The sequence below is a fragment of the Ischnura elegans genome, chromosome 12 (genome assembly GCF_921293095.1).
Source record: "Ischnura elegans chromosome 12, ioIscEleg1.1, whole genome shotgun sequence".
Lineage (NCBI taxonomy): Eukaryota > Metazoa > Arthropoda > Insecta > Odonata > Coenagrionidae > Ischnura > Ischnura elegans.
In genome coordinates this window covers 21408715-21552893 of record NC_060257.1, presented here as the reverse complement: position 1 = coordinate 21552893, position 144179 = coordinate 21408715, and the positions used below count along the sequence as shown (strand labels likewise).

General features: G+C 37.7%; 5 protein-coding genes across 6 annotated transcripts in view; 1 reads left to right on the top strand and 4 right to left on the bottom strand.

The window, feature by feature from the left end:
• The window catches only part of LOC124169176 (lysine--tRNA ligase), a 14216-nt gene extending 8711 nt beyond the window's left edge, over positions 1 to 5505 (bottom strand). Inside the window, exons 1-5 of one of the 2 annotated variants that reach the window (XM_046547688.1) lie at positions 5399 to 5484; positions 4920 to 5095; positions 4623 to 4761; positions 3202 to 3385; positions 1021 to 1301 (exon numbers count right to left, since the gene is read on the bottom strand). In XM_046547688.1, the coding sequence (XP_046403644.1) occupies positions 1021 to 1301; positions 3202 to 3385; positions 4623 to 4761; positions 4920 to 5056 (741 nt within the window). In that variant the 5' untranslated portion in view covers positions 5057 to 5095; positions 5399 to 5484. Of the gene's footprint in view, positions 1 to 1020; positions 1302 to 3201; positions 3386 to 4622; positions 4762 to 4919; positions 5096 to 5398 lie in introns of both variants that reach the window. The other variant, XM_046547689.1, reaches the window with a different exon arrangement.
• Positions 5506 to 5686: 181 nt separating this feature from the next.
• LOC124169177 (dynein axonemal assembly factor 6) lies at positions 5687 to 11280 on the top strand. Its single transcript, XM_046547690.1, has 4 exons — positions 5687 to 5878; positions 6012 to 6211; positions 9436 to 9569; positions 10570 to 11280. The coding sequence occupies exons 1-4, from the start codon at positions 5761 to 5763 to the stop codon at positions 10691 to 10693; spliced, it is 576 nt and encodes a 191-aa protein (XP_046403646.1). The 5' UTR covers positions 5687 to 5760; the 3' UTR covers positions 10694 to 11280.
• A 663-nt stretch (positions 11281 to 11943) lies between these two features.
• Positions 11944 to 50273, bottom strand: LOC124169175 (golgin subfamily A member 1). The gene is made up of 12 exons (XM_046547687.1): positions 49967 to 50273; positions 49574 to 49786; positions 49154 to 49427; positions 47094 to 47182; positions 44239 to 44358; positions 37778 to 37949; positions 35087 to 35241; positions 33132 to 33395; positions 21255 to 21533; positions 15706 to 15840; positions 14413 to 14748; positions 11944 to 13986 (listed from the first exon to the last, which is right to left on the bottom strand). Exons 2-12 carry the CDS (start codon positions 49778 to 49780, stop codon positions 13810 to 13812), a joined length of 2208 nt encoding a protein of 735 aa, XP_046403643.1. The 5' UTR covers positions 49781 to 49786; positions 49967 to 50273; the 3' UTR covers positions 11944 to 13809.
• Positions 50274 to 74340: 24067 nt separating this feature from the next.
• Positions 74341 to 99403, bottom strand: LOC124168783 (long-chain fatty acid transport protein 4-like). The gene is made up of 12 exons (XM_046547087.1): positions 99048 to 99403; positions 98563 to 98713; positions 98011 to 98251; positions 97461 to 97725; positions 94927 to 95128; positions 94007 to 94199; positions 93181 to 93327; positions 91305 to 91442; positions 84855 to 84921; positions 77950 to 78040; positions 77402 to 77555; positions 74341 to 76270 (listed from the first exon to the last, which is right to left on the bottom strand). Exons 1-12 carry the CDS (start codon positions 99218 to 99220, stop codon positions 76113 to 76115), a joined length of 1980 nt encoding a protein of 659 aa, XP_046403043.1. The 5' UTR covers positions 99221 to 99403; the 3' UTR covers positions 74341 to 76112.
• A 14956-nt stretch (positions 99404 to 114359) lies between these two features.
• On the bottom strand, positions 114360 to 130229 carry LOC124169322. The gene is made up of 2 exons (XM_046547907.1): positions 130019 to 130229; positions 114360 to 116564 (listed from the first exon to the last, which is right to left on the bottom strand). Exon 2 carries the CDS (start codon positions 115433 to 115435, stop codon positions 114653 to 114655), a length of 783 nt encoding a protein of 260 aa, XP_046403863.1. The 5' UTR covers positions 115436 to 116564; positions 130019 to 130229; the 3' UTR covers positions 114360 to 114652.
• Positions 130230 to 144179: the final 13950 nt, after the last annotated feature.

The window sequence follows — 144179 nt, the reverse complement described above, 5'->3', positions numbered from 1 at the left end:
AGATTTTTAAGGATTTATGACGAAATTCACGGCTTTTTCCAGGTTTTTTCATGGTAGATGAAATTCACGGTTTATTCACGGTTTTATGGTTTACACGGTTGAGTGGGGGCCCTGTCATCAGTTCTTGGAAACCAGGGCTTAAGCTAACACGCTCCATGTTATGGAATAAATTCTCAGGTACATCATCAGCTTAATGTGAATCAAATATTCATTAATTATTACAAAATGCCAAAAAATACAAAAAGGGGTGTTGTATAATCGAGTCTCAGCTGTAGTCTAAGCTATGTAGAAGTAAATTCCTTTCTGAAATTCTTGGAAATTAATTTTACCAAAAAAATTCCATTGAAAAGAAACTAACTAAGCACAACAATTCAAGTATGGTCATATTAACATAGCTAAATACATTTATAAAAGCACTCGTGGTGATATAGAGTAATTAGCTAAACCCAGTGATTCAGTAAATACTTTTACCCCTCCGCTATTTCAGAGCTTCAACCAGAGGGTAAGTACCAGCTGGTAGGCTAGAGCTGAATGATGCCACTTGAATGTGTGCCATGGATTATATTTGGAATGAGTGACCTACTTTCTTAACAAAATCTCCTGGACAAAGCCGAACAAATTACCCACTTATGAAAAATCAAGAGTAATTCCAGGATCTCTACCCCCTTGAGTGCCAACCAATTCTCTACCACTATTCTAAAATTGCCGGGGAATTTTTCCTCGTTTCGCAATAGTTCAGGAAAAAAATTATGCCTGAAACGCAAATGTAGGTCTATGTTCAAAAACTCAAGTAAATCTTCAGTATACTTGGTTTCACCTTTTTAATAGATAATTTGATCATTTATTCATAAAATATGAGTAACATAATAATTTACACATAGTATGGGATGTTCAAATAAAATTAATATCACTTGCTGGAGGGGTGCTTATGCACTTCAGGCACTTTTCACAAGAGACAGGAGTGTGATAGCACTTCCCAGCCCTCTAAGGGATAACCATCCTGATATCACAAAGACTGACCTTATCCTTGAGTCCAAAGTGCAAATGAGGTAACATCCGCAAGCAGGGAGACAGCATTACTACTCTAGTTGGTATAATGGACAGTTCCCCCTTCTGCGTTTTCCCGGGTCGTCCAACTGCTCCAATCACATCGCCACGACGTAACCGACCCAAGTCAGAAGCAAACAACTCCTCTGACTCATACAGGCGTGCATTTGCCATCACTTGCAGCTTCACACCTTCCCCTCGGACATCGAGGAAGATCAGCTTGGAACCTGATTCCCTAATGGCATGAATACGGCCTGGAAAAGAAACAAACACGAGACACTTAGCATAGAAGGTTTTTCAGATGATAAATACGTTCAAAACACGAACACCAAGGTAGAAATTAGAGATGGGTCGCTACCTGTACCCAGTTCTCGGTACTGCCAGTTCTTGGCTGTGGAACCAGTATCTGTCGCTCTAGCGATTTGTTGAGCAGTTTATTGTTAAGGTTGTAAGAAGTGTGACAGTGAAGAACACGAATAAGTTGCCAATTTCAGTAACAATTTAAGCTACATCGCAGAATAGAGTCTAATATATTTTAAACGGACTCACAAGTTACAACAAATGAATGGAGAACCAGTGGCTGCCTGATGTAATGTGACATTATGGTCAATCATGCATTCTTTAACAACGTGTTATTTAAACTTTTTTGCTTGGCAAATAAAATTATGGAGACAATCGTAAGTTTTTTTTATACAGGGCCTTCCTCTTAATTTACATCTTTAGTGAAATTATTTTCATTCACTCTTTGCGGTTGTTAATTTAAATTTGCCTTTCATTCAGATAATAAGAGTTCACCCTTGGAACAGAGTATCAAGAATCAAGAACCGAGAACCAATGGGGGAGAACCGGACCGGAACCGAGAACCAAAAAAATTTAAGAACAGACTCATCCTTAGCATAAATACAAACTTTCAGATCATAAGGATCATCATTTGTACCAAGAGCAGAAGGTCTCAACAGCCTGGAGAAGGAAATACACTCAACCCGACTCATATTTTCAACCTGAAGGTTGGTTTAGATGGGTCAGGGTAGAACTCTCCTTCTCCTAAGCCACGGGTGAAGGAACTCCACACTATGAGCAGGGGAGGCAGTTCCATTCATCAGGCCAACTGGCTCTGAGAATTTAGTGCAAGAGTTTTCAGAATATTTTAGATACCACCAAGGATTTAAAACGAAAAACCTTCAATCAACAGCTAATTGCTCTACCCACTAAACTACCATGCACCTCCGAGAGAGGAATAAAAATCTTATTTTGCTCAAAGAAATTGAATATTGTCACCTACAAGTTAATGGCAACGGCACTTGTATAAAGTATTACAGGAAAAAATTCACCTGGGCAAGATATAGAATCAGACCTTGAGACTTTCCCATCAAGCCTCGCAACCAAACCTATGATCAGTAATTCCCTTACTACTTATATTGCAAGAAAACTAGGCTCTTGAAGAGACTTTGGTATCAGAAAAAAACAACATGGGCTTTTTTTAAAGAAAATTCATCCACGAGTAGGCCCTGAGATGATAAATTATTGGATCTGATTGAAAAATCACTGTTCATATACGCTGACACAGGATAAAGTAATGTGGAGAAGTGGAGAAACACAATCATAAGGAATCCTTTCAATCCAGTACTTACTTTAACAATTACAACCTTAAGTTATTTCATAATTTACAGACAACCTTTTGGTAACATTGCGATTCATAGTTCACTGTGTTTTTGTCCAAACCATTTGCTAATAAGAAGTTTAAGAATTTTGTGTAAGGCTAAAAATAAAATAAATAGGCTAATATCAAAATAATAATCCTCACACCCTTGAAATTAAAGCCGAAAATTTTCAGAAGGCAACAATGCATGAACAAGTGAGAAAGAATTTTTATGAGTCAAACAGAACACCTTGGATAGCATGAACTCTGGTCCGAAAAAATTAAAGAGACATTCTTAAGTTTGACATGCTTTAACTGAAAAACCATTGAATCTAAATAAAAAATATTTGGGCATTCTTCATACCTTGGTGTAGGGATGGAATGTACTATGTTTCATGAAAATCTGAGTTGATAAGTGCTAAAACCCTATTTCTGGGGTTACAATGGCATGGAATGACCCCAGAGTATTAAATTATATTATGTATATGTAAAGATGAGAATTCTACAGCACTCACCAGCTATACTTTCCTCCTCATCATCAATGATTTGGCCATCAGGAAGACTTTTGTACCTTTCAATAAAGTCTTCTAAAGATACAGATACATGGAACTTATGTGGATACGGCTGAGGGTTAGCATCACCACCTGTAGCAGCATTTTTCATCTGCGTAATTGCCTGGGTTCGTAACCTGTAGTACTCCTGTTAGAAGAGCACATTGAGAAAATTAATGCAGAGAACAGTAAATGACAAACCTTAAGAAAACAACGTGCCACTAGCAAAATCTGTAACCAAATCAAATTCACATATTTGAAAATGACTAAATTACATTGTGGTCTTACTTTTACCTGGCGAAACACATACATAAGACCATGAAAGCATAGCCAGTTAGTGATTTTACTATTTTCTAGTAATTTTTAACAACTAAATGCCATAAAAATGGATGAGAAAAGGTCTGTGCTTATTTACAAGAATGTGAGTTAGAAAATGCGGCATGGACGTCAATTGATACAGTGAGGTATATGAAGCCTTGGACAATCCTTACAATTTAGACCTTTAAATCAAGATAAATATTTTGTTCCATCACAAAACATTTCACAAGTATTTAAGTTCTTTATCAATTGTGCTTGATACCTCTTCAAGTACCAAAAGTTGTGATTTGTAACCCTGAAACATTCTATAAGGTTTTTCTGCAACAGAAATTACTTGCACAATGCCTCTTTGACTAGGATAATTAAAGGCACAAATATGCTTCCTTCATCAATAGATTTTTTTCATTTGTCTCCCAATAACTTCCAGTGTTCAAAGAAAACATGAGAAACTTATATCGAATTATATTAGGAACGGAACTAAGTTCTTGCTGTTTTTTTTAAATGAAAATACAACTTAATTGTGAAAAAAATGTTACAAAACCAATCATTCAAAGTATTGTCCATCGCCAGCTACAACTTTTTCCCATCATCGTGGCAGAGCTCAAATACTGTAACATTTCCTAAGCCATTTTGAGAACTTTGGCAGTTTAGTTGCATATTGGCTAGATAATTCAATCAATCATGAGCTGATACACTACATAGCATTTATTTCTTAATGCACTAGCAATTCCATGTGATACTAATTCATTGTCTTTCAAGAGCCTACCATCAAATCTTTATTCTAAAAGGTACATCATTATTAAATGTATTAATGCGTAGGAGTGCTACATCACTTGAACGAGAAAATTACAAAAAGGGACCCACAGACAAGCGGCACATGTACCACGACGTGTACCACTGAGAATTCAGAATACTATTGGAGATAAGAAAAACTTTTTCCCAGTTCCCACTGAAAGACACCTCAAGTACATTGACCAGGTAGAATGGATAGGTTTTCAATGATCCTCAACCAATACGATCCTCAACCTGACTCTTATGATACAAGAACTGCTAAACGTAACACTTACATTCGGACTTATTTCCTCTTCACTAACTGAAACGGTTTTCTTTTTGCTAGAAGTGGTTTCTTTCTTAGGACCTTCCAATTTCTCTTTCTCAGCTTTTTCTTTGGCTTTTTGTTCGGCTTTCATCCGCCGCTTAAGTTCACTGTAAAGAAGATTGGATGTATTGCAAGGAATAGCAAAGCCAACTTTCACTAACCAGCTGATGAACAATGACTTGGGCTAGAGAAATAAATCTTCATTCTTACTGATATGAGATATTCAGCATTGAAATAAAATTTCATTAACTTCATCGCGACAAACCTCTTGCCTTGGAGGGTGGCCGAGAGCTGATAGAAGCGATATCCAAAAGCTATGTCCACAGTCTTCAAAAAGTGACTCTGGCCAACTGTACGCACAAGTGACAGCATGATGTCCTTCAATGCGAAGGCAAAGTTCATAGACTTTTCACTCGGCCATCCTCGGAAGGCTTAAATTATCTGTAAACGTGCCACAAACCGGAGCAACAGTGGACGAAGTTATTCACTTGAAAACACGGAAAATTGATAGTGCATATTGATGACTGATAAAATAAGCCTTTGTAAAAGCGTCGAGTTTTAGTATTTATTCCAGAAAGTAACTAAATATGGGGCAATATCAACATTAGTTCAGGCATGACGAAACCACATGGTAGTTAACAGGGGGATCACATTCGCACCCAGCACTCGCTCCAGCAGATGAATGAGAGTACATTTGGATGATTTTATCACAAGAATGCACTACTATATAACAAATATACATACTTTTTCGACAATTTTTCCCCGGCTACGTCAGACATAGTGACTCCACAAGCAACCGTGACTCCGTGGCGGGCTCGTGGTGCACTCTAGAATGGAATGATGCATTACGACAAGGATGTTACGTTAGTCACAAATACTAGACTAGATTTATTATTTTAGCTAAGAAAATGATATTTCAGCCATAACAAAGGATCAAAAGAGTACAATATTTTAATAACAAGATTTTACCATTTATGGAAAAACATATGAGGCACGTTGCTCTTGGATTGGCGGGCAAATTTAAACCGGTAGCTATGGCAACATTAGTACTGACGCATCAACACGCCGTAAGTATTTCTCGATGATGTTGCTTCACATTTAAATCTATGAGTCAAAGAACGCAAATGGATTACGATATCATAAAAAATTTGAATAGCCTTCTAAAACCAGAAAATGAGTCTGACAGTGATGATGAGTTACCTAGCTCAGGCCAGTCAAGGATCGGTTAGTTCTCCTCTGGTTATTTGATTTACTCATAGACTACCTTTTTGGTAAATAAATTGAAATCGTTTGCTGATAAAGCTTTCGGAACTCTTGATATTCATTAATTATTCATCTATCTATATATTGTACACAGGTCCTGGTCACCTTGGACCAAGTAGGAAAAAGAATGTAGATGTTAAGCCGTTCAAAGAAAATGAAAATAATTCCAAAGACATTTGGGATGACAGAGAAGTTGATGAAATGAGATATGAAGAATACAATGATCACCGAAAAGTTCCAGAATATGATATAAAATACAGCCAGTCTGTCAGTCCAGAGGATATTTACCTTCAGGTAGGTCTCTTTCATTATAATAACAGCAGAGGTAGGCATTCATTTGGGTAATTGAGCCCAATGAAACACATTTACTTATCAGAAAAATGCCATATAGGCTTTGACGCCAGAAACTAGAGGTCAGATTGTAAGCCCAAACATTTGTGTATAGGATGTATATGAATATATGTATATATTTTTCTCATCTTATTTCATAAATAATAGGGTCTAGATATGCGAGTACCTTTTCAACTCCTAAGTGAAATCTTTTTCTTTAGAGGTGGGATAATTTTCTGTCATGAAATATTCCATAATTTCAGCAATGACAGAATTGCTTGGCAACCATGTTAAAGGAACTTCTACCATGGAAGAAGCTTCTACCCTTAACCACCATTAGCATATTAGCCATATGGCTGAGGAGAATATGCATAACAGGACAATATTGAGAATAATCAGGTTCACATTTTTTTAGCGACACTTCTGTTCAAGTAAAGCAATATCAAATGGATAGAGTAGGTGAACATAGCATATGCTTATTCATAGAGGGTAAATACCACTGATCCTAATGGAAGGAAAAGGTATTGAAAATTATTTTTCCCAGTACTGATTATATATTAGCATCAACTGTAAATAGAGAATAGTTCTCATTCCTACTTTGCAGGGCCTGAGACCCCATCCGATAATGCAGCTGTCAGCACAGCAATTTGTTGTTTATACACGATCTTGTTTCTTGCTGGTGGTGTGTAAAGTTTTTTCAGATTCCTACCCTGTAGGCCTAGGCTCAAATCCTGGTGGTGGCAGAGATTTATTTGAGTACCTCATAGCCATGGCGAAAAGACTTTAAATTGAACAAAATGTCCATCTAATGTGACATTAAGGGCTTTATGAACTAGATAATGCCACTCATTGACAAATGTATATCTATGGGGGACCATGCATAGGTGGATCTAGGGGGGGGGGGGGCACATGCCCCCCTCAAAACCTTAAATAATATGGAAGATTTTTAATAAAGTCCCATTATCATTGTGTTCGTTTTGTATTACGAGGTATCCTTGTGCCCCCCCAGAACAAAATCCTGGACACGGCCTTGCTTGTCCTGGATCCGCCCCTGGGACCATGGTCACAGCAAGGTTAGGTTATTTAGCCAGGGACTCCCACTGATTTTTACATATTTAATACTCAGATATGTCGGTTGGTGTACCAATGCATATATGCACTACACTGCAATATTGGAAGGCCTCATGCATGATTTACATATTTAAAGTGACTCAGATAATAGAACGTAATGCTTACATAATTTTCCTCATTTCAGGGGAGTGCCAAGGCCTCCCACTTATGTTTCTCTGTGATGTTAATTCCTGCAGTACTTTTATGTGACATTATTGCAAGCATGGGTGTACCCAGAAAGGGAAAGGGTGGCACCTGCCCCCCCCCTCCCCCCTTAGAAGCAAAAATCTCGTAAGTCTTTAAGCAAAATCAGTACTGAATTGAAACAAAAGCATTAAACAAATTTTCTTTATACTCATGAAAAATGATGTATTAGTATAAGATATGTTACCAAAATAAAACTATTCTTTCAAAGAAAAAATCTCATAAACTAATGAAGCGCTGTTATAATTTTCTTAAAATGTTGGTTTCATACACCTTTTCCATGCTAAAATGTCACAACTTGGCTTGCCCCCCCTAATTATGATTCTGGGTACGCCATTGATTGCGAGGATTACCTATCGTCTGGCTTGGACTCTTCCATTGGTCCATTTGTCATGGATAACATCAGCGAGATCAATTAGCATTATTCCGACCATAGGAGTTCACTAAGTTATTGGAGTAACAAAGCCTTTCCATGGGACAAGATTTGTGGTGAAGCCTTCAGTTAATGGAATTCATCATGCATTTGATAAGAATGCCATGGGATAAAACAGCGAAAGAGGGGAGCTATTTACCTAGCTCACTTTGAATGTATAGAGCATTTATGATCTGGGGCAGACTAAAAAATCTTAAGGGAAAATTACATAATTTGACAATAATTGTTTTGTGCGAGCAGAAATTTTCCCAACTTTTACAGAGATTAGGTCAGATACCATTACAGATTAAATTAGCCTTAGATTAAGCAAGAAGTTGAGAACAGAAATTCTTGCATGGCCCCGAGGATATTATAAATGGTTAAGGAATTTATTTGTTAATGAACAATGAGGAAAATTATAATAATCCAAAAATTCTATATTCACAACTTAAATTACCGAGGTACCTAACATTTATTAGGTTAACAGGAAGTGTCCTCAGAAGTGCACCAAAGCTGCTTGGCGCCTGGGGCTGACTAGACAGCGGCCAATGTCAAAGCTTTCAAACGGTTCAAGGTTTAATTTTAGTGCCCACCCCTTTCACAGCACCTGGAGCAGCCACGCTCAGTGCCACTTCTGTGTTTCCTAACACCTACACTCGTGGTGGCAAATGCAACTCTTTTATTAGAGCTCCCTCTTTGAACACAGCACACCCCTATCCTCAGGTTGTGTGGCTCCGTACAGTTGTTAAGGCCTGGTTACACTGGACATCAACATGCACGAGTTAATGTCTGTTTGCATGAATGATTTTTGTGGACCGCAACGGAACATGTACAAATGAAAGAACCAAATTAGAACATGTTCTATTTTCCATTCATGCATTTGCACAAGTTGGGTGGTTACACGGTGCATTTTCGTGATCATTCACGCGTTCATACATTTAGACATTAACTTGTATGTGTTAATGTATTGGGTAACCAGGCCTTTACTGTCTCAATGATGAGGGAAAGCAAGAGGAGGGTATGCGGACGGTAGGGTAACTTAAGAGTAACTGATAAATGGATATAGGAGACAAGGAAGTAGGATTGAAAGGCTTAGAAAATCCCCAGACGAAAAAATTTACATGGATCAAAAACTTTCACATTATATGATTATGGATCAAGAAAAGTGGTTTTCAAGGATACATCAAAACCACTGAGTGACGTTGGAAACTACATTGTCAGGCACCACACCACGTAGTTCTGCACAAGTTTCCCAGAAGGCAACAGTTCCCGGATGCAGTTCCCTGATCGCTGAGCTTGATAGTACTCCTCAATACTTGGAATCCAGGAAGCTCCCACAACGGCAACTGAAGCGCAATCACACAGTTGCCCATTCTGCAGTGGTTATAGGAAGTCAAAGCTTTAGGCACCTCATCCACCATGGAAGTGAATCTCAAACAGAAGCTGCATTTCTATTTTCCAGATGGGATGCAAAACCCCGCTGTCCTCAAGCTGTGAAAACATGATTGTGACCGTCAACATGATGGGGGAATCAAGAGACCGCATTGATCTGAATATCCAGCCGGCTCAGATTGATGTCCGGTCTCCAATGTATAGGTTTGTCCATTTCATTTCCATTTGATTGCAAAGAAAATTTACACATTCGCAGTGTTACTGTTTGCATTTTGGAGACTTAAGGAAAATGTACATATGGCTGAGTAGAAAAGATCAATGTTTTAATAAAAAGGTAATTCATAACTTACAGTTTTGACTAATATGTAATTGGCAACATTTTTCACTGAGGATATTTATCATAAATATTAACATTAATGAATGAAATAATCATGAATTACACTATTTGATGTCATATTACATATTTTAATAGCAGAAGCAGTTTGTCTAACAGTCAACTTCCAAAAAAAATTTGTGGAAATCTAAAAGGTATTTTTTGAACGTCCTTAATAAAAAAGGGGCACAACTATTTGTGGGATTATGGTTCCTGTGTGATTTTTTAATAGATAGCAATATATCTGATAATTGAATGCAATGACTCAATAAGAGAAACTTATAGGCCCATTCCCTAAACAGAATGGAGCGTTAGTCTCTCTCCTAAGAGCAAAATTGGTTTCCTTAGGACTGTTACGGCACACAATTATGACATCATGGTAGCTTTTCCCCTTTCCATTTCCTTCTCTTTTTATTATGTAAGTCACCTAGTAATAAAATCATGTTAGGAATGAGTAATCAAATGCCACTTAAAATAGGAAAGAAAACTGCCAGAGTGGGATTTTCAGTTGCCTTAATAAACCAAAAATCTGGCTCCAAAGATTTTATTACCTATTTCATAATTGGAAGTCAAATACGCATAACTACTATAATTAGTAACTTGAGATTGGCTTGTTAGCAAGCTAACAAGCCAATCTCAAGTTATTTTATCGGGAATAAGTTGACTAGCTTCAGACTGGGGACCTGTTGGAGAATACTCTGCATGGTGAGAGCTTTGAATACATTCAAAGACTAGGTAGATTCTCATCTGTAGATGTATCTGAAGTTTGCCTTTCGCTTACCTATCTTTATTTGTACTGTACTGTACATTATTCAATACTTACTTCTACAGGTTGTGCCTACCCTTGCCCCATGAAGTGGATGAAAATACTGGGAGTGCCAAGTGGGACGAAGAAAAATCAACTCTAGTTATTACACTAAGGATTGTTCGGGAGCTCGATTTCATTAATTTCTAACTAGTCTAATGAGCAATGTACGACCTTTGCATGCACAAAATAATTATTTCTCAACCTTATCCTCTTTTCCCATCAAAACTCAACATTTCTTTCAATACACTGACACTCACAATTGGGCCTCCACATTTTTCTCACATGGAATACCATTTATAATTCCCTAAAAATAACATCACTACCAAAAAAATAGTTAAAGTATTGCACATAGATAATTTATCACTAACTTGATGGGCCCACTCCCAAAACACTATTTTCAGGAACATTTATTATTGGCTTACTAGCAATGGTGCACTTACTAATTGCCATTGTATCGCTGTAGTTAAATGAATGTACAAGGGCTTGTCCACACCGAAATTAAAAGTTAAAATAACCTGATTCGCTTTCTTCCTTTTCACTCTCGTGGATTATTTCCTCTCTATACTACTCACAACAACTTCGTAATTATTGGCAATTAAAATAAATAAAATAAAATATTCAGCAACCGAACTGAATGCAATACACACTGGTCAGATGGGCCATCTGTATCTTTTAGAAATTTGTTTCCCTTGGTTTTGTAGAGAATAAAATGATTTAAAAGCCAAATATAATTTTTTTAAATTTCATACCTTCTATTTGTGAAATAAAATCTTCCATTTGGATTAGCAGCAGATACCTTTGCACCTTAGTTTATGTACCTTTGGTACATATCATCTGACGATATTATGTTCTTCGTATAGAGACTCCTTTGAATTAAACCCCTTTAAAAAATTCTAAAATTCTAAAAAAAAAACTTCATTTCAATAAAACAAGCACATAAAGCTGTAGCACAAATTCAAAAGATAGTTCACAATGAAACCTCTGTACAACACAATTTTGGGCAAAATGCAATAAACATAAAATGGAAATATATTATGAAATGAAAAAAACTAAATTGTGAATCCCTCATACAAAGGAAAGTTCCTAAGGCATGTTCGCACAATGCATTTACCCACATGGATAGATGCATAAACAAATTCATCATCAAAATTGCATAGTGTAAGTGCTCAAAATTGCACAAATGTAGGTCAACGTAGTAGCCTCTTCAAGCATCTGTCCGAGCACCACATACTTTGACAAGTAAATGCATCGTGTAAACGTGGCTTTGTAGTATCACTATGCCATGAAACTGGTGGCAACTTAAGAATCATGAGTCATCATGCCTCAGATATTACGAGATTGCCCCAAATTTACAATCTGGTGGTTGTGATGGTAGAGTAACAATAAGAACCAATTGGTGCCAATTAATAGTTTATTCAAAAATGTCTTCATTATTAGTTTACCCGCCAATATGATCACAAAGAAGAAATACTTGCAATTTCAATATCTGTCAATCTATGTATTCACAAGACCAAGGTAAGGTGTTAATGGTCATCAACTTCAGGTGGTTGCACCATAAATTAATACAGGGCTTGCTTAGCCTTGATATGAAATGTTTTTCAGAGGTGGATTGGTTTTGATGATTGAGAAAGCAGTGATGGGTGATTTATTGAGAGGTTAGAAATTGAGCTGCAAAAGGAATATTGACTTTACTAAGATTCAAATCTATGAGCTCAGCTCACAATTTCACACAACAGGAGCATAACATGGCATTGGCACGCTATGTTCCAGTTGAAGTTCCAATATGAACATGGCATGGCAGAATAGGCATTTTTCTAACGAGGTTAATTTAACAAGATAATTTTATAAATAAATAATTAATGGGTTAAATTTAAGTGATATATACTCATCATAAGCATTTTCATTACTTTGAGGGTTGAAATAATTATGTACCAGCTCATGGTTTTGCGGACTGCACAAAATTGTTTCAGATACCATGGGCTGCCAAACCAAGCCCTAAGAACAAAATCTCCATAATGTATAATCCAATTTTGTATCCTTGCAGGCTACGTAGCCAATCAAAATATAGAATGATTGGCATCAGGGCTGAGCACTTCTCTGCTTTTTCATACTATTGTTTCTGGCAGTGAGAGAGGCATTTTCAGTCAGTCATTTTAGTATGTCCACTTCCAAAACTCGGGGGCTTGAACTACTTAAATCTGCATTTATACTATGGTGCGCACACATGCATTGAAATGGTGGTTGTGAATGCAGCCCATGCCAATTCCAACAATGTTCAAATTTGGATAAAGAAAATATCATCCAATTTTGCATTTTAGGGTGGTGTTATGTGATCCCAGCCCTAATTTAGTCTTTGTTAAAACTTTTGAACTTGAAAACTAAGCTTTCATGGTCAATAGGTTTTTTCATCGCATGAAATTTTCAACCAAGCCAATAAAACATCTGGATCAAAGGTACACAGCAGAGGCTGATAGATGAAACATAAGTCAAAAAATTGCTTAAAATGGGCTACTTATTTACAATTTTTATGATCAATTTTACAAACTGGACATTTAAAAATCAATCCCATACCAAAATTCCAAGAGTGATAAATAATTATATACAGTCTCATCTGAAGGGGCACTTATGTCATCATTTAAGTGTTACATTCAGCTTTGGTTAACTCTTTTCGGGTGAATTCTACGCTATCTGCTCTCCAAATAGAAAATATTAGGCTAATACATTCGGAAAAGTGAAAGATTACCTATGTGAAAACGAACATTAAGAAAGAAAAGCATGATCACATTTCTTACGCACATAGGATTTAAGTTTGGCTTCTGCACAGCCTCCTGTTCTGTTCAGCCTGTTCAAATCCTCTTCATAAGGCACCAAACTAATTAAAAACATGATAAATGGCTTTAGGGGCCATTTTCAACACCGTCATCACAATTATATGAAAAGAACCACACGCTCAATGTCCGTGTAATGATGTGATATCTTTCTCTGGCATCTTGGCTGGCCCAAGTAGGCCTAGTCTGACTAGCATCGCTAGAGCACCTCACATCTCGAAGGCTGCACAAATGGACTAGAAGCTTCTTGTTTTCACTGGAACCAAGCTTTCATGCAGCTTAAGAGGCCTGCACATGGATAAATAACAGAAACTTTTTTTTCTATTATTTCCTGGGTTGAACCCACTCAGACCAGAAACAGTTTATGTAACAATGCCGGGTCATGATCTTCCACAAACTCCAACAAAATCAAAAAAGTGCTAATTTTGACTGGATTCACGTTGGAGAGGGATGACTGGAATTAGCGGAAGGTGGGTTGCGACTTGACCCAAACCTCCATCCCGAAGGTGCCCCAAACCAGGATCCCCTCCACTGCAATGTTTCCCTAAGAAGTTTCTCCTCCTCGGGACTCAACCGCAACAAAGTTGACACCGCCCTTGTAAGCTGCTGAGCCTGTCAAGGTGAACATAAAACTAAATTAAATACAATCGGGACGAAAATACAGTTCTGTCAGCTATACTATAAGGTAAATTTGATTAGTCTGAATCATGCATACTAAATGAAGGAAGTAATAATACACTCATCATTGCAGCTTTTCAAGAACATTACAAGATGAAAATAAAAGACAAAATCACAAATGAGGAAATGCTTGTATCTGCTTCACACAAAGTGGTCTAGTTTACAATCTATTTGTAATTCGTAACTATTTCATTAATGAATAATTTTCATCAATCCTTTTTTTACTCTCAAGTGACTGTAATTGAACATTGTTACTTTTTTCTAGTCATCACCATAATTATCCATCTTAAAAATTGCACTGAATTCTAAACAATACACAAACATGACTGCATCAATACAGGCATTACAATAGCCACTTACCTCATACTCTTTACTGGTCAAAAATTTCACCACCACATGCTTCAGGTATTGGAAATTGACATCATCTTCCAAGCTCGTACTCAAGGCCTGCAGACTGCGTGACTGTTTCTGTGGCTGTGGGCTCTTTCCACTATTTTCTTCTCTTGACACCATTTTCCCACCTTCCGCACTGATGTCAATGACAGGAGCTGATGGGAACGTAGAATTTCCCCCAGCAAGCGACTCACCCTCGGAGACATTCCCACTACCATCAAACGACTGACCACCAGTGTTCCTCAGCTCACGTTGGAGGGTTTTCTTCATGTCCCCTAGCCGTTGCTGAAGAACTCTGATGCTCTAATGAAAAAATAATTAGAATATTATAAAATAAATGGGTAAATCAAGTGAAGTTATGAATATATTTACAAAAAAGTTTACACAAAAAATATTCTAACGATGGGTCAAGTCTAGTTCTAGTGTTGCTGTGAGCAACAATCCAAAATTTTTGTTTACCCGCTGGCATGCCCAGAGCAATTCTTATAAAATCTTTATCACAATAATTTAATTTTACCATAATGACGTTTCTTCAGTAAGTTTCTAAAAAAGTCAGCTTAGTTAAGAAGAGAAGGTTTTTATCAACTCAATATGATTACCAGCAAATTATTAGGAATATTATTGATTTTATAAAAAGTATTCATTAAGAATGCACTTTTCTGGGTAGAGCCCTGAAATTTTTTAAATAAAATTAAGCACCCGAGGCCTAAGACTGCTTTGTTTTCACTTGCATATTTACCTATAATTTTTCAAATAAAACATCACAAAGCAATTATCGGCCCTTGATTACAGAAACCTAAGAGTCCGTGGAAAATGAAAAAGAAAAAATACCACAAGAAGCAGCCCATTCACCTTTGAAAAAGCTGCCAGCAGTGCAGGCAAAATGTCAAGAGATAACCTGTACTATGCAGTAAGACCCGAAAAAGTTTATTTCATCTATGCACAACTGCTTTTGGAGTTACATATTATACTTGCTGTCACCAGTAAAATGGGTGCCCTTGATTACTTGCAAAATATGTAACTAGATATGCACCACTCTGAAGAGCATAACTCATCAAACTGAGCACATACCGTGGCAGGGACTTCTTAGCATAGCTAAACACATATTTAAAAAAAAATGTAATTATAGGCCATTTGGCAGTACATTGACTATCACTCGTTATGACAAGATACCCACTACATGCCATACTCACTAAAATGAGCTTTCATTAAAATGAAAAAAAAAATAAACTACAAAAACAAAAAAGTTTTGCAACTTACCTTATTCTTTTCCGTGAGCTGAGCTTCCAGTTCAAAGATAGATGGATGGTGCACCTGTTGGTCTTCTAGCCTTGCCTCAAGTTCATGCACCTTCTTTGACATCTCCTCTAATTCTGTGCGTCTCAAGTCCAATTCCTTGAATAGAAAAAAAGATAGTAGCTCTCAACCTTTACAAAAGAGATCCACATTCATTATTCTTTCAGGAAAAATTACGTTTAAAACTTTTCAACACTGAAAAAATATGATACTTCTCCTTGATTGTTAAAAACATTCTATGAGGCTGATGCCTTGGCACCAAATATGGTGATTCATTATATACTCTGTCAAGGATTAGGATCCTTTTTTTGTCACAGACGTAGTAATAGCTGGTTGTACAAGACAATTTTATGGATTCTTACTGGAGATGGATCTGTTTGTTTCTCAGTTCTACCAGTCCTTGAGAATGGAACCGGAATCAGAACCAAAGTCAAAAAGAATCAATACCATACTAATTTGCACGAAATTCATTAAGCAAACTTTACACTCTATCTTGTAAGTTCCTTTTGGGAAACGTTGCTTTGAAAACAATTTTGCTCAACATTTCACTACTACTGAGAGCATTTTCAAGAGAATGAGAGGGAAAGATAAGATCAGAATGAGAACGTTTCCCTCTCATGTTCTTGAAAATACTCCCAGTAGGAGGAGAGAAACGACGAGCAAAAAATATTTTCAACGCGGCATTCAAGGCTAACAGAATATTTAAACTTTTCTCAGGATTTCACACTGGTAAGATTTTCTAACGGTGCCAACTTTTCGGGTTCTGACTAGTTACCTGAAATGTCAGTGCTCTTGGAAATCTTACCCACACAGAATCCTCCTGAGAAAAGTTATGGCAATGTAATAAGTTACAGCAAATTTAATACAGTGAGTCCTCGTTCAACGTCATTTCGCGATAAAGTCACGAAAATTTTGAGATCCCCATTCGTTTATCGCACCTTCGCTTCGCGATAACGTCAAGTCTTTTAAATTTTGCGCGAGACAAAAATGCGAAGTGGCGGGCGTTACAGGTTGTCCCTTTTGTGGGCGGCAATACATTCAGTCTAAACGAAGTGTAAAACGGTGAGTTTATTGTTAATTGCGATTACGGTTTTAGCAATTTTTCTGCTAAATGAATTCTTAGGTAGATGCGCAAGGTTTTACTGGACATAATGGTTTTCAGGTACCTAAAAAGTGATTTCAAGGAATTTTCTGTGTATAACTCGGGGTTTTTGTCGTCACTTTTATCGCCGTGTTTACAATAAATTTGGTTCCTGTAACTGCAACGATGTTTCAGCGATGATGACGCCCGGGCGACCACCATAGCGAAGCCGAAAAGCAAATGCGGGAAGATACAAAAATGGAGAAGGATTTACGTCACAGCTGCTATTGTCTTCGATGAAGACAGGAACTCGTATTTATGCCATAGTTTGGCATTCCCATCGTAAAAAATGCCCCAGATATGATACGCAAAAATTTTTTTGCGTAGGAATTGTGAGGTCCAGGAGCCGATATTCACTTTTTACATTGTTTCTTATGGGATATTATGTTTCCATTAACGTCATTTCGTTTATCGTCACATTTTTCAGGAACGGTAAGTGACGTTAAATGAGGACTCACTGTAATGGACTACATAAGAGCCGACATATTGGCCCATCGCACTTTTTGCCTGAGCAGCAAAAGCCGATATATCAGCCCGCTGCAATAAAAGGGTTAATTTCCACAATAAACAGCATTACATTGTGATCCTAGTAATCTTAAATACTCGTAAAATTGGTGGTTTGAGGCATAAATTTGTGAAAGCGATTCATTATGAAGAATGAAAAAGAAGAAACCTCGTGCTTTCACATGAAATATTTATTCACACATTTACACGACCGTGGTTTCGACGTAAGATGTCATCATCAGGTGAACTCTACAGAGGTCCATTACATCCATTTATACCAGTCTTACTGGGGTAGGGAGGATGGTAACTAGGTTGAACAGATTGGTCAACAGAGATGAAGGAGGGGGAAAGAAGTTGGTCATACGGTAGAAAGAAGTTAGGGGGAGGAGGCTCCCTTATCCCCAGCCTACCCTCTTTAAGAGAGCCTCCTTCCCCAAACTTCTTTATACCGTATGACCAAGTTCTTTCCCCTCCCTCATCTCTTTTGACCAATCTCTTGCCGTCCTCCCTCCCCCAGCAAGACTGGTATAAATTGATGTGATGGACCTCTGTAGAGTTCACCTGATGATGACGTCTTACGTTGAAACCACGGTCGTTTAAATGTATGAATAAATATTTCATGGGAAAGCACCAAATTTCTTCTTTTTCATTCTTCAGAACTTAAATACTAGTCTTAACTAATCTTAAATAAAAATAACTAAACAAATTGTTTTTTTTAGTATACAATTACATAGGCATAGATTAATGTACACAATGAAAAGTTATGGTACTTTTTCACACAATGTATTTAAGACGACCGGTTTCGTCGCAGAGGTGACATCTTCAGGTGTTCTTCTTCGTTCGGAGTAAGAACAGAGGAACACCGAAGGCATTTAAGAAACGGGGAGATAGACAAATCGCATTTCACGAAACACCTATGGGAGAGTGACCACAGGAGGGATTTTGTTACGGAAATTCTCCACCTTGAGGAAAAGGGAAGAAGGATGACTGCTTGGAGGAGTTGGAGATTAGGAAACACATCAGGAATGGAATTTTAGCAAAGGAAAATATTTTTGTCAGCTAATCCCCCTCTTGGAAATTCCCCTGAAGTTGTGTAACGCTCCAACCCCATCACAACCCTCCCCTACCAATCCGTAATAGCAACAAATAAACAACAAAATAACTATAAAAATGACGATTTCTGTACCTGAAGATGTCGCTTCTACGACGAAACCGGTCATCTTAAATAAATTGTGTGATAAAGTACATAAAGACTTTTTGTTGTGTACAATGAATTTTCACGAAGTTAAGCCTGAAGCAATCGAGTTTATAGATTAATGTATTTACACTGAAAGTACCCATTTTGAACAACCTCACGTGAGACAAAAGGGAGGGAGAGGGGGTCGAGCCAAATGTCACGATATCTCACTAAGAGGGAGGGGAAGTCCAAAAATTGCCAAAATCACCACATGTAATTAATGGACACCCCCTTATACTAGCAGTACACTTGCACTGAGATGCCTCGTCAAGATGTTTGGCGAGAGAATTTTCCCATTGAGATTGTACTGTGAGGTTGCAAATACATACACTCTTGCCAAGGGGCTTCGCCGAGGTAGGCCTATAGGCTATGCGCCTAGTTCACTGTCGATAATGTTGGTGGGTTGGTGATGGGCGGTGGTTAAAATGGAGGAGATCCTCCTAGTAGCAGCAGCATTTTTATCCTTCCATAACGTTTATACCAACAACAAACAGACAAAAGTCGAGAAACAGGGGAGACATCGGAGATGATGGATGAAAGCAATCCACTAGAACAGAACTGGGTAAATAAAAGCCAATATTCAGATATTCTAATTTTAACATCTTTTTTTAAGTTTCATCGGTAGAGACTGCAGGCAAATGCGCATGAATGAAGGCAAGAGTGTACAGGGGTAGGGGTGTCTTGGCTCTTGGGTGATTTTGCAGTCGCTCGGACTCTTTCTCGTGCTAAAAACTGCTCCCAGATCGCGAGTGCAGGTGAGGCCCAGACATGACGAGGCAGAGCGAGACATGGCGAGTGCACCATGTACACTATCATTCTTCCCTGCTTTCGTCTTGTCTTGGCGAGAGTGTACTGCTAGCAATAGAGACAGATTTGTGTTCTAATGGGGTGGTTTCCTATTTTTTTAAATTGCCTAAATTGAAAGATTATTACTCCTGGAGTACGTATTTCACGCTTTTAGATTTTTCAATGATATCTATTTTTAGCAATTAAATAAAAAGTGAAAATTTTCAAGGGCATGAAAATGCGACGGCTAAGTATGAATGCTGGGAAAAGCCCATGTGACGTCATTCTGGGTCCAGCTGCCGCCGTGTGAGGCCACCTTGGTGCGAGGCTATGAGTGCCGATACGATGCAGGCTGCTAGCAGGTAGCAGAGTACCCTGCTAGCAGGTAATGCTTGGCTAAATAAGGATTATTAATACCCTATCAAATGAATGAAAATATCCGACCATAGGCAATTTTAATAGGCGACTATAAAGAGACGTTTCCCTAAACTCTGTGCCTCATGCATGCATTGGTAATCTCAGACAATGTAAAACCCCTGACTATTCGTATAGCATCTGGGCCCCTGTGACGTCATGTGGGGTGGCGTTGCTTGGCCGCCAATCTGGCCTTTTTCAAATGAGGTTAAAATTGACCATAAAAATTTGTCTAAACTGGAATTTCTAAAAACAATTACTTTGTATATAATGAATCCACTAATGTTGGGTAACGAATCGCAATCAATGCTTTTCGTTTTCTTTGATGAAGGAAACTACCCTATTATTATTATCAAATTACAAAATTTTCCTTTAATATTTTTTAGTCTGCCCCAGATCATAAATGATCTCTATGCATTCAAAGTGAGCTAGGTAAATAGCTCCCCTCTTTTACTCTTTTATCCCACGGCCCTCCTATCAAATGCATGATGAATTCCATTGGCTTGAAGGCTTCACCACAAATCTTGTCCCATGGAAAGGCTTGGTTACTCCACTTACTTGGTAATTTGAATATATTCAGTGTAACCTCGATAAAACGAGACCCCACGGTACTCCAATAAACACTCGCTATAGCGAATCGTCGCTTTGCCGGAGGTGGAGCAAATAATAGCCAATATACCTGTTGCAAACAGTTACACAGGAACAGGAGTGGTCCGACGACAGATAAATTTATGTATATCCGATAAACGTAAGCATAAATCCAGACAAAAGGCGATGTTTTTTTGCATCACTAAATTTACTACTCAAACAATGACTACCTATTCAAACAATTTATAAGCGCCGCACTGAATAAAAACCATGTGAAGCATTGTTTTTTGACCATGGTGTCTGCCATCAAATGCTTTCTATTCACGCAACTCACGGACGTGCGGGAATGCTGCCGTCTACTTTCTGCCGCCCGAGGAACAAAAGAAGATCAAGCATTCGTGAATGTTAATGCCACAATATTTTCACCAAAATGAACTACTTATTTATATCGAACGACAGTTTACTACGTAAATTTGAGACTGAGCACTCCATGTTAACTTCATTTCTAGCAGATCGCAAGAAATTACAGAGATAAGGGACTCTTGGTGAACGGTTTCCGGCGATCTCTCCGGCGTTACTCTCGCTACGGCGAGTGCCAACACCAAAAGGGCCTCGTAAAAACGAATTGTTTACATGCTTATTATAGGGTCAATTGACGGTGCATTGGCTATCTCTTGTAATGGCGGGGGTCTCGCAATAACCCGTACTCGCTTTAACGAGGTTCCACTGCAGTAGTTTGAATCCACTAATGTTGGGTAACAAATCGCAATCAATGCCTTTCGTTTTCTTTGATGTAGGAAACTACCCTATTGTCAGATCACAACAATACATCCACCCACTCACTAATTGCGCTGCCCTGAGTGCTTCACTGCCTCGTCTAGCTTCATCCTCCACCTCCTCCTTGCGTTCCCTCTCGCGCCTCGCTGCCAGCTCCCCCTCCTGGCGCACAGCCGCCACACGTAGCTCCATTGCCTCCCTCTGCTCCACCTCCGACTGTAGCCTGACCGCCAGCTCCTCGCTACGGCAACGCTCCACGTCCAATGCCCTCTCCAACGCTCCCCGATCACCACGCTCACGTGCCAAGTCCTCCTCAGACTTAGACACCATTCGCTTAAGCTCCTCCTGCAAGAGAGGGAAATTTGTTGATAAATACAAGTTTCACCTTAAGCATTGGCACTTCCCCACATCACCGGCTACTTCTTTGCGGTCCAAGAAACGGTCATGAGACCGCGACTAAGGCTCCCAACTGGAGGTCAATCAGACGAATGAAAAAATTTATTATCATGATAACCAGCATGCTGTTCAGTGCATGTTTCCTGTGACACCATCAGGGTTTTTGTATCAGTTGTGTATTATTGGTTCATGACACGTATAATTATCACCACAAATGAATCTAAAATGAATTTTACTCTGTTTTGAAGTACTGTGGTTTGAAGGACCAATTGAGTCGTGATCCATGCCGAAAGAATTAGTCCCAGTCACCCAAGGTGTTAGAAATCCGGAGGACTTCAGATGCTATGAGGAATGACATGTCAGTCAACATGTTTAGAGGAAGCAATCTCCCTCTCTCACTACCTTCTTCAGTAACTAACAACTCAAATAAAACTTATGTTATTATCTTGAAATTTTCAAGGAATATGGAGTAGACCTTTGTTAACATTATCCTGCATCTCAAATATAAAATATTTACATATAAGAAAACACCAAGTCAAATTTTTAAAATTGAGATACAGACAAATGCTACACATAGTCTACTTGAAAAATCATGCTTTGGAGGTTCTGACTGAACCAATATATATACCAAAATTTTATTTGCATATTTGTGCCCATGTTTTTCCATGCAATCATCAAGTATGCCTGATTTTATCTCCATAGATTCATAGGGTATATTAATGCACATGTATTTTGTGGTAAGAGATTGGTGACAGCATATATTATGGCTGAGGCTAAGAATTTCAGGTTAAATTTAAGACTATTTCTGACAGCACTGATATTAAATGCAAATTTAAGAAAGATTTTGTATTATTGCGAGATGAAACTGGCAGAAATAATGGTGTTAGCTTGGATTACGCTCGTTTTGCTTGGGTTATTGGTACATGTTCTCAAAGTAACTGAATTTGAAAACATATCTTTCATAGAAGCTAAGAACTAAATATGCTATGAAGCTAGACTATGGTCGCATAAAAAAATATAGCCATATAGAGTAAGCGTTTGATAGCAATATGATCAGAATAATGAAACCCTTATGACACTGTAAACATGTTTTTGTATTTCATTAATACATTTAAGACACACTACTAGTTTCAAAAGTAAAATTTTCGTATTGAAAATGACAAGACAAGACCAAAACTGATTAATTGCAAAAATATATTAGTCAAATGCAATAAATGTGTTACCATTGTAATAATTTCGCCACTATTCCACCTAAAACACTAGATGACAATTGATTTTATTCGCAGGTAGAAATTTTATGGGGATATCCATTGTGGGTATCTATGATTTGACAACAGTTTCACCAGTATCACAGCAAGCTTCTAATGTTCTGATTTTTGCTAGAGATGGTAAAAATTCATTCTGCAATTTAATGCAATGCAAAGAATTTTACAAAAAACTGTCATTAAAAGAAGAATTGTCATTAAAAGTTGGTTAAGGTGTGAAGTAAGAACAATATAGAGAGAAAAAGAGCACGATATCTTACCAATCTGCCATCAAAGACAGTACACAAGAAGCACGTGAGAGACCTAAAGGCTTTCAAACATCTTAAAATCTCTGTTATGGAAACTAAGCAATTAAGAGCACACCTGAGAAAAACCAAGGACTGAACAAGACGATCACACACCACAGACCTGCAAAAGCCTGCTGTGAAGCTGGCAAAACTGTCATCACGAAGAAGGTTAGGCATGCAGGTCATATCCCAGAAATCAAGAGGCATCTTCACCGCTCCGCAAAGCCTTCATCGATATTTCACTGGAAGAGATAATTTGCAAAATATCCAGTAAAAAATATTTACTCACGATGAAAGAACTGAAACGTAGTTAGGAAGGTTGGAAGAGACGTCAGACTAACACGGAGATTAGACTGCAGCGAAATAGCAAATACATTTGGAAGGAAGAAAATCTAAGCAATATTCCCCGTTCAGGAATCACAGGATGCTGAGGAACAATAAGGAGTCGAGAAAGCAAATGTGAAAAAGAAACTGATGGTATTGAATGAAATGCCAGAAAGTCAAAACTTACACAAAATGGAAGGAATATGAGAAGGTAAGGGTGGAAACATAGTTAGATGCCCAACTAAGGGTGGATGGCGATATTTGGAGGAACAGTCTAACAGGAAATATAATCACAGATACACTAATATTGTATGTTCCACAATTTTTTCATGGTCTAAGTGAGGTTTCAAAATTATGCACTATTTCATTCTCAAAGGTATTAAGCTGGGGTGACAAACAAGATGTTGACAACACAAGTCCACTCTGTGACACAGGAGACGGAGGCAGTATTAAATGCTATGAATGACATAATGTATAGTGTCTAAAACCTGGGTCAGACCAATGAAAAAATTAGTAGAATATGCAATGTATTTGAGATTATTTTTCAAAGTTAGATGCCATGAATTAACATAGTGACAAGACCTCAGCAAGAAAGCATAAGGATTTAGGAAGAATAAATAAGTGACGACAAACTTTTGGTCCAGAAAACACCAGAAATCAGTGAACATTGAAAAGAAAAAAAGAATGCAGGACAGATACAGGCCACAAATAAAGAAATCATGAGAACAAAAGGTTTAAGAATTGTTGAACTCATTTTACAATATCAAGAGCCTTTCATTAAACAAGTGACTTTATGTGAAGTCACGTGCATGGGTGCAAATTTAATTACACCATGGGTAACATTTGCTACGAAAAAATCATTTGACTAAGCTGGGATTCCAACCTATTGCTGGTCAGGTATGCTTCCGAGCCAACTTCCTCCAAGACAAATTTCAAACTGGGTTGACCGAACAAGATGTTGAGAACTCAAGCCCAGACTGAGGTACAGGAGATCGAGGTTGTGCTTATTAATTAACGAAACCTTAAAAAACTCCTCCACCTTCAAAAAAAAGTTTCTGGTTACATAATGAAGTGCTGTTCTTCTGCAGTTAGTAAGAGTCCTCCTCCTACCCCTTGGTTTTTCCGAATTTCTTTGAATGCATGTTTCCTCACTCTAAATCCCAATCCCTTCCTCAACGGTATAAATATGTTGTTCTCATGTACTACAATGCCTTGTAGTGGGTGATGGCTCTGTGAGCCAAAACAACTCATATGCATTAAATAGTTGTGGAAAAGAGAAATTACTTTTCATTAAAATACGTCGAACTTCGCCTATATCACGCCTAATTGGTTGAACTTTCTGGCTACATACTTAGAGGTGGCCAAGAGATATTCTTGCTCTTTAAACCTAGATACAAGTTAATAAAAAAATAGCAATTTGGCAAGAAAAAATACAACGAAAAGTATGAGTTTCACAGCTTATGAATTTCAACAATGTACAATATTTCTATTATCTATTTAGTTGATTTGTTCCCTGAAAGTGTACTGAAACCAGTGGTGGATACAGATAGGGAGTGCGGGGGGTGCACGCCCCCCCCTTGCGGGTTCGCCGGTATTGCCGAACATAGCAGAACCACACTTGTAACTTTTTTATATCATAAGATGGCATTGTCTTTTACATGTGTATAATCACTTTAAATAAAATTTTCATATACTCTGCCTGTGACTTGATCATTTTTTATTACGATAAAAGTAAAGACAACTCAAGATATATTTTACGCCTGCCCTCAAGTTTTTTCTTTATCCGTTACTGATTGAAACCTAAAAAGAACCTTTAAAATAATGTTTTCGAATAACCCTTTTAGAAACACTGTCTAGACACTTTTATTTTAATAATTATTTTTATAAAATCTTTTTATGCTGAGTATGCTGTTAATAAAGATACTCATGAAAATGTAGAATTGTATAATTGCAAAAAATTCTAGTAATCCGAGTCTCTTTATTCCACCTTTCATATATGCTTCAAGATAGACGCAAGCATTGAGGGGTCCCCCTAAGCTCAGTGATTGCCGACTAGCTGACCTGGGGCCATACTGCATCTCCAAACCGATCGGTGTGGCACCGACGTGCAAATGGGACGAAGTTGTACCGACACCAAAATGGTGTCGTCGGTACAGCCACCGACTATTGGGTTTCAGGAATTCCCCAGTGCACATTGTACGTTTTATTTCGTTTTCATCTCATCATCGAGTAAATAATGACGTTTGCCGCTATTTTATCTCTTTCTCCCCTTCGAATAGGCCACTAGAATTCACTGCGTCATCATCTATTGATTACCTCGACATAAATATAAGATATTGGTTAATAAACATGACGTTTGCCACCATATTATGACTTTCTCTCTTTTACGTTATCACTTTCACTCGCTTGGAATAGGATTTATTTTACTCTATCATCATTTATTTACTCCCTTGACTTAAAAAAGATATTTTTGATTAAATATGAGTTTTGCCGCAATGTTATCACTTTATCTCACTCTGAATAGGCAACTACTACTTCACTCAATCATTATTTGGCATTTCCCTCGACATAGAAATAAGATATTTTTATTTAAATATGATATTTGCCACAATGTTATCACTTTCTTTCATTTGTAGTAGGCAACTATATTTCATTTTATCGTAAGCCATTGATTCCCTTGACGATAAAAGAAGATATTTGTTAATAAGTATGAGGTTTGCTGCAATATTATCATTTTCACTCACTTGGAATGTGCAACATGTACATATATCGCCCAATCACAATTTCTTTACTTCCTTGTCATTACACTTCTTTTAATTACACCCAGCTCCATATTTTTATAACAATTTCCTTACTTGTTCCTCTAATATAACATTTACATTTGCTTTTGAATCCTACGCTCACATTCCATGGTATGTGATTTTCGTCTGCTATGGTGCCAATGGCATAACCTTCCGTTGATAACATTTAGATGGAACTTACTTAATGACTATGCACTATATTACCAAATCATGGGTAAACAGCAATATACGGAACCAATATATAAAAAAAGAAAATACGATCTCAAGAATAATTTCAATACGTCATTACAGCAACAATCTCAATCACATGCAAACTATATTGTGATGCTGTAATATAGATTCCTACGATTCTGTAGGCATAGGCAGATTCACAGCATTACTACCACACATGAAATAAGCATTGTTAACAAGTTATCCAATATCGATTATCTTACTCTAACAATAAGTCGTATTTGAACCCTGGACCTTTAGATCAGCAGCTACTAGCAAGAATATCATCCTCTCCCATTTCTATAATATTCCATGAAAACTTTTCACACAATCAAAGACCTACCTAATTATGTATTGCAGATTAAGCAAAATTAGCAATTCATTTAACATACTAAAAATTCCTCTTTTTAATACATTGCCCCCAGAGGCTAAAGATGTAAGAGTGCCAAAGTTTAAAAAAGTTAAACACAACTGGCTATTAAAAGAAGCCTTTTACTCTGTAAATGAATTTTTTCACAGTGAAATTGTGTTGTCCTTTGTATATTCATAATCCTATTGATTTGCCATACGTATACATTTTGTGTATTTGTTCATTTACTTGCATCATTTCAACAATATGTAAAAAACATTAGACTCACCCAATCTTATATTCCTATGTACACATATGAGGAAGACTATTGCAAATTCAAATTTGTTTAATGTCTAATAAAACTATTATGTATTATTATTGCCTACAGTGTCCAGCAAATGGACAAGTTATAAAGTCATAAATTTTATCCTACTTTCAAGATAGATTTGCTAGACCCAAAATGATCTCTTGAAGCAGGTGGTGCATATGATATTACACCCTGGTTACACAATACATGAACCCATGTGAATCAATGCATGAATGCATGAACAATTTTGGAGGAATCGAATGGAACACGTAAGAATGTCAGGACTAAATTAGAACCAATTCTATTTTCTGTTCACGCATTCATACAAGTTGGGTGGTTACATGGTGCATTTACATGTTCATGCATTTACACATTAACTCATACGTGTTACTGTATCATGTTAACAGGTCTTTAGTATGATAAACGTTTGTGAAAGGATTTCAAAATATATGTACCTGCTAACTTACAGCAGTCTAAATAAAAACAATTACTATGCAATCAGAGAATAACAAATACATACTTCAGCTTATTAAAAAGTTCTAGTCCCAAAACTTTTAAGCGACAAAGAAGCACAGGAAGGTAATAGCACAATTCAAAACGTTTAGCAAAACAGAGCAACAGGATTAGTATGAACACTTAAAAACTTGGACGGGGTTGAAATCAAATAATGATACTCACCAATTATTGGTCAATTGACTCGCAGCCATGATTTGTATCAAGAGAGATTAAATGCTAGAAAATTTATAATTGACCAATTTTGCCACATCAAGAGCTCACATTGCAGGAAATTATCTCCAACCTATTGCTCTGCCCAATCTGTGTTTTAAGTGTCAGCCTCGTGACACGTTGACAGTCTCGTGAAACGTAAGCAAAATGTGAGAAGCACGAATGACATCAAGAAACTTCCATGCAAAGCATCTAATACCTGACAGACATCCTAATTACAGAGAATATGTGTAGCTGAAAACAATTAAAGAGGCATGAAAGGAAATCATTGAGCCATTCCATTATTAGGGCGGAACAGCAACTAATGCAGTGTCGAAGCTTTTGTTTTTGAAGATATGGAAACAAGTCCAAAGACAACGAATGCAACCTAAAGACTTTGCCAATGTCAAAAAAAAAAACTCAGTGCCCATTAAAAAAATTAATATCGCTCAAAATTTGTTCCCTGTAACGTTCAAAAAGTGATTCAACGATGAATTTTGACTGAACACTGAAGAATCCGTGGAGGTGGATCTAGAAAGAAAAACAAAACACAACAGCATGCAAAAAGGGTGCATTTTAAACACAAAGACTTTTGTTAAAAAAATGTAATACACAGCAATGATATTGTCAAAGGGAACGATGTTACACGTTCAAACTTTATTAGTAGAATAACAGAGAACAGAAGTGCACAAAGACATGCATGATGTATCACAAAACTAAGAAATTTCAACTGTAATAGAGAGGGACTACGCCTAATAAATTAAACATAGACAAGATGTGATCAAACTGGGAGCATAGAACGATTAATGGCATTAAAACCATATTCTGTCAAGAATTCAACTCCAAAGATATCCTTATCACAGAAATTTAGGGTTTTACACACATCAGAAGATAATTTGTACAACTGGCTTAAAATACAATAACTTCTAGCATTGCCCATCAGTGCCGAACATGAACAGTCAATAGGTAAACAAATAAACGAATTAAATATAACAGTTTAACAATATTTAACAACTATGACAAAAATAAAACAATATGTGACAACTTTACCAATAGCCTGATCTAAAGCTACATAAAATCTAAATTCTGAACATCAAATCCATAAATGTAACTAATACAACAGCATGAATAGAGTAATTATGGCATACACTAGGATTAAGGCTGGGCTACGCATTTAATTAGGTTTCTCTCGTGAAGGGTTCTTTTAATTTCATGTTTGAAGGCTGAATACCATGGCAGAAAACAACATTCAAACAAGGTAAATACATATAAAATATCAAGAAACAGTTATATAGTATACACTATAATCCTTCATACTTCAAGGGATAAATTTTGTTCACATTTTTCATACAACATCTGATAATTTCCTGCTGTTAATTTGAGCAGCTCAAACTGTTTCACTACAAGGATTGTATACATAAAAAATCAGACGGAATTAATCAGAGGGGTGTGAATTTTAGAAATAGGCAACATAAATAAAATCGAAAGTACTCTAATTCATACATTATTGGTAAAAATGTCATTTTATCACATCTTAAAACCTATAAAGATTTCCATTAAAATATACTGAACAACAATTCATTCCAAAAAAGACAAAATAAGAACTATTAAATCCGATAGGATTCCACGAGGAGGCTACAGAATATTTTCTGGGAACTAGGTAACACCTGAAAATTTATCAGGGTTAAGCAAGGCTTCTCATTGTCAATTAAATCAAAGCAAAAATTACAATAAATGCTTGGAAAAATAAGCTTAAGAAACAAATATTTCCTCGCTAAATATAGGCTGCATTGAATCAGTCATTTGTCAGTCTCGGCTGCTCTTTATTCAAGAAACAAAATATCACAGCTATAAAATCAGCCATTTCATAAAATTGATTGAAAATTGGTCCCAGTAAATGCAAAATGCACAAAAAAAGAAAATATCATTTGAGAGCTCATTAAAATCATCTCTAACTAACCCTATTCACACAAAAGGATTAATTTAAATACAATCAAATTAGCCAATAAAATCTGATAAAGTATCTCTCAAAGTCTGCTATGCCACCACCGAAAACCCATCTAATAACCATAATGAAAATGATAGAAAGATCAACATGGATTCCAAGACTACAAGGATGCGTGCTTCCCCTGACATCAGTTTTGTTTTTCTATGCCAAACGACATCCGAATTGACGCATCAAAGTTGAAAAAATCGAAATTTTCATCAAAATAATAATAAAAAAAAATACTGTGGGTCTCACTGGTGACTTCAACAACAGCATCTGCATGCCCCAGGTTGAACGCATACCATCAATACACCAACATTCAAAAAATTATTTTCACCACTTCTCAATCTAAGCTCATCCAGGATGAACGCACGAGATGGAACTCCCTTTTTCAAATAATGAGGTACGTTCCAGAACAGAAGAAAGCCATAACATTAGCTGTCTCTAACCGGAGTTTTAATGTAGACATAACTCCACCACAGTGGGATGCTATCAAGCAATTGATTGATGTTCTGGATGTTTTTGAAGGAGCAACATTTCTTGCAATTGGAAGTGCAGCCAGTTTATTCTGCTATCCCCCTTGTGAATAGCATTATTAATTTCCAAAAAAGTAAGTTTTCGCATAGTCATCTACAAGGCTTTGTCAATGATTAGCTGTTTTCCATTAAAAGTCAGAATGAATTTTTGGGAAAAGAACAGTTATTCACTTTTGCCACAATTCTTTATCCACAATTCAAAATCAGCATGTTTCAAGATTCAAATAAAGTTGAGGTGATAAAAAATTAATTGGCTTAAGAGATGACAAATCTGTCTAAACAATTTCACCCAACAAAAACAGACACCTTAGGAAAATTGTAACCAAAAATAGCTGATGTAGAGAAGCAACAATCAATGCGGGCAATTTGTTTAGAATAAAAAAGCTAATTTTTAAAATGTATTTTGTATGTGCCTTTTTACTTATACATTCATCAAGTGAAATAGAAGAATAACATTTACTATGCTTCATGCAATTCTAGTATTCGAGGTATTTGAAATTTGAGATATTCGAATATTCGAGCTATGATTTAATATTCAAATTCGAGAAATCGGCTATTCGACCCATCTCTACTGTATGCATTGAGTTAATTACGAAAATAATTTGATACTTAGCAGTGGCAAGAAAAGTAAACATTCAATATCAACTTAATGAACTTTCTAACCTGTAACTGCATTTATATTGAGTCCCAGCAGTTTCATCATTATCAAATTCTTCAAGCATACCCTTAACTCCACACAAAAATTTTTTTACTCATAACTGCACCCTTTGCAGAAAGAGTCTACTTCCAATATTAAAGCACTTTTATCACAAGTATTACGATCTAAAAGGTCAAATCTTGATTCAAAGATACAGAGAAATAAGGCACACTTGAACATCTTTACCTGGGCGGTAGAATGAAAAACACATGATAAGATTAGGGGACCAACGTCTTCTTGCGGCTGCTATTTGGCTAAAAAGGGTACCATTACTAAGGAGTACAATCAACATAGCCGCTGATACGCAAAATAATAAAAAATCCTTCAATCCATCAAAACAAGGCATACTTTTCATGACAGAAAATTTACCATAAGAGCATTTGAAATTCAGAAAAAATGTTGATAAGATAACACAGCGTGATTAAATGAAGCATGCATTTCCTTTTCTGAAACCAACATGGATAAACAATTTCTTGGGAGAATTTAATGGAACAACGCTTAGCGAAAAAACTGTTAAAAACTGTTAAAAAAACTGTTGAAAATTTCAACAGTTAATTGGGACGACTGTTGAATCCAACAGTAACTGTTAAAATCCGAAAGTAACTGTTGAAGTCCAACAGTAACTGTAGAAAATTCAACAGTAAATGTATAAAATCCAACAGTAACTGATAAATCCCAACAGTAACTGTTGAAGTCCAACAGTAATTGTTGAATTCCAACAGTAACTGTAGAAGATCCAACAGTAACTGTTAAAATCCTACAGTAACTGTTAAAATCCAACAGTAACTATTAAAACCCAACAGTTTTTTCACTAAGGGAAGTCTTGTAGATAGGTAAGTTGCTGCTATCTGAAAATATATGCCAAGGCCATAGAAAAATTGATTAAAAAATAAAAATTCAGTAATCTAGTGAAAACCTCGGCCATTTTTCTTTTTCATAAAACTTTAAAGTTTACTCAAAAGCACAATGATTACAAAAATATGAATATTGTTGGGGCAATCAAACATCAATAATGAGTACCTCATCATGCTAATGATGCTCTCTGCCAAAGCAAGACAAGCCCACCTAATACAATCACAATTGATGACCAGTTCACTCAAAGGAGGTAAGAAAAACAAAAATGTGAAATTTGTTCATATAATATACACAAAATATGAAACTCCGAAGGCACTTTGTGAAGAATCCACTGAAGACTGAGACGTTCAACAAGTTTTGACATAGCTGCAGCACAATATTCATTAATTACAGGAATCACATACTGCTCAGATGACTTTTATACCTGCCAAATGATCTCAAAGATGTCATGCACTCAAATTTTCAGACAGAAACAGAACTCGTATCGAACACGTTTCAATGAAATACTTTACTGACAGTTTATCACAAGCTGGGACTATTGGCATGATGTAAAACATGATTCTGGAATGGAGTATGGCACTACTATCAATCACAGACTTCCATTATCCCATTAAAAATCTTTCCCAAATTTTAACAAGAATTGAGAAGAGCCACTCTCTATGAATATATATAAATTAAGTAGTAATATAATAGCTAAGAATTGCCATGTGCTTAAAAAAAACCTTCCGTTAATGCATTGCTCCAAAATTATACACCTTATTCCTAAGGCCGCTGGACAAATGCAAATGAGGGTATATCGGTGGGTACGAACATAATGCTGTAGCCTACAATATTGACTACATTTCCCAAAATTAGGAGGAACACGTGATCAAGTACTAGAACAACTTGCTAACTACTCAACTGTTCATTGAAATTTCGATATTTTTCCCATTCCCCCCAAATGCAAAAATTCTAACATTCCACCAGCTGATGCGTTTTTCCTTGCATCCTTCATCAAATATCGATGGTATATTATACTCATGAAAAACATTGCTACACCTCTTCAAGTCACGTGAAATGTGATAGGAGGAATAAGAAGAAGGCACTATTAGAGAGAGAGAGACAGAGAATATATGATGATGTTGATATCAAAATAATATGATTTTGCGGGGGGAAAACAGGGGTGATTTAGCAGCCCCTGTTAAAAACACATTGCATCTCAGTTCACAATGCATCCCCACTCACGATTTTCCCTTGGCGGCTCTCGGATTCACTTGCCAGAAGCTTCAACTTCTCATCTGCAGCTGCCAATGCTTCCTTAAGCTCCAGTACATGGTTCTCCCTTTCCGAGAGCAATTTCTCCGCATCTATAAGTCTCGACTCCAATGTGTCCACAATGGAAGCTCGTGCTTCCGCCTCCTCTGCCCTTTTAAGTGCTTCGTCCCTTTCTCTGTCGGCTTTCCGCCTCTCTGACCCTTCCTCTCCAGCCTGCAAACCTAGTCGCTCCACCTGTGTGACGGCAAAAAGTAAATTAAACTCACATTAATTCAACACTTTGCATGCTATGGGCATAATATTATACCGTGTTAAATCATTCGATTTTCAATACGGGTGTAATATTATGCCATACTTTCATGTCAGAACGAAATGTGAAAATTCCTAACAGTGCCTTATTTACATTCTTCTGGTCACATTTCTCTAGAATTGAAGAGATGTGGTGATTTTTTCATGAGTATATTTCATAGAGGTTGAGCTAAGGATGCAAATGAGACTTATAAGCTCATTGAATGAGACAAATATAAAATAAACTTGGTAATTTCCGATGTATTTACAAAATATGGACCACGTTCTTTCTACGAACTGTTATTTGTTTCATCATCTATTTCCAAAGTGAAAACAGAAGTTTGAAATTTTATACATGCAACCAACTGAATGCTGGAATTTTTCATTCACCTCAGAAGTCAGTGGGGCGAAGGAAAAATTTCAACATTCCACAGAAAACTTGAGTGATAAGCACGTCATATTGGTTTTTTATTTCTTTTCCCTTCTTCTTAGCAGAAATGTAGGAAATATGAAGAGCCAAAATAATACCATCATGATTAGACCCATGAAGCATGTATTCATCCATTCAATCCGCCTGGAATGCAACATACTCAACATCATTAGATGTGGCCATGATTTGACCAAGGATTCCTAGCTGCTGGTCAGGAATCTGAGCAACTATTTTGAGCCAATTAAATTCTTTGTGAACAAAGGATTCAGATCTCAAATGCTAAAGAGAAGAGCCAAAGCTGAGTAAGCTCCCATAAATTAGAGAAACTAAACCTAACTCTACCATCTTATAAATTGCAAACATGAATGCATCTGTAAGAAAATTACATACAGTGGAACCTCGTTAAAGCGAGTACGGGCTATAGCGACACACCCGCTATTACGAGAGATAGCCGATGCACCGTCAATTGACCCTATAATAAGCGTGTTAAAAAATTCGTTTTTACGAGACCCTTTCGGTGTTGGCGCTCGCCATAGCGAGGGTTTCACCGCCAGAAGACTTTCATCAAGACTCCTTAACCTCTGTAATTGCTAGCGATCTGTTAGAAATGAAGTTAATGGAGTGCTCAGTCTCAAATTTATGTGGTAAACTGTCGTTCGATAAATATAATGATTGACGAAACAATGCTTTGCATGATTTTTATTCAGTGCGGCGCTTATAAATTGTTTGAATAGTTAGTCGTTATTTGAGTAAGGAAATTTAGTGATGCAAAAAAACATCGCCTATCGTCTGGATTTATGCTTACGTTTATCGGATAGATGTTTATCTGTCGCCGCACCACTCCTGTTGCTGTATATCTGTTCGCAACAGGTATATTGGCTATTATTTGCTCCACCTCCGGTAAAGCGACAATTCGCTATTGCGAGTGTTTATTAGTGCACCGTGGGGTGTCGTTATATCGAGGTTTCACTGTACTTAGCATGCAGCCCTGCCATGGATCCATGGATATAATCGCCATAAGATGAAATTTTCAATGAATAAAATCACTCTTGAAAGGGAATTAAATCCAGACCTCTCAACACAGAGACATTATGACTGGCAACACACATGAATAGATACTGAGATATTCAAATCATGGTCAGAACGATGGATTTCTCTCTAGGCAAATTTAATTCCGTAAATATTTACTGTAAACACATGAGCTAACCTGGGTCTCCAAAGATGCAATTCTACGGCTCCAAGAAGCCTTCACTTCAGAAACATGCTCGTGGGCCTCTTCCAAAGCTCTTTCTAGCCTTGCCCTCTCTGCAAGCAGCCCAGCTGTCATTGAACTCACGTTAATCTCATCCCCATTTGTAACATCTGCTCATGAAAAATGAGAGAAAATGAGAACGTAAATTATAAATAATACACACTTATTCATGCATTCATCATTATCAAATGTTTGCCTATTGACTGACTGTTTACAGGGAACAGGGTTTCTTTTTATTGCTCATAGGGAAAAAGCTAAAATTTTTGAAGGAACCGGAAAAAATCGCTGTCCGCAGGAAGGAAGAGTGGGTGAAACGCTAAACAGTTCCTTACTTCACATCGTATTCAATGATACTTTGTTCAGATTATGCCCAAAGGGCAAGTCCCTCAACGCCACACAGCGTCACATCGGCCAACTCGAAAAGTGCCAAATTTGAACTTTCGGGCACGGTTGAATTTTTTGAATGTTCATATCTCTGAAAGTAAGTAAATTGAATGTGCATAGCAAGAGGACTAACTGTAAGTCCAATTTACAAGCGGTAATGAATGGATCACCATGATTCCACAGCAATGAAACTTATTATATGATGCTGCGTGGATACTCAAGGGGTCCTCTGATGAGAGGTGTCAAATTTTACGGCCATTTGAGAACCCCTTTTAAATCACCTATCTAAAGAGGCCGTAGAGCTCATTTCCCCCATTATACGTATATTATCGAAGTATTCTACCAATCAAGGCAGGTTTCCATGAAGTAGTTAGGAAGCGTTCGGGCAGCCTTCCCTTCCTTCAAGCACTTCCCTAGTCTTCAATGCACAGTAAGGCCTACTCCCTTTCATTGTACCAAAAAATCCTATTCTCTTCCTTCCTCTCCCTCGTTTACCTAACATTCTACCCTCTAACACTGTTTTCAATATCCCCTCCCTGCTAAGTACTCCCTCCATCCATATCTTCTGTCTCCTCCGTATCTCATCTAAAAGCTCCCTCTCCTCACTCACCATAATTTGAATAGGTAGTCCTATTTCTGAGTTCTCTAACTTTGCTTTTAACCTCAAAGAATAAGATTTATCTATAGAGGAAAACTTCTTTTGATTGAAAACATGATTTGCATTTCCTTCAATCTTTTAGAGCTTGATTAAATCATCTAGATCATCTAGTGTAATGCTTGGATGAAATATTGCTATAAAGGCCTTGATTATACCGTATTTCTCCGAATATAGTCCCCCCTAATTTTTAGGCTTGAGTTGCACGAAAAAATTTAAAAAATGGGTTTGAATATAGTCCCCCTTTACTTTTACCATGGGCATTTTTGGAAAAACAGGGGGGACTATATTCAGACAAATATGGTACATATTGTTGTGGACGTACATATGTGCATTTTAATTAAAACCTCAATTTTTCCACAGAGTCACATGTTTAGTGTGGTTTATTTCAAACCTGGTGTGTGAACATAAATTGCCACGAGAAAAAAAATTCCCCTACCCTGGGAATCAAACAGCAATGATGGGTAAGTGGTATGAATTCAATCAACAGATTTAGGCGTTACTTGGTGGAACGATGAGATATTCATGGTTAAATAAAAAACACAGTACTATTCCACAACCTTATATTTTTGTAGTCTCGCGCTCACACTATTGTTGGATAAATAAGGCTGGATGTTGTATGCTTCTCTCAGTCTTGATAATGACGTTGTAACGGTGAAACTAGTAAAAAAAATAATCATGGTTAAATAAAGATGAGCATACCATAAATCTTCTCTCCCAGACTACAAAAATATAAGGTTGTGGAATAGTACTGTGTTTTTTTTTATTTAACCATGGTATGAATTCCTTAAAATATTCTATTTCAAAAATATATTTTTCTTATCGGGAGAAAAACAACCTGCACATAAAAATGTTTTAATTTTCGAACTTATTATGCACTAGATTCATGTTGTAAATATTTGCTTAGATATAGAAAACATTGAACACAAGCATTTCATCACACTTGAAGGAGGACCCAACACTGACTACCAGAGTCGTGAAAAGTGATTTTTTTTACATAATTTTTTTTAAAACAACAAAGCAAGCAAAAAGCCATGAATTTTATTTTTACAGGTGGTGGGTCATACCTTAAGGAATATTAGAAAAAATAATTTAGCTTGATTCAGATATTGCCTCAGGTCAAAATTTGATGTTTTATAGAACCATGTTTTTGACGCAAAATTTTCTAAAATCTTATGAAACATATGAGTTTAGAGAATTTCCAATATCCCTTAGGATATTTTTCAATTAGTTTTTGGAATCCTCATGACTTCTATAGTAAACCCGCAAATTTTCATAAGAATCGGATGAAAACTATGACTGAGACTAATTATTTCCCCCTGGAGGTACAAGTGCCTCTGGAGACCGCATTCATTGAAAACTGCAGTTTCACCCAAACTTCAAATGGTCGTGAAAAAAAAAACTATTAGAGGTAGCCAATAAATACTTCACACCATTTCATTCCTACATGGAAGGATGAAAATTGCCAAGTTTCATCAAAATCCGAGTCGGTGGGTGTCATGCCTGGATGAGCTGACATGGAATGACCCACCATTAACCTTTGGCTTTCCTACTTTAATAATAATTGCATCAAAGGAGTAGCAAGGGAACTCCCCAAATTAACTCACCTGCCCCATTCTCTGTCTGAAGCAGCAGGTTCCTCTCCTCCTCCCGAATCCTCTCCTTGAGCAACAAGAGTCTCGCACGCAAGTGTCGCACCTCCTCCTCACTGCGTTGAAGGTTGCTCGTGAGCTCTCCCATCTTCTGCTCATTCGAGTGGCGCAGAGCCTCCAGTTCATCCTGCAGCCACGCATCCCAAATAATTCACATACACACTCATATATACCCACCCGAAGCCACAAGCCACAGAGGCTCCTCATTAGTACACTAGGGCAACCATTAATACATATGTAACACTATACACTTAATTTTACACTTAAAGGCAAATCCTGAAACAACCTTATGACTGAAAGGCATCGCGAATGGTAATACACAACAAGTAGTCACTCATGAATAACAATAGCAGCAACTGCATTGCTCAAAAAAAAACTTGATGGCTCCCAATTAAATCACTTTTACATAGGTTAGCCTAGTTTATATACCATGCCACTGCATACAAATTTCAACAAGTATATACTGAAGGAAAGAAGGAAATGTTGGGAGAGTAATATGGCTAAGTTACACAGTTTCAAACCATGGAAAATGCATGCAAGGATGATAATATGTACTAAATATGTTTTGATTTAAACACAAATTACTATGTAATTACTTCACACAAATTCTTCAAAAGTACATACTAACAAAAAATGTACCTCTGGGCTTAAAAGTTAAGGCATGCTCTACTGACTTTCCCACTAACACAAAATTACATCACGGAGAAAACTACTAAAACTTCAGTTACACAACTAAGCACCAACATTAACATAGACAACATGTAAGAATCTAATGCTAACAACTCATAGCAGTGAAATAGAGAATGGATAGAAAATTAACATACACATGAATACACAGCTATTCTTGCGTAAGTTAACTTCAAAGAATGTTAATGTTGAAAGACAGTAAAATTTGGTTGCAATCACATTCTCTAAGATGCCCTAACCATTCATACTCATATGAACCCTAAATCTCTGACAATAATTTAAGCTTGAAATTCATCTTTTACATTCATCCAATTTTTATGAGTCTCCACCACCAATTACAGCTGCCAGAAAAAATTCCACAGAGCGCATATCATCTGCCATGATCAACTAATCCTGTTATCATGACTCACTCGCATAACATTTTCCAAACTTTTGACACTAAAATAAGGTAATTCTGGTTAAAACAATAATATTTATTCCTTAACCACTTACTCGAATCAAGATGATGTCAACATGGATAGTAAGACAGTGAGGATAATTGAAGAATTGAATTAGTTATGCCCAAATTAATTTGCTTTCCCTTTCCAGACTATGATATTTCTGGAAGATATACAGTTTCTGGTACACTTCCTTTGTACCTACCAGCGCACTTAGTTTTCCAAGAGTGTGATGAATCAATACCGATTTTTTTCAATATCTGCACTGAGGGCAACAAGGAATGGTGCCATGCTTTTGGAATCATGTTACATATAAGAATACTTTTCACAAGTAAACATAATAAAGCTTAAAGAGCAACAGCAACTTAAAGTCATCGCTTCAATAGGTCATATAAAGCCATGTGTGCAATACTAAAAGCTGAAACATAACTTCAGCCACACCTTCCCAGCGGAAATTTCTAAAAATAGCTTTGTTGTACAGACAGAAAAGAGGGGATTTGATGAGGCCACAGAGAGAGAAGAGATCTAAACTACTAAAAAAAAACCCACATGGAATTTCACAAAAAAGGGTTGAAAGCTGAAAACCGCACGCAAAACAAAATCAGGTACCACTACTGAAGGGGCATGCACACGCAAGGAAAACAGGAGGTACAGAAAACACTACTAGTTAATAAGAGGCCAAAAAAAAAAAAAACTCATGCACACATACCTTTGCAACAGAGAGAAATTTAGCACAGCCACAAAAATGTGCAGACACGATGTGCCCCTTCAATCGAGGGACAACTCCTGAGAAGGCAGCAATGTTGACGTTAGATCCAACAGGAACTCGGGAACATGAAGCCCTGACTGCTGCCGACCAACTCATATAGCCTCACAAAAACAAACACGTGATTCCTGTATCCTCACTTGCAGGTAGGAAACGCTTCGACCCGACAAGCATGACAAAGTGAGATCTTAAAAAAACGTGATGCAAGCTGGACTGTGCAAGACCCAATTCAGTGCAAAACAGAGAACCAATATCATTTGTCATCAAAGAGCCACTTTCACAACGTTCGTGATCATTTAAGGACAGGTATTGGCAAGACATTGGACCAGTTCCCCCAGTTCCTGTTGATAACAATCAGCAACTGGTCAATTCTTACCAGTAACAGATGAAATCTATCAGTCACAGGTCAGTCCTTCACTAGTAACTCATAAATTAAAAAAAATCAATAACTGATGAATTAGCTGATAAGAAACTGGTGAAGAGTATCAATTTCTGAAACATTTAAAAGTTGCTTTGACACATGACCAATAACTGATACATTGCACCATTAATGGGGGAAATTGTACAGTTACAGAATGGATTTCAGTTGAAACCAGTGGAAACCGAGAACATTTTCTCATGGGAGAGCACTATAGCTAAGCCAATATGAAAATAATGATTATGAGTTTTAGAAGACGAGAGAGTACAGACTTGCTGAAGTATCTCATGGAGTTTTTCTGAGACCACATGTAACTTTTTTCACAAAACGGCTTCATTAGAGGAAATGCCAGACCAATGAAATGGAACCAAGCAAGACAAATCTTCGTTGAGACATTCAAAAACTGCGAACAAATGACAAGAGCCAAGTGGATCGATTTGCATGTGAAAACATGTAAACTTGACAATCAGGCAACATACGACAACCTCCAAGTGCATCAGTGCATGTGTAAAAATTTCCACTGTGATCACATCAAACAACCAGCAACAAAAAAACACAAGTTCGAGCGTGTCATTTTCAATTTGTGAGGAAACGCATGGCAGCAACAATCCTTTCCAAAGTGCCATGAAACTTCATTTTTTCTATTTCAATTGCTAACACCATCAAAGAAACAACAAGGAAGGCACTGCAGAAATAAACAAGACCCTTCAAGCTATGTTCTGAAAAATGCAAAGAAAATAATTCTACAAATTCCTTAAATGTCCACCGACAACAGCAGAAAACTGAAATATTATATAAAATGTAGGCACATGACTACAGTAGACTCTCGTTATTACGAAGTTCACGGGACCGAAAAACCGGAGGTTCGTAATAACGAAGTTCGTAAGAACGTTTCTTATAGGAATCGTCGAAAAAAATAGTGTATTATAAACGCGATTAAATTACGCGGGAATATATACTAACAGGAAAATTCGTTTCAGTTTTTCAACAGAAGACTACGCCATGACGCAATCGAGGGTTGATATCTTCCCGAATACATGAACTCCGATATTCATACTAGATGCGTCCCAAGACCTTGTTCCTAGGTTGGTAAAATTACCGTCCGGCCACCGAGATTTGTCCAATAACAGACAAAATGGTCTAGGTCTGGGTAGGGAGCAAGGCTGCCAGGTAAGAAAGGGAAACGCTTACAAATTGTTCCGTGAAGAAAAACGAGCGTGAAGTACCTAGAGGAATAATCACTTGTTCTTGTGATTCGAAGAATGGGCTTATTTTGGTAGATCAGGCTTATTTCGGTGCTCGTTTATGCATTTGACAACGTTGTATGACTAGGCGAGGGTGTGAGGTGCGCTTGGGGGACAGCGATTGGCTTTAAACCGTGCTGGCGCAGGATTATCCGCCCCTCTTATTGTGCCGTAATCAGACAACCCTCGCCAGCCGGATTGTACGCAAGTTATCGATGAGTACTGTTATCCTGCGGAATACAACACTGCATTACACGTATGCGCTAACTCACGATTGTGGCGAACTGATCTAGCGGGGTCTGCGATGCATTCGGAGCCGAAAAAATAGCTCCCCACGATGACGAAGAACGGGCGAAACGCTGAACAGTTCCTAAATTCACCTTAAATGATACCTTATTCAGATTGTGATCACAGTGAGAGTTTCCCAGCGCCACACCACGTAGTATCGGCTAAATTCGAAATTTGAAAATTTTGAATGATCGTATCTCTGAAAATTCGTAAATTGAATGTGCATAGGAAGAGGATTGACTGTACAACCAATTTACTAACGGTTATGAGTGGGTCACTATGACTTCACAGGAATGAAGCTTGTTATATAATGTAGCGTATAAACTGAATAAAGAACCATAATTGACGCTCTCTGGCACAGTACACGAGAAGAACTTAAACGTGGCGCGATTATTAAAACTTAAGTGTGGTGAATATCCACCTAAATGCCGTGACTTGTGCGTGGAACTTCGTAATAAAGTTCATATTGTAACCGCCGGGACCGGGAGTTGGGTTCGTAATTTCGTAAAAACGAAAATTTCGTTATAACGTTTCTTTTACTATAGCTTGGATAGGCCTTTTCGACGGGACCAACGATTTGCTTCGTAATAACGAGAACTTCGTAACAACGTTGTTTGTATTAACGAGAGTCTACTGTAGTAACTTACAAATGACAGGTTTCACTCAAAGAAGTTCAATACTTGACTAAGTAGTCATGGGAGAGCATGCAAAAATAGGTTACACTACTTACCACATAACTAATAACATTGAATTTATGTACGCCTATCCCTGGATAATCCATCATTAATTACCACTAAAATACCTCAGGAAAAATATCCTCTGTGCAAAGGGCTGTATAAACTAATGTATCAAAAAGCCAGCCATGCACTCTAAGAAGCTCAGTAAAATGCATGCATCTTTTGACGCATGTTACAGGTCCACTTGGGAGCTTTTAGTTAAAGCGGAGAATTGAACTCATAAGTACAAAGTAGGACTATGCCTCCTTAGCTTGAAGACTTTCCACTTTTACTAATAACACTGACACTCTTTTTTAAGTTTTCTGATGAATATGGAAAAACACTCAAATATTTATATTTCTTTAAATATCCCAGGCAAATCCCGAAAAAGACTTACAGTAGGTATAACAAAGCATTGAATTAAAATACACTACTCAGAGGAAAACTCAAAGACGTGTGTCAGTGAGATTATGTTCCTATTTGCAAATCGCCCCCCAAAATCCATGATGTATATGAATTCAATAATATCCTACTCTACAGACTAATAATAATAGACAAGCTATTTGTACAAACAGCCATCACTCTTACATATGCAAATAGTAATGCACATTAGTATTGAAGCAATTCCTGCATCAAGATCCAATAATAAGCATATTAAAATCTTTGCAGAAGCGTTTATGGCCAATCAGAAAACTCCTTATACCCCTTAAACCATCAACCTTTGCATGACTGTGAAAAAATATCTTTACAAAATTGTCCACTAAATCATTCAAGAATGTTGGTGACTTCTATTACAGCTTCCCCCTCAATCGGAGGCTTCATTACTGCTTAAATCACTAAGACCAAGTCATTCATCATTATCAACCACAACTAATGATGATGGATGACTCAACTATACAAATATGACTGAATTTTATTTAATATTTTCTTCGAAGATTATTAAATAATAGTTTAACATAAGAGTGTGTTTATAACTTATTTTTATATTTTTTGGTACATCTTTTGTAAAGTGTTTTTGTACTAAGTTTTTTGAAATGTTTTTCCTTGGGTTAGTGGTAAAACTTAAAATAAATAAATAAATAAAAAACTATTGAAATTTGAGAAATTTCAAACCTTGAAAAAGTATATCCTGAATGCAAAGTGCGTACTTCCTAAAGGGTAGGTACTCATTAGTAAAGAATATACAATTACTTTAATTTATTTCAAAATATCATTTATAAACACTCGTCCACAACATCTGGTCATGGATCAAAGCCTTCACTACCTCAAAATTACACTGATAATTTTAATATTGATTTTAATTAATTTTAACTCTCTAATTACACTACATGATTTTCAATAATATCATGATTGAATAATTTGACTTTGTAATACTCCTGATTTTCACAGCCGGGCAGATTTCAACAACAAATTTAGTTTACACAGATAGTTTAAATTTCAGCAGAGTCAGCAACTTATATCCAAAGGTCCATACATGTTGTTAACAATTCTTGAATAGAAGTCCATAACTGATAGCAACAATTTTTCAACATATTAACTGGCAAGGAAAAATTACGAAGTTAAGACTTAATTAAATAAAATTAAAAGTACAAAGATGTTTCAAATTTTTGGGATTCCCACTGAGTTGGCGATTTCATAGGGACAATTCCCACCTGCATATCGTCCAGAAAAAATGAAAAGATGTGATGAAAACAATGAATTTTGAAAAAATCTTCTTCTCTATTCCTGTTGAAACCTACATCAGAACATTAATATTATCCCATCTTATGATTCAGCAAAGTAATGATGACTTTCTTGAAGTTAAAGACAACAACTTATTTAGAGTTTTTTCGGAAGTTTCCATCAGCAAACAAAACTCACCTGAAGGTCATTCAGCTGCTCAGCATGACTTCGTAGCTCACTTCTCAACACCTCAGCCTTAGACTCGCTCTCCTTAAGCTGTCGACTAGTCTCCTCCAACTCCTGTTCCTTCACCAGAAGCTGCAAACAGTAAAGAGCATTTTCTTTAACACTACCGGAAATAAAATTATAATGATTATCTAATCGTAGCAGGCGTAACTCGGTAGAAATCCATAATCGCACGAAGGATCAAAAACTTTGCTATTTCCACATAGTAATTTATTGACACCGATCAGGTGATACCTTGATAATGTTACTCTGTAATGAAACCATGGTGAAAATTATAATGCTAATAGCAAGGGCACACCCACGATCAAAACTAGGAGGGGGGGGGGGGGGGGCAAGCCATGGTTTCTCAAGTTGTAGGTAAGATTTAAGCATGGAAAAGGTGAATGAAATCAACATTTTAAGGAAACTGTAACAGCTCTTTGAATACTAGTTTTTTTTAATTATTTGCTTGAAAAATATATTATTTTCCTTAAAAACATGCAATTTTTGCTTTTAGGGAGGGGCAACTGCCCCCTCCTGCCCCTCGCTGGGTAAAACCATGGCTAATAGGTTACGTGTGCAAAAATTTTGCACTTTCACACTAATAGTTTATAAGTATGTTAAGGAAACGTCGTAATTGGGTTTAAAATGAAGAAGAAGGTGTATCATAAAATAGTTTCTTCGTACTTGTTATCTTGAAGAAATGTACAAAACATATGAATACAATACAGGGAAGAGAGTTTGGTACCAGTAGTAACAATTGTGACGTCTGTTACTGAATAATGGCACGCAATTTACAAAACTTCATTAACCCTTGAGCCTGATATTTATACACAACAGGGCACGTGGCGTACTTTGTCCACAATATATACATTTATATGATAGCACTCAATTTTTGTTAAAATTTATCCTTATGTGTAGAAATTAGTTCAAGCTTGTACATTTATACATGATACAGATGTAAAGGTACACAGATGGTACAGGTGGTACACGGCGTAATTTGTACGCCACAGGTGTCGGGTTCCTCTTGCTGATAAAAAAAATTGCTACAATACTTTGTGCTTTAAAAACCCACGCTATATACAGTCAAAATGACATTGTAAGAATACACGAGGGCATTAAAGAAAAGCAAAGCACGAGTTACAAAGCACAAGTTGCACGGAGTACTTTGTATGCCACTGGTGTCGTTTTGTCTTGCCGATCTAAAAATAAATTAGCTACAATACTTCGAGCTTTGAAAACTCATGCTATAGACAGTTAAAGTACTCTGTAAGAATACACAAGGCCATTTAACACCCGAATGTACGTACAATGTTGAAATCCTTGGTTTTCGAAGATTGGCATACTATATTGGCATGCAGGCTGCTAGCAGGTATGTAAAGCTTGGCTTAAATAATGATTTTTAATACCCTATCAAACGAAAGAAACTTTCTGACCATAGGCAATTTTAATAGGCATTTCATGTAATAATATTAAGAGATGTTTCCCTGACCTCTGCACCACATGCATACATTGGTAATCTCAGACGATATAAAACTCCTGACTACTCATATAGCATCTAGGTCCCAATGACGTCACGTGGAGTGGCATGGTAATTAGTCCAGAGGAGACTGTTTGCCTCGGGGATATGAGATAATCTCAATCCCCACTTCAGCTATCATTAGTTCATCAGTGTTTACTCATTCTTCAGTTTACAACAGGTGACTCACAGAGGCATTTGCTGGCACTCTCCTTCATTTATACCCTCAGTAACAGTGACTCAAGCATATTAAGTTTGTCCGCGCCAGTGGAAAAGTTCAAGGGTGTTCTAAGATACTGGGTATTTCCTAACAGATTTAAAATTAAAATTTGTTATGCATTGCATTTTATACTTTATAATCTATTTTATGTTCCCATAAAAATTACATTAATCCACATTGTTTGCATTGCACTGAAGTGATTTTGGAAGCAGGGGCTACATAAGAGTGGGGTAAGGGACACAGCCCCCCTGAAATTAGGAAAATTTTTACCATTGAGATTGTCTGCAGCCCACTGCTTAGGGCTATCGTAGTACATACTTCCTATGATTCCACTATTAAAATCGTACCTTAATAATTTGTAATTTTCACATTTATTTCATCTGTATCAGTAATTAAAGAATATAATTATTATGACATTGTTATTTATTAATGATTACCCTCATCCAGCATATAAATTAAGTACTTTCAAAGGGCCAGTAAGCAGGAATACTCAATAAGAATTCTTTCAGCTTCACCACTTGACAACGAAAGGATTAGTGAACTTGTAATGAACAAGATACAAACATGGAGCTGTGAACATATAATCTTGACTTGAACAGTATTAAATCCCAGACCTTCCTATTTCTTGGAAATCAACTCTGCAGGATGATAGTTAGGTGGTATAACTGGTAGGATAACTGACTAGGAATTTGGATATCTGCGTTTGAATACAAGTCAATTCAAAAGATGCTACCACAACAAAATACTTCCTTTGATTTTAATAATATTGCACTGGTGTGCATGACTATGCAGAAATTTACTTGTTCACACAGGTTATTCACGCAGCTAAATGTGCTCCCCACCAAATTTTGAGATACAAGTTCACGTCCAAGTCAAGATAAATGTTTCTAACAGCTAGACATATTGCATCACAAACATCCTTCTCTTTCCTGACCTCAGCTTATGAGTGCACTTATACAGTGAACTCAATCCATTTTCTGTAACATGTTGATTACAAAAAAACATGCTTGGTGTTCTTAAAAATGTAAGAAAAAAAACCTTTTATGTATATGTAAAACCTAAGGGAATATGTAAGAATACTTTTCTTACCAAATGTTTGATTTTTGATAACTCTTGAGTCTTCAATCCTTCCAATTGGTCCATATCCTCCTGGTACTGTAGTGACTTCTTCTTGTACTCTAAGAAAAATAATTAAAAGCGTTAGATAAAAATTTTCAAATCCTATGAGGCATAGTTCAACTATGCCACATGAACGGCAGTGAAATAATAATAATATAACTCTATTCCACTCATGCTTAATTACATTAAAACATAAAACCCTGGATGAATGGTGGAATATATAGGTACCCCTTGTAAAGCCACTTTAGGGCTACCATCATACACTGCTTATACAGGACTGGTGCTATCAATACATGAAAAATAAATTTCTTTAGTTGAATTCAGTGATTCCCCGCCCCCCTGCCCCCCGACATTAACTGCCCTGGGAAAAAATTCTCTTGGACCGGGAACCGCACTACGAAACTATGGCTTTCTGAACCATTGCGCAGACTACCATGCTGTAATGGTTCCTTGACGAAACACCAACAACAGAGTTTCAAATTGAAGTATGAAATGACCGGCCGCATAAAAGAGTGATGTGTGATTGAATTCACACTGCTGAAGAAATTGCACCGATTGCAATCCATTGATGCTTGCTGAAGGATACGGAGATGATACAATAGACATGAGCAATGAGAGGCAATAGGGGTGCCATTTTCAAGATGGTGCATGACATCCTGTGGCCTGGTCAATCCTGCACAGTTGCTATCCCTTGAAATGAAGAACGTCTTGATCAATTCATTCATGCTGATTGATGGAGAACGACCAGAGAATTGTGTGCCAATCTGAATGTAAGCTGCAATGCCTAGGAAACAATGTTAGGACATCTTGATTAATGCAAAGTCCGTACGAGATGGGACCCACAAATGCTAACAGAACAAAAAACTCATCAAAGGGAAATTCGCTGGGACCTGCTGGACCAATATGAAGCTGAAGGTTACAATTTTCTGAATAGCATTATCACGGGAGATGAGTAGTGGTGTCACCACTACAAGCTGGAATTCAAAAGACAAGTGGATCAAGACTCCAGGGTGGACTTGCAGGGTTACACCCCCAGGCTGGGTTTTAAGCTTTCGCATTTTATTTCTCCACGACAGAAGGGGGAAGACAAGGAAGGAAAAAGGATGAAGACGCCACCACAATAGGAGCCCGATGACACCTCCAAGGAGTAGATAGGAGTGGAATTAAATCTTCTCATTTGATGTTGTCAAGATATTTAACCCTTTCCTGCCGGTGCCTATAATTTGAAATAATAATAAGTTTTCCGTGCTACCAGTAGAATGAGAATATTTTAAACCTCTCTGTTCGGAGCTCTTTTTTGGGGTGGAGTTACCCCGGTAATCCCGACAGTAACAATTTTGTCCCTCAGATTTGGGACCCAACTCAACGTCCATCCCTTACCCCGGCCACTGGACTAGACCCTCTTACCGTACCGCCTTACCTTACCGAAGATTTCCCCAGTACCATATACGTTAGCAAATCATAAACACAGAACACTCTCAATCACATACAAAAAATAAATATATATTCATTTGAATAATTTTTGATGAAGTGGGATCAACCCAATAACTAAAGATAAGAAAAATTGAAATCGTGTGACATTTAGTAAGAGATAGTTGTACAACTTTTTAAATAGAGGCTAGCAGGAATGTAGGTGAGGGGTAAGAGACATCCATAATGGAGGTTAGAGGTGTTAAGGGTAAAAGGAATTCATTAAATAATTACTTCCATAAATGAACCGGACAGTACTTATATGCTAAAAATCAGTGAATAGTGCTTCATATACATTAAGTAAATGTCCAAGTAAAATTTACTTCCAAAGTTAAGACAGATAATTTTTCCAAAGCAATTAAATCTAGAATAACATGAGGGCCTTAGGGGAATGCTGAACTACCATGGTCCTCATTTGCCACTATCCTACTTTATAAAAATGATTAATCCCAAATCCTTACGTTGAAGATGGATATCAGATAAGAGACCAAAATCACAAATGAAGAATAGGATTTTAACATCATAAAGGCAAAACTTCATCATGAATGATATAAACTTACCACGAGCGTCTTTCAGAGCTTCTTCAAGTGCTAACTTTTGGCGTACCACATCTCTTTTCTCTTCCTCCAGCACAGCTTTCTCCGACGTGAGTAATTCCAGCGCCCGTCTCCAATCCGCCTCGTTCTCTTCCAGTTTTGCGGCACTTTCTGCTTCTTGCTCCTCCAGTTTTCTCCTCCATTCTGCATCCCTTCTCTCCAAAATACGAGCCCATTCCTCCTCAACCCTCTTGTCACCACGTCCAACGACGCCACCGCGGCCGCTGCTAAAGCTGCCCTGAAATCCAGGTCAATTATGTGAGCATAAAACTGATTGAGATAAATGTGGATTATAGATACATCATAATGTCACCACTTGACTGAAGGACCTAAGCTAAAACCAAAGGTACGAATACCTAGGTTCTAATGAGAGAATATTGTTACCTTCCCATCACTTTGAGTGTCTTCTTTCATTCCGTCTGCTTCTGCAAAACTGGAGAGACTTGAAGTTGAGCCATGGTTTGAAGGCCTGTTGGAACCTCCCACAAGGCCTCTATTCTGCTGACTAGGGGGACTGTTAATGATGGGTGCCAGTTTCGCTATATCGCTACCCGTCTCCTCCCTTATCTTGTTTTTCAAATTTGCAAACATACCTAACTATAGAGAGTAAGACAATGAGGTCAGTTATAAAGAAAACAATTTATTATACACGCAACATTTTCGTCAAAACAAAAGTCCAAGCAGTAGTGGATGGATATAGAATATTCTAAGCCATAGTACATTCGCTAAAGGGGTTTAGGGGTAAATTCCATTCCAAAAATACAATCTGATACTTACGGGCACAATCTAGAGACGTATTTTAATTTTTATGACGAGTAACTATCACACATATCCCGACAGTGACAAGATACATTATCGCGTTAAAAAATATTGCACCTCATTGACATAACTTAGCTGCTACAAAACACTTTAAATGTGGAATGTGTAAAAAATACTGCCACTTCATCAACATAAACTACGGTAAAATTACAACAGTAATGTATGAAATGATTGCGTTTAATTCATATTTACATCATGATGAACCCGACGTGTACGCAATCGTCATCGTGGGCAAACCTCTTTAGGAAACAGCAACATGGATTAATGATAACTGAGGGGCGTGACTACGGCACTGTCCGAATCAGCTCATCGATAAGCTACTGCGATACGTCGCTAGAGGCGCTACCTACGTCTTGGCTGTAGAGGGCCACTAAAGTCTTTGCTGAAGGAACTAGGGCTAGAGGGTCGCATCATCATCATGGTCGCATCTCAACGAAGAAGACTTGCATGTCTGATGAAAATGTAGTTAAAAAGTTGAAAAATATAGCAATAGCATTTTATTATTTTTAAACGTGAAAATTATTTTAGTAAGGACGTAAGCCCATCGAAGACTCCTCCTTCTTCCATGATAAGACTTAATTCGTATACGTATTTCAACATTAGTTTTTAGAAGACATGCATTAACAGATATAATATATATATATAGACAGTCTTAATAGATATTATTAAATGTTTTCTAGGTAACTAGATTTTTATGAAGTAATCTGTTCCTTTTTCTCTGCACTACTACAGAGTGATTCATAAAAAACCAGCTTCTCAGTATCGCATTGTGAATTTTATATTCTTGATTAACTACTTTCGAATTAAATACATGAGAAAATTGTTTTCGCTTCCTATTCTAGCAATTATTGCCTAAAATGATACGATATGATTTTTCTCGTATTTTGAATCGCTTCTCCAACCTGGGTCACAATCGATGCATCCATCCAGGACCAATTCATCATTCATTCAAAGCGGAACTTTCACTTCCTATTTACCAAATTTCTACTATTGCCGATTCTGATTCAGTTCAATAGTAAAAATAACAAAAACTTCATATTGCATTATTTCTTTGCTCCGTTGTCTACGCATTTAATCCTCGTCAGAAAATAGCTGAACGCGCATGTTTCTTTCTTTTACACAAATTTCACATCCTTTAATGGCCCTTTCATACTCTTTCCTTCTGTTCTCGATGAAATGACGGACACTGCAATGGCGGGGGTCTTCCCTCGTCCCTCCGGAAAAATAGGGAGGATCAGTGGCGTAACTACGGTGGGGGATGAGGGGATTGATCCCATCCTTAAAGCCTCAAAGAAATTTTTAAAAATTATTCTAACCATTGTCTAGTTTTGACGAATAATAAATTTTAGCCTAACATTTCAAGGAAACCCAAATTTCAAGTGCCAGAATGATGCAAAATGTAATTCCATTCATTTTTTTTCAAAAATCATCCCGGACTGACTGACCACCCCATCCCCTCCCAAAGCATATTCCTAGTTAGGTCACGGTGGACGATGGTCCCCAAAAACCCTATAAGGGTTATCATGAGGTTCTATATGGTACCTAGTCATTAACGTGCCTCTTCAGCGTAATTTTTCGTTTCACCAGCTCAACAGACTATTTTTAAAGTTAATTAGAAAAAGTGAAATAGCCACTATTCCATGGACGAAATTATTTGGGGGGGGGGGTCAGGGGAAGCCTGGTGAAATGGTAATTCGTCCGAAAAAAAGGATAAACCTGCACATTCAAGTGCAATAAAAACAAAATCTGCAAAATTTTAGCCTTCCATTGTATTTAAAATTAGTGACGGATATGGGAAAACACAAGGGGGAGGGCCCAGAAGATATCTTGAGCTACCTTTACTTTTATCGTAATAAAAAGTAATCAAGTAACATGCAAAGTTAAAGAAAGTTATATTTAAACTGATTGTACACGTGTACAAGATAATGCCATCTTATGATATAAAAGAGTTACAACTGTTGTTCTACAATATGGGGATGGGGGCGTCCCCCATATATATCCGCCACTGCTTAAAATGCTATTTTCAGTGGCTAATTTAAAATAATTTTCCAAGGGAGGGCCCCGGGCAGTGGCGCAGCGAGGGGGACGAGAGGTTGGGGGAATAAACCCCCCCCCCCCCCAGGGCTTAGAGCATTTTTTTCATAAAAATATTTTAATACGAAAAATTTTGTAATTGATATTAGGGGGATTGATGACTCACAAAAAAACATCGAACTATTCACACAGCCGTAAAACTCACCATTTTAACCATTTATCTTAAAAAATTTCTGGAGGGCCCACGCACCTCCCTCTTATCCTGGCGGGTATTCCACATCCCCCAGCCCTTCAGTATTAGCTGCGCCTAAAAACCCTCTCTAGACTCAATTCCGGGGAGCACCTGTCCCCAGGGGCTTCCCGGTATCACGGCAGGGGGTAATCCATGGCCCTTAAACTCCCGGCAGGATTGCTGGAAACTCCACCAACATAAAAGTCTGAACTCCCCCTATGCACTTGTCCATCAGCAGTCACATTATTGATGAGAGACACTTTACACACACCACCATGGCGCCGCGGAAAGCAGTTAACCGCCATCCCAAAAATATATCGACCTCAATCCGCCCCTGCTGTCGCGAGTGACAGTGGCGTAGCCAGCGGGAGGGTCAGGTCAGGGTTCGGACCACTCCCCCCCCCCCCCCCGAAATATGCAAACAGAATTATTTTCCTTCATTAAAGAAAAAAATATTGAGAAAACATGAATTTACAAAATGTTTCTTCGACAGATAAAGTTTTTTCAATAATGAAAAGTGCTAAAATTAGTTTCAAACTCTCTACTTAGTACCCTGTTTTCCAAAAAAATTTCCCCTTGGTTTTAGACCCCTCCCCCCCCCGAACGAAATTCCTGGCTACACCACTGGCAAGTGAGTTTAAATTATCTATGATTAATGGAATATAATCACAAATTTTTTATTATAATTTATTAGTGGCCACAAGGTTAGCCATAGCCTAAACTAAAACTAAACTTTAATTTCGATTGTGGCCGCTCTGGATACGAAAGGCGTGCTTCGCCCCGACCGCGTTTTCACTGTAGCAGTGGCGTAACAATGGGGTCAGGGGCGCAGCTATAAATTAAGGCTGGGGGGGGCGGTTTAGGTGCAACTAATACCGGGGTGTGTGGTGGTATGGAATACCCACCAGGATAAGGGGTTGGTGCGATAATAATAAATTGCGGAATTTTAAGAGAAATGGTTGAAAATGGTGAGTTTTTACGGCTTTCTGAGGGATAATTTATTAATCTTTACACTATTCTATTAGTAATATCAATCCAATTAAGTGAAATGGATTAAACTTAAAAATTTCTCTGAGCTCTGGAGGGGGGAGTTTTATCCTCCAAACCCCCCCCCCCACCCCCCGCTGCGCAACTGGGCAGGGGTGCCGAGTTATAAAAAATATTGGGGGGCCCATAGCGAGGGTGTTGTCCCGGGAAATTTTATTAATAGTGAGTTTTAAAGTTTTTTTAAAAGCAATTTAGAGGAGTCATATGATCAAAATTAGAACCCTGAAAACTTGACTCTCGATAACTGTACACTTTGCGGAAAATCGACAAGCCTGACACATTTTTTCCTCACTCCCATTACGAATTTTTGAGGGGGCTCGGACCCCATCAGGCCCCATGGAGTCGGCACCACTGATGGGGGCGATGAGGGGACAGATCCCCCCTAAAGCCTCAGAGAAATTAAAAAAAAATATTTAAAACTATTATCTAGTTTTGACATAAAATAATTGCATCTGCTTAAAATTAAATTTTTAGTGCCAAAATGATGTAAAATGTAATTCCAGGCATGGCATTTTTCACAAATTTTCCCGGCCCCCCTTTGCCTGGGGGGGGGTTGCCACCTAAGGCCATCCCCCACTGCACTGCAGTATGGTACTTTGGTACTTTCTGATGGGTATGGCCGCCCAGGAGAGCACATTAATGCCATGCCCAAAGAGTTTATATATGACCACGCCTTTGACAACGTTTTTGACTACAAGTATTCGATATATACGGATATTCCACTTCCAATAGGCTCTTCTCGTTTTCAAACACGTAAAGGTTTGACCACCACGCCAGTGACGTCATGGCAAATTTAGCAGTGCCGGAAAGCATTCGATCCGCCCTTGGGTCAGGACGAATTGTCTGGCCCGCTCAACAGATTTACACTTAAAATCATAAACAAAATCCGTATTTGGGAGGGGAAGGGATTCGCGGCTACCTTTCTACCCTCCACGAGGACTATTTGACTTTTCAAAACTATTATAGGTCTTTCACTTAATCACCGTATCGTTGAAGTCTCCATCTTAATTTCTATCTCCAGAAGTCAACGCAGCAACAGTATGACCGCATTCAAGGCCGTTGGGAGCGCGGGGTGGGAGAAACTAGAGGGTTGAATGCCCCCCCCCCCCGAAATGCTTGGGAGATAACATACCGGTTTCACCCCCTTCACAATAACCTCCGACCTTCATTCTCCCACTCCCCAGTAACTCCCACCCCCAAAAAAAGTTTTCTGGTCGCGGCCTTAATCGCATTTACTAATTGTAAGCTCTGAAGTTAAAGTATATACTTACAGAAAAATTAAGAAATTTTCAACATTCTAATCTTATTATTGTCGAATTATAGAACTTGAAAATTGACTTTTTCCCCCAAAATCTTCAGATGTCCATTTTTGGTGTTTTTTTTAAATCACCTTGGTCTAAGCCATACAAGGCCGTAGCCCCCGAAATGAAAAAAATTAAATAGATACTTTATGCTCGCTTGGTGCTCACACGACGATATTATATAGCGGCGCAGGGACAGTCTAGTAGTCAATCACTCCAATGCGACTTAAGTCAATAATTATCCAAGCAAATTTGTAGGTGCAGTGTGTGTAGTAATAGTGCTGTGAACTAGTAGAGAGGTGAGTGACTTAAGAGCCTCCTGAGGGACAGCAGAATTGACATCGACACCGAGGAGTTAATTCATTTGGTCGCTGCGAAAAAAGCTAGAAGGCTAAATTCAATTTTATAGTAATATTTTTATATTTTCCTTTAAGGGTTTATAATAAATATGTATACTTAACCTTAAACGCTATTTTATTTATCTTATAAAAATAATTTTATGTTTGTCTACTATTCCATAAACTCCCCCGAAAATTTTTCTGGCTACGGCCTTGAAGACATATGAGTGGGTGAGAAGCCATGGGGTACAAGGGATTTCTTTCTTTTATACAGAGTTAGGTGCAAAAATTAGGTATAGAAAACAAACGAGATCAATTAAACATTTAGTGGTGCATTTGAACTTCCACTCGATGTCTTCACAGAACAGAAACTCACTCGTATGCCTTGGCAACCAAGTTTTTGTGTATTTTTTCCAACAATTAATTTTACCTTACTCTGTTGAGAAAAAAATCACTTGTACCCCTTGGCTTCTCACCCCTTCATATATTAAAAAAATAAACATCCAAAATAGCGGCCCCGCACCTTCTGCATGGTTTTGAATGTAATAGACCCGATTGATAGGTATTCAATAAACTTTTTCAGTTTTAATAGATAGACATTCAACAATTTTCATTCCTTTTTTCTGATGTTAATTTAATACACTGACCTAAAATTAATTATTTCTGATGCTTAATTTTGAAAATAAAATGGCGTTGGGGCCCCAAATATTTCAGTGGTGGTATTTTCATGGCCTGAAAACCTCCAAGCAGGGCCCGCACCGCAAAGCCAGCCAAGTGGGTCCACACACCCTGAGTTTAACCCTTTATTTAAAAACTCTGTACGTGAAAAAGGTACATTGAGTTGTATTCATCTTAGGGCATAGCACTCCCTACTGTAAAAACGCCCCCCTCTCTCGGAGTGATTCCATATTCCCGAACACAGGTCATGACCGATTGCAGTTAAGTTTTCTCGGGTTTCACACCGGGTCGGGTCCTCCATATTTCCTTCCATAAAGGATTCAGGAATCAGGAATCAAATGCCATTTCCTCCAAGCCGCGGGGTACAGTGGCGCTGCGAGGGGGGGTTTTAGGGGATAACCCCTCCCCCAGAGCTCAGAGAACTTTTTAAGTTTAATCCCTTTTAGTTAATTGGATTGATATTAGCTATGAAATAGTGTAAGGATTAATAAAATATCCCTCAGAAAGCCGTAATACTCACTATGTTGATCCATTCATCTTAAAATTTCGCAATTTATTAATCTCGCACCTACCGCTTATCCTGGTGGGAATTCCATACCCTCACACACCCCGGTATTTAGTTGCACCTAAACCCCCCCAACCTTAATTCCTAGCTGCGCCCATGCCGGGGTATATGGGCAATTCCATTTGTGACGGAATTACCTTTAGAAAAAAATAAGCAACAGGATATTTCGATAAAATTGTAAAATACAAAAAAATCTACTTAAAATGTAACTTTAAGCAGATGCAGTTATTATGTGTCAAAACTAGTCAATAGCTAAAAATATTTTTTTTTTCATTTCTCTTAGGCTTTGGGTGTTTGGATCTATCCCCTTATCCCCCCCATAGTTACTCCACTGATCCCATATATGGCTTAAGCTGTTGCCACAGTTGGAAGGATATATAGAGGACCTGACCCGGTGTGAAACCCGAGAAAACTTTACTGCCATTGTTCGCCGGGAAAAAAATAAAAAATTATTCAGGTCATGACCAAATTTATAAGAAAATTAAATTTTGTCAATCATACACACGGTTCTCCGATGAAATACTCTACTATAAAAACTCAAAATATAATGCTTTCGTGTTTCGCGAATGTTTTGTCTCTGTATTTTTACTTTCCGATGAAGATCCTGCTGAGAATCTATTTCGCATAGACGCATCGGCAAAAAAGCGAAGAGGGGGGTGGGGAGGCTAGGGGTTTACACATCCGAAATGTTGGGTATATCACTGTCTTGCATACTGAATCCAAGTGAAGCCCTCACAAAATAATTTCCCCTGTGATTTGAGAACACTATCTAGCGGCAAATTATGATTAAGGTCACGTTCTCGTGGATGTGATTAAAATTGTAAAGGCTGCTACTACTTGGGAGCGAAGGAAATATTTACCACATAATTAGCTGTTGGATTTAGAGTATGGTAATTTATTTAAAAAAATAAATTTTATTTTCTCATTTTTAATCATTATTTCCTGCGGATTTCTAATTTACTCTTAATATGGGTATATTATTCGTGGTTGAATTAAGTGTTTTAGATCTTCTGCTCAACGAATTAGGGGAAGGTAGGGTAAGATGACGAACTTAAGCTTCAGATTTTTTCCCTTAATTTATTAAGAGGTTTAAAATCCTAAAATTCGAAAGGACAATTCTTTCAACCTTTATGTTTAATAAAAAAATTTGGTACCACGTATTCCTCTCTTGAATTATGAAAAATATTTCACCAAAGTAAAAGTGTAATTTTCGTCATCTTACCCCACGCGTGGGGTAAGATGACGAATGGGGGTGGGTAAGATGACGAACAGATAAAAGTAGTACGCTAAGATGGAAAAGTTTTATTTTAAGGATTCAGAAAAACATTTAGCTTGCTAACCCTTAATATGAATTTTAAAAAGTCAAAGTTTAAGCACAAAAAAATCAAGAACCGGTCGATTCTAATGAAACAAAACATTGAAAATTTGGCAATACAAAAATTTAGAAGAACATAGTAACCAGGAAATACAATTTAAACACAAAAATCACATTTCCAGGGCGTGTCTTTCGCTTCGCTATTACTCCAGCCAGAACATGCAGCATGTGCCCAAGATTTGCACCTGAAGCACTGGTACCACAATTCTTCCTTTCCATACTCTCTACAAATAATGCACTTTTCATCAAATATTGATTCGTTCTCTATGTCGTCCTCCATGTAAGGAACCTCTTCCGGTGACTCGTCTGATGACTCGTCATCCAGTTGATGCTTTTTAATTTTCTTTACTTTTTTTGTCCTCTTTACGGTTTTATTTTTCTTTACTTCCTCAGATTTAGAACCCTTGGCTTTCTTTGACGCCAATGCTTCAGCTTTTCTTTTCAATCTTTCCTGCCTTTTTATTTCCAGCAATTCTTTTTCTTTCTGCTTTTCTTCAAGAGCTTGTTTCACAGGACTTCCAGAAATGTGGTAAGAAGGCAGTTTATTCCTGGGTCGCCTGATTGTTTTCTTGATGGCCATTGGAAGTGGAGGTAGGGCTGAGCAAGTGGGGAGCTGTGGAGGCAATGTCGAAGAGGTAGATGGCTGTTGAGGAACAGTTGAGGAATTAGGATGCTGTGGAGGTAGGGTTGCCGACATGGCGGGGTCTGTAGTACGGGCTGAAGAAATGGGCTGGATACCTATGGTAGGAGCATCTTTTTGGTTATTTTCAACGATATCAGTGGTGTGTGAAGCTTGAAAATCTTCATCAGTAAAAATGTTGCTGTCTAGGGGCTCAATGCCAGTAGCTCTGAACCCATTCACAGCAGTCTGGATAGTACTCACTCTAAGGTAAGCTTTACCGAATATTCTGCCTACCTCTCGTATTGTTATGACGGCTCCTGGGTTAGAAACCAAATAATCTTCGCAGCCTTGACTATAGGCAGTCTTCAGCGGGCCATAGAAAGCCACATCAAGCGGCTGCAACCTGTGACTTGTATGAGCTGGAAATCCGAGAAGGCATATTCCATTATTCCTACAAAAGTTAATGGATTCCAGGGTGACATGTGAGGCGTGATTGTCCATGATAATTAGGACTGGATTTTGTTTACTTGGGTGAGCATGACTAGTAAAGTGTTCTAAGAACTCTAGAAAGTTTTGAGCAGTCATCCATCCTGATTCATGAGCCACTCCTTTGGTACCTGGGGGTGTTCCATTTAAAAAATCAGAATTCATCCTTACCCTGGGAAAGACTAGAAAAGGTGGAACGTAAGTACCAGTGGCACTCATACCGCATAAGGCCGTGACTGTTACTCCTCTTTCAGCAGAGGAAACTTTAATCACACGGGGGGATCCAATGGGTGAGATCACTTTAGGAGTTTTCGTTGGCACTGTGGAAAATCCCGTCTCATCGATGTTGTAGATATTCTGGGCTTTGAACAGATAGTTCAATCTGAGTTCTTTAAGTGTTTCAAAAAACTTTCCTACATTTACTCGATTGAAAGCCATGAGTCGAGCTACCGATGTTGCCTCTGGCTTTCGCAGCGATAGCTTGCAAATTTTTAGATAATTCGCAATGAATTCTTTTCCAGCGGCTTTCTTTTCTGTATTGAACCGATGGCTCAATCCTAAATTTTCTGCATACGAAAAACACAATTTCCCAAACTGGTTTTTCGTTATCCCAAAAGCTCTTTCGTCCAAATCAATTATATATCGTCTAAGCTCTTCTATTTGTTGATCTGTGAATGTTTGCTTAAATCTGCCTAAGTTATGAGGATATTCCTAAAACAAATAAAAGACCCAGACGGCACAGGAAGTTTTCGTACCTAAATACGAGGGTGGACAATCAAGATACAAAAATCGCGCTTAGGAAGTTACTTAGAAGGTTTTGTTTCTTTATTTCCTTTAATGACGAAAAAAGATGCAAGAGGACTGGCAAATTCATATGCATCGATAAAATTGTATCTCATCGATAAAACTGTATTCGGTCTGGGACTATTTTCTTTCGCGGGTGGTGCCATCTGGTGCCATCGTGCCCTATCCTCCTAGAAAGATCACATGCCTTCACAAGCCGTTGGAGATCGCGTCGTTTACGTCACGTCTCACTACATTTCAGGGATTTTTGTGGTTAAGTTAGTGAAGAATAGAGTGTCTGGTAATGTGGAAGTTTCCCTTATTCTTTAATTTCATTCACTGGGCTTCAGAAACGTGTTTGTGAGATATTTTTGTTAGAAATGCCTTTCGTGTGTGTATTGTCGGGATGTAATGGAAACTCCGGGACATATGGTTCAAGTTTTTAGCTCTCCAAAAGATCCTGAGTTGAAGAAGAAGTGCATTTGGGCGATAAGAAGAAAACATTTCACCCCTACGAAAAACTGTGAGGTATGTACTCTTTCTCGCTGTAATTATTTGGATGTAATTTTAAGTCAGAAGTGGCTATTCAGTACTAAAAATGGTGATTCAAAATATTGTAGCAGCAATTCTTTTGAAAATTCTTGCATTTTAGTTGTCTTTTTTGTATTAATTCATTCGGTAAACGTGTGGTTAAAGGAGAAACTAGGAATAAGCTGCCAAGTTTATAGGATCGAATATTGCTTCTTAGCTTGCCCTATGGTGTATTACACGTCGGCTTTCATCATTTCAAATTATCTTATGCTATAGTTTAAAACAATAAAAATATCAGGCATACAAATATTTACTATATTTACGAGCCTAGTAATTTGATTTCTCATGCAGAAATACCAAAAATTGGAAATGATTTGACCTAATAAGTTACATGGTATTTTATTATTTATTAATTTTAGGTGTGTGAGCTTCACATTGCACCATTGTGATTTCAGAAAGTAATCTGTGGCCTTGGACGAGAAGACGAGGAGAAAATTCTTGCTGAATGGAAGGTGCCCAGATTGGAGGAAGGTACCATTGCTTCACTGTTACCTGTCGCCAAGAAGACAGACATTGTGGCAGAAGTGACATATTTGTGGATGTGGATTTGATTTGTGCAAGTTGGTGCAGTGATAGTGGACGTTCATCGGAGAAAGTATTGACGATAGTTTGTATGTATCGACCAGTCCTCTTTTAAATAATTTTCTATTCGAAAGAGAATAAGAGTAATTGTTTCGCTAAATTAGATGTGGGATAGAAGAGAAAATTGGAAATATTATTGTGGTTGACAATAGAAAATACATAATATATGTATTGTATTTCTGTGGGTTTTTTCTTTCCTGCCTCTTTAAAATTTCTTGCGGTGGTGACTTCATGCAAAGTAAGTATAAAATCGGAGGTGTGATCTAAGAGATAACATGTTTTATTTTACAAGTGTTTATGCTGGTGATTTGGCAGGACTTTCATATTTTTAATAGGTTGATACATTTACTGTAGTTACCTACCCTAGTAGCACAATTTGTGTTCAGAGTATGCTCAGGGCATTTTCAACACATATGTAAGATGTGTTCAACATAATTTGAGCACATGCTGAGCATATGTAAATGTCCGGCAAGGCATATGCTCAACATATGTTCAACACAAGTTTTCAACATATGCTCAGCATATTTTCCACATATGCTCAACATATGTTTTTAACATATGCTCAGCATATTACCCACTTATGCCCAACATATGTTTTTAACATATGCTCAGCATGGTATCCAATTATGCCCAACATATGTTTTGAACATATGCCCATCATTCTCCCAAAATATGCTCAGCATACCCTAGTGAAAATATCTACAGGATTTTTTTTCCAATAGTAATTTGACAATGGGAAACATTTGTTTCTATAGGAAATTTTTATGTTCCTACAGGAAAATTTTATTTTCCCATAGGAACCTAAAATTTTCCTATAGGAACAATCATTTCCCATTGTCAAATTACTAAAGGACAAAGAAATCCTATGGAGATTTTCACTAGGGTGAGGTTGCATCCATTTATCCCCCTTATGAAAAGTATTCCCTTACAACCTTGCAATACCTATAGATGCACAAATTCTCTCCTTTTTACCGCTCCTGCCTTTCACTGTGGACTTAGGGCATGATGTCAGACCTACACATTGCATTCACTCAAGTTATCAGATTAGCACTTTAAATTGAAAATGTTTAATCATTAATACAACTAAATTTGGTCAAGGATTTGAAATCGCCAATGTTAATTTAAAATTTATAAATGATAAGCATTCGACAGAATAAAGCATCGATGGTACTGATTATCAGAAGGAAATAACCATGATCCTGCTTCTGATCCAACATCCTTATAATGACCAAAGATTAATTAATTACCAACTTAATTGCTGCTGCATCTAAACAGTCTACATCCCATAGTGATTTAAGAGCAAATCCTACACATGAGATAGTCATGAGGGAGTACTACACCCTGAAACTTATTACATAAAAAATAGATTAACCTTCTACTATGAGAAGCAATAAAGTTTTAGTTACATGTGATGCCTTTCAGAAAAGCTGAAAATATTGCAAAATAAAATGGTTAATCAACCATAAGGAACAGCAAGGAATAAGTGAATCTCTGAAAAAAAAAGTCTCCCACAAATTGTTCAACTGAGATTTCCCCACTTCTATTGTTTGAAAACAATGAAAATTTTATGCATTCCAAATAATGTAATTAATTAGCCATATAATGTACGTAATTTTATCACGGATCATTCCTAAAGTTGAGCCAACGAGAGTTGTCTGATGATAGGCAGAAGAGGCAAGTCAGTGGTAGGCAGCAATGCTGCCTGGTCAGGATGGGAAACTCCCACTGAAGGTGTACAAAGGGTTTACGAAGACAATCCAGAAAAGAGGATGGAGAGAGAAGGGCAAACAAGAGGAATGAAGTCATTATTACCTTTTTCCTGTGACGAAATTGTATGAGTAGGCAAGGGTGAAAGGTACATTTGGGTAATAGCGACTGCCTGCAAAACATTCATGTTGTCTAACCCTTCAACATCCTCTTTAGCCCTGTCATCGTACAGCTCTCACCAGCTCCACTGCACATGTGCTTCTGAAAGCATTACACTCCACACTGCTAGATTACAACGTACGAAAGATTGAACGAACAAGGAAAAGGGCTAAGGCATGTTTTAGTAACATTAATAAGAATATTGATACATAGGTGGTATCATGAGCCACTAATGCTTTAGCCCAAATTATTTGTAATTATTAAAGTCTACTGCCACTTTATCCTTTGATGGAGCTCCTACGGAATATGTAATCAATTGGTAGATAATGGATTACATAGGATATAATAGGAGAATCAAGTATGACATAGTTCTGCAATTTGATAATGAAGTAGATTTATTCTAATAAAAAAACATAAGCATTTAACATTATCAACAAATATTTCAAGCCTATTCTTTTCCTTGATTTCTCTCAGTCTTCTTCAGGCAGCACGACCATCGTAGCCACTCCCCAGTTAACTCAAGAAAGGCACATTTATCAGCACTGCTAAACATAAGACAAGAGTGGAGAGCATCTGTAGATTAAAATAAACAGAAATCAATATTTATCCACTAAACAAGCACTAAACAGCAAAAAATATTACTTCTTTAACCTGAAAATGGTGAATATTGACATCTTTCATGAATGGTAAATTAACATTAACTTGCAAAATTTAAAATTTGCATGAGACAGACTAAGGAGAGGAAGCAGCAGTAAGGGAAGTATTGCATCATAAGTTCACACAATATGTAATGTAAAAGTTATTCATGTCAGCTAGTGTATATACATTGGTCTTATATATCAATAATCCTACAATACATTTCCATGTAAGTTCATCATCATAATACAATTATTGAGTGCTAGATGAAGATAATACTAATAGATTAGTGAGGTCATGAACATTTTAAGACACCGATTCATTTCCATGCAAGAGGGTGATGAGGTTCTTCAAAAAATAAAAATGTCATTTTTTTGCATGACTAAACAGACATTTCTCATTAACAGATTTTGCATTGCTTAAAATATGTAATGAAATATGGAAAGCAAGAAAATTATGATGAACCTGAGAATATCATGTTTAACAGAAACAAACGGTTCAATTGACAACATTAAATTTAATTCCACTATAATGTGGAGCCTTACCTATATTAAATTCCATAAAAAATCGCTTAAGATACACATTATGTGACTTAATTGGTCTCTAATTGTCCATGAAATTATAAATACCAATGGGCATATGGTGTATGTCTTGAAATCCGTGAAACCCAAGCAATATATATGCCAGATTTGGTTAGTATTTGAGGCACTGACCACAGGAATACTGTAGATACTGCAAATCAACTCGATTATTTTTGTCCCCTTACTTCTGAGTGAATCGCCTAAGTGCTAAAGTAAATTTTTAGTAATCTGATGGAAAAAAAACTAACGATAGTACGTATCATGCACACCTTTTGAGCCATCCCCATGGGTTACCTATGCCAATTCTTTGCTTCGTTCCCTCATATCAGAGTGCAACTGTGTTAACATGATTCCTAGTCGAGACTACTCATATTCACTGTTAGCACTTCGCTGCGACAGTTATTCACAAAATAAGTTCGTTAATGATACTTGGTTACAAATTAGTTAATTATGCCTCAAAATGATACCATGAAAGAGAGGGCTAATTCATCATCCAGCGATTAGTTTAGCATTCATGAAATGCTGCCGTTATCATAATTTTATGGCCTTGTTACAATTGTAGCATGAACAAAAAAAGAGTTTATGAATAGATTCACATACGAAATTAGAACAGGCTCTAAGCCTTGACCAAGAATTTATTACTTCCTTCACATTTTATTGTGGCTATGATTGATTTTGATCGAACATTTTCGCACTCACTCGGTTACATGCATCATATTCGATCCAAGTATTTACATTGGGCAGGAATAACTTAATACGGCATTTACGACCACAATTCAGTTCATAAATAGCCATTGAGAACTTTTACCATACCACACAAGAACAGTTAGAACTAAAATAGTAATATCATACATTCATCCGTTCATAAACAGCGATTGAGAACTTTTACGATATCACACAAGAACAGTTAGTACTAATTGTAAAATAGTAATTTCATATATTTATATACCAATGTACTTACATTTCATGCTTCTAGATGATTCCGAGGTAACTGGGCTCTCTCCTCTTGTATAAAAGTAACGTAAACAACGTGCGATTTGAGCAATGAAATCATAGCAACATGAACACACACAACAACGTCGACGCATGCGTCTCGCTCTTCAATTGTTTTAAAAGTGTTAAAATCAGGGCCTTGGTTAAAATTTTGAATTGATATACTTGAATTAGAATAAACTAGAACTATATATATTCCTTTACATTAATTATAAAACTAGCATGCAGTATTCGAATCCTGATCGCTGATTTGTCGACGAAATATTTCTCAGAACGCATAGATATTTTCTTGAAAATATGCTCAACATATTTCGTTGAACACATGTGGAGCATATGTCTACGAGTATATGCTCAACATATTTCGTTGAACACATGTGGAGCATATGTCTACGAGTATATGCTCAACATATTTCGTTGAACACATGTGGAGCATATGTCTACGTATATATGCTCAACATATTTCGTTGAACACATGTGGAGCATATGTCTACGTACATATGCTCAACATATTTCGTTGAACACATGTGGAGCATATTTCTATGAAAATATGCTCAACACATCGTCTGAACATATGCTGGAAATATTTCGAGCATATGTTGAAAACATGTGGTTTTAAACATCTGCTGAACATATTTTCAGCATATGCTAATGTTGTGTGCAAAACATATTTCCCTGACATAATCTGAGCATATGCTCAACATTTCTTGTGCTACTAGGGTAGGGACTTTTACTCATACCAAATAATTTTTCAAATACTTTAGCGCCTGATATGGGTAAGTTTTAGTAGCTGAGACTGAACTATACGTTAATTTTTGCTTGCATTTTGATGAATTCGATCATACTAATAGCAGATGTGTCAGCAATCCTGTTTCATCGGCAATTTTTATTTAAAAATCTTATTTCGTCAGGCTTTAGGGTAAGCTTTTTAATGCTCGTGGGCTATGTGATGTCTTATTTAGTGTCAAAATTAATAAGAATTTACTCTCATTAACATCTCAAGGTTTCCAAGTAAGTACGAGCCACTTAACAATGCTGGATGCTGGTGGTGCGTGAATTAGCCGTGAGAATCTCATTTTTCGCAGAGTTATTTAAGTGGCCGAGTAAGTTTTGTAAGTTCTCAATGGGTAAATAATACTATATCATGAATTCTAATTACCATGAAAAACTCACAACCGACAAAAACTTTGTCGGTCGTGAGTCTTTCATGGTAATTAGAATTCATGATATGGTGTTATTTACCTATTGAGAACTTACAATTCATTCGTATCAAGGTTCTCGCTACGGTCGGTAGTTATCGATTGTGTTGCGTTCGATACATTTTTCGATCGTGCGAGTTACGATATAACTAATTTCGACCTAATCGATTGAGATTAGCCTGAGTGCCGTGTTCCTGCGCGCTATGTATCCAATCGTACGTGCTTAGTAGCGGACATTCACATGCTGCGTACGCGCTTCGTCGACAGGCCGCGAATGGTATGTATCCATTGACGAAAAGCGACGGAGCGGCACAGTATCCCCTTAGTCAATGGGTACTATGTACATACGAATTAGATACGGAGGGTTCTGTGCCGTCTGGGGAGTTATCCATAAATTTTTAAAATAATAATTCTCAGGCAATTATATTTTTTTACTAACAAACTTACAACTTTCCCACTGGGGCCACATCTCTGCTTAACATATCTTCGTAGAGTTGCTTCCGGCACGTTATATTTCTTTGCAGCAGCATTTACACTAGTGGTTTTTTCTTTTACTTCTGCAACAGCTGCATCCATTGCCTCCTTATCCCACTTTCCTCTGTCACTTTTCCTCGTGTAATTTCGTGGCATGATGTTTGTCAAGCCTAAAACATTCGTAGATATATACTATGTATGCATTAATATAATGTAATAAAAATAATTCTATATGATAACAACTGAAACATTCGCCAGACGTGCTGACCGCATATTTGGATCCGCCTTTAGATTGATGGTTTAGCAGTAGGTAGTTATTTTGATTTCCAAAGGAATTTAAAAGTAACTAAAACTAAACCACCAATCAAACTTAAAACAAACTATTGAAATAGACAAACCTACCAGCTAAAATTCAGTCCGAAACCAATTTTTTAAATACGTCAAAAGCTATTCATAAAAGGTACTCAAAAAGATGTCGGGTAAGATGACGAACCAGCAAACTTCTCGTCATCTTACCCCACGTCGCCATTTTGGTTTATAAGTTATCTATCATTACCCTAGCTCATCTTAAAAATCTACTGAAGACATGGTTCTTTGCATGACAGGTTATATTCTGAGAAAAATATAGGTAAGAGTAAAAACAACTAACCGTATTCGAGTAATTCCTTGCGCCAAAAACTTCAAAACTTACAATCACGAGGTAAGAAAACACATCTCACTCGCTACTGCTCGCAAAAACATTTGGCCCGCCTTTCTTTGCGGTGAATTTCGTAACTAATTGCCTGAGTCTCAGGAAGAGCTAGGACTCATGCTGCTATCTATGAATGCACAAGAGAAAAATCGAGTTCGTCATCTTAACCCGCTTCGTCATCTTACCCGACTTTCCCCATAGATCTTTTATACAGTAGATGGCGCTTTCCTATATAAAAGATCTATGACTTTCCCCTACGTATTTATTCGACCAGTTCTGCAATACATTCACAATATTGAATTTAACCTCCACCTAGACAGTGGCGAATACATATGGGAGGCGCTTGGGGCGCGCGCCCCCCTTGCGGGGCCGTCCGCATCACCAAGCATAGCAGAACCACAATAATAACTTTTTTTATATCTTAAGATGGCATTGGCTTGTATATGTGTATAATCAATTTAGTAAAACTTTCTTGAACTTTGCATGTGACTTGATTATTTTTTTAATTACGATAAAAGTAAAGGTAGCTCAAGATATCTTATGCGCCCCCCTTGAGTTTTTTTCTGTATCCGCTACTACACTTACAACGTTAGATGACGTGCCATGTATAAAAACCCTCGATTCCAGAGCGCTGAATAATTAGTCTCAACAAAAATATCTTCATTTTACGGAAGATGCGGAAATCCCGATTTCTTCGGATCGCCACTACAAGGCAAAAGGAAGTGTATTTTTTGCACATCTTAGGGATAGCCCAAGCCTCAGGAGCAAGGGTGGATCTAGGATTTTTCTGGGGGGCACAAGGGTCTTACAGGCAAATGATCTTCTCATCCTTGAGATTAAAAAAATACAACAATTGCTGTACGAAATATTCTATTTATTTTAATATGAAAGTTATTAATATGTAATTATATGAATGAGGTGAGATGATCAAAAAAACAAAACGAACCTAATAATAGCCATTTTAAAAATTTTGTCGATTTTTTTAAGCGTGTGTAAAAACTAGATAAAAGTTAATAAAAAATAGCGTTTCGTAAGAAAAAATACAAATAAAGTGAGAATTTCACGGCTTTAAAAATGTAATGATGTATTATGGTTTTATTATCTATTCAGTGAATTCGTTCCTTGATAAGGCATTGAAATCTAAAAAAACTCAAAAATAAGCTTTTCGAAAAAACCTTTCAAAAACATGAGATTCTCTTATATCTTCTGACGCAGAAATCCGCCTGTGCGCAGGAGCACTGCACTGCTGTAGTAATACTAATGAGTGAACGAGAATTGTGTCGAGATGCAGAAACCAGACAATCAAGCTCATTTCTGAAACACGGGGGCGGTCTAGGGTGATCGGGAGCCCTCCCCACACAGAAATTAAACATCTATTAGATATCTAATAAATATCTACAGATAGATAAATAATTATCTAATATACTATTGGCAAGATAATAAAGTAACGCACGCCCCTCATCGTAGATATCTATTAGATATATTATTGTCAAAACAGCAGCATGTCTAATAGATATCTACGGTAGATGTCCATTAGATAACTACTTATATATTTTTTATACTTATCTTATCAATAAAAAAATTTCCTCATGCCTATGCTTGCTGCAATTAACATTAGTGAAAAACTTGTCGCCGTATGATAAAAATGAAAACTATAAAAAATACGAAAACTACAAAAAAATTCCGATCGGCAGGGGTTCATGTTGGGACCCTCCTTAAAGAGGGTCCCAAATTCGGGGAACATTTAAGGAAATTGCACGCCCGGGAATGGATTTTGACGCTATTCTGGCTCTTAAAAACTAGATAAAAGTTAATAAAAATAGCGTTTCGTAAGAAAAAAATACAACGTAAAGTGAGAATTTTACATATTTAAAAATTTAATAATATATTATGGTTTTATTATTTTTTCAGTGAATTCGTTCCTTGATAGGGCATTGAAAACTAAAAAAAAACTCTAAAATAAGTTTTTCGAAAAACCCTTTCAAAAAAGCATCAGGGTCTCTTTTATATTCTGACACTTTAACCAGTGGTGTCATGGTGCCGCACTGTTTAACAAAAGACATAATAGTTAAATAACACTTTTATCAATTTTATGCCTCAAAATTTCTAATTTATACATTCGTAATCAAAACAAAAAATAGCAATAAAATGTAAATAATGACTTGTAACAAAAAACGCAGTAATATTTCACAGAGTAATATTTCAATCCTAAAAAAGGTCAAGGAAAGTGCGTTCCGGCACTGCTAATTTTGCCATGACGTCACTGACCTTAATTCAGTTATTATACAGTTTTTTCACTGAATATGCTGCAGATAAAGCAAGTAATGAAAACTTGGAATTTTATGATCGAACAAAAACTTTGGTTCAAGTAATCTGAGTCTTATTTTATGGCACCTTTCATCAGTGGCGCCGACTCCATGGGGCTTGAGGGGGCCCGAGCCCCCTCAAAAATTCGTTATGGGCGTGAGGAAAAAATGTGTCAGGATTGCCGATTTTCCCCGGAGTGTCCAGATATCGAGATCATAGTTATCAGGGTTCTAATGTTGATCATATGTCGATCAACATTAAATCACTGTTGTTGTTAGGTTAGGTTGTTGATCATTCTTCGAAAATTCTTAAAAAACTTAAAACTCACTACTTATAAAATTTTCCGCGGCAAGATCCCCAGTTTGGGCTCCCCAGCCTTTCATATCGGCATAAATCGGCATCCCTGCCTTTCATGTGCAACCGGTGCAACTAATACCAGGGTGTGTGGTGGTATGGAATACCCGCCAGGATAAGCGGTAAGTACGAGATAAATAAATTGCGGAATTTTAAGATAAACGGTTCAAAATGGTGAGTTTTACGGCTTTCTGAGGGATATTATATTAATCCTCACACTACTCAATTAGTAATATCAATCCAATTAAGTAAAATCGATTAAACTTAAAAATTTCTCTGAGCTCTGGTGGGGGGTTTTAACCCCCAAAACCCCCCCTCGCTGCGCCACTGGGATTTGGGATCCCCCTAAGCTCGGGTCCTTCTGCGATTGCCGACCTGATCAGACCGTCCTTGTTGAAACAATTCAATTTCTATAAGATTTACCATTGCCACCTTTAACACTTTTTATTATTATTATATATATTATTATTACACTAGTATGAAAGGAGGCCATGGATTTACTCACGCGGCTCGTCCTCTTCGCGCACATTTCATTTGCCTGGTGACACGAGTGGCAGGAGTAGTAGACAGCCCCAAGAAGGCACTATTCCAGAGCATACAGGAAGTTATCTTCAGATCGGAGTTAAATAGCTATTAGTGGATGCGGGGAGAGGATATTTTGGTCCAATGCCTTTCGGTAAATCACCATTAAAGGGCCGGAAATGATCTCTCCACCTGTGCGTCGTTGAGTTGGATGGTAGGACAGCTATGCCCCGTGACGGTGTGTCGAGTGTCGTCGGCCAGTTCTTGAGGCAGATAACGCCTATCGCAGTTCTCCTCGACCACACCACGTTTGCTGGCACGACGTGTCATTTCCCTCAGAGCAGGTAGGTGCCGAAGTGGTTGTCCGGAAGTCTCCCCTTTCCCGAAATCCTCTGCAGCTCCCGAGACCGGCTCGGCACTGCGACGAAACGGGCAACGCGGGTGGAGATGTTATCATGTGCAGCTGGCAAGAGTGAAATGAGGCCCACCTATGCGATTATATTTCGTTCCGCACAACAGTGGTGTAACTAGGAATTTCGTTCGGGGTAGGCCAAAACCATGGGCCGGATGAAAGGGGGGGGGCAGTAGCGGATATATATGGGGGCGCCCCCCCCCCCTTGCGGGGCCGCCAGCATTGGCGAGCATTGTAGAACCCAGGGGGGCAGCTAGGAATTAAGGCTAGGGGGGTTTCAGGCGCAACTAATACTGCGGGGTTTGGGGGTATAGCATACCTGACAGGGTAAGCGGGAGGTGCAAGGGCCTTCTGCCAGAAAAAAATTTAAGATAAATGGTTCAAAATGGTGAGTTTTACGGCCTTATGAGGGATATTTTACTAATCCTTACAACATTTTATAAGTAATTTTAATATAATGAAATAAAATAGATTAAACTTTAAAAATTGTCTGAGCTCTGGGGGGGTTTTATCCCCCTCAAACTCCCCCTCGCTGCACCACTGGTAGAACCACAATTATAACTCATTCATATAATGCAATAGCATTGATTTCTATATGCGTATAATCAATTTAAATATAACTTTCTTTAACTTTGCATGTGACTTGATTCTTAAATTTTAAGATAAAAGTAAAGGTAGCTCAAGATACCTTTGGCCCATCCCCTTGAATTTTTTCTGTATCCATCACTGCGGTCCTGGGTCACCCACCAAAGCAATAGGGTAGTTTCCTTCATCAAAGAAAACGAAAGGCATTGATTGCGATTCGTTACCCACCATTAGTCTATTCAAAATGTACAAATTATTTCGTTTTAGAAATACCGGTTTAGACGAATGGCAATGGTCCATTTTTATCCTCATTTGAAAAAGGCCAGATTGGCACCCATGCGATGCCACTCCACGTGACGTCACAGGGACCTAGTTTCTAAACAAGAAGATAGGAGTTATACATCGTCTGAGGTTACCAATGCATGCATGAGGCGTAGAGCTCAGGGAAACATGTCTTAATAATCACTTATTAAAACTGGCTAAGGTCGGAAAGTTTTCTTCATTTGATAAGGTATTAATAATCCTTGTTTAAGACAAGCGCTACCAGCCAGCAGGGTACTCAGCTACCCGCTAGCAGCCTGCGTCGTATCAGCGCTAAGCCTCGCTTCACAGTCACCTCACAGGGGGGCAGCGGGAACCAGAAATAAGTCTCACGGAGAAGATTTCCGGGCATTCATACTTACCCGTCGCGTTTTCGCACGCTTGAAAATTTTCACTTTTCATTTAATTGCGAAAAATAGATATCGTCATTTAAAAATCTAAATGCGTGAAATACGTACTCCAGGTGTAATAATCTTTCGATTTAGGCAATAAAAAAATAATATGAAACCACCCTATTGAAGTAAGCCTTCCGCCAATTTGGAGGTGAAATCTCAAAATTGGAAAAAACAGTCATGTATTTTTTGTGGCCAGGGGTGCAGTCAGGAATTAAGGCTAGGGGGGTTTTCAGGCACAACTAATACTGGGGGTCTGGAGAGTATGGAATACCCACCAGGGGAAGCAAGAGTTGCTGGGGCTCTCCCCCAAAAAGTTTTTAGATAAATGTTTCAAAATGGTGAGGTTTACGGCTTTCTGAGGGATATTTATTAATCCTTACACAATTTTATAAGTAATATTAATCCAGTTAAATAATATGGATTAAACTTAAAAATTTCTCTGAGGGGTTTTATCCCCCAAAACCCCCCCCCCTCGCTGTGACACTGTTAGGAGCATCATCGCATCATGAAAATCAAGAGAAGTGTCTGGATTGTAATCGCGTTAAATTATGTGGTTAATTAATTTTCTGAAAATTGTGTTAATTGCATTTCCCGTTATTACTTAACAAATTTCAACACCTTGAAACGTGGGCCTCTCACCATAATGGGCCCTGGGCCACCCACGTGCTAAATCCGGCCCTGCCAAAACCAGGGGTGTCCAGGGGGAAATTTTTGAATGTCAAGGTACTAAATAGAGGTTTTCAGACTAATTTCAACTATTTTCACTATCGAAAAAAACTTCATTTTTCATAGAAATGCCATTTTGTAAATTCATCATTTTTCAATTTTTTTTTCTTTTATGGTGAAGCAAAGTGTGTGTTAACAACACAATTGTGTTGTAATTAGTGTTTCTACATTTCATTTTGTACACCATGAGCAAAGTGGGGGGCCCCCTAAGATTGGGGGTAGAAGGGGGATTAAGAAAACCCCCTAAACCTCAGAGAAAGAATAATATATTAATTATAAGAATTAATAGAATATCCTTCAAAAGTCTTAAAACTCACCATTTTGAAACATTTGTCACAAAAATTTTCTGAGGGAGGGCCCTCACATTCCATATTCACCAGTATTATACTCTATTCATTTTATCTCTGCGGGTGAGCTGATGTGGCCAAAGCAAGTAAAGTTTCTCGTCATGAGACTTGGCCTTTGCCAATCAGCAAACAGTAGGCAAGGCCTTAGTGAGTCAATCTCAGACCTCCGCCGAGTGAACATCGTGAATCAGCACGTGGAGCAGTGTTGCCAAACTTCACGCGTTCTCCTTGTATGTGACTAAGTATGCCTTCCACCAACGGTGCCTCATTCAGCTCGGCAGCTGACAGTGTCATGGGCTTCTGTGAAAGGATTATCCCCAATGCCTTCCAAATGAGTAGGTGTATTGTCTCGGCGCCGGTGCCAAAATACCTGTGGCCACCCCATGACTCACACGTTTTCAGTGACTTAAGTAGGGCGGCTATGTACATTTGGCAATGATATGTTCGCTCCTCCTCTCTCTCTCGATACTACCCCTCCCCTATCAGTGAAGCCTTCCGAGTGTGTTCGGGCTCTCGCGAAAGCTCACCCGCAGACAAAGTGAATAGACTATAGTTGCTCCAAAACCCCCACGCCCCCCTAGCCTTAATTCCTAGCTGTGGGCCTGCCTCCTACAGATAAATTTTTCACACCAACCATTCATTCCCAATGTGTTTGCAATCACCTGACAAATGTCAAGGATAAGTTCTGGGCACCTACGATACCTTGGAATTTTCATCAGAGACCCATGGATATGAATTGAAAATCCACTGGAGTATTTATAAAAGATAGGCTATCCCAGCTTTTACACACCTGCATTTTATTACTATGCCATAAGTGTCCCAACTGGCACGACAGTCTCTCATCAAATCTTGTATGTAAGCATTAGGTATTTCCATAGAGTAATTCTTTTTCCAAAGTAAAGAAAAATAGAAAAGACTATTTCTTAGGTTGCAGATATAAATTCATTCCCTCAAAATATAATTTTTTGCTCACACCTATGGTTGCCTTCTTGTACTGCAATATTTATAAATACTCGATACATGCGAAGCTTCCAATATTTGCTTCCTATTTGGTAAAAATAAAAAAGCATTTATATATTCCTAATTTAACATTATTAAATCCTGATTTTGTTACGATTGATCAACTCCTTATGGATCCACTGAAATCAACTTAAGCGAAAACACATTAGAAGTTAAAAACTAAATCTCATTCATTGCTTACTTTAACAAATTAAAAACGTTAACTTTTAACAAGATATTTCTTCTAAGAACCTATGGGGAACCAAATATGACAGATGAGTAAAAGACACAAATTATTGTCGATGGACATCTCCATCATTTATTCATTTGCTGTGATGTCACGTATCCATTTGCCATGCTTACAGTTTTAACACAGATGCTATGCACGCACAACACATTTAATCACTTTTCAAGGAATAACTTTGCCACAACTACAAATTTTCTAAAAATAACAATGGCCAAAAAATACACCACTTGCTGTAGAATTTTTGAAGAGCTCAAAGACTTCCTGAAATGTAAGCAATAGATACTCTTCCTTTCATCTTTAACATACAAAAAAATTTAAATACTGGAAAAATTTTGTGACAGAAAGTATTCCATCCATCAAAAATGACTGTAAATAAAAATATTGTTGCATCAGTTATAAAAGATAGATCTTATTCTTATGTACAAGACATTAAAAAAATAAGAATGGTGAAAAATTGATGTACACTTCCAATAAAAAATATGATCGTTGAAGATATGTATTGACAATAAATATCGTAAATGTGATTTAAAGATTAAATTAAGCAAAGAACATCCCAAAATCAGTTCCTCCACTGACAAGCATTTGTACGATTGAGCAGTCATCAAATGAAAATAGCTCACAAAGTTAGCTTGACCCACAGTCTGTAACAACATTTTTCTACAGCAAAACAAAGATTGCATTCCTGCTAGGTGAAAAGTTGAAGCAACCTGATTCCTTTCTCACACATTATGTACAATCCAAAAGACAAGACAATACAAAAAACAGAATTTTAGCATTGTAACAAATATAAGTACAAGAAATTTTAACAACTAGATGAGGGGGAAAATACACAGAACCAACACCAGAGCAAAGGCTCTGTTTTGTCTTCGCTTGCAATAATTACAACGGACAAAATATCTACAAATGCAAATCGATTCTGTAGATCAAACTTGGGAATTTACTAAGCACGAAAATTTCTTTGAGCTTAGTTTAAATAATAATAATTGAAATGATAGGATTATGTTGAGGGAATGACTTCAGATTATGATTTGAAAATGCCAAGATACAGAGAAAAATGCTGTGATAAACAGTAATTTTATGAAACAAAAGAACACTGCTCAAAAGGCAGGAATATACAATATACAAACAATGCAGACAAAACCTACTGCATTTTGTTTGTGGAAACAAATAAATAAGGAGATCATATTCAACTGCCAATGCTATAGAATATGGAGTGTTTTACACAAAAATAGATTCGTTTTGTGCTGTTCTATCAAAAGAAACCCCTTCTGTGTGGAGTTTTTCACACCTCAATCCCACCTTTTCATGCAAAATTCTCACCATCAGCTCAATGCTTAAACAATTGAACTGGGTGAAAACCAATCCTAAAAATATAACTAGAAACAATACTAATATGAAATTTGGGACACCAACTTGTGAAGCAACAACCTTCATTTAATTAGCCAAGTATTAAAACTATATAACGTAATATGAGGGTTTTATTTGTGGATGAGAAAGCAGGAAACCTTAGGCGTAGACAACAGAGTCGTTTCACAGACAATGTAAAGTTCGTCTCAGTAATATCCAAACTCACAAATTTCAGCCTTATTCTCCACAAGGCAAACTTAACATTGTCTGACAAGCAAAATACAGGGATAGGTTTAACCCTCATTACTACTTCAGACACAGACAATGTGCAATTTGTAGAATATTAAAGCTACAACTTACTGGTCTATTGCTACACTTTCGTTAGTAGTAGAGTGATCTCTGTGCTCTTTGGTGAACATAAATCTGATTTTAAGGCTTTAAGTGTTTCCTAGACCAATGGTCACCAGAAGCTTATAATCTCATAGCTCCAGTTATTATATCCTGATAAAGCTGAGGAGTTAAAGGTTTATAACCTTCACCAGCCTTGTTGCAGAAATATAACTGATCTTTGACAACTGTTGGATTAAAGCCTTCTTGTTGTAGATCTGTCTTCTTCAGCTTGAATGTTCCTAAGAAGAAGAAGAAGATGGTCAATTAATAATTGCCATATTGTGCACGTTAAGAGGACTGTGTTTTAATGCTATAAAATATCCCTGCCAAGGGAAATTTCCATCATATCATCAGCCAATTTGTGAACTTCAGTACATAATCACTTTGTTTTAAAATTATATTTTTGATAAGCTAGGCTTCTTCTAACATTTAAAACAAAAACACTTTTTATTTAAAAGATTTTTGTCCATGTCATCCTGTAGACCACCCCATGATAAGTGAATGTCAACTACTCAGGTGAAACAAAAATTGTTCACAAGGCACCCACGGTGGATATGTACATTCATTAATTAATTTCTTGCTCCTGAGTATCTTCGGGAGTTATGATGAATTAGGCCAAAGAAGAGTTCATCTCCAATAAAAATCTATCAATTTCCATTTGGCAGTTCATGAGAAGCCCCCAAAAATGCGATAAAAATGATAACTTACAGTTAAATGAAAAACCACAAGATTTGACAAAGATTGGCTCACTCTGGGTTATGCACCGGATACAGTAGAGGTGCATCATACACCATTAGATTAAGAATTTATTTCCACTATAACTAAAAAAAATGTACCACTAAAGTGCCAAGTAATTGTTTGATATACCTTCATTTCATCTAAGGACGCTTTTAATTCAGGAAACTTTCATTTAAATCAATTGATTCGGCTTTAGCTTTGTGAAAAACCATGTTGAAATGAAAAATAAACTACCTTGGTAACTTTTCGCTGGAAATTTTTATTCGCACAACACATTTCAACACTGAGGCGTCATTTTCAGACGTTGAGACATCATTGAAAATGACGCCTCGGAATTGAAACATGCCGTACCAATAAAAATTTCCAGTGAAAAGTTACCAAAATTGTTTATTTTCCATTACAACTTCTGTTTAACTCGTGGAACCACAAATGGCATCCAGTCTCCTAACAAAACACAATGCATAAAAAGCGACTAGCACTATACCATGTGAGATGTGTCAACAAGTGGTAGTGAATTAAAAGTATCCAAACAGAATGAAAAATACCTGGTGATAACGCTGAAGTATTGATCTTAGGATTAAAAAAATGACTGATCTTCACTACAAACAGCAATTGACTTTAATTCAACTTACCTGTAAGATCAATCTGGGGAACCACTCGCACAAACATTGGCCTCGCATATGCAGGTAGATGGTCCACCAATTTACGAGCCAGTCCAACCAAATCGAGGGAACTGTGCTGGTTTACAATCGCAGCCATGCCAGCACGCCCTTCAGTTCCAGGTACCTACGGAATACAGAAATAACATGAACATTTCTATAATGGTCAAAATTCCAGAGATGAGTACATACCTCACGGAAAAAATTGACTAGGACTAAAATCTGAGACATTTCAGTAGTTAATTCTCAAACAGAAGGCCAATAACTACTACAGGGATCAAGCAATATCAGTCTAAATTGAAGTTCTAACACAATAGGGTGATTCACTATTTTTTAATTGCATTAATCAAAAGATTATTACTCCTGGAATACGTATTTCATGCTTTTAGATTTTTAAATGAAGAATATTTCTTAGGAAATGAAATTGAGAGTGTATTTGAATGATAAATATATTTTAAATGAATAAGATAATGTTGGGCAATACAATGAAGAATTTGATAGTGAAAATCAAAAATACATACCTCAACACCATACACGATGACATCAACCATGCCAGCTATTTTACTGATGACAGACTCCACTTCAGTAGTTGATACATTTTCTCCTTTCCACCTGCAAATATTAAAATTTTATACGTTAATCATAAGAGTAAATCCAAAGCAAACATTAAAACAATTGTGGTAATACTTTAAAGGTCTATGCAAAAATAATGAGCCTAACATTCCAGCGGCCACAAGCATCTGACATAAACAGCATGCGAAAGAATTAACAACTAATGAACTGTAGGCCATCTTTTGTGCAATAGAAATCACCTCCACATAATTTTGAATAATTTAAAATTAGATACGGCACTACACTAGTGTTTTCCACCAGGCTACGATATCAGCTACAACTATTCATGAGATGGTTAGTCCTATATGGTTTTCTATAAAGTTATGACAGTATATAATAATGCAAAACTCATGATTAACAATCTGTTCTTCTGGAGGGTTCCTGCATCATACGTTACTTTTTTATTGTATGTTATCATACGTTTACGAGACAGTGACGGACAGCCAAGTTCCTTTTACGGGAAAGGGAAAAGGATTTTAAGGGATGAGGGAACGGTTTTAAGAGATGCATTGTGAAGATGACAGGATCAACATTATAGCCTACTTTTAACCCTTTCGAGACGGTGGAGTTTTTCTCCTTAGAATGAGTGCTGCACTGAGCACTTAGAGAATCTTCCATCCCCTCTGTGCGGAGCATTTTTGCAGGATATTCCTTAAGAAGTGTCTCGCAGATAATTACATACTCTCAGCACCAACCCTTTTCCACCCTTCCTAGCAGGGATTCCGCATTAACTTGCACTCAGTGGGTAGTTGGGCTCCCTCCTTTCGGGGTTTATAACCCTACCAGTGGCATTGGCTTGCGGTCAATCATACTTTGCTCATATGAATTAGCAATACGGATGATTGTAGCTTGAACGTAAATTGCTGACTTTGAATAGAATTCCTCGTTTTATTCTGAGAATCATCAAATTTTGAACGAAGCTCTAGCATCAATATTAACATATTTAATGCAGCATCAATTTTTACGTTGATATTTATACTGAAATTAATATATAAGTTAATATGTATCGTAGAACTCTGTTTAAAATTGTAAATGCTGCTCACAGGACAAATAATTCAATTCTTAGTTCATATTTTTTGAGAAAGGAACAAATATTTATTTAAAAAACCTACTGAATGAACAATTGAATGGTTTTCCAGGGAATTTTTTTAACAAATTTCCAGGTTAGTCACATGTGATTACTGCTATAGATAAGCATTTAAAAATGCCCAAAATTATTTCAATACTTTTAAATAATATTATATTTAGGAATTACTTTATTACATATTTTTATAATTACATTGCTTTATTGATGTTGGCATTCTATTCTTCACGTTATTTAATCATACAAGAGTCAAGAGTGATAGATAATTCAATTCTATTTTCTTGTCTGCCATTCTGTGTTTCCATGTGGCTGTGACAATTCTACAAAGCTACTGCACTTTAAATTGCTACAAACACATTTGAGGTCAGAAAGTGAGTGTTGAACCAGCAAAATTTAATGTTAAATGAATTTGAAATATAAGATTTTGAACTTCCAGGTTTGAGCAGAAGTTCACGAATAATTCACGCATAATTCCACATTCTCCTGGTCACCCTGAATATGACATTCACTAATATCTGGATGTAACGAAAATTGTGCATATGCCTCGAAAGCTTCTTACGTCATTGTCATAAAGCAGATATTATATGAACTGTTGCCCGGCTCTGATAACTCAAGAGTGCTGATGCCTCAGGAAACGCAATTTCAACAAAGAACTTGTGGGCACAGGATTTGGAGGCCAGTTAATGGAAACCACCATCGCAGTTATCAATCTATCATCTGTTCACCTTATTTGCAGGCGAGCTTCCGTGAAAAACCCGACACTCTCGGAGGGCTTTGCTGATGGGGGTAGTAATGAAAGAGAGAGTTGGAGCGAACTTAATGCTGCCAAATATGCATAGTTTTCCCAGTTTGTCACTGAAAATGTGCGAATCATGGGTGGCCATAGGTATTTTGGGCCTGGTGGCGAGACAATATAACTACTCATTTAGAAGATATTAAGGATAATGCCTTCAAAGAAGCCCATGGCATTGTCAGCTACCATGCTGAATGCAGGACTGTTGATTAAAGGCATGCATTAACACACAAGGAGAACGCGTAAGGTTCGGCAACATTGCTCCATGTTAACATGACGGAGATCTCAGAGCGACTGAATTTCCAAAGCTCTAGGCCACACCTGCTGTCCGGTGATTGGCCGAGGGAAAGTCACGTGTTGAGAAACTTTCCTTCCCCTCTCCCCCACTTACTTAAGCCACACCAGCTCACCCGCAAAGATAAAATGAACAAGAGTCTAACTTTGATCGATATCACTCATTGTAATGCGATACCTATGATTTGATTCAATCCATTAAATCCCCCTACAGGCATGCGTAATTCCTTGAAAAAATTTGACGAAATAAAGGTGAAATTAAGAACAAGACTTGAGGTTTTTTTGCACTAAGTCAAAAGATAACAGCATAAAATCAATATTAGCTGGCTAGTTTAAAGTATACCGGGACTAGCCGCGGTGATAACTTTTACGGGAGTCACCCGCAATGCACAATCGTGCGAAAGATCCACAGAGAAAAAATCATTCGCCTTGACCAGGATTCGAACCCGGATCCCCCGATTTCCGGTCGAGTGCTTTAGCCAATTAAGCTATCGAGGCGTCATTCTTCCCTGTGGATATTTTCGGACACTACCGGACAAGATGTATCACCACGGCTAGTCCCGGTATACTTTAAACTAGTCTAGAGCGAACACCTCTTTGTGTTCTATGTCCGGGCCTGCTCTCCGGCTGTGGCTCTGTGCGCACGATTTGGACTGCTTGTGGCTTCATATACTCAGCAGTCCAGTTACATCTGGTCCGGTAGTGTCCGAAAATATCCACAGGGAAGAATGACACCTCGGTAGCTTAACTGGCTAAAGCACTCGACTGGAAATCGGGGGATCCGGGTTCGAATCCCGGTCAAGGCGAATGATTTTTTTCTCTGTGGATCTTTCGCACAATTAGCTGGCTCTTTGGGGCTGAGCTTGCAGTATCAAAAAGACTGAGTAGAATCAAGAAATCGAAGTTTCACCCCTGCAATTCCCTGTGCTTTCTGGCCGGACTTGTATGTTACTGTTTAAAACATTGACACGACGTCAAAGTGCTTAAAATCAAAGTTTTACTAAAAGAAAATTTTGTATCTCCTCTAAAATAATAATACTTCATGAGATTCTGTCTCTTTGATAGAGCTCAGGTAGGTAAAGGAAGAAGTGAGTTTGGTGAAGAGTCACATGCTAACTAAAGCATCTAATACTGAATTGAAGCTGGGGGAGTAAGTTAGAGAACTTTGGCAAGTATGCATGCAGAGAGTGTTACGTAACGATTGGATAAAAATAAATAAATAAAAAATCTGCACTTTAAAGTGAGGAGGAAGAAACTGGAGTGGGTACAAGCCAAAGAGAGAACGTTCAAGGCCAACTGGTTGATGAAGTAGGCAATTGGAGTAGGAAGAAATATGAGCTGTATAGAGAAAAAAAAAAAAAATCCCGCCTAGCTAATATCATGGGATTAGGGAGGTGTCTACGTAATTAGAAACATTAGTGGATATAACTCTGTATCCAGGGCTCCAATAAAGCAGCTGAGATGAGAATACCACATCACATTACATAATTACAATCTCATCTTCAGATCAATCCACAAGGCATCACACTCTGAATAGAGGTAATGTCTTAATATGAGTTCAATTTGGAGATTTTTGAAGTTAACCAGCTCATAGAGAAAGTATCCCAACTAACACAGCCATTTTACATCCTGACTACTGACACAGAATAAAAAAAAGCATTTAATTGAAAAGTATCCAAATGATCAAGAAATATGTAATGGCTTTGTATTCCTGAAATTATTCCTTCAAAATATGCAGATTTTCAACTAAATATGACAGAGCTTTGCAAACATATCATTAAAAATACATGTTTACTCCTATGGTTTATTTAACTTTCCTCTTGAGAGGTTTGACATGAACAGAAATATTTTTGAAATTATAATGAGTGAAATCTAGAGGGATGATGCAAGTATTGCCTGAATATTTAAACTTGATAAAACTTGACTTGAGACTAAAATAGAAAATTAACCATCCTGAAGGGGTTGAATAATAAACAATTGCATCTACTAGGCTTTAAAATGCTTGTAACTGATGGAAATGTTCAGGCCAAGCATGTGTATCGGATTATATTTCCCCCTATTTACTTTTTCCTGGAGATTTTAGGCATAATACTGGGGAGAAATAGGGTACATTCTTATGAAGTTAATGACTCTAAACCATGGATTCCAATTCATTAAAATGAAAAATCAATACACAATAGCCGGATATTTCACAAAAATTTAAGCTCTAACACATTTTAATTACAATAAAAAAAAAATTGAAAACTATGTACATGACAACATGCAGGAAAGTAATGAGAGACACATTCCTGTGCTCTTATTGACAACAATTTGAATATTACAACATAAAACAATAATCAGAAAATTTTCATTCAATGTATTTCAACTAAAGCTACATTCACACATCCAACTACTTAAATGAATTGTTGATACATAATATAGTACAACTACAGCTGGTAAACTGAACACTACCTACATTCCTGAACTACTTCATATAATATTTTTACCGTCTAATATTCACATGCTTATGCTAAAGGCTTAGTAAATACAGTGGAACCTGTTTAGTACGTTTCTGAAGGGACCACAAAAAATGAACGTACTAACCAGGAAAACGTGCTAACGAGGAAAGTAAAAAATAGCAGTCGGGGTAATTGCAATCTGAGGAAAAGTCGTCAAAATTACAATTACTATCGGTAGTTCTCGTAGGATCGCCTTCCTGAGCTCTTTTCACCTTTAAAATAAAGAAAATGGGCGCTACATTGAAAAACAATACCATGTGAATAAAAATCACAATGTTTCATAGATTTCCCGGAGACAATTACATGAAAACGGCGTCTTTCTCCCGTGATTTATCCTATATGTATTTATAGAAAGAGGACAAGTAAAGCTAAGTCATTTCTTTTTTGTCACTGGATACTCGGAGAATATAACAACAACCCTGAGTATGTCAACGGGTTGTTTTTAAACATCATAAAAATTGGACAAAATTATATTAACCTTAAATTACGGCAACAACCGTACACATTCGCTTCTGGAATAAAGCCATATCGATTGTTATATCGATCGATATATCGAATAATAACACGCAAGATTATTATATTACGACGTAATTACAAGAAGATTTTATATTGTAATGTTGAAATTTTCTTTAAAAATTAGTTTAATGTCGTCTGCTTTCGTGCCGAGATCAAGTATTTTTAAGCTAAGCTTCGCGTGGAGATCCAGAGCATCGTCTGCTCCCGCAGCAGTAGTCAAATATGCACGCACCCCGTAGCATTGACGTCGTGCAGTACTGCTTTAGATAAAGTGGGAATTGGATAAGACTCATTTCTTCATCATAATAACTCGTGCAATAGCAACAAATGCCCCCTCGTGAAATTTGTGCGCAGTGGGCACTCCAGAGGTAACAGAAGGTGAGGAGCTCGGGGTGGGGAAAATTGGGGCTTCTCATTGGCTGCAGTTTTGCATAGTCAGACATTCCTGATAAATTCATCACGTCATAAGAATTGAGAAATGCATTTGGATAAATCACGGTCGAAGAAAGATATGTAGAATAAATGTAAGAATGTTAATGGCTAGTAATAATAAATTAAATCATGAATTCGGAGCTTTACGACCCTTAAGAAGATACTGGAGAACGAATTGCGGGTTGCGTCACGGCTAGCAATTGAGCGTACTAACCAGGAAAGCGCAATTTTTTCAAACGTACTAACCAAATACTTTTACCTGTATTTTGTTCCGATGGTACCGGGACCGAGAGAAATCGTCGTACTAAGGAGGAAAACGTACTAAGGAGGAACGTACTAACCAAGTTCCACTGTATCACAAAATGTCACCAAAAACACATGACAGAATAAGTATATATTATAACTAAGCATGTTTGACTGAGTTGTACCAAATTGAGCCACCACCACAACATATACTGAAACTAATGCGTACAATCTTTGAGCGCAAAATTCACAGAAAGCTATTAGACAGTTGTCACATCAAACACAAGGCTTTACTATTCACAAGGACGAATTATGAACAGCCAAAGAGGTGGTCCATATGAACACAAAACATAAAAAGATCAACACCTGATGATTAGAGTGATGAGAAGGATATTCCATTCACGGGATTAATTTCAGATCACAGTTTTAAGGATAGGCAAAACACTCCACTTATTCATTGTCAAAATCATTTAGCTGGATGGACAAGGCATACAAAGTTTGGTAAACTGATGGCTTGACCCTAAGCAAGTTGGATAGGCAACATGTAGCCTAATAATTTCAAAATACATATACATACATAGTTATTAAATGAATTTTAAGCTTGAACACCTAATAACAGAACCATTTACTAGACTGTTGCCAGTATCCATTAAGATTTATTCTCGGGGCACTTATTGCCAGGCTTCATAAATACATATTTATAATTTAGCATGGAGCCTAATTTATAAATTTAAAGAAATCTACACTAATCAGAGTGACTGAATCTCCCTTTCACCAGTCTTCCACTAATCCCAAAATAATTTCATGAGCACTAAAAACATTCAAATTTGAACATGATAAAAATTTATGCTAAGCAGCGGAAATATGAGGTCGATGATAATTACACCTGGGAGGAATAAATAATATAGCTTAACTAAATCCAAGGCTATTACAAAATACATAATTCGCACTCACCTGAATGTGTCACCTTTCCTGTCTTTAAAATACAAGTACCCTAAATCATCCATCACCAAGATATCACCTGCGGTCAATTATAAAAGAAGAAATTATTTTATCCTCCGTTACGCTTCTATGCACAGACATACATTGACACAATTAATTACATACATTCACAACAAGAGGAAGAATTAGCAAGAACACAGAACTTAACCTATGAACACCATGCTAGAGAAATATATAATGACCTTAGGAACAGAAGACTTCTTTGAGAGAGATACCCAAAACTATAGCCTGAATGTTTACAACAAGGCATGGTGAAGTTCCTTGGCATTTGTGTATTTAAAGCAAATTCATCCAGCCCATTTCATCCTCATCAGCAGCAAAAACTAATTAGATTATTTAAAATTTTAGTGCATTGTGCAAGATGGCCACTGTTTCATCAGAGCTATTAAAAATGACGTATTTCAGTCAATGTGAAAGACAAGTTCTATTATTCATATGGTATAACTAGTAAATGAATTAAAATTTTCACTTCTTCGATGGTGACTGGTTTTGACACCATGAAAAATGTCGTTGAAACATATCAAGCAAGAAAATAATACAAAAAGTTGGTCACTATCTGTAGTTGTCATTCATAGGTAAATAAGAACCTAAATGGAAAGTCACAGATAAACTTATCAATAATGTAATAAATGACTCTGTAAACCTTATTCTCCCATAAAGTTGAATATATACTAAATTTAAGTGGTAGGCTGTTTTAACATAGTAACATAACAGCGGAGAAATTGAGAAGTAATGATGCTGTGAATGTATTTGCAAAAGGGTTAAGGTCACTTATTTTTCTAACTTTAATTTGGCAAAACAAAAAAATTATAATATTTGGCGAACAAAGCCATTCCACCAAGTAATGACCGAGTTAGTATTATCATTAATGCCAAGGAAATTACCATATGTATTCCTGGCTGTGAGAACATCTTATTGCTAGAGGAATATGAAATTCTTTGCACGAAAATTTGGTTTCCACAGCCTTGAAACAATGGGGTACACAGTCTTCTAATTTTTTTTAATGGAGAAGACAGATGGTGGACCAATATGCACAATGCCATACAAATCACTTCCAAGAGACATTTACTCTACAGCACTAGCAGGATTTCCAGATGCCTTTACTGATCATTTAATCAGCCAATTAAATAGTCATACAGGAAAATGAGCTCATAATGAATTTAATTATGCACACTGCTATATGAATAACAACCACACTGCCATACGAATAAGTTATTAATATTATGAATGCATCCGGGAATCATGAGATGTTTTTGTATGACTGAACCCTAAGGTAAGCATATAAAAGAGGAAATATGTACAGTAAAACCTCTATGTAGTGAACCTCTTTACATCGTAAACCTCCATACTTCGTACCAACCCTCCGGTCCCGTCAGATTTACATGTAAATTTATAGGCAAACCTCTATATAGTGAACCTCTTTATCTCGTAAAACCTCTATATATCGTACCAACAAGACAGCCCTGAGACCGCCTAACTACCTCCGCAAATCGTACCAAGACAACTAGAGACCATTAATGCAGCCACGATTACCTACGTGGAATGACATTTTCAGCGATAAATGTTTCACGCTTATTTTTTTCTTATACACCTTTAATAATTTTCACGTTAACCATTAGTTAGGGCATCCAACTACCCTAATGATATATTAAGTGACGGTAAATGAAGACGGAACACATTGTTTTCTCTCGAATCATGGTCAAAATCGCGCGATAGCACTCGCTTTCTGTTACTTATGGCTTTATTTTACTGTAAGTGCTTACATACTACGTTCAGTTCATAAAAGAGGCGACCAGCGCAGCCTATAATCACTTACTGACGGAAATATTTCAACTAACTTCACTTCCATCTATGGAGACAGAATTACTCGACCGCATTGCTACTTCCGCTTCTGAAATGAAAACATTTCATGAATTTTCCGCGACTTGAAATAAATCAAATACAGTTTTGCAATTATTTTATTCCCATATTTCCCGGTGTAGCACTTTCTTACTACTGCATAGGTAATTTTTTCGATGCTTTCGTGAACGATCGTAGTTTAAAATTTATTGCGCTTAGCGACAGTCATATGTCTTGCCTGCGTATTTATACCGTGAAATCTGACTCTTCCATCGGGAGTCTGGGACGTCAATTTCTAGCAATACTGAACGAACATCAAACCATGCGCGACAGTGTTAGGTGAAGGAGACAGCTAATTAGCTGAAATGCGGTAGGGCAATGAAATTTTTTACCGTCGCCGCCGCATTCTGAAGTAGTTCGCCCAGCATTCTCACCGGGAAATTACGTCCTTTCGCAGGCCTAGCGTTTCTGTGTGCCCTCGACAGAGTTTTTCTTCCGAACGCTACGTGCATTGTATTTTGGAGAGAGGGAATTCAACAAAATTTTCAAAATTACGTTCAATTTTTTGTCTATTTTTTGCAGTAGTCACGTGTTTACTTATTTTTTTATATTCTTTAACAAGTCGCATGTTATAAGAATGATAAATCAATTCTTAAAGATATAATAAGGAGTATTTTCAATTATTTGCCATAAAATATGAAAATTACTTAATTAATCATAGGCTGATGATGGTTTCGAGAAATAAAAGAAGGCGACTGCTTGACATTAGCACATAATTAGCAATTTTCCTAGCCATCAACGAGGACAGGCAGAAGGCCCTTTGGAATACCTTCATTCACACTCACATTTATTTTAAACAACCGAGGAAAAACAGAAGAAACTGTATATATAGGCTGCACAAATAAAAAAACTCAGGCAGTTAAATACAAGGATGAAGAAATTATGTTTAGAAATATAAAACTATTGTTCTTTCCTCCGAACACTATTAGTAAATTACAACTCATAGACCAGCGAATTATTTCTTAGGTCAAAAGGCATTAACGAAAATAGCTAGTGATTTATTTATAGTGAAAATGACATTAAAAAGTGCTCATAGAATTGAAAACATTATTTCGAAAGAGTTTGAAAAAAATTTTAAGCAAACCCATTAACTATGTAATTTATTTTCTAAAAAGGCCTCTTGAACAATTTACTTTTACCTTTGTGTAATCATTAAATTGTAAATATATGTTCGCTTATGCATACCTATATGTTCAAATATATTAATATAATGGCTAAAAAGACAGTAGCACCTTTCATTTCCCAAGGATATGAAAAAACCCCTACCCTACCCCTAAAACCTCTCTATAGTGAACCTCCATACATCAAATTGCCCAAATTTTGGTCCCCTCCATTACGATGTAAAGAGGTTTTACTGTACTATAATAGATCAGCTGAAGGATAAATTTTTCCTCGAGATGCCTCGAATGTACCAGAGTGAAAAAGAACAGTAATGACAAGGAGGTGGTATTTAGAATATCTCAATGAAAAACTTAACATCTTCTTGCTTCTCAATTTTTCTCTTTTTCACTGTGCCTATGAACCACAATTTTGTGGGCAAGGCTACCAGCGTTTGGAGGTCAGAAGCTATGACATGGAAATGCTATCAGACTGCTTCCATTAAGTGTTGTCTTTATCCACAAAATAAAGCAGAAAAAAAAACAAAAAAAATGTGAACACAGAATCAAAATAGCTCAAAAAATCTTTTCCAGTAACTGAAACACAAAATTATCTCAATAATTGAGATTAAATAGATGAAAGTACGCGAGTTATATGAGGTGCAGTACATACTTATAAATCCAGGCAAAAACTAGATTAATGGCTCATTCTGGCTCAACATTTGCAAAAATCAATGGAGAAGCAAAAATGATAGAAGGAAATGAGCTTGTTTCCTCAGTGACCGTTAAGCGAACTGGGTGAGATGTTCACAACATTTAATAGCAGACAAATACTATCAACGATAGATATGCGAGCAAAGCAGTAAAAATGCCAGCATTAAAAGGCCCACACATTTATCTCAAAGGGCATAAAAGAAGCCCTGCAAAAAAAAAGTTTTTCATGGAACCATTGATTATTTTTAAGAAAGTCTCATCAATAGCATAAAGAATGGTGGCCAACTCAAAGAACTAATAATAGATTGAATATCCAATCCACTGATTAGCTCAAATCTCAAATCATGAGATTCTATCAAAATTTCGAAGTCCTGCTCCATCTCAAAAAAGTATGTATGAATTTTTTGAAATTGGGCTGTGGCTAGAGCTAAAATTTTGTGGTAGGTGATTATTAAATGCAACAAAAATGGATACAAATCAGACTACCATACCATCTTGTTGCACTATTAAGGTGAAAAGTGATTGTCCCCTACACAGTTTTATGACCTGTAGCACCGTGGATAAAACTGTCGACGTGAAACCTTCACTAACACACACAGGTCGCAGACCTGTTTACCTCTCTATTAATGAAATAAAATGCGTGCTCATGTAACACTAGTTTCTCCTAAGATATTACTGCTTGGACGGTGCTGAATATTGCTCTAGCCCAATTCTAACTAGAAAGCTCTGTGGCTACCAAATAGAGTAATACTGAAACTTGAGAGTCTGTACTTGTTAAAATTAAATCCTAAGGCTGTTTAATCAGTGGGTCACAGGCAGGGAAATGAAATTAATATTGGTGCTCATAAGACATCAAGAAGGGCATACAAAAGAGAATGTGAAACTCCTTAATGCTTTTTGGTGGCATTCAAATATACAAGCTCATGATTCGTAGATAAATCGATAAATTGAACTAATGGCACCAAACTTAACCAAGTTAAATAATATCAGAAATGCGTACATTTGGACGTATATCACTCTGTTTCATATTTGGTGCATATTACTTAATCTTGAAATCATATGGAGGTAAAACAATAACTGTAGAAAGTAACTGTTTGTCACCCAAGAGAACAGCAGGTAACTTGTACTAGCAGGTAACAAAAATTGGGCAGTAGGATGGCATATTGTGTGAAAGGGAGTTCTACAAGAGAACATGCATAAACAATGACAGAATTACATTGTGTTTGGTCTCATTCTTCCATGAATCTCACGCATATTAAGGCGGTTTTACACGGGGCACGGAATTGCGCAGGTTAGAGCTGCATTAATTTCTTAAATGGCATGGAATTGCGCGAATGCATGAACAAAATTAGGACAGGGGCTATTTTGCCGTCTCGCATCGATGCATTATCGCATGTGTTCTAGCAATTCACTGCTTTACACGACGCAATTTTGATTGCGCCTTCGCACGTACGTCAGATTGCACAATTCCGTGCAGCGTGTAAAATGGCCTTTACTAATGCTTCAATCAAATTAATCGTAGCCCTAAAATTTTGAGAGATTTTTTTAAGGTTTCATGATGACATTCACAGCTTTTTCAAAGTTATTTCACGGTAGATAAAATTCACGGCTTCTTCATGGTTTTAAGGTTTTCACAGTTGAGTGGGAGCCTTGACCGAGTTGAGAAACTGTCTTCCAAAGCACCTAATATAGCGATTTTTAGATGTCCCAAGAAATTAGATTTAGATATCTTTAGATTTTGAAGGAGTTCTCAAAGAGAACTAGGCTTTCATAAGAAATCTTATTTTGTGTAAAGTTGACTGGAGCCATAGGGTCTTCCTTGGCCCATTGATCTCAATAAACACTATAGAGAGGTGCATCCTGCGACTGCATGGAGCAACATCAACTCCTTCACTTCTTGAAGAATCGACACAATTTCTTGTTCAAGTTCATAACCTACAAATTCAATGCAATGGCACAACAAAAGGCATAAAAAACCTATGGCTGACACAATAGATGTTGACTTAAAAGCTAGCATAAGACCATTATGCCACTAATTACATGGAGGCAAGACATAAATCAGGTCCATTGCTCTTCTTCACAATTTAGAAGAGCTGTGATTTTACTGAGACAATAAACAGCTATTGGATAATACCCTGGGAATAAATATAACATGGCAATAGACTACGATTAAACCCAAAATAATGTGCTCAGACTTTCAGAAATGTTTGCTGGAATAAATGCTGAGAGGAGATCAAGCAGAAATAAAATGAAATTGCTGATTTAGCATATGAATAAATCACTATACTAAAAAAAAAGTAACTAATACACCGAAGGGTTTTCTCTGCTCTACGTTAACCTATCCTTAAAATTTTACATCCATAATTTCTCTCCCTTCACTTAAAAAGTAACCACATCTTACAAAGCTCACTGCACTTAATGAATACAATTTCATTCAAGAAAAATGTAGAATATGTCCTCCAGTTAGCTAAAAAATAAAATCTGTACTTAAAAAACCCAATTTCCAATTTCTTCAGAAGGATTTGGATAAGTTTCAGCAAAGGAATTGGAATTTGCTATATATATTACTCAGTGACATAAGAAAAATACCCACCAAGGACTGGATCTCAGATACTGAACTGGAGCAATGAAATAGATTATTCTAAAGGACGTTACATTATTAACATAAAAGAAGTTTTCATAAATTCATTACCTGTATGAAATGCAGAATCTCCTTTCGAGAATACATTGCAAATAACTTTCTTATTGGAAGCTTCCTTATCAACATATCCGTGGAACTCCCTGGTTGGCACACCTTTGCGGATTTTTCCAATAAATAAACCTGGTTCACCTGGAATGAAGTGAATTGCAAAAAATCAGTATAACCCTAATGCAAGCTTACCACAAAAAGAAAGTAAGAGACATCAGTATTAACTAAAGTAGTACTTTTGCCAAATACAGTACACTTCCGATTATCCAGGCTAATGATGGGGAGAGACGTCACGAATAATCGGACTTCACGGATAACCCTAACTTTCACTTAAATGCCTTGTAGTGCTCATAATTTACATAAAACAAACAATATATCATAATTTATGCAGTTATTCTGTTATTTTAGAGTGCTTCCCGGACTCAATGAGAGCTTTCTTCGCCAGTTCGCGATCTTTTCAGCGAGTGCGGTCGTGCACTGCGAGACTTGGAAAACAGGAACACAAGAGCGCTCCAGTGAATGAAGCTAGTGCGCGATCTCTTCCATTTTACGAAGGGGATTCTAATGGAAATAATAAGCTCGGTGTATCCTTCCATCAATGCAGTAATTCAGATGATTTTGTGTCCAATTTTTTTTAAAAATAAAGATCGCGGAAAAATTGAGCAAGAGTAAAAATCATGCACAGATAATCTGTAACCTGGATAAACCGCAGCCGGATAATCTGGAGTCTGCTGTAAATGCAAACTTATGCCAACTCTTTGAATGCTTAAGCAAGTGAAAGTACCACAAGACAAAAACAATACCATATATAATGATTTTTGTTTCCAGAGAATTAATACATATTTTATAATAGGCTCTCTGATATTGAGGGTTCTCTGATAGAAATCAACAGTGTTGATTCTATAACACTCCAACAACAATAATAAAATAATAATTAGTATTTTGATCTCACTAAAACAAATGCATGAAACAAATCACTGACTTATAAGAATTTAAAATATTTTAATCAGAAGGATTTTGCGATTTCTGCTATTAGAGTCAATTTTCTGGTGTCATTGCTACTTAAGGCTAGTTTGAGAGACAACAGTTGTGTCCTCTGTCCTGGTGACTTTCCCAGGTTAAGTCGATGTGCATTCTGGCTGGTCTTTATAGGAAATGCAGCTTGTGACCTTTCCCAACTCTGCTTTTCATTGGTCCATGGTTTTAGGCCTATTTTCCACACCGGTGAAAGGTTGTATTCACCCTATACATTGATGTTCCGGGGGAATTTTTCATAATTCCAAAGGGGCCCCTTATCAGCTTAAGTAAGTATTCTTTTGATGGACTTCCCTTTTTCCCGGCAAATGGTGGCAGTAAATTCTTTTCCCGATTTCATCTGGTTAATCTTCAACATCTCCACTGCTGCCAACGTTTCGATGAAATGCTTTTCCATCGTCATCAGGACCGAATATGATGGAAAATGATTTCATCATTGGCCCTGATGATGGCAGCAATGGAGATTGAGGAGATTCCCTCCATTAAATCCAGAGAATAATCCACTAACTTAATCATCAAGAAAAAAAAACAGTGTGGCTTGGCTCCAACGAGGCATACTAAAAGATGGCTGATTAGCTGAACTGTTTCCTTTCTGTCTCCTGGTGTTCCTTCATTCTGCAGGCGAGTGTCCTCCCAGTCTGGCTGATATAAATCTTCGATGACACACACTGACTCAACCTGACGAATTCTCCAATAAAGGGGAGGGAAACTCATGCCCCTCAAGCCAACCTTTCATGATATGGACACCCAGAAAATTGACTCTCAACTTCTCTCCAACACATGAAGGATCTCTGTCTCTATAAATGACGGAAACTGAATGTATTCATACACACTTTTCACTCACCTGGTGAACAACGTATGCACAAGCCTTTTTCATTTCTAATTGGTTCTACAGTTTCAGGGTCTACTCTAACTAGGTCCACTGGGTAGATGGATGAGGGAAATAGCCTTGGCAGAAATCCCACAGCACCCACTGTATTGTCCATATTTACTGAAAGAAATCATGAAAGCAAGTTTTATTCCATCCTTCACTACAAGCAAACTCAATTTTTGGGAGTGCTTTAATGGCAGACTTGATAATGGAAATATTAAAAAGTAATGCAAATCCATGAAGGCAGCATAAAAAGAATTTAGAGATGTCATTGCGAGAAACACATCCAGGAGGGCATGTACAGCTCGCTCACATTAAAATTGCCAATTACAGCCCTATATCTCAGTTCCATTAAAAATATTTTGGACAAAACTTCAATACAATAACATTAATCAATTGGCCGAAACAAGAATGAAGTTTCCAAAACAAATGGAGTTCCTTTAAAATATGAAATACTGATATCAAAAATTCATATTATTTCCAAACTTTTCCCTTGAAGAGGCAGTGGTTAGCAAGGTTACCTTTGGCAAGCAAATACCATCACATATAAATTTTCTGCAGTTTCTATAAGATGTTTGTCGAAGCATATTATTGCCGGCATGTTCCAAACATATGTAACAACTATCCAATGAAAAATTTTCTACCAACTGAAATTCTTCCACAAGTTCTTGCAGAAATAACTCGAAATATAAAAACTGCAAAGGTGAACCCAGCTTAAAACACCAATACATCATCCTTATTACATATGAATGCACTCTGTTAAAAAATTAGGAAGTGAATCAAAACTTAAGTAACTTACTAGTATTTGCATTTCCTTCAGTAGACGCATATAATTCCCTAACGTTAGTGATGTTGAAGCGCTCCACAAATTTGGTCCAGATGGCTGCACGTAGTCCATTCCCAACGATTGTGTGAACATTGTGCACTTTATCATACGGGCCAGGTGGTGTGGCTAATACGTATCGACACATTTCACCTATATACTGAGCAACCTGAGAGGGAAGAAAAACATAATGGAATCAATGAAAAGAAGCAAAGAGATGCAATAAACACAACTTTATACCAGATCCTCTTGTTCTACCTTTATCCCTTAAACATGGAGCATTAAAAAAAATTGAACTTGGCTGGACCTTAAGTTCAAGTTATTTTACATCTACATCCATATCACATTGTAACATAAAATTGTTAAACAAAATGGTGTTCATTAAACCAAATTTTGAATTTAAAAAAATACAAATAAAACAAAACCATAGCCTAGTGACCTCTCAATTATCCAGCTCCCGAACATCTGTTTTGCAGATTATCCATGATGTTTTCTCCTAGTACACAAAATTTCGAGGAATATTCCAAAGGCAAGAATAATGGAACCCTATCAAAGATCGATGAAACTCAATAAAATACAGCTTAATACGTACATCAAAATTAATGCACACGTAATTATGCAATAGAAATAGTCAGTGTACATGAAAACAAAATTAACTCAGCATTATACAAACATTATCAATGCTGATTGATTAGCATGTTCCTTATTTTCATTTTAATAATTCAAAAACATAAAATTTATAGCTCCTTCATCATAATATACCATATGACAGTTATTAGTTTCATTTATCGCAGCTTTTAGCCACGGATATATAAATGATATATTATTTAAAAAAATAATTACTTTTTCTCCATTTCCGGAACAAAAAAAATCAGTAAGAGTGAAGGGATACTCACAGTGCATTTGTATTTTGCACAATCTTCCCAATATGATGAAGCTGAGAAGTTTCGCCTGATCACAGTTGGAATGCCAAAGAGCAGCGCAGGGCCCGTTCCGATGACCCCACCAGCCGAGTGAAAGAGGGGCAGAGGATTATAAAGGATGTCGTTCCTTTTTATGGGGAAGTAGTACATGGAGGCTATCGTGACAAAGAGGTACCTGAAAGAAGAACAAAACTTGGTAAGATGGCATAATTAAAACATTACATTTATATTCAACCCTACAGCTTATGTGGTTGATTTGAGTAGGTCTTGGGCATGGCTAATGACAGCACATTGTGTCAGCACAGTACATTATCCAAGTGTGTGCCAGTACAGTATACAAGAAAACTATGGGAAAGGCATGGAATATGTACTGTGAATAACAAATATCAGGGTAAATATTATGTTTAGCTTTCACTGACCTAAGTACTACATATAATATTTATGAATTTAGTACGTTTATGTTCACTAGCTTTAGGATACATAATAAAATATTGACATTCTGAGTAGTTAACACTGAAAACAAATTTATAAAGTTGGCTTATGTAGTAAAAAAATGAAATATTAGTGTAAAAGCAGTGCGTTGGGAGAATGGAAGAATACATTTTGAAAAAAAAAAAAACTAAATCAAACTTCGGTATCAAGAAAACAACTCCACAAAAATCGAAGTCTTCATTATGAGACATGAAAATAGAACTTAATAGTTTCCACCAGTACAGAGTACCGTCATTTTGAACTGTCTCATGATTTACAACTCCAGTGGAGATTGGAAATTTTTTACGGCTCACAGTATCCATCTCACGGGTTATGCCCCATTATAGGCTAGGCATTAAAGGGTAACCTTTGGGCCTCTATAAGCCGAGGCATCCAGACACGCCACCGAGCCTTCCACCAGTGGAACTTATCAGTCATGGGGCATAGAATCAAATGAGTACTATTATCCGTGGAAACCAGATGTGCCACCAGACTTTCCACTGAAACCAGTAGACTGTGCCCCGCAATCGCGCCTTCCACTTTGGGTTGCTCAGCAACGTTCCGCGGCATTGGAGTACATGCAGCCTACTAGCCAAGGCAACCAGATGCACCACCGGTGACTGAATTATGCATGCACGCGCATCATACAGCTAGGGGCGATGCTGAATGAAGATATCATCTTTGATATATCCGAGAAGCTCATCAAATAAAAATTGACATACGGACGTAGTTAAAAACTTACTTCCACTAGCACAAAGATCATCGTATAATGTGTAATAAAGCCCTTTGATAGGTCTAGACATCAACATAGGTTGCTTTCGAAACCTTCTAACTCTTCACCTTCTCTTCTTGACGAGAAGAGCTAGCAATAGTACGTCCTCACAATACAACACAATATTAACTACTGCTGTGTGCTGGGTAATTTTTGAACCAATACTTGTGGCACCACCGGTGACCTGGGCGGAGTAAACCCGAGAAACCAGACACTCTACCGGTGCAAAGTCTGGTGGAGTGTCCAGGTTGCCTCAACAAATAGAATCCTTAGCATGTGAACACACTCCACCGCAGGAGGCACTGTGTACATGTGGTGGTAAATGTAGATGTTGGGTAGTTAGTTGATACAGAAACCATTATTTTGCTTTGAACGAAAGGGGTGGCACTAATCATTCTCGTACTTAACACCTCCCAAATTTATTAATGAAATTTTTATTATAGTAGGATCTGTTTTTATCCCAGCTTCACTGAGATTTCCTGTAACTCAAGGAGGTATTGAGTAAGGTGCTTTCTTCTAATCATCTCCAATGTCACTGCATAAATTTGATCAGTTTCATGCCGCAAACACTTTCACAGTAGCTGAACAAATCCAAGATGATTTTTCCCACTCCTGAAGAAAATTGCGTGTGATAAACTAATGAGAATGAAGACATCGTACTATAGCACTGACAACACAAACATATCCAGAAATGTTGAGCACTAATACGTTTCTATTTAAAAAATTTCAGCCATTTCCGAAGACTAAATGAAAAATATTCGAAACTGTATCTTTAAGTGTTTCATACCAGATTACTTAATTCATTACAAAATCTGCATTTCTCGTAGCTCAAATTTATTTATTTCTTAAGTAGAGCAAAAAAAAAGTGTACACCAACTATTGCATCATTTTAGAAATTCCAAAATTCATTCAACTTTCTAACAGCAATCAACAGGGCAACTACTGCCATTGAAGCCAACACAAATTTTGACTTAGTATGTCCTATTTTGATTCCTGCACATGCAATCCCAAATACACACAGAAAAATGTGTGATAACAGGATAGAGAAAATGAATTCAAAGTGGTAATTCTACATGGCCATAAAGGAAACATTGCCATATTTTAAAGGAAATGAAATGGAAGCAATTGAAATTTTAAATTAGTTAATCAGGTATTTGTAATGAATATTGGATACTTCCAAGACACCAGAATGAATGGAAACATACTTAAGCAGATGCTTGCTTAAAGATGGTACTTAAAAGAAAACGCTCGAGTCAGGACTGACCTGGAATTTGGAACCACTGCAGCTTTAGGTAGTCCTGTAGTGCCAGAAGTGTAAATGTACAATAGTGGGTCAGAGTATGACGTTTTGTATTTATTCTCCAGATCCGAGGAAGCTTTTTCGAGGAGTTCGTCCAACGAACTAATACGAGCCAAGACACTGTCATCGATGCCTTCATCAGATTCAGACGTGCCTGGCTTTATGAAGTCCCCATCTCCATAACTAAACAGGTCGAGGTTAGCAACCGCTTCCGGTATTTGTGCTGCAGCTATAAGCGGAAACATTGAGATACCATTAAAGAATATAAGAGAAGCCACTCAGAATGGATCAAAAACTTCATTGATGCTATCATACATAATGCTAACTTCATACTACGAAATTAAAAAGCAGAATTGAATAAAAAATCAAAAGAACAAGACAACATAATTAGATATACACAAACAATACTGTTCTTCACTGTTATATAACTTCAATGCGCAGTAGTTTCAAATCTTGCAAGTAATTGCATCATACGACAAAAAAGAATTTTGTAATAAAGGATTTCATTACAAACCTTTAGAAAAAGAAGAATGAAACACAAATGCCCGCGCACCACAAGTGGCATTCACACTATGAGCCAGGGGATTGCGTCGAAGGTTTGGGTTGACAAGGGCCGAGGTAACTCCAAGACGAGCCAAACCTATCCACATGCATACTAGCTGAGGACAATTTGCCAACATCAACGCCACAACATCTCCTTTTTGATAGCCACGAGCAGCAAAGGCATTGGTAACTTGGTTGCTCAGTTGCAGGACCTAATAAAATAGAGAAATTTGAGAATTAAACTACGGATTTGCTTGACCTATGAAATATGATGGAAGAGAGAAAGTTAAGAATTACATGTTTCAAAGAGTGACCAGCGTAAAAAGGGAAAACCAACAAATGTTATGGTTACACAAGACATCCTTAGACGCAATATGTACTATTCAAGCAAAATGTACAGGCCCCAAAACAACTGATTGGAGCAAGTCAAGGGGTTGCTTTCAGTAGCTGAAAATAAAGCGTAATTTTAACAAGAACCATTCCGAAAACGAAACTTTAAAACGTAAATCAATTCCTGCATTACCTCTTGGAATGTCCATTTTTTTCCTTCGAAGAAGAAGCAAGTGTCTTGAGGATGCCTCCGAGCTTTTGCTTCGAAAATGGACACTACTGATGCATCTTTACGTTTCCACCTCTGGCCGTGGAGCAACACTTTTACGTAGTTGTAGACAAACCTAGGTATTTAATTGAAATATGTATCAAAGAAAACATCAATTCTGCTTCCAATAAATTCTGTTATGCAATGGTTATTACGAAGGCAAAGCATGAGCGACAAAGCAATTAAATTTTAGCGCTTCACAAAAAAATACATCCTCGAACACATTCTAAGTGAGTCTGAAGCAACAGATTGCCATCAAATGCCAACATTTTTGCAACGAGAGGCATTCATCTTGACTGGATCACGAACTCAATTTGAGAATACGGCGCAATAGGCCAGGTATCATTAGTCAATAAGCATGGCAATTTTCATGAAATTAACATTGTTTAGTTACTGCTAATTGCACTTACCTAGAATCTCGAGGAAGTGTCCTGTAAGCCAAATATAATGTATGCCTAAAACCTATAACAAGTGGGACCGTTAAGAGAAGTGTAAATGCACGAGGGAATTTGAAGAACCCAACCGAATAAACAAGGGCTAATGTTAATACAAAAAAGCTGACGGCTAAGAGTCGCCCCCCCATTAATAACGGTTTTATAATAACAAAAGAGAAAAGTACAACGAAGACTAAGTCAACAATTTATCGAAAACTAGACCAAGACTTTTGAAAAACGGAGTCAATTGGACGACGAACCGGTGACGACCGGTGGGAGACGAATTTGCTCGAATTATGGGAGCAAATGCGCAGCCGGAAAACTTAAATTGACTGCCAGATGGCGCACGCGTCAGAAATGGTCGTCATGTCGTCGCGAAAACATGGATGAAAAGGTGTGGGTATAATAACAATTTTCACCGCTAGAGGTTCCTATCATAGAAGACCGCCGATTTAATTTAAGTAAGCAACCGGCTATGGACTATTTTATCAATAAAAATACCCTTTAATAATTTTAGTGTTTAAATTCCCATTAAATAACTTGATAGACTATAGTACTAAATTATAACATAACTAAAGGGATCTAATCAACACGACGCTACATAGATTTAAGGAACTCGCAAATAATGCGTACACGCGACAAGAATATGTGGTTTGAAGTCGATTCACATCCTAGGAAACACTTGACGGTAAATAATTCAGAATAGAGAGAGGTATAATTTACCGAGGCTCGGATCATTTCCCTGAGCGGGTTGTGTGCCGTTCAGGCTGGCTCTATAGTTAACGGTGTCTCCGTGAGACTGAGACTTTTGAATGATTATATAATAAATATGCTTTCATGCCGTTTTATTCAAGCCAGACCAAGGAAAGGCAATGCCTCGACCGCTTCATTTTATTAGCGACTAATTTTACCTTTCCTAGGTCAAAAAGAACTTGGGCCCCTGCAATAGTTTTTCCTAGAACTTAATAAAGAAAACGTGCGCTCGCAGCGAAAAGAAGTTACTTCAACAAGCAGTGGTTTTAGATTTGTTTAACAATTATTGTGGCACAAAAACTAACATAATAATTATTTTTGAAATGCTGTATAAGTGATACCGGAGCACAGGGGCGCAGCTAGGAATTAAGGCTAGGGGCGGTTTTAGGGTGACTAATACTTACGGGTGTGGGGGTATTGCGTACCCAACAGGGTAAGCAGGAGTTGTGGGGGTCCTCCTCCAGAAAATTTTTAAGAATAATGGTTCAAAATGGCGAATTTTACGGTTTCTAGGGGATATTTGATAAATCCTCACACTATTCTATAAGTAATACTGATCCAAATAAGTGAAATGGATTTAACTTAATAATTTCTCTGAGCTCTGGGGGGGGGGGGGGTGGGTTTATCCCCGAAAACCCCCCTCGCTGCGCCACTGCCGGAGCATGATAGCCAAGTAGATAGTGTTTTGTTGACCTAATTTTTTAAATCGTGAAATAATTATATCTATTGATTTAATTAAATATTTGATGATGATGAATGATAATCACGTTCGTAAATATTGGATTGAGTTCACGGAGATGTCGTCCACGCAATTAAAGCATGTTTATTGTTATTGTATACAGTACACACTTTGTATAATAATGGCTTAAGTATGCTTTTTTACACTGTTTACGTTTACTGTTTATGTATAATTGGCATCTAAAGCATGTATACTGATACTCAAGATAATAGTATATACTTGGTATACTTACTTACAGTGTATGTACGGTTACAAGTGTGCTGCCAGGGCTGTTGCTGTTTACACTATTGAGAGTGATTCCTGCTCTCAATGACAAGTTCTCCCTGAACGAATAAACGAACCAGAGCTCTCATGACGTCACCATCTCAGGAAAAGTGGACAGCGAGTTTGGCGTCGTTTTTATTGTTTAAAATTTACGGAGAATGGCTGATTGAGGAATATTTTTTCGTTGTTACACAATCCGCTTGGCTTACATAGCGATTATTAGTACCCTATCAAACGAAGGAAACTTTCCGACCTTAGGCAATTATAATAGATTATTATCAAGAGATACTTCCCTGAGCCCTGTGCCTAATGCATGCATTGGTAATCACAGACGATATAAAACTCTTGACTATTTGTATAGCATCTGAGTCCCTGTGACGTCACGTGGAGTGGCATCGCATGGGCGCCAATCTGGCCTTCTACAAATGAGGTTAAAATTGACCATTAACATTCGTCTAAACTAGTATTTCTAAAACCACATAATTTGTATATTATGAATACACTAATGGTGGGTAACAAATCGCATCAATGCCTTTCGTTTTCTTTGATGAAGGAAACTACCCTATTCGTGTTGCTTGTGTAAAAGATCCAGCCACTCAAGGTTTGTTAAAACTTTAAAAAGGTATAAATCGATGTTTCTACCATTCCAATCATCAACTTATTTCCACAATGCCCATCCACCTAACAATACATGAACCAAATTAGATTATTCTTTCTGGGTATCGCAAAGTAACGCTGAAAATCGAATCATAAATTTAAAAAATACGACGAAAAGCGATAATTTCACATAGGATGAAAAAGAATAATGTGTAATTTTTCTATTATTTATTTAGTGATTTTTTTCTCGAAACTGCACTGAAGCCTAAACTAAAAACACCTGAAATAGCCTATCCAAAAAACCTCTTCAAAAATACTTTATCCTCCTCTGACACTTCTATTTTATTTATTATTTTTCTATAATAATTTTACACTGAGTACGTTTAAATAAACCAACTAACATTGGTGTCATGATGCCAGAACACCGTTCCGTCACTGATCAACAAAAGATATAATACTCAAACAACATTTTTATCAATTTTTTTAAACAAAATTTCAAATACATATATACATTAGTAACCAAAACAAAAAAAATTGTAATAAAATGTAAATAATAACTTGTAATAAAAACACACAGAGTAATATTTCACTTCTAAAAAAAGTTAAGGAAAGTTCGTTCCGGCACTGCTAATTTTGCCATGATGTCACTGGCAACTAGTGAAGACGTAGAATTTTATAACTGCACAAAAAAATTTGATTCAAGTTATTTGAGTTTTTATTACACCTCTCATATACTCTTCACAATAGACGGGAGCGTTGTGAGGCTCTCAGCAATTGCCGTCTAGCCGACCTGACTATACCGCCTCTGGATATACCACAAGGGTGAAATTCCGGAGGGCGCTGAAGCCACCAAAACCCCCCTCCCTAGCTACGTGTCTGCATGGTACCTCTGACTATGAAGTAAGAAATTAATAGTATAGCTTGTCAGACCCGAGGAGTAATGTTTATCCTACGTACTCAGAGGTCGACTGAGCCATCTTGAAAGAAGACTAGAAGATTATTGGGGTACTTAAAAGTCTAGAACTGGAAGTGTATACTTAAGATTATATGGACAGAGGAGTTGAGAAACAAAGATGTTTAGGGATGATTAGAAGAGAAGAATACTCAGTACAGCATTATCAGCAAGACGAAGTCCAGTAGGATCGCTGTAAGTCAATGACATCTGTTTTTAACTAATAAGTTACTAATTGGCGAAGGAAATGCCAGGTAAGAGGATTCTACTGTAGTTAATGAAATTTCTGTGATTTAAGATGGTCGTTTAGGGACGCTGAAAAATTATCGAGAGCATAATTTTGTGAGTAAAATTAAGAATCACAATGAATAATGTCTTGGAGTCTCGGAATGAAATGCAAAATTGTTTGTCGACGTTTCGATATATTTCTTATATCTTCCTCAGGGCTATGAATCATAATGGTTAAAACAAATTAATACATGAAGGTATGAAAGATTTTTAAAATGATAAAATAAAACAATAGAAAAAGAATTCAATTGTACATCAATTAATTATTTTATTATTGTAATTAATTTGTAATTTTATTAATAATTTATTGTAATCATTATGATTCATAGACCTAAAGAATATATAAGAAATACATAGATACATTCGGTTTCATGGATACATCTCTCATGCCTTAATGTAATAATTTATTGTAATCATTATGATTCATAGACCTAAAGAATATATAAGAAATACATAGAAACGTCGGCAAATAATTTTGCATTTTATTCCCAGACCTATAATCCAAGATTAGTTATTTATGTTGGAAGAAGTTATTAAACCTAAACATTTTTCATAATATAATACTAAGGTTGTCATGTAAACATTTTCATGGATACATATTTCGGTTACAGTAAATAAATAAAAAAAGTTATTGTTCCGTTTAACACATCGAACATAGAGCTATATTTTATTCTCTCTCATACAATAAGACCAGTAAAACCTTAAATAAGCAAGAATTGAACAATTTCTTATTACATTATTGAGGTCAAGAAAAATAATTCGATTTATTAAAAATATCTGAATTCTTATATTGTGTGCAAAGCATTTACCATATACGTGTTTGTGGCGTATATAAATGATATAGACCCTTACCAGAAATTTGATAATCAATAGAATTTTCATCATTATCATCATAAATAAATAATCATGAGAACATGATCGTAAGTTTGACGCAGCTCTCGATTCCGCTCTTCTATCTGCTAGCCTTTTCATTGCAACGTATTTTTACATCCTCTTGAAAATCCTTTCTCTCGTTTTCTCCTGTCATCCAGTCTCTTTCATGACCCTAATAGACTCAAAACGTCAGTTTTTTTAATAGTCAGTAAAAGCATAGAGTAAGCATATTAATTTTACCATAGAGTAAGTATATACTTACTCTATGGTAAAAGTCCCTTGAAAAGCGATAAGTTTAGATACGGGGTTGGTTTCCCCAATTTAGGGGTTGCTCGTGAAAATGGAGGTCATTTTCGGTTTCAGCGACCAAACATTAGCCAGAAACACCCTAAATTGTAGCCCAGCATTTTTTTTGCAGAACGGAGTAACCTGTCCAACGTAATTCATTCGGAGCCTTTACCTTCCACCTGTCCTTCTAAATTGTTTTTATAATGCCATCATATTTCATAATGTGGCCGACTTAGTTGCCCCATCTTCTTCGTAGGACTCTCATGAGGCTTCTCTCCTACTCTTCTTAGCATTTCCTCATTACGCCCATGCATTTAACCTAACCATTTTTCTGCAGCACCCATTTATAGAACACTACTGAAGATTTACGATTTCCCAGATGAACATCGTTCATTATATGCCGATCTTACGCCGCACCCTGTAAAAGGGCGAAGGAAAAAGTCTGGAAATTATTCATGTAAGTGGTTATTTCTAAAACTTACCATAGGCGGAAAGTTAGACTCTTCAGATTTACAATCCGCCGAATCCATAATTTAGGTTATTTTGGTTGAATTACTGCCATTGCTTCTTAACAGTGGCGCAAGTATGGGGGGGACCAAGAGATAGATCCCCACCAAAACCTTAGAGAAATGAAAAAGTTATTTAAAACAATTGTCTAGTTATATTAAAATTTTAGCAATTTAAATTTAAATAGTTAAGCTTAAAGTTAAATTTTTAGTGCTAAAATGATGAAAAATGTATATCCAGGCATGTCAATTTTCAAAAATTTATCCGGACCCCCTGTTGCCTGGGGGGAGGGGGGTTTCCTCCCCAGGCCATCCCATCCCCCCAAAGCGTATTCCTAGTTACGCCACTGCTTCTTAATACATATCAGAATTTTTTTTGAAAACAGAACGAAACAAATATACCAACCTTCAATAGTTGTTCATGCAAATTTTACGCCTGCCTGAGCAAAATTAGAAGTTATTTTTTCTTTGAATCATATTTTTATAATATAAATGGAATAATTATTTAAATAATTTATAAAAACATCTTTAAACCTGAATATTTTGAATCCTTCATACGAAAATGTATGTTTTTTTATATCAAAACATTTAAATATTAATGACAGACTGACATACATAGTTTTCCTCGCTAATACCTACGAATTAAAAATCATGTCAAATAATACCACTACACGATTGAAATAATAAGCGACTAAAATAATTCGAACTTGTGATTTGGTAGAGCTATTCGGCTGCAGAGCTGCTAATGTTATGAACTGGGCTCGTTCTCTTATTTAATTTTACCGTTGATTCTGAAAGAGTTTGAAAAATAAAGAGGCCCATATTTTCGCTATTCTATATTTGTAAACTATTTTTTCGAGCTATTTACAGCGAAAAATCTGCGGCCTCAACGCTTTTTCAGGAAAGTTGATGACGTCACCAACTATTACCAAGCATTCCTCCATGTCTAGGCCACTCATGGACACTTCAAATCGACTTCGCGCGCTTCGTTGTTTTTTTACTCTCGGGATGGATTCCTTCCTTCAATGACCGCTACTCTTTGAACCAATTACTGAGCCAAAACTCTAATGACGTCACCAACTCATGCATTGTGGGCGGAAAATATTGCAAATGTATAAATTTAAAATTGTGAGAGATTGTCTGAATGAGGAACTTTTTTTTGCGTCGCAACCTATTTTTCCCTACATTTACCGAATTCTTTTTGTGATTTCTGGTGAAAGTCTCCACTATACTGTTTGTTCTGTAATTTGTACTCTACATTGAAATAGCGTTATTCTTTTGTCATTCCCTTCTTTGCTTATCACAATACATTTAATACTACGACCTCTGTTCCTTTTTGTCGTCCGTTGAGTGAAGACGTGGCATGAACTCCGGCTTTTGCCTCCGTTCTTAATCGCATCATGTACTACTTCAAAAAATACCGGTTTCACTGTTTTAAGTGATGAACGAGTAGGAAAAGTCACGAGGAAGTGGACTAGGCATGATTGGCGTTGAAAGGAAACAGCTGCAGCAGATAAGGTGACAGAGGGCTTGCGTTCAGCGTGCAGTAAGAGGTGGGAGGCTTGTGAATCTAGTCACACGGGAAGGAAGTTAGGCAAAAGGGGAAGTGGCAGGAATTGTTCAAGGAAATATGCGCGGAATAGCCAGCGAGGTGCCATTCACTCGCAAGAGTGTAATATGAGGATTCATATCACAATCTCGAATAGCCGTATTTTGTGTTTTATCGTGAAGACTTACTTGTTTAAAACTCACGCTATCTCGTTTAAATTTTCAGGGAATGTATAGTAACCATTTACCTGTATCTCAAATGAAAAAGTTAAAACATGCAAAAATATTGAGAGATTTTTTTCTCAAATTTGAGATACAGGCAGACGTAGACAAAATTGCCCAATATCAGTGATGTATTAATAGGTTTTGGGACCGGGACCCCCTTTAATTTCTGGAAAAATTGAAAAGATGGCAACCTTTGAGATGGCCCTCGCATCAAAGCACTGCATGAAGCAAGTGATTTCATACGCAGTCACGCGCTCGGGTGCAAAGTTAAATACACCAAAGGATTAATTTCGCCATGAAAAAATATTTGATTGAGCCAGGATCGTCGTCGCCGAACAGAGCGGCAAAATAGGGTTTCTCACTCCGACAGTGGCTTAGTAAGCACGATCTCCGCCGCAGGTGCCACGCAGTGTGGACGTTTTATTTCTTTATTTCCATACCAACGAAAACACTTAGGGCCTTTTAAATCGGGGTCATTAACGTGTTAAAATTTAACGTACACTAAAAATCAAGTCCTGGATATGTTTAACTTATTCAGGCGGGACTCGAACCCGCGACCTACTGCTTGCCAGGCGAGGACTATATCCCACCGCCACCGATGTGACATCAATTGAGTGGGTGAGAAGCCAACGGGTACAAGTGATTTATTATTCCTATACAGAGTTAGGTACAGAAATTAGGTATAGATAACAAATAATATCAATTAGATATTGAGTAGTACAATTGATTTATCACTCGATGTCAGCATACAACAGAGACTCAATCGTATCCCTCGGCAACCAAGTTCTTGTGTATCTTCTGACAACTAACTTTACCTAACTTTGTTGAGAAAAAAATGACTTGTACCCCTTCTTAGCTTCTTACCGCCTCAGATGGTAGGATTTTAAGTTAATCTTATGTATATGGGTAAAAACCCATCCCGAAGTTCGCTCTGCTTTGAATTATTCTGATATCTTTTAAAATAGCTTCGGAAATTAACTTTATGCAAACCACGTTTTTCATCAAAATATGCCCTTTTAAAAATGGCTGCCAAAACAAGTATGGCTTCTAAATTTTTTTCAAATGGTGTTTTGTGATTTCCTACTTGTAGGGAACCAACGATAAAAAAATCAGGGCAATTGAAAATGTTGAGCAACATGGCCTGGGTGATTTGAAATGGATTGATCCAATTCTTTGCTCGAAAATTTCTTCAAAAGGAAAATTTGTTCATAACTTTTGTTTTGAACTAAATTTATTTTTTATTAATTTTATTTTCACTTCTATGGAAGGCAGTTGCCTCCCACCCCTGCCCCCCGCTGGGTACGCCCGTGCACTATCATGTAATTTACGGACAATAGGCGTCCGTATTGGATTTACGTTTCGCACGTCTCTTTCAGACGGAGAGCTTATTTCGACAGGCTGCAAAAATAAAATAATACGTGGATTAGGTTATTGCAAGCTTTATCTGTATACCTGTGATAGAGATTAGGACCTAAGTGGGGTCCTCTGAGGGTTATAATATTCCGCCAAGGTATATCACCACATAGGCAAATATCACCATAGGCGGTCTGACCAGGCCGGCTTCACGGCGATCGCCGAGGGCCCCGACCTTAGGGGGCCATAACAACTCTTGCGTCTACCGTAAAGCGTACATGAAAGGTTTAGTAAAAAAAGAGTCGAATTACTAGGACCAAAGCTTTTTTCCAATTATGAAATATTAATGATGATTAGTTTCCGGGTAAGCCTCCGTAATAATTATGAAATTCTATGTTTTCATTAGTTGCTTTACACTGCGTGCAAACTAAATGTAAACAGATAAAGTAAATAAAATAAAGTTGTCGGAAGATAAAAGAGAATCTGATGCTTTTTTGAAAGGGTTATTCGGAAATGTTATTTCATTGATATTTAAGAATGCTGCCCAGTTTCAAGGAACAATTTCTCTAAATAATATATGATGAAACCATAATGCATTATAAAATTCTATGAGCTGTGAAATTCTCACTTTTAACAATAGTTTTTATACAAAATTGCTATTTAAATTAATTTTATCTGCCTTTTAAGAGTAAGTTTAGCGTCAAAATCCACTTCTGGGCTTGTAACTTCCAAAACTTTTCCGGGAGAGGACCTCCGAATCCACCGATAAGGGGTTCCGTCATGAGCCCCAGCCGAGGGGCCCCAATCACCCCTAACCCCCCTGGATATCACTAACCTTGACCGGGATACGAACCCAAATATCCCTAATCCGCAGGAGGTCATGAGAACATGATTCATGGGTAAAATGGTGAGTTCTAGGTCTGTTGAACTGGAGAAAGAAATTTTATGAGGGAATGGGGACAGGTCGGGGTGACATGTAAAATGTTCTGTATAAATCTGCCAAAAACGGTGGGTGTAACAAAAATTATGAATAGGGAATCTCTATGCTTTTCTCCTATACATAATGCACGAATAGAAACTTAAAAAAAGAATGTATTCAAACATTTGTCGGCGATTTCATTAGTTTTATCTGTTTGCAGAAGACTTAATTTCTCTTCATGTAAAATTAATATGCGGTATAATAAAAATTAGTATTTCGGTCAACTTGGAGAAAATTTATAAAATTCCATGTATCACTATGGATGTTTTGCGTTCAAGCACCTATGTGCAGCAAATAAAATCCAGGTGAGGGTAATACTAACCAAAAATACTTTTCACAGGTCGAAACAGCTTCACTAAACCGGCGTATAGCAGCCTCAGGATGTAGATGCGCTGGAATTGAGTTTGCATTTGTGAAGTACATCGTGCACACATGCAATCTTACCTGTGATTAAGAAAGTCAGGACGTGACGCTCCGCAAGGATACCCAGCAGCATGCAAAATGATGTGAAAATAAGGAAAGTTTAGGACTAGTATTAAGAATATATATAAGTACACATTTCAAATTTACTTACTTTCATTCTTCCCGTTAAGGTTGCCAATTATACCTTTAATAATTTTTGCATCGAGGGTAAACACATAAAATCTACTCAAATGGCGAAATATATCCTTATTGTACTCATTTAAGGCATATGGAACAGTATATTACAGGTTTTATTTCGATAGAACCCATATGCTAATCGAGGTTCTTTGAGTTAATTACTATACAGCGATGTTACATGGAATTAAATTAGTACAGTTATCAAGTTTATCACAGAAAACCGGTGTGAAATAAACATGTTTACCTCTTGAGCCACAGAACACACAAATCCATGAGTTTATTGCACTTTCTTTCAGTCAGTCATTAGAGAGGATCATCTCAATTCATCTCACAAAACAGTCCATTTGATTGGACTGAATTCACAGTATCATTTTATCACTTGCATGTAAGTAAGTACCTCTCTGAGAAAAGGAAACTTCCTCTCTGAGAAAAGGAAATTCCCTCAAAGGTCACCATCAGATCTCGTTAAAATTTTACTAGGTGATAGGAAATATATAGCCACGAGGGGTAGTTTTTGTTTCAGCCGTCAACGCTCAGTATTTTTTGAGATATTTGCGACGAAAAATACAGGGAAAATACCTAAATGTAGGTATCCAACCCGCAACACAACGCCGTCCAGTGGTCTTCACCCTAACAACTGAGTTGGGGCTATTGTTATGCGGATTACAGGCATTAATAGCCCGGTCAAAATAGACATCGACCTTTGCATAAAATCCCAACAAGCTGAAAACTTTCAGGAACGTTAGGAATACCATTTTTATGAAATCTGCTGTATTCTCCGTAATTTGCATGACTATATTGTTGCGCTCTCCAAAAATATTGGGCAGCTCCAGCTAACTTTCGAATGGATTTTTCTCAGACATGGTAAAATTTAAAAGAAAAAGTAGAGCGACAATACAATTTTTATCGTAAAACTAATCGTTAGGCGAAAAGACCCAAAAAACCATTTTTTTGACCTTTGACCATGAATAAAATGTTTTGCACAGACGGGATCGATAGGGACTCCACAGGGTTTTATAAGAGCAGTATAAGTAACGTTCCTTTTAATTTTCAGCTTGTAGGGAATGTAAGTGAGGGTATTTTTGTCTAATTTGACCGGGCTATTAGTCGTTTCACTGTTACTTTCCGTCGCATATATATCGCAAAGTATTGAGCGTTGGCCGTTGAAACAAAAACTACACCTCATAGGTATCCATTTCCTATCGCCTAGCAAAATTTGAACGAGATCTGGAGGTGACACTTGAGGGGCTTTCTTGTAAGAATAACAAACCCTATTTCTTCGCAGACCAATAGTGGCCGGAAAAAAACTTCACCGGGTACTTTTTCGGTTACAGTAAGGTATTGTCATTTAGCCAGATAATACTAGTTTTGGCGACTAGTCTGATAGTCACCAAAGGATGCATCACGTATTTTACGTTCCAAATAATACTAGATATGGACAAAAGCTCTGTGACTTTAAATATGCTGAATGTGGTACTCATATCATGTAGTGATTGGTACCTCGTTTGCTCCGGTTTCCATAACCTGTCAGCGGATTGGATACAGTTGGAGTGGGCTGAGTTTCTTTGACGGGCTGAGGAATGGAGTTCATAATACTATTTTCCTCGCATTTCAAAAGTGTTGTCCACGTCAAAAATCGCGTCCATATTTGAGGGGGTGGGAAGCAAAGGGGTACCACTGATTTTCTTTAAAATCAGATTTAGGTACAGAAATTGATGAAAGAAAAATATACAAAGACTTGGAGGCCAGGGGATACTAGTGAGTCGCTGTTCTGTGCTGACATCAAGGGGTAACTACACTAATAACAATAAATGTATAGTTGATCTCGTTCATATTCTGTGCCTAATTTCTGTTCTTAACTCTGTTTAGAAAAAATAATCACTTGCACCCCTTGATTTCTTACCCCTTCATTTAAAATATTTATCTACAACACGCTTGTTGATTCGATCATCTATTATCCTTTGTTATTCCTGCTGAAGTAATCAAGGTATCCATCTAGAGACGAAATGAATACCACATTTATCATATTGTAACTATCGCCGCAGCGCTTTCGCACATGTCTGCTATCGGTGCAAAAAAGGTGGAACTCTAAACTTTAAGCATTGGATATAAAATCCTGCCGAAGCTCCATAGGGTCACGTAATACATTGTTTTGCTCATTGTTTATTCAAATACAATAATAAATCCTTAAAAATTGTTTAGACGTAAAACTTTAGCTTATACGGTAGAAAGAGTGAAGAAGAACACACGAAAAACTACGAGAACGGCTTTTAAAAATTAAATTTTTCTCATTCTTTGATTTTTTAAAAATCACCCCACGGCAATGCACCCTACCAAAACGACGATTTTCATCTTTCTGGTTTATTTTAAGTCAGCGGATCAATATAAACAATTCCTTTCATGAAAATTTTAGAAATATTTTTTACATACAGCCACGGGCGGATACTGGATTTCTTTCTGCGGGGTACAAGCAAGGCCGCATCCAGGATTATGTTCTGCTGTCACACAAGGATACCTAGTAATACAAAACGAACGCATTGATAATCAAAATTAAAAATCTTGTATAATTTTTTAACGTTCTGGGGGATCGTCGTGTCCCCTCCTAGATCCGCCTATGCATATAGCATACGTAACTGCGACATTCATTTTCTTCTACAAACCTTGGAAATTTAAATCTACATTTAGGCCATTTAAAAAAATCAAAAAAATGAGTAAAATTTAATTTTAAAAAGCTATTTTTAATGCGAAGACATCGTTTTCTCCAAAAAAATACAATATAATGCACTTATCAAATATTTTTCCTGTTATGAGATGAAGAAGACGATCGCCTCCCCGTTCTCGTAGTTTCTCGCGTGTTGTGCTCCACTCTTTCGACCGTAGAAGCTGAAAGTTTATGTTTAAACTATTTTTAATGATTCATCTTTGTAGTCGAATAAACAATGAGAAAAATAATTTATGACACGACCCAATGGAGCTTCGGCAGGATTTCATACAAATGCTTAAAGTTCAGAGTTCTACCTTTATTGCGCTGATAGTAGTATCATTTTAAATGTAAAAAGAGGGATGAACACTAGATTTGGTGGCCATCGGACTAAAAATGGCCTAATGATAATACCCTACTACTACCATCCCCCATCGTACTCGATCGAAACTAAACAGCAGGCTTCGACTCAAAAACGTTCAAGGAATGTCGCAACGCGTCTTTCCGCGTCCAGAATGCACTAGAACCGTCTGGACAAAGATATTTAACCCCTGTTCCCTCTTTAGTGAGACCTTAGTGTACTTTGAAATCGAGATTCTGCAGAACATAAATGTATGTGAAGAAGCATTTTTTCTGGCTCTTGGATCATCGTAAATATAGCCGATAACGCCAACTGTTTTAGAAAATTTTCACTGCGTGGCAAATAATATAAATATGCAGATAACAAGGGCGTCAGTTCAGAGTCGATCAATGGGCTAATGACTTTATGGTTGAGTCCGCTGGGAATTGCAGATAATAGTCCCATTATCTCTACTAGCTTTCTTCGTGGAATTGACTGTTATTGGCGAGTTTTAAGGATTGATATGAACTATTTTAGTGCACTGTTACCATTTCCACGAAATGATGGAAATAAAATATGAGTGATATAAAAGTGCCGATGAGATGCAATATAGTATCGAGATACGGATTGGTGAGGTGGTGATGTCATAGTGCTGGTCTCCCACCTCGTGGACCAGGGTTCATATCCCTGCAGTGGCAGAGCATATTCAGAGATTACCCATCTCACAGCTTGATTGCTTTTTGGTAAGCACTCCGTCCGTCACATGGGACGTTCAGCCGTGGTCTCCGTGTCGCCATTCGTTATAGGCAGGCTAATACCCACGCTGGGTTTCCCTCCACTCATCCTTCCCTATGGCGAAACTGTTGGTCACCTCAAAATATCTACCTATCAGAGATTACCCATCTCACAGCTGGATTGCTTTTTGGCAGGCACTCCATCCGTCACATGGGACGTTAAGCCGTGTTTCCCTTATATGGTTACCTTAAATCGCTTCTCAATGGAAAAAATGGAGGCCGTCCGATCAGCAACTCTCAAAGCCCAGAAAGGAACCCTACATCGTGATGCAGAGGGGGTCCGAGCAAAATTACCGTAATGGATGTAACCAGGATGTAACAGGATTTTTTAGTGTAAATTAGATTCCCGAGGGGGGCTATAGCCTCTTTCTTGATCTGCGACTGGTTGTAACACACCAAAGGCGTGTAAATAGGCCCTATTTTTAGAGCTAATTTGTATTTCAATTCGTTAAAGTAAATATATTGGACAATATAACTAAATACTTTTGTACAAAGTGGTAGTCTCCAAAAAATTCGTTTTTTTGCCTAGTGTGTTTCAACCCAATGGGGGAGGCTATAGACCCCTTAGCCCCCATGGATCCGCCAATGCCTGAACACAGAATAGTTTATTGACGATACTGACCATCACCCAGTTCTTGAAATATGAGAACATCTTGCACAAGTACCTGAGATCTTAAACCCTCTCAGCGGAATATATGGTTCATCCCATAAAGACAAGGACACCAGAAAATTACTTGGATAGAATCAATTAATTCTGATGCATAAATTTGAAGTAAGGTATTCCGGAGTGAACCATTTTCACTGAATATAGCTCACACAGATAATAAGACGGAAAGCTAGCTTTGATATTTCCAAAGTTAATTCACAAGGGCTTTAAAGCCAACTAAGACAGCAACTTAAGTTATTTAGACATGATTTCCATATCCATTTTTAGACTTCACACGGTTCATAATCAAGTGCCTACCTCTAGCAATAACCTTGTAGACGTGCGGTTCTATCACATCCTTAGCTTGTGCAACAAGAGAACAAAACATAGCCAGACAGATCCCTTGTAAACATACCAGAATCATACTTAATCCAACAAACGCATTTGGACATCCATTTCCATCGATTACATTTGCCATAAGCATTCCATACAAAAAGTACTTATCGTCAATTCTGGTTCTTCATAACCTGCTGTTCGTCCACATTTACTAACAAAGGAATACCGGATTTGATTTTTGACATTTTGCAACATTTCTCTGCAGCGAGTTCTTATATCATTTATGATTTAAGAACGCCTCCGAATTGTTATTAAATCTCTCGGTAGCAGAAACCAACACGGCACACCCGCACTCATATGCAAGATACACCCACGTGGGTCTCAACCCTGCGACCACAAGAATAGCAAGAATCAAGGCCAGTGAAAATGATGGAGCACTTGATAAATCCTCCACAAAAACCACTAGCACCGCTTGCAGGTCGTCATTCAGGAATTCATCCTTTCAACTTATACATCCTCACACCCAAGCTCTAAATAAAGAATTGCCAAGATTACACTGGGCTCTACGACCACAGGAATAGCAGGCACTGAGGCAACAAATTTTATTCAATAAAATCTTCTCAAGTCGTCATTTAAGTCGTCTTCTTGAAAGTCGTCATTTAAGCATAAATCCTTTCAATTAAGCATCGGTATCGACGTCACTCATTATGCACGCCGGAATAATAACGGCAAACAACGATGCAATGGCCAGCAAGAAAGCGCATGGCTTAGGTCTTCAGGTGAATCGATAAATCGACATTCATCTTCCTATCGTTTCCACAGGATCGACCACCACCCTTCCACCGTCCGCCACGAACCGTCGCATCCTCTCCTCGTACTCTCGCGAACTCTCGCAAGGGACGATATCAGGCGCGGGTACCGTCCTAGGGAGCGGTCCTTCCGGCGCCTGGACACGCTCCGGATCCTTCTTTCCGGTTCCGGTGTCCTCCTCTCCCTCCTTCCGGTTTATCCCGGACCACGCCACTTTCAGCGATGCCAAGCACGCCAGGACTTCCAGCGCGGAGGCCACGGCAGCGTTCAGCGCGATGGAGGACAACATGGCGGCATTACGTTCGGCGCCCGCGTCGACCACGTGGCCGCCACGTGGTTTCGGGATCAGAATGATGGCGGCGGAGGTGAGAGCGGTGGAAGCGACGGCTGCGACCAGGGCGACACCGGAGGCGGCCAGGAATCTTCTGAGGTTGGACTCGACGTACCAGCGCTTCCAAGAGAGTATGCCCGTGACGGTGGGGCCTAGGAGGATACAGAAAGACGCGACAGCCCAGGAGTAGGAGCTGAGCGTGGCAAGCTGAGACAGCTCGGCTTCGTAATCTTCGGCCTTTGCCTCGTCCGCCGGTGGGGTGAAGGCAGCGTGAAGTGCGAAGAGGAGCATCAAGGTGGCGGAGAGGGCGAAGTGCACGAGGGCTATTCCCCCAACGGTCGTGGCCGAGTAGCGGCGCTCCGAGGGTAGCGTCCCTTCCCCAGCGCCTCCGCGGCTAACCACGCGAACCACATAGATGGCCTCTGAAGACGGACGGGCCATCGTCACCAAATGAGGCACAGGATAAACTGATTCAGAGGGGCTGTCTCCTCAGCTAAGAGCCAGTCTGGGCACTTCAGTATCCTTGAAGTGTTACGTGGGAGCAGCTAAGGCAATGACCTATCTCTCTATGAAGCATAGAATTGAGATAATTCAAGTGAGCCTATTTATCGAACGCAAAATTGCGACTTGTGTGATTTATGGTCTTTGGTTGGAGGTCGGAAAGATATTGGTTGGTGTCATGTGTCAAATCACTTTCACTCGGAACGAGAACTCACACTATCTATGCCATTATTATTTCATAGATTTGTAAAACACTATTTCCATATTATTATTCATGCCACTAGTGAAATAAATACATCACATCTTACCTCACGCACGCGAAAGAGTCACTCATATACTTTCTTTCCGACTATTCGTAATTTAGAAGATTACAAGTCAGTTGTGTTATCCACTGCTCCTTTGTAGATAAGGTGTTCAGATGTCATGGCAAATACTGGTGAAAATGAGCACTTAGTATCTGATTTCCCAAATGATCCTTTTGATCCGTTTCCTTTGATTTCTACTACGGGATGAACACTTTTCTGCCCTAGTCACCACTCACAACACGTTAATATCACATCAGTCAGTTGCAGAAAACGAGAGAACTTACACGAAGTACTGTTAGAACGGTCGCAGGCAGGACTCACGTCGCTGCTTGCATCAAGTACTCAGCTCTAGATAGGATGATCTAGGCCTCCAGTTGAGGTCTGACACGGGGATGTGGTTCACTTCCGAAATCCAAAGAAATCGGCTTCGTTTGCTGAAGCCGACGAGCTCCTGATTTTACAATCACAACACCTGTTCCAGAATCGAAGTGACCACTTCTTTCTCTGATGTCACGAAAACCTCATTCGGAATTTCTTTCAAAAAATTCAAGTAACCTCAGTCTATCTGCAAGTCTAGAGAGAACTTCGCTGGATCAATTTCATGCACTCATTTCGGATGATTTTTTGCCATATACAACTGCTCCTAGTGATCCATTTAGAATTCCCTGGATAAAAGCCCTGTAGTCCTGGCTTCATTGTCACAGTTGTAATATGCCCTTGTTTTTATGGGCTTCAGCATCCTCTGGAAGCTGCATTGAGGATATCTGTAAATAGGGAAAAACACACATTAATAAAGGTATAGATATTATAAAAACATATGGGGAAAGATTTTTATGGCACTATTTTACAAAGACAAATTATAAGTCTAAATTGAAGCAAAAGGCTAGGTTAGAATGTTCAATTAAACAACTATTCATACGCTTCGAGGGATAATTTTTGAATAAAAATAATATAAACTCCTTTCAAAATTTATAAAAATAATTCAATAGATCAAGGAGAAAATTTCTTAATTGCAAGAATAATAGACAATACTTTTCGCATCCACCATTATAAATAGTTTGCGACAACCTTCGAGGTTAAAAAGCGAAATAAAGGAACAGAGTATGTGGATAAATCAATCCCAATGTATTTTTGATTAAGGGTCCATTTTAATCTAATTAACGTGATTTGACTTCAATTGTAGCATTTATTTGCTAATAAAAGTCTGAGGACAAGCCTAATTTTTATTTGTGCCATGATTATCCGGCTAAAATGAATATTTTTGTAGGGATTTGTTAAATTACCAATATATTTCAGCACTAATAAACTATTATCGCACGCTTCTGGGGGGTGTGTGGCCCAAAACCAGGAGTGGAAATTTTTTAAAAACAGGGTACAAAGTAGAGGCTTTTAAACTAATTTTAACACTTTTCAGAGTCGGAAAAACTGCATTTTACAAAGAAATCTTTTGTTAATTCATGATTTTTAAATATTTTGTTTTATTTTATGAAGGAAAGTAATTGTCTTGAAATTTTTTTTTGGGGGGGGTTACGGAGCCCCCTCATTACGCCACTAGGGGCATCCATTAATTACGTGAGGCGTTAGGGAGAGGAGGGGGTATAGCCGTTTCTCACTTAATCTCACGTGGGGGAAATGGCAATTATCACGTAAATTTTTTCCGCAAGAAGCAATGTAAAATGTGATTCTAGACTACGGTATTAGTAATCTTAAATGCTATTCTTAACTAATACTAAATATTAAAATTAAACAAAATTATTTTTTTAATTTTTCAACGCAATTAAGCATAGATTAACGTATTTACACTGAAAATATGCATTTTGAACAATTTTACGTGAGATTATAGAGATATAGCCAAATCTCACGATGTCTCTTCTTGCCGGCCTCGGTGGCAGTGGGGTAAAGTCCATGCCTGCTAAACCGTAGGTCGCGGGTTCGAATCTCACCAGGTTAGCTGATACCTCTCCAGGGCATGAATGTTTATGTTGTATATTGTTAATCCTCCGTTGTAAAGGCTTTAAGTGCTGTGTACGATGACGTTGGAAAAAATAAATAAAATATATAAATACATAAATAAAAGGGGAATATGGGAACAAAAGTCACCTCGTCTGTTTAATGGACGACCTCTCAAATAAACCTTAATACATTTCATGCATTTCTTTCTCGTTATATTTGAAATATGTGCTTGAAATTGAGCCACTGTAAACTGACAATGTTGCTGTAAGCGTGGGTTTTAAATAAGTTATCTTGGAAATTACACTAATACTTATACCTCTTCTTTTTTAAATAGCGCTACCAGGGTTTCGATGAATTATCATCATCTTCAGGCGCAAATTATGATCTATTTATCTTGTTCTTGCTACCTAGTTACCCGATGAGTTTTAAAACGGACGCCAGAATTGGGGAAAAGGATGGGTAAAGATATTGATTTATAAGAGTTCTGTCCTGACTTTCAATAATTTTTTAAATTTCTAACTACTCTCTCGAGTCCAATTCATGGCGGTCATTGCATAATTTTAAAATCGCCCCTATGGCAGTTGCATATTAAGTGTTTAGCAAAATCACTTTTTTCATCTTTGTTAGCAAAAATAACAAAGGTGAAAAGAGAAATTTTGCTAAACACTTATTATGCAACTGCCATAGGAGCGAATTTAAAATGAATATTTTATTTATTTATTCATCGAAACCCGGGTCGCGCTTTTTAAAAAATAAGTAGAAGGGGAAGGTGGGGATAGCGCAATTTTCAAGAAAACTTACAATGGAATACCACATAGTTAGTAATGAGTTAGTGAATTTTGGTTTTCAATAAATCAAAAAAATAAATAAAAATAAAATTATGAAGTACGCGTGGTATTGAGGAAATAAGGTATTTCAGAATATCCACGAGAGTGACATTTCCATGCGGACCTATCGATAGAAAACAATCCGCGAGTCGAGAGATGTGATTTTCCCTCGCTCCTCACTCCAGCTCCGCGTTGCGTCACTCATCCAGCCTCCGAGAGTGAGAGTGGAGGGGGAAAGGTTATCTTAGTCGGAAGAGATTGATCGTGCATTTCATCATTGTTCGGTGGTTCGGCGCGCGGGGACCGCCGCAGATGGAAGAAAGTCTTCCGGCCTTCCTCAGGCTCTCGGTCCTACTTACCTACTTCCTCACTTCTACGATCTTCTTGAGCTAACACAGAGGTCTGATCAGCTAATATAGAGCTAATACTTGAGGCCTGATCACCAGGAATTCTAAAAATATTGATTCATTAAGAAGATTTAAAAAAAAATTGAAACTAGTCGTGCAATTTAAGTATTTTCGACACATTGCTAACTTTTAACTCATTACCTCTAGCGCCCACCTCCACGTTAACATTACTCGTGTTGCCAAGTAGACAAAAATAAAAAAAGAGAAGGCCAAAAACCAATTTTATATTTTTTTCTAGCCGTATTTTATGTATTTTATTAGATTTCATTAATAAATAAAATTTTGATTGAAGTCACTTAAAATTAATCCAAAATCCATGAAAAAGCGAGGGCGATTCTGATGAAATATTTTAAGTTACTACAGATAATAAAGTTCACTTTGTACGTTCCTTATTGAAAATTTATCACCAACTACGGCTCTGACAATATTAATGCCATTATCAAGGTTTGAAAAGGAAGTCGGAAGCGGAATTTTCTTTCATGCCACTAAGCCGCTTGTTAATTCGATCGTCTTCTGCCATCCGTTATGGAAGCTGATGTAAACGATGTACCCACGAATATAAAAAAAGAGGTTCCTCAAGTCGGCCTATAAATGTTGTCAGCCACCGCGCTTTTTAAATTCGTTTTCAAAAGTCGCCACTCGTGTCGCTGACGGACAAATTGATCCGAGTTTCACGGGGAAATATGGGTTATTAACCGAAATGTACACACATGATGATGTGATCTATCAAATTCATAACTTTTCTATGCTATTCCTCGTAATGACAAACATTATACTGCAAATTATTGGAAAAAAGTTGACCGTATTGCACTCATCACCGCGCCGCGGACATTTTTGAAAACAGATTAAAATGCGCAAGTGGCTACATAAATCGACCTTCTTTCGGATGGAATTGGGCCTCCTCTATGAGACCCCTTGGATGTACCATTCCCTTATTAAGATAAGTACATAAGTACCATTAATTGAATTGTTGTCCTAGCTTTTTCGTCCGTATCTAGCATTCTTTATAATGTTGAAAAAGTGAAAGATTAGGATAAAATCGTCAAAAATTGACCATTCGATAATTTATTTATTTAATGCAGTCCTAGAGAGTGTAAGGCCTATTAAAATGAGTCATTATAGCAAAGAAAACAGTTAACTAATAATAAGGAAAATATAAACAACAATGAAAAAATAATATTCAACAGAATTATCAAATAACAAAGGGTGGTAGATGGTGCGAGGAGTAGGGGGGAAATTATGATGGAGATGGTGTAAGATAGATGAGGGATGAAAAATAGTATAAAAATACGGAACACGTTTTGAATAGGAGTTCATGGATCTGGGCCTGTAGATATAAAATATACTCGACTATCAGGATGAAGGTTTCCGCGGGTTGATATGATTGAAAATGTAACTCTTCCGGGATTTACTCCGTGTCGGTCCATATTTCTTCAGAACGTTTCGCAGACAATGCAACCGAGCGCTGCTAATCTTCTACTGGATTAAAAGTGACCCGTCTTTTTAAAAACGATATCGACTGTGATATAAAACCATCGTATTACCCCGCAAGTCGCCAACTTTTTCTTTTAAGGCCATGAATTGCTCTTTCAAAGCGAGATATAATGTCCTCAATCATAAGATAACCGTCTATCGAATAAAGCAAGACTCACTCAAGATATAAATCGATAACAAGTCAAAGAATTGAAGCGATGAGATTTATTGCACACTTCTGCGAAGATGACCGATAAGAACGATAAGAGTAAAAACGTGCATTACAGACATTGTAAAAATATCTCACGCTATTGAGCACAGTTTGAACACATTTGCTGGCGTAGTGAACCGATAAGATGTTTATCGATAGCCTGCAAATCAGGTAATTTCACCTCACGCCCGGAAAGAATAGGTTAGGATCATATTCTTCGCAAGATTTTTAAAAGGTGAAATCGAAATTTCATTACCTATTTCGAAAAGGAAGTATTGAGTAATGTTATCGGGTAGAAATTTCAACTCGATTACTTCCGCACGCAGTTTTATTGTTACTGACAATGGTTTCGATACATTGAAAAATGATCAAGGTAAAATTTCCGGAAATATGAGCACTTCTCATAGCCTAATATAATAAAATAAAGGAGAAGGTAGTGAGGGGTAGGGGTTTAGGGCAGGTTAGGGTTAGGTGGTGGTTAACTATAACCTAACCCTTACCTCTCAGTTACCTGCACAACCTCACCCCTTAGTTTTTTAACTTATAAGTTAATGAATAAAAATAATATTAATAAATATATCTCCATGCGTCTCAGCATAAAGCAACAAATATTATTGTTGCTATGACAGTTTTTTGCACAAGTATTTAGTTCATGCTTTACTTACTTGCAAAGAGACCGCTGTAATGTTTCTTTTTACGTACTTGATGTATTTTCTCCTTGTAATATTTTCAAGGCACTTCGTGTCCTACAACTTAAATAAATGCATTCTATTGTAATTTTTTGGGCCACAAAATTCCTATACGCTTAAACCATAGCAATGAATTCGAGAAGCAAAAGCGAGAGGAACATAATAATGACTCAGAAGATATTGAGTAACTGCTGGAGATTTCAATGCCCAATAAAATTGGAGAACCTAAATCTTCACCATAATATTGTGGAAAATAATACACATAGGGGTGACAAATAGAGTTACGACAAATATTTCACCTACATGAGGAATTTAGAATACAATAATCTTCAACCTTTTATTCTTACTACATGAGGCTCCCAAGTAAAGCACGCTCTTAGTTTTTGGGCTCCATATTTAGGAGAAATTATTTATGAAAATGAACAGAGCATACCAGCCTTCGGTATCAAATACATCGGATTTTAACTGTCACTAACTCAGTCTTTATATTATTCTGAAGTTTTATATAAACAGGAAAGTGTAGAGCTCAACCGAGACTAAGCCACGGGTGACGAAACCAGAGTGAAGGACCAATTTATTTCCATAGGCCACCTCGCACTATTTTAATGTGAGGCTTTTGGAAGGCTTCAACCGTAATTTGAACCAGGGACTCTATGATCACCAGATAACATCTCTACCCACTACGTCTACACTACATCTCACAGGGAAAAAATCACAGCAGGTGCAGGAAACTGACCTACCGTCAGGATTTGCCTATAGTCATTATCGTTAGGGGTCAAAACTAGAGTTCGATAGAGCCTCGATATCGACAACTATACGTTCAGTGGTATAAGGCTCAACTATGTGGAAGCTGATATTCACAAACGAAAAGACGACTTCGTTGACTTTTACTGATTTATTTTAGCAAGCATATATACTCCTTGAAGGGGATAGAGAGATGGTGGAATTTCTCTTCCTTAATGCCAACTCAGGGGAAAACCCTTCCTAGTCAACCAACCTCTCCCTGTAACCCATCCCTTCTCCTCACCAGCGCCGTCCTCTAACGGTTGGTTTTTTCCCCAATCATCAGTGTAACCTTCATTTGGGGTTTTTAACCCAATCCTTTCCCCCCCTAACACCCAATCTTTCCACTCTCTCCCCATCCCCTTCAAGCTTGTATATAAGCTTCAAGGGGATGGGGAGCTTGATTATAAGCTTCAAGTATATAAGCTTGATTAAAATTCAAAATTTTTGTACTTGAAAATACCCTCTGTGGATCAACACATGTCGTACCAAGAAAATAAATCAGTGGAAGTCAACGAAGTCGTCTTTTCATTTGTGGATCGACAACTTCCAATGATCCAAGAAATACCAATTTTCGGCCTTTTCATTGACCTTTAAACATCAAAGGCCATTCAAGTTATCGTCAATTATAATTGACGATAATTGTATGTCATCGGTACTAGTTTCTGTTACCGGGTGCACTTTGGCTTGTGGGAGATCCAGGTTCTATTCCCTGCCATCCTAAACGATTTTTACGAGGTCAATTTGAATGAATTGCAATTTATGAAAAGTAATTTAAGTAACTGACTCTATTCAAGAAATTACTACAGCAATATTGCTGCGAGGGTACAGAATCCTTGACCCCAAACACTGTCTCTTCCTCACTGCCCTTAATCGTTCCGCCTTTCTTTCAGGGTCGTAGTAATAAAATAACCCTAGGGAAGGGAGGAGGTATACACACAGGGGCGGTCTGGCCAGGTCGGCTGGTCGGCAATCGCCGAGGGCCGCGAGCTGAAGGGGCCCCCACAACTCTCGCGTCTATCGTGAAGTGTATCAATATGAAAGGTGTTACAGAAAATGAATGAGATTCCTAGAACCAAAGTTTATTTGTAATTACAAAGCTCTACGTTTTCATTAGTATCTTCATTTACAACATACCAAGTGAGAAAATATCATGTAAAATAAACATAATAAAGGTGTTAGGAGATTAAAGAGAACCTGGCGCTTATTTGAAAGGGCTATTCGAAAAGGTTATTTTTTAGATTTTTTAGATAACAGTGCAATTACATGGAACAAATTCACTAAATGGTTAATAGAAACATAATGCATTATTACTGTTCATAAGCTGTGAAATAGTATTTTTCATAACTTTTAACTAGTTTTTATTTTTTTTAATAGCTAGAATAGCGTCAAATTCGATTTCCAGGCATTCAATTTCCTAAAAATTTCCGGGGGGGCCGGAATGAGGAGGAGGGCCCCATGAGTCCCAGCCGAGGGTCCCCAATCACCCCAGACCGCCCCTGTATGCTCACCCAACCTTGCCCACACCTCAAGAAACTCCAGCATGCCATCACGCTTTCAAATATTTTTGCAGTAAATCACAATTTTCTCTTGCCCATAGCTTTCATAAAGCACTTTTTTTTAATCCTAAGATAATAATCCTCATACTTTTGGGCCAATCGAGAGGGGGGCACTCCAGAACATTTCGGAGGGGGCTCTACCCCCCGATCTCCTCCAGCTCGCTTCGGCCTTGCTTTGTTTCTTAACCTTTCCTTCAAACGACTCAATTCCTCCTTATCCTTTAAGGAAGCTAGGCCTAACACCTTCCTAACCCCTGTCATCCTCATTACTGCATCAAAAATACTATTTTTTTACTTCAAACTTACCACCCATTCAATGTCCACGGCAGGGCTATCTAAAAGCCGTTGGACACCCTGAATGAACTTCGTGTATATCTACATACTACCCCGCAAGCCGCTTAAATAGGCGAGTGGCAGGGGGTGTTAGGACAATAGCCGTTTACAAATAAAAAGAATATGCTTTAACGAAATTACGCCTAGGATTTACTTAAGGCATTTATTTTTCGGTGGAAAAACAAATTCCCATACCAGTGGCGTAGCCAGGAATTTCATTCGGGGTGGGTCCAAAACCAGGGGGGAAAAATTTTAAAAATCAGGGTACTAGAAATGGGTTTTAAAATAATTTTAACACTTTTCATAATCAAAAAAATATATTTTGTGAATTCATGATTTTTTTATTATTTTGAAAATAATTGTGTTTTTATATTGGGGGGAGGGTCAGGACCCCCGCAACCCTCTCCCCCCAATGGCTACGCCACTATCCCATACCTATCCGTTCGGCAAAATATCTCTCTTAATTTATCGTTTCTGTCGGACCTGGAGAAGGAACTTGCGCAAGGTCATTTGAATGAAATGCGAATGGAATTCATTCATCGTATATACGAGTGAAATTAGGGCATGTCCCAATAAGATTATCTTTGAATTGAAAATAGTGGAATAAAATCCATTCTTTCCCATGACTCTCATTTATATAGGCTTATATATGCATCGGTTTAGACTATAACTGGTTGTGGAAGGGAAAAAGAATAATGGACACCACCTAATTTTGTTCTTGATGAAAATTTGTCCATAAAAAAGTTCCTCATGCAAAATTAATGACCTGCTATGAAAACCAATATAAAGCACTTTTTCCAATAACATTCAAAATAAGAAAATAAAAATTATATTCAGACTCATTGACGCTTTCGTTTTAACAAACGATGTTGACTTAAAAACTTATTTTTTATAAAATTTAAGATGTATTTTTCCTTATTTTCATCAGCTATTGCCCTACATTTCAACTCAGAAACTCCTCTAAGAAAAAGACGATCAATCAAGCTGGATTCTAATTGAAGACTTGACCTTTAATTTTTCTCTAGTGCAGCTCAGGGGAAGTTCAAGTATCTCATAAGTATTCCTATGAGGAGAGCGTAGCGACTTTACTTATTTTTGAGTATTGGGGAATACTTATTTTTGCTTAAAAGGGTAAGAAGTCAAAAATGGCCAAAAAATTGCTTACGTAATACTCCTTCTTATCAGCAGAAGAGTTGAATAACTTCATTGGATTAATTGGATAGTGGTAATATCATTCCCACGCGAGTTTGCTTTCAAATAAAACTGAAAAAAAATCAATGTACTATTCGTATCCCAGAGAGAACGAATTATTCGCCATGATTAATTAGGCCATCAAATAACCTACATGAATATTTTGAAGGGAAGGGTAAGCCCGAGTAACTCAAATAACTTATATTTAGTAACACCGAAAAAGCACTCAGCACGAATTTGGGTTATTCTACCTCGAATCTCGATCCACGCGAATGATAATTTCTTATTGGAAGATTCGAGAGTGTGTGTGATTGGAAAAAATGGCTACTGGCTTTTTGTATTTTCTAAAAACTTTGGTCATTTTTCCTATTATTACCATTTATATGGACTATTCTCGCACTCGCGTGGGTCTAACCATTTATTATAGTTGACATGGCATCGTTCACATTTTTTTAATTGTCGATTGAAATTGTTTGATGAACCAAGACAGATAATTTCCGTTTTTTGATTCGTCACTGATTTCTCGAGCCATTCGCGATGAAAACTGACGACCCGTCATCAACTTAGGCGCGATGTAATCCTTTCGCGTATAAGTTGATGACTCAAATAAAAATAATGAAACAAATGTCTTTTTTTAGACCCAACGAAATGAAGCATAGAATGAAGTATTTACACTGCAAATACGTATTTTGAACAATCTCACGTGAGATTAGAGGGAGGAGGAGAGCGTCGAGTCACATCTAACGATATCTCACTAAGGGGGGAGAGGAGGGTCTAAAAATCGCCAAAATCACCTCACATAATTAATGGACGCACCCTTAGTAGTGTTTTAAACAAACCTTTAGAGGGACATACTGATTAATTACAGTCATTAGCTGCGCGCAGGGATTATCTAATTATCCCTTCCTCAGGGCAGCGAGAATTTTAAAACGTTAATCGTCTTGGCGTTTAATAAAAATTTAACTTCGTCGCCAACGCTTTTTTTTCAGTTGCGAATTATTGGTCCAAGACACGCGGCAGTATAAGACTGGAGACCAGGAAGCAATACGTGAAATCATTCTTGTGGATAGTGGCACTCTATGGTTTTGAAAATTGGACCATCGGATAAAGTGATCAGAGAAGAATAGAGGCTTTCGAGACGTGGAAGAGGATTCTGAACAGTGGCACATTATGGGGGGGATGAGGGGATAGATCCCCCCCCCCCCAAACCTTAGACAAATAAAAAAAATATTTAAAACTATTGCCTAGTTTTGACGAATGATAACTGCATCTGCAAATAGTTAAATTTTTAGGGCCAAAATGATGTAAAATGTATTTCCGGGCATGTCAGTTTTCAAAAAGTTTCCCAGACCTTCCGTTGCCTGGGGGAATACCCCTCTCGTACCCCTTCATCCCCCCAAAGCATATTCTTAGTAACCCCACTGATGCTGAAGATACAATAATATAAGTGAAAATATGAGGGAAGAGCCCAGTCGCCCCGGACCCGCACCCCCGAAACGGAAAAAAATAGTTAACCTGAATAAATATAAACATAATGCGCGTGAGAAAATATAATGGAAATGGAAAAAAATAGTTAACCTGAATAAATATAAACATAATGCGCGTGAGAAAATAGTGGTAAAATGTTAATACCAGTAGTCTCGGGATTCTGTTTGTAATACCGGCAAGGGCTTGTAGCTAGAGGCAATTTGTGCATGCCCGAATTTCTTACTTACGTCGGTAATTTTGAAATTCACGAATAAACCAATTCCGTTTGGTGTCAATCATGCACTAGGTTCAACCTTTTTAAAGCAATAGGACCTATTTTTAGAATCAACCTACTTATTATTTATTTTTATTTACTTTCTAAATATTGCTCAACAGATTCCGGGTTTAATTGGTGGAAGTCAGACATATTTAAAGTGTTTTGCAGTGTCTTGTACCAGATGATGGCTCTGTGAGCCGAAACGCGCCCTACGCAGTAAAAATATTTTGTGGAAAAGTGATACAATCTTTTATTTATTTTAAATTGAGGCAACAAAAACTAATGTAAACATCTATTGTGATTACTAATAACTTATAATTGTTATTGGCCCTCCCCAAAAAGATTATCTATATTCGTAACTGGTGAGAAATGTGGAGGTATATAAAATAATAAGAGGAGAAAGGACAGTATGGACCAATATACGCCAAAGAAGAACACGGTAATTGGCGAATTAATGAGACAAAGCAGTTGCGTGGGATATACAATGGAAGGAAAAATTTATGTAATAGTCCCCAGGAGTAGACCAAGGGACAAGTAATTGGACAGATAAAGAAGGATATAGGGAAGAATGCCTCAGAGAGGTAAAATGAATAACTTGGGATAGAGAAAAGTGGAGGTTTGCATTACACCAATAATAGGATTTCAGTACTAGGAATGTATGACAAGCGGAAGTGTCATTGGAAATAAATCAAAATGAAATTTCTTAATACAACCCCGCAAGCCGCCTACGGCGTGTGGCAGGGAGTGTTTGGACATCAGCAACCAGACAATTTATGTATGAAAAGCATTTGCATACATAAATTGTCTGGTTTTAAGAGCGACACATAAATACATACATAAATTGTCTGCTTTTCATACATAAATTGCTCAAACAAAATTACGACGAATTTGTTAAAGTACTTTATGGTTCTCGGGAACAACCGATTCATATATCGATACCTCCACTACACAAACGCTCATCAATCGCTCACCGAATCAAATCAGCTCATCTAGTACTACTGGGGCTACTAGATGAGAGGATTTGATTCGGTGGGCGATTTTTGAGCATTTGTGCAGTGGAAGTATCGATATTTATCCGCTCGGCAAAATATTTCTCTTAATTTATCGCTTCTGCCGGGCATAGTAATGTGTATAATGGGGTTCTAATATTATGCTCTACGTGTCGCTGTTGAAGATAACTATTCTCAATTGTTCAAGCAATCTAAGCCCAGCGCGCAGCCTCCAAGTCTCTTTAGAGGCTCCACACCTAATTCGCTTAACATCTGGGTATTGCTGGCTGTACGCACTTAGCAGTTTTTGAAGAATATCGCACTTTCCTTTACATTTTATTCAGTTTACGATTAAATTTTACACTGGTTTGAATTACTGCGATCATTATGACCACTTGGTTCACGAACCATGTCTACACAATTAGTCCCGGTCACCCGTGGCATTATAAATCCACTGGGATTTAGTCGCTCTATTGCCAGTGATTATGACAGGCACAGTGTGGCCATAAAAATGTTTAGAGGACGCAATACTCCCTCTGCCGCAGTATTTTTACTCATTTATAACTCACACAACTATCATGAACTTTTCAGGGTACACAGAGTAAGCTGCTGCCATAATCAGCATATATCCAATGCATAAAAAAATTTTATCTTAGAAATACTGCGAAAAATGTTCAAATTCATGTTGACCTTAATCTACTTGAAATTAAAGGTTTAAAAAGTCTGATCATACCCTGGCAAACACGGATTTTAATTCAGGTATTACTCTTGCTCTTCAGAGTAAGTAATTAAGGGTGCTAAACTGAATCTTGACGATTAGGGAGTCTATATGTAGTGTATATTATGCTTCACTTCATATTTGTTGTATAATATATGTAATAATTTATTTTACAGTCACTACGGTTTTTTTAGTTTACGCTGTTTAGTTGTACGGACGAAATTCCTTTTAATGCTATTCTTTATGTAATAGATGCATCGGGTATAGGCAATACTACATGGGTATTTTGTGATAGCAGGCAGGGCCGAATTAAGGATGTGGGAGGCCCGGGCCCCATTTTGGTGGGAGTGACCCACCGTACGAAATGAAATATAAAAACAATTTATGGCGCAAAAAAATATATATGTTTTGATTAATACACAATAAAAACGCAAACGCTGTGCTTCATCATAAAAAAAATTGATAAGTCATGAATTTGCATCATTCAAATCAAGTTTTTTCGATTATGAAAAGTGTCAAAATTAGTCTAAAACCCTCTATTTAGTGCCCTGATTTTCAAAAAAATTTCCCCCGGACACCCCTGGTTTTGGCAGGGCCGGATTTAACACGCGGGTGACCCGGGGCCCATTGTGGTGGGAAGCCGGGAGGCCAGGGCTGCCGACTGATAAAAAAAATATTTGGGGGGCCCATACTGAGGGTGTTTCCTCAGGATATTCGATATTCGACTCATTCGATAAATGGTGGGTTTTAAAGTTTTTTAAAGCATTTTAGAAGAGTCATATGATCAACATTAGAACCCTTAAAACTTGACTCTCTATAACTCGACACTCCGGGAAAATCGACAAGCCTGACATCTTTTCTTCCCCCCAATAACATATTTTTGGGGGGCTCGGGTCCCCTCAGGCCCCATGGAGTCGGCGCATCTGCGGTAGGCCCGCTGTTTCTAGATGTTGCAATTTCTAACGTAATAACAGGAAATGCAAGTAACACAATTTTTGGCAATCTGCATATAAGTCAGAGTTGACGACAGCATGTTAACAGAAAAAAAAACAGCTTCACTTCGAGCCCCCTCATACACGTTGGTTTTTTTCTGTTTTTTTTTCTTCCGATTTTGTGAGATTTACCACCATATTGGCGGAAGGCTGATTCTTTGTGAGTGGTCCAGGACCCGGGCCCTTTGGGTCCCCCCTTTGATCCGGCCCTGATAGGAGGTAGGTCTAAATTCACTGGGATTTAGTAGCTACGCGGTAATCACTTTGAATGGCATGTCAATCAACGTAACAACACAGCTGCACCAAAAGTGGATAACTCGCAGCCACCAAGTGCTGAGCACGTACTCACAATCTCGCTCAGCCGTGAAGAACCGTTTTCCCCTTCACCACGTCGCTAACACTCCGGTCCCTCTCTGCAGCAACGTCGGCGGTCGTGCCCGCGGAACCCTTTGGGCTTTCCCTCCGTCCGACACGATCGCTTGGAGAAGGTCACCTCCTCCGGCGGCCCGGGCACAGCGGCGGCGGTAAATCCAGCGTTCGAACTATTCCTCGTCGGTCTCACGTCGCACACTACACCACGGAGACTGTCTGCACACTCCAGCGGGAGTTGCGACCTCGCCGTCCGCCTTTCCCGCCCTTCCGAAATCCCCTTTCCACCCGCGCAGAAGCAGTGCGCGCGCAGAACTAAGGGCAATCCCCGGTGAGTGTTTTCCCCTTTCACTTGTGCACCGAAGGCACCGCCGACGGAGCGTACGACTGACACATATACAGGAGGCTTTGGTGGAGCACAACATCTCTAGACCACGTCAGCGGCTTAATCGAGCATTGAATTCACTTTGGTACCCCGAAAGGACCTTCAGTTATGCAAGACAGGGCTTGGAAACTCGCATGATAAACAATGATATCGCGCTGACTGACACATATGAAGGACACTTTGGTGGAGCACAACATCTCTAGACCATGTCAACGGCTTCTTCGAGCATTGAATTCATTTTGGTACTTAGAAAGGGCCTTCAGTTATGCAAGGCAGGGCTCGGGAACTCGCGGTTTCATATTAATTTAATATTCTACCGATTAAGGTAGGTTTCCATGGAGTATTTAAGAAGTATTCTGGCAGTATCCCCTCCTTTCATGGGCTACCCCCTTCGATTTACAATAAGGCTTACTCATAATTCTTCGTTAAAACTTTCGCGGGTGCTCGTTATTATGAATAAAAGTTTTTGGGCTATATCGCCGCGTCAATTCTTGGCGTTGGGTGGCTCCATCGTTTCCCGACTGACGAATCCCATGAAAAAGCGACCAGCATCGGTCGGGAAACGTTGGGGCCACCCAAGAATTGACGCGGCGACATAGCCCAAAAGTTTTTATTCATAATAAAGCCTCTTCCTTTTTTGTGGCAGATCCAGAGAGGGGCTGGGAAGGGCTATAGGATACCCAATAGAATGTTTGCATTCTATTGGGTATCCAATTTACACTAGATGAAATGATAATTTTGTTCGGACCCCCTTACTGCTGGGAATTCCCCTATCTAGTCCCCCATCAAAAAATGTTACTATCTTTCTTCCTCTCCCACGTTTACCTAACATTCTACCCTCTAACACTGTTTCCATCATCCAGTCCCTGCTAAGTACTTGCTTACATCCATACAAAAAGTCTCCTCCGTATCCCATTCTCCTCACCCACCTATGGTATGCTCAGGAGACAAAGACTAAATTATATCCTCTCCAATGATCCTCCATTTCCGAAATACATGGATAGTTTGAGGCGTTAGTTCGTGAAATTGTTTAATGTTGAATCAAAAAGCCTTGTAATTTCACATAAATAATTTTAATATCGGCCAGTGTAGTGATCTGCTTTCCTGTATTAGCACCTGAAGATGTCGCACAGCTACGAAACTGGTCGATATCAACTTTGCGTGCTATAGTCGTAGTATTACGCCAGGCGTTAGCTACGGGCAAAAATTACGTCAACCGTCCATTGGAAAATCGTAGTTTGCCATTTTTTTAAAACAAATTGTACTAACCTCTAAATAGACACATAAAAAAAGCAAAATTCATTATTAAAATGTTTAATATGAAATTACAAGGTTTTTTGATTCGACCCGATATATATCACATCCCTGTAAATACCCCGATTTTTTTTTCTAGCTACAACCTTGGTCATCAATTCACCATCTGATTTGAAGTATTTTCCCGGATGCAGATTCCATGCCCAGCTATTAATTCAACAGGCCTATCTTCGAACCTGCCTCAACCGAAAAGGCTTCCTTATCAGGAATATCCAGCACTGCGGCTTCCGCAAGTACCTTCAATGTTGATGAATCGCCACTGCCAGTTGCTGCTTTTGCAATTGAAACGCTAAAAAACACATTCGACACTTCTCAGCAATATAGAGCTCCTGAAACGTCTTAGGGCTTGTCCAAATGTCTAACTTCATCATTTTAGACGACGATTGAATTTCAAACATGAATTTGACATTTGATTGAATTTCAGACATGAATGACGATTTCAGATATGAATTCGACGATTCCAGAAAGCAGCACGAAAGAAGGCGTGTAACAATGGAAGAAAAAACGTAAATGAGTTATGTTGACGGGTACTCCTGAAAAGGACGCTATTGAAGAAGAAAAAAGAGCTGCCAAAGCAAAGAAAATGAAAAAAGGAACCGGAAAGGAGAAAATAAAGACAACCAAGACCAATGCGTGTATAAAAAAGGTTTTCAGTTTGAAAAAAATAAAAGAAAGAACACGCATCCGATGAAACGTGTATTCGTGTGCCTAGCTGAGAACATTCAAAGGCATAAAGCCAGGTATGAACCGGATTAGATTTACCAAAAGTAAGAATAGGGCTCATGGACCTTGTATTAATGGATGTAAAATTTAATCCTTGATTTCAGATAGCAATGATAGTGCCGATTAAACTTTACCGTACAGTTTAAAATATAAATGACTTTTAACAATAAATACTTCGCCTTGCAATTATGATTCCATACAAGTTTATTACTGAGCACCAACGTGCCCCAGTTTTATTTTACGAACTAACACAGTGCATGGATCATGCCCGAAAACGCCTATTGTTCTGCAATTATTTTTATAATAGAGTAAATAATTTAGTTTCGTTGATAAATACTAGCGTTAAATGTATATAAAGGTTACCTTATAGCGGGAGCCTTTCGTTTCCCTAGGTATCAGTCTCAAAAAAATTAGAAAATTCAAAATAATAAAGTGTACCAGACTAGCCCATGTCTTCCCAACAATTTGTTATTGTTTTTATTGGAATTTTTGTTTAACTTTTTAACGAAGATACGTATCAGAATGCAATAATATTTTTTTACTATCGTGGACAGTCATGATCACTCATGAATAGACTTCCGAATATCGACGATCGTTGATGACCGAGGAAAATAGATTGATAACATCTTAGCATTGAAATCAATTTTATACTTAATATTCTAATGAAATAACTCATAGTTTTAGTGACGATAGTTCAATGGAAATAAAATTAAGAGTTTAAAAACTTTATCATAATTTTTTTAATTTATCGACGAGTCGTTAAAGGTACAATGCGTTTTTTTGCAAAAAATTTCACCTCATATCAGCCTACAAAATTGAAGAATGACACTGCAATTTGATAAGTACTTACAGCGAGATTAGGCGAAAACTACCGGTTCGAAATACAATTTGGAAAGTTAAGACGATGAAGAGAAACAATCGCTACTACCGACCAATCTCCTGCTCTTGCCACAATTCTCCTAATAAACTCGTCTAGTGAAAATTGGTTTCTAAATCTGTGCCAGGAACTTTCGAACGAAAAGTAATGTATCGCTGCGAGGGAAGAGTGAGTTATGACGCTCCACAAATGAGAATTAAAAATGGGAGGAAGCAAAAGAGAAAACTATGACAGAAAATAATTTAAGGTGGTTGGATCGCCTCGGTAAAAGTAACTAGAATTTGGTGAAACTTTGGTCACATTTTCTTTAAAAGATGCACTTTAAATGGCCCAAAGAAAAATGGATTCCCATGGGCCGTTATTGAGACATTTGAGGGTAAAATTAGGACAATTTAACATGGGCTCTTATAGAGAAATACGGTTTTTTCGAGCTAGCGAAGCTGCTCGTAACAAGAAGTTGTTGAGGGGGAACTCATTATAAGAAATTTTTTGAAAATCTAGTTATATACCTACACGAAAAAGTATGAGTTCATGATAAAATAAGAGAATTTGCGAAAATTAAAAACTTCCTGAAAGTGACAAGACGGTTGGGAATATCTGTTACCAACTTCGCAAAAAGAAAACCACTACACCCGCTTCGCATAAATTACGCAAAAGATTTAGTTTTCCACCTTGTACATACTTCTCTCATATCTTTTGTTCATAGATAAATATATTTATTTAGGATTTACCACTATTGTGAATATTTAGGCAAATGTGTCAACAATGGTTCAGTGTGCAACGGCTGGAAGCAGTGTTGAAACTACAAATAATTTTTGACGTTTAAATTGTGATGATATACCAAATTGCACTCAAATTTAATTTATAATTACCTTTTCTTTTGTTCAATTTTTTTTGGCGACTCTTTTGTGTAAATAATAGGTAGACGGAGTGCATCACTTAACTATAGCTGTTACCACACTAACTATCTTAAACCAGGATAGGTCTACAATAAGAGTCGCTGTGTGCAAATTCCACGATAACCCATTGATTTAAATTTTTTATTTTCCGACGTAAAAGATAATTCATGAATCTCACGATAATGACGCATTTACAAATAGCTGTGCCGGTGAGTAAAACTCACTCTAACCAACCTGTTAACGAAGGAAAAAAAACTGCTCATATGTTTCTGTTGACACTAATGTGATGCTTGTGTGAGAGGAAAATTTTAAATTAATAATTTCAAACGAATTATTTGAAATGATTGTACAAATAGCATGTAATGCAAAGATCAAAATATCGTTATTTATTTTTCTCAAACTGGTAATTTACTTTGGATTTTTCCATTTGTTTTCGTTTAACTTGAAATCGCAGAGGCGAATTTCTTACAATTTTTCAATTTTTTTTGTTATTTTTTCTTTTTCGGTGAATTATTCACACAGATATTAAAAATACTATTAAATAACCTATGTTTAGAAGAAGGTTAAGGCGTACAATGGACTCATAGAGGAGTTAAACTTTACTGGCGTGTGTATACCATGCGAGCATTCTTATTTCGTTCTTAATAAGTTGTTTAGAAATTAAGCTTTCATATGGATATTTTCACTGGTAACACTTTTGCCTTACACTTGTGTGTGCCATTAGTTCCCTTCGTGCGTTTTGACGAACAATCAATACCGCTGGAGAGGAGGTATGTTTACACAGACGGCAGCTGGACTTGTGTCCGGTATAAATACCGGGGAGAAAAATGCGGAACGTCGTAGTCATCTGGAAATATTCAGGTAGATAGGGTGGACAATGGTCAAGATTTTCCCCTATTTTAAATGTGAATATTTTATATTAGTGTTTCGCCGGAATGTAAAATTTTCATATTTGTCACATAGTTAAATGTTGCTAAAGGTTTATTATTTATACCTTATGGTTCTGGATGATCTAGGATGGATCTAGGATTCTCCCGGCGCTTAGTGGGTGGACATCGGATTACTTTATTGACAAAATTACAAAATGTTTTCTTTAGTCATAAATTAGAAATTTCGCGTGTTAACTCAAAAATGATTGAAATTTGTGGAAATGTACCTTATTTGACATTATCCTTACTCGTTACCGAGATACAGAGTGACAAACGTGAGCAAAGTTCCATGAAAATGTCCGTCTTTAATTTTCCCTGTAAATCTTCCAAATGAAGTAGATGGTGAAATTAAAGGTGGATTATTACGGAAAAAACTATATAAACTGTTATTATGGTATTTTTTCTTTAAATTTCCGTAACCTTAACGAATATCTTAGGAAAAAAAGTCTTACCGTGCAGTTACAAAATGGCGAAAACTGTTTTTCGACCAAAGTTTACATTTAGTAAGAGTTTCAAATGGGTTTCCGGCAAATTCACGCAAAGTACCTTACATCAGAGCATTATTTGAACAATCATCTAGGTGTTTGTATGCAGGTAAAGTTGAAATAAGTTTGCGACGCCGGATGTAAAATTGATTTTTCGACCGCGCGCGATGCAGTGTTCGTCTCGGGAGCTGAATTAGCCGCGACGCGGTAAGATTATTGGAAATGTATGGATTTTAACGCTCAGCATTCACCGTTTTTAAGCTGTGCTTCTGGACATCGATCCTCTAAGGGTCTATGGTGAAGAAAACGGAAGATTTTCAGCCGAGGTAAGGGCACGTTTCATTGGAGTTAATTTAATTTTCTTTGGATACAATCGGGGACCATGCTTTTATTAAAAGTGCTAAAACCTCGAAAAAGTGAGTTATTTTCCTGAGACTCATGCATAAAGACCTCTTACAAAGATGCCAGCTGAGATCTGTATAACGTCTTTACTTTGCGGTCGCAAACTACTTATAGTAGACCGGAAGTAATGTGCCCTCATAATTATCTCTTCATGTGGTTTCCAATAATGGAATTCTAAGGTAAATTATGAATCAGGTCAACAAAGTGTTGATAAATTAATAGTAAGGTGTTCTTGCTGACTCCCCTGCCACACCCTCTGCAATTCACAATAAGGCCTATCAACTTTTATTCTATCTAAAAATACAATTCTTTTCCATCTTCTCCCTCGTTTACCCCACATTCTACTCCCTAACGCTGTTTTCAACACCCCCTCCCCGCTAAGTACTTCCTCCATTCATACCTTCTGTCTCCTCAGTAACCTATTCAAAAGCAGCCTCAGTTCACTCAGATGGACACCCCTCACACTGTCTCCAGCTACAATCCAACGATTTGATCTTTGGATTTTTCTGTTCTATAGCACAATCTTCCAAAATCGTTGGCAAAACAAATTATGGTTTCGCTAATAGCGGTCCCTGGTCGCTTTCATAGCGGCGAGGGTATGCCAGGGAATCGGGTAGGTGTAGTGGTTAGAGTGTTGGCTTCCCTCCCGACGGCCTAGGGTTCAAATCCCGGCGGTGGCAGAGATTTTCATAGACTCCCCAATCCCTGCTTGAATGTTGTGTGGAGGACATTTCAAGCGCAACACTCCGTCCGTCGGATGGGACGTTAAGCCGTGGTCCCCTTGGCGCCTTTCGTTAAGAGCAGGCTAATGCCGACGCCGGATTTCTCTCCACCCTTCCTTACCTACCCCATCCCTCATGGCGCAATTGACCTCAGCTGTCAGTCGCCTCCTCCAATACCATACCCCCAGGGTATACCCTATCCCGCACTTCCATTTCTATCACTTCCTTGGAGGTGTCGTCGGGCTCTCATCGCGACGATGCTCTAACCTTTTTTTTCCTTCCTCAATCCTTCCCCTCTTGAGATGGCACGAGCGTAAAAGTCTCCTACTTGTTGCCCGGCCCTCTGTAGAGTAACTTATACGGGCCCGCCCTGGGTACTACCACTGCATCTAGCTACACACCCCTCTCACCAAATTCCAGTAAGCAAACTCGTCAAGGCCGATAATTGGTACTTTTTCTTCTCACTTCCAGGATTAGGCTACTAAGCCTGCTCCGGCTCCACATTACCATCTTGGCCTTCCAATAATTCTCTTGCCAATTGGTTGATATTTCATTGCTTGTATTTCATTGCCCCCCTTGTCTTGTCTGGAACCGCCACTGTTGGGAACTCACAGTGGTACGAGATTATATAAATAATATATAAGGAGGGAAATAACCCTGAAAACCTATCGCTGGAGTTATCATTCCGAGAGGGGGATAAAATGATCGTGTGATTCAGGCTTTAGGGTTAATATTCTCGTAAAGAAGAGCATATGAAATTATTTCTCCATTCACAAACGTCACTTCTTTTGTTTTTCAACATCTGCCTTTGTGGAGCGCACTGGAACACATAGCACACATTTCTGTGTTGGTAGAAGTGGCAAGATTTTGCTTCGGATCTACTGCTGTGGCAGTAAAGGCGGATCCTGGATTTTTTTCTGGGGGGGGAGGCTGAACACAAGGGTCTGACAGGCAAACGGTCTTCTCGTATTTGATATTAAAAACAACGTACAACAATTAGTGTACGAAATAGTCTCTTTATTTTAATAAGAAAGATATTGATATAAAATATTTATAAGTAACATATATAATAACGTTTATATACATACGTATAATAACGACCTCATAGCACACATTTCTGTGTTGGTAGAAGTGGCGAGATTTTGCTTCGGTCTACTGCTGTGGCAGTAAAGGCGGATCCTGGATATTTTTATGGGGGGAAACAAGTGTCTGACCGGCTAACGGTCTATTTGAGATTAAAAACAACGTACAATAATTACTGTACGAAATGTTCTATTTATTTCAGTAAGAAAGTTATTGATATAAAAATATTTATAAGTTACATATAAAATAACGTCAGATTTCGAGAACCTTTTCTACTTTGGCTTTGGCGATGCTTTTTTTTCGAGTGCTGATTAGCGAATGACAAATGACTGGCAAATCTGTCGTCTTGACTTGAGCTCAAGGTTCACTAACTAATTATTAACTTTGTGGTATTCCATTATGAGTTTTCTTGGATATTTAACTATTACTTATACCACTTATTTTTTACATAGCGCGACCCGGGTTTCCATGAATTATCATCACCTTCAGGCTCAAATTAAGATCATAATTTGCGCCTGAAGATGATTATAATTCATGGAAACCCGGGTCGCGCTTTGAAAAAAGAAGTGGTATACGTAATAGTTTGATATCTAAGAAAACTCTTGAGATCAAGGCTCAAATAATAGGGTGGTTTCCTATTATTTTTTATTGCCTAAATCGAAAGATTATTACTCCTGGAGTACGTATTTCACGCTTTTAGATTTTTACATGACGATATCTATTTTTCGCGATTAAATGAAAAGTGAAACTTTTCAAGCGCGCGAAATCGCGACGCGTAAGTATGAATGCCGGGAAATCTCTCCGTGTGGCGTATTTCTGTTTCCCGCTGCCGCCCTGTGAGGTGACCTTGAGGCGAGTTGAGCGCTGATACGACGCAGGCTGCTAGCGGGTAGCTGAGTACCCTGCTGGCTGGTAGCGCTTGGCTTAAATAAGGATTATTAATACCTTATCAAATGAAGAAAACTTTCCGACCTTAGCCAGTTTTAATAAGTGATTATTAAGACATGTTACCCTGAGCTCTGCGCCTCATGCATGCATTGGTAACCTCAGACGATGTATAACTCCTATCTTCTCGTATAGAAACTAGGTCCCTGTGACGTCACGTGGAGTGGCATCGCATGGGCGCCAATCTGGCCCTTTTCAAATGAGGATAAAAATGGACCATTGCCATTCGTCTAAACCGGTATTTCTAAAACGAAATAATTTGTATATTATGAATATAGTAATGGTGGGTAACGAATCGCAATCAATGCCTTTCGTTTTATTTGATGAAGGAAACTACCCTATTGAGGCTCCGTATAACACAAAAAACGAACGTAATGATAACCGTATTAAAAATCTCGTCTATTTCTTAAGCTGCTCGGGGGAGAGGGGTACGTGGCTCCGTTCCCCCTAAATAAACCTATGTATGACAGTATGACGGGCAAACCACACTTTAACCCTTAATAACCCAATGTTGCTTCTAAGCAACATTAAAAATGTATAAATCTTCAGTCCTGTTTAGGACATATAAAAACTATGCATTATTTTGTGGTGCAAATTTTAATGACGGAATATTTAGCTACCACGATACATATGATTTAGTGCAAAATTTTCATGTTTTCAAAATGAAAATCTTGAAATTTGATTTCTCCCTGAAGTCGCTCTGGGTGATGAAGGATTAATAGTGGAGAAGGAACCTAATATATGCTCCGCTTGCTATGTCTCTTCAGCGTCCAGTCTCTTGCTAACACTACCAGAGAGCGCCGTTAACGAGCATCTCCTCTGCTGTAATTGAGTCTTCCGCGAGCGACTATCTGCGGGGTGATATGCGCTGCGAGAGCACGCGACCGTCCGTAGGCGGCAGCACTGTCGGCTCGCTCCCGGACGCGAATAGCGAACACGATGAGAATCACGATCCGTGCGGGGAGATGCTGGGATGGCTTTGGAGTGGGAGCAAATATTATGATTGCATCTCAAGGATATACCGTGCGAATCGGTGACGCAGGCCGGCTGGGTAGGCGCTGAGCAGACTTATCTCCCAATGGGCTAGCTCACTTCACTCCATGGCCGATTCTGGTAGTTTGAAGCACGTAAAAAGCACCTGCATTTTTACGTGTTTCGATTCGTAGCCTCTACACACTCACAGCGAAGGCACAGAGCAGTTCTCAACCCTCTCTTTAATAGAATTTTAATAATTTTACGAAACGGTGCGAATTTGTTACATTCAGTAATTATTTTTTCATATCGCTGCATCTAATAAAACCATTCTATTCCAAAAAAAGTTAATGACGTCAGTCCCCCATCTACATTTTAGGTAAATGGGTTATCTAATTACTGTTGATGGTACAAGTGTACGCCCTTCTTTTTTACTATTCTTAAAATATTTTCACCATAATATTCACTTTTGAAATATAAATCAAATTGGTATTTTTATAAACATTTCACTAAGGCTCTGTAGAAGTACCAATTTTATATCTAACTAACATCATTGTCAATGAATCAAGGAAAGGATCTTCAATTCACACTTCACAAGAGGAGTATTTTTTTTGAAAAGGTCATCATGGATTCTCTTGAAAAAGCCATTAGCTATCATGTATTTCACTATTTTTTTGCCGCTAGTAGCCTGCAAGGCCATAGCGTTCAGGTGCGATCCTCCCTCTCAAAATTCTTAGGAGATAGGGTTCTGAGTGTCACCTCTCAAGTGAATTTCTTTTCTGTATAAGGCCTTGGCAGTCGGTCAAAATTCGAGGAAAAACGTTTGGTAAGAAGAGCTAATGAAAACATTAAATTTCAACGAGAATATAAATACTCACAATTCTATGAATATTCTTTGTACATTTTAGTTGCCGAAGCAAAATTTTTGCACCATTTGTTGGATTCATGACCATAGAAAAGTCAAAATGAGAGTATATTCGGCGATACCTTTTCTTTATACCTAATAGCTACACCTAAATTTGATCTAAGCCTCATGATAAGATATCATGAGCAAACTATTGCTATAGCACATGAAAATAGACTCAGCTATTACACAGTTTTAAATGTATAATTATTATTAAAAACTAGTGTACTATATCGTATAATCATTTTTACGCTATAATATTTCATCCTTACTAGTCAAATAACTAGATAAAACTAAATAAATTTAATAGTATTTAACAGGATGTAAGTGTGTGGCGAGAGTTTTCCACTATAATGAATAATGTAATGAATAACGATTGCTTACAAGGAATATTTTCAATAACTGCGGGACTCAATTAGGGCTCGAGGTTCGTTAGAATAGCTTCTTAACCCACTGGGAATTGATCCACGGAGGTTCACAAGGCAAGCCTCAACTAGCCACCGAACTATTCAAGCCTAGAAAGAGGGGAGGGCGTTCAGAGGGTGAGCTAACCCTCCCATCTCCCTTTCCTACCACTTGACCATCCCAAGGACAAAGGCTAGTTTCACTTGAAGAGAGTGGTACTCATACACTGGGGAGATAGGTAATGAGATAACTGGCTATTTATCGTCATTACAACATCCTACCGGTATAGGATATTGTAAATAAAGCCATACGAATCCAACTGCAATTGAAAGGGGAACGTGCGCTTCAAAGTAAAGAGAACTCCGTATTATTTTAGCAAGCGGTGTTCGATTTCAAAAAGGCAATTACCGAAGTATGACGTAAAAAGCACAGTATTCAGGTTTAAGCGATTTATCGTGACGTCAAGCCTCACGATAACGATTGATTGATCTTAGCCGCGTATTTTTTTTTTTTTTTATACGTCTAACTGTGGTATTGTACAAGTTATTACTTTAAAAAATTCTCTTTACAGTTCACAAAACAAATTTACGTTCATGAAGCCTCTCAATCTATGGTTATCAACCGAATATGGTTATATTCCCACTACTAGTATTGGACCATGGTTAAGAGTTTCTGATACAACCAACCCGCCTGTCAACTTCGTTCAACCTTCGTAACTCTCTCATTTGGTGGCGTAGAAGTTCCGAGCATTCCATGTGCGAAGATACCTGATGGGAGGTATGCATTTAACGACACAATTGAGTCACTAAATGAGTTTGAAATAAATGATTATAATCACTCCGCACTTCTCGATTCTCTGCAATATTTTGTGCTTCTTCGCTACAAGGCAGTAAGGCACCATGTAATAAATATTTTAAACTCTATCCACCATGCCTTCCGTTTTCCCTCCGAATATCGACAGAAGGGAATAAAGATCGTATTTCGTAGTTCAACTGTTTTTCCCACGAATAATTCTTTCTGGAGTTGGCTGTAAGTAGTTTTTCACAACTAAAAGGGACCACTATGGAAAATAAAAGAATAAAATTTGTAAGGCTCACTAATATAAAAAAAGCACGAACTGCCTTTCATTACGTATTTACTTCATCAGGTGAAGACGTGACTATTCTATAAAACCCGGGTCGTACTTTTTCAAATATATTTGAGGTGAACATTATCAGGGGCGCAGCCAGAAATTAAGTATAGGGGAATTTAGGGCGCAACTAATACTGAAGGGTTTGGGAGGTATGGAATACCCGCCAGGGTAAGCGGGAGGTGCGTGTACCCCTCCCCCCAGGAAATTTTTAAGATAAATGGTTCAAAATGGTTTTACGGCTGTGTGATTAGCTCGATTTTTTGTTCGTGAGTCATCCGTCCCCATAATATTAATGACAAAATTTGTAATATTAAAATATTTTTTATAAAAAATATTTTATTCTCTAAGCTCTGGGGGAGGGGATTTATCCCCCCAAAACCCCCCTCGCTGCGCCACTGACAAAGTGTTTCCTTATATTTTCCACACTAGTTTCCGAGACACCAATAGTAACCTAGATTGGCAAGTCACGCGCGTAGCTCTACCAGCGTATAAAATCCTACCATAGTAGTCTTTTACGCACGTTCCCAGAAGTAATATTATTCTGGATAAAAGTAACCATCGTAAGATGGATAGTAGTGGGAACAAGGCCTTAAGGCTATCCACTTCCACGCGCAAGACAGCTCGTAGATCTTCTCTATATCTACTTTCCTTTACTCTCGCCTCTTCCTCGGCCTATTTTATTGTTTTTTTTCTGCATCGACCGAAGGTGCACGGATCTATCTCGGCCGAAGATCCAAAATGCCCGACATTTCTCGCACGAGTGGAGCTCTCGATTCTTTTGTTTTTTTTCTTCCATTAGAAACTCAATTCCGGTGTGAGCGTGGCTCCCACACTCCATTCTTATTATTTGGAAGTGGAAGGGTGACGGGACTTCTTCCACACTTCCTGTTCAGAGGACGTCGAATATGGTGAGATTTATTTAGGTCTCTGCGAGGACCCTTCCGAAGAGAATGATTTAGCTATATTGCTACCAGTGGCGGATCCAGGATAGGGGCAAGGAAAGGCGGGTCGGTGGAGGGTAACCTCTCAGCAGGCGTGGGGGTCAAAACAAAATTACCATTCTATCTATTGTAAATTGGATACCCAAGACCAGCCTCTCTCTGGAACTGCGACTAGATTGTAACACCAAAAGTGTAAAATAAGCCCTTAAGCTTAGAGCCCATTAGCATTTAAATACGATGAAGCAGGTAAATATATCGGAAAATATAACTGAGTACTTTTGTACAGTGGCAAAAACTTCGGTTTTATCTAATGCGTGTTTCGTACAAAACAAACAAGGCATACTATTCCTGACGACGCGTACGAGGTGCAAAATTATCATTAAGAAGTCATTATTCCTAAGAACTTTTTTATATCATCACTTATATTTAGTGTACATCAAGAATTACATTACAAGTAAAATTGAAAATATTTCACGTGACATATCTTCGGTTCCAATTATCTACCACATCAATAAACTCCATTGTTTCTGGCTTTACGTTGTGAAAATCCATTCTGAACAATAAAAAGTTATGGTACCTTTTCACACGATTTATTCAATACGACCGGTTTCGTCGCAGAGGTGACATCATCAGGTACAGAAATCGTTATATTAACAGATATTTTGTTGTTGTTTATCCCGTTGCCTCTGCGACGAAACCGGTCGTATTGAATAAATCGTGTGAAAAGGTACCATAACTTTTTATTGTTCATCTACCACATCGTTTTATCATCCATTACTCCCCCTGATTGATACCGTCACAGTTGGGGAGTTATTATTTAAGTATTCTACGGATTAAGGAAGGTCTCCATGGAATATTTAAGAAGTATTCTCGATGTATAAATTCCATTCCTGAAGTCCCTTTTTAAATTCACAATGAGGCCTTCTCACTTTCATTCTATTCTCTCCTTCCTCTCCCTCGTTCACCCAACATTCCACACTCAAAAACCATTTTCAATATCCTCTCCCTGCTCAACACTCGCTC

Coding starts and splice junctions, on each gene's coding strand:
- LOC124169177 (XM_046547690.1), top strand. CDS start 5,761: ATGAGTCAAAGAACGCAAATGGATTACGATATCATAAAAAATTTGAAT. Junction 6,212..9,435: donor CAGAGGATATTTACCTTCAG/GTAGGTCTCTTT, acceptor TCTATTTTCCAG/ATGGGATGCAAAACCCCGCT. Junction 9,570..10,569: donor GTCCGGTCTCCAATGTATAG/GTTTGTCCATTT, acceptor TTACTTCTACAG/GTTGTGCCTACCCTTGCCCC.
- LOC124169175 (XM_046547687.1), bottom strand. CDS start 49,780: ATGTTTGCAAATTTGAAAAACAAGATAAGGGAGGAGACGGGTAGCGAT. Junction 21,534..33,131: donor AGAGCCGCCAAGGGAAAATC/GTGAGTGGGGAT, acceptor CCTCTCTTGCAG/GAGGAGCTTAAGCGAATGGT. Junction 13,987..14,412: donor TGACCAGTAAAGAGTATGAG/GTAAGTGGCTAT, acceptor TCACCTTGACAG/GCTCAGCAGCTTACAAGGGC.
- LOC124168783 (XM_046547087.1), bottom strand. CDS start 99,220: ATGGGGGGGCGACTCTTAGCCGTCAGCTTTTTTGTATTAACATTAGCC. Junction 78,041..84,854: donor AGGAAAGGTGACACATTCAG/GTGAGTGCGAAT, acceptor TAATATTTGCAG/GTGGAAAGGAGAAAATGTAT. Junction 77,556..77,949: donor TCATCGTGTATGGTGTTGAG/GTATGTATTTTT, acceptor TGTATTCCGTAG/GTACCTGGAACTGAAGGGCG.
- LOC124169322 (XM_046547907.1), bottom strand. CDS start 115,435: ATGGCCCGTCCGTCTTCAGAGGCCATCTATGTGGTTCGCGTGGTTAGC.